Genomic DNA, 121896 nt, shown 5'->3' on the forward strand with positions numbered 1-121896 from the left:
TTTCTTTTTTGTTGAACTTGGCTTTTTGGCTTATTGCCCTAGATAAGTTTTAGTATCTGAAACAATCACTTTCTAAGTACAATTAGATCTCAAATTACCGATTATCTCTATCGCTTTTAAAGCTAATTAATTTCTAGCTCTGTTCTCAAAACAATCATCTATCGACGTCCAATAGGTAGGATGCCCATATCTCTTATCACCACTGCTTTATTGTAATCATCAATTTTCGGGATAGATATCTGTACTTTGATGATCTTCAAATAATAATGTCATTTTCAGTTAAACTTATAGGTATTAAAAAAAACCCAGTGTAATAAAAGTCATTTTTATCTATAGTTTTTGAAATAGAATCGATGTCTTAGTAAGAAATAACAATTATGTTAATAGCATATACAATTCATACAAACATGAAATTAACAAACAGACACAAAACTGTACCCAAGACAAGTTTCTGTATCTAAGGCGAAACTAACTACGTAGATATTTCGATACCAATGCTATAGTTGGAACAGATACGCCGCAGCCGGCGGAAAATCGGTATTTCCTTATCGAAATAGCCTGTAGTGTAAGAAGTAAGCGATTATTCGTTTTAGTAATTATGCAAATTCAATTACTTGTCTCAAATTCAAATTCTAAATCATTTATTTCAACTTAGATGTCAGTATAACACACTAGTTGAATGTCAAAATATAAATAACAAGGTTAACTCTACCAACGGTTCCGAAAAAAGCCACAGTCCTGAGAAAAACCGGCTAAATAAACTCAGCGGGCTTTTTTTTTAAATAAGTAAAAATATTTACAATAAAGGAAAAAACAAGTAAAAAAATACAATAAAAAATAATAATAATAATAATGAAAAATGAAAAGGCCTGGAGCGAACGCCTCATTCCCACGTAATGCCAGTCTGTTGTCAGTAGTCCAGTAGTCTGTTGTTTAAAGATTTTACATAATGAATCATTTGTTTCTATAAATTTACTGATAAAGTATTTTATAAGATTTTCATTAGTCATACTTACTGGTTTAGTAAGTACGGAGTCTAGATGCGTATATTGGTAGGCTAATCCTGTTACGTAACAGACACGTCAAGATTTTAGATGTCTGGATAGCCAATACTATATTATATGATTGAAACCGTTTACTATTCAATATTACATCAGCCGCCCCGACTCCAAGGTGAATACTTCGTAAAATCTACACAATAAACCTTCTCCGATCTATCAAGTTGGGAATACATTACGGATTAACTCGTGACCTTCTAAATTAAGCCACACACGTAACTGTGCCTTGAATTGTGTGTAATTTGAAACTTGATCAATGTTTAGTTGGAATGTCGAAGATAACTCCACAGGCCTGTGTTGTAATGCGTAAGGCCTTTATTACTTATATCGTTATCTGTTCTGCTATTGAATATCCTATCAGTTTCAAATTTGTTAACGATTTAATGTTGTCTGGATATAAGAATTATCAGGGTGTTTATCCTTGACAGACTATTTGTTTAGCGATGGACAGACGAGGCCATGGTCCGCTTAGATTTAAGTGCGTATGTATGTGAAAAGCATAACAGTATTGCCGTTATCTACCTTGTTACAACGGAGGTCGAGATTTTGATTATAGAGTGTTTATTTTTATTTTACGTCACTTTAAAGTTTACGCAAATTCATGAAATTATTTTTGGTTTTGGAACAAAGTTCCTTATGGGACGATGCGGAGGGGTACACTAACTGGGTAAAACGTTCGTAACGTAAGATTTTTATTAAGTAGTAATGCACAGAGTGTACGACTTAACTTTGTGATAACGTACAAAAAATAACATATTTTTTATCATTTATTGACCACGATCTCAGAGCGTTCGTTTGCGCAATACACTAACTCTTATGCAAACAACCGTGAATGAAGTGTAGTACCACAATAAGTTCGCACGTTACCGAATGACCGTGGGTTTTTGCGAAACCACCAGTTTTATTTTCTTTATACCTCGAATAGAACTTAAAATTAATATTTTTATAACAAGGTACTTCGTTCCTATCCGGTGTCCCACGACACCACACATCTTTTTTATTTTTTTATTGTTTAGATGGATGGACGAGCACACGGCTCCCGTTCTGTTTTTACAGTACAGTGGCTACCCCGCTCTTTAAACTGAAACACATTACTGGTTCACGGCAGAAGTAGGCAGGGTGGTGGTACCTATCCGTGCGGGTTCACAAGACGCTCCACCATCAGTAATTACGCAAATTATAATTTTTGCGGCTTTGTTTCGTATCGTGAACATTTGCCAAGTACGTATTTCTCTCAGTCATAGACTCAGTCACAACGCTCAAAAGGAATAGACCGAATGTCGTGTCTTTTAAGCCACGACGACCTCAAAATTCATAAAGATCACTACTACTCAGGATCTTAGTCTATATTGTCTTTAATAGATACAAAACCACAATATATTCTGAACGGTTATAATATGTTTCTAGAAAAGTATGCCTTTTTGTCATTGTTAACAAACTATTGAATAATAAACCTTTTCGCTAACCGTGGAAACAAAAGTACAATTATCCGAATTGTAACACGCAACAGTAGAGAGAGCTGCATTATTCCTACACAGTCTGCGTCTGAATTAGCTTATAAATAAATTGAGTTACAACTCAAAACAATAATTTGATTAGGCTGCCATGCCCCGCCGCTTACGAATTTCAAGCTCGAGAGGAAAGTTTTACACAGAATATGCACATTGTTAATGAATTCTCACACGCTTTGCTTCAGAATTATTTTGGCTGTTCTTTATTATTTTTTGAAAGGGAACGCGGTTGATTGAATAGAAACAGTAATTTAATTTAACTTAAGCGTCATCATAACATACGTGTTATTGTATTTAAAAACTATTAACTCTACAACCGGCTTAAAAAAGAAAGGAACAGAAAAAGAAAAAGGTCGGATGTTTTAATTTTTTTTTTATTACTATTGAATCTTTATTACATTATCATTGGGACTTAAACAGTTGAGATTTGAATATTTTTTGATAGAATGTCAGTGGTCTACAAAGATAAATGAAGAGCAAAACATTTACTTAGTTACAGACTTTTTGTATTGATTTCGAATGCACTCCTGGTTTAGGATGAAGAATCAAAATTTTACAATACTCATCTTATTCTCAACCCTTTCTATACATTTTCTTAATAATCAAAATCATTACTAAATTGTAATAGAACTCTGGCATTACGTAAATTAACATCGCGTCATATTCGAGAACGGTAAATAATTAAAGCGAATTCTAATCGAGTTTACGAAGGAATTCGTGTGACACTCATCACCCACACCTTGGGAAATTATGTTGGAATTTTAATGCTATCGGCCGAAGGGTCTTAATTGAAAAACTTTCGCTCCATCCCGTCGCAGAATGTGCTAAGGCTATGTGTTGAATTAATAAGGAGCGCTGTCAAATATTCCAATTGAGTTATTGACGTGTAAAGTGATACGTGTGAATTTGGAGTGAGTTATGTTAGCAGAGATTTTTGTAAGGAACTCTGAAGTGTTTACATAATAACTAGAACCATTAGTAAAGTTATTCGCAAATTAGAGGCTAAAGACAGAAACAATTCAGTAAGAAGAAGATAATCTAGAAAACAATACTTATGATGAAGAAGACTTATAATAAATCGAAGAAGTAGTTAGTGATGACCGGGATCTCATACATGTATATCCTAGAGTAAACAGCGTATAGAGGTAGCTATTGTAGATTGATCATATTTATTATAAAACCTGAAAGGTGCAAATGAAATTTTTAAGCAATGTATGCATCTGTAGATATTCTGAACAATAATATTCGAACATCCAATCTACGGAGCCAAAACACGAGCTCGGCGAAAGATCTTAGCTTTCTCGTTTAACCCCAAACTCCGATGTAATATATACATGCAACTTTCTTTTTGATCGTCCCCAAAAGTCTCTGACCCAAAATAGCAGGCTCTTTTTAAAAGCCAATCGATGATTGGAGCACAATTCTCAAAAGGGTATTTCACACCTTAATACCAGTTCATCTGTCTATTCCAACGTTATTTTTCACACGATTTCCCATTAAAAGAGACATATAATTCAGATTCGGTTTTGGAGAATGCGAAAGTTTGATAGTAACATTTTAGAGCTTGGTGTAAAAATGTACATTGGGAGTGATTCGACGGCGTTTGGCCGCGTTAAGTGGATCTGGAGAATCGTTAATACGAAAGCAGCTCAAACTTTTGTCGTTTATAATTTTTTTCTGTGATGTGAAAATGTCTCAATTTTTATTGGGTCGTAACCAAGAAAAATCGTTAGGAATGATATTGTATTTTTTACTGGCCACCTTATCTATTTTCAGTTAAGTGTATCCATTGATTAATGGTATTTTTTTGTCCGACAATTTTTAATTGCACTTTAATTTTGTTTGAATGTAAAATATAATATCTTGATTATCACAACGACTACCGTGTATGTTACTTTCAAAATTCAAGTTACGTATTCAATGCACTACGAAACTAATTAAATATTTCACTGCATACCTGAATTACCTAACCATAGTAGAATAAAGTCCTGCTAAGTTGATAAATGAATGACTGTACCTAAAGAGTTTACGGCTAAATGGGTAACGCGGCGGGTATAACGGAGAATCCGCTGTACTTGCAACGAGTTATATAATTCAAATAATGAGATAGGTAGTAATCTTTCTAAAGCTTGACTTGATTTCAGATAAGGAAGAAAGTCAAGAAAGATTTACCTAAAAAATATAAGTGTACTTAGCTAAGGTAAGTCTTCACTAGTAGACGATGGCTTCGCTGTATAATCGGCACTGCTGATGTCCATGAGCGAATAATTATTTACCATCAAGTGGGTCATATGATGATCTGTCTACAACGTTAATAAAAATGTATTTAATAGAACGTATTGGAAGTCTGTAGGTGTAAGTAATAGCATTTTGCCTTGCGTTATTATGTTGTTTCATTTTTAAGCTTAATACCCTAAATAATTTAGTAGAATTACGATTTTATTGACTAAATTAAATATTACATGCTTTGAGTACATAATATTATCGAGCTAGTTCTTAGGAATAATTATCATTGTAACTTTCAAGAACTTTAAAATACAACTATCCCTGCCAACATAATAACTTTAACATACAAAGCGGATTAACGTTATCATGTCTTCGTCAGCTGTGGTTAAAATCCGAAAATATCACATCAATCTTCAGAGATTAATCGTTAAACAGGACTTGCGAGCCTTAAATAAACGAACCTTATTCATAAGAGGTCATTATTTTAATGGTATCTCTAATGTTTTATGACACACATCTGAAAAGGGATGACATTTCAGCTAAGGGTTGAAGATACAGTTGGTGGGAACTGAAGGCTTTAATCTTTTGTTTTAATTAAATATATAGGAATGTGGTTTTTGATAGTGATCACATGGGAAATGTAAACTTTGACAAAGGATTGTTTTGTACTGACATCAGCTGTTACAGAGTAGAAGCTGAATCGTGCCAACGAGATTTACATTGGAATCTACAATATATAACACTTTACATACAAATAAAATTAGTTTAATTAAATCATGCCTTAGAGCGATTTTTGCTAAACTCTTTGTATCCAAAATGTACTCATTCATCATTCAACAACTTACGTCAGCACCATCAACAAAGATCGGATAATCGACGCATAAAAGCGTTGGATTTGAACAAACAAACTTGTAACCATAATCCAATTCGAGATTTCCGATAAGATATGAATTCTAGGAAATCTTTCGTATATACAACTAAGTTGCGAAATTCCATATTTGGAAGATCGTTTTTTGGACGTCCTGTTTCTAATGAACCTAGAAATGAAAATACTTATATTCATCTATCAAGATTTCACAGTGACGTTTTACGAAGTGCGAAACTGGTGGTAGGACCACTTGTGAGTCCGTACGGGTAGGTACCACCGCCCCGCCTATATCTGCCGTGAAGCAGTAATGCGTTTCGGCTTGAAGGGTGGGGCAGCCGTTGTAACTATACTGAGATCTTAGAACTTATATCTCAAGGTGCGTGGCGCATTTACATTGTAGATGTCTATGGGTTCCAGTAACCACTTAACACCAGGTGGGCTGTGAGCTCGTCCACACATGTAGGCAATAAAAAAATAAAAACTAATTAAGTCACCGATAGTATCATATCGCTTTTTATACCATTATTTTCGAATATTAAAATTACCTTTACAATCTCATATTTAATCACCACTTTATAGAAAAGTACTCAATAAAGACGTAGAAAATTGCTAGAGAGAATTAATTTACAAACAAGACCCCGTATTAATAATGCCGCAAAATAAAAATAAAATACAGTGGTTTTTCCTGTTGACCCACAGCAGGTTCACTAAACTTATTACTTGTGTTAACACTGAATGAATTCGTAAGTGTCATGGGCCACTTTTAGTAAATTTTTAATTTATAATAAAATTTCTTTAAGTGAATTAAAATATTGACAAGACCCATACGCCTCTGGAAACTTTGAAGCGAATGTCAATGCTCATAGAGGTTCTATGTTAATGTCAAGTGCTGGACCAAACTAAATTCTATTTAAATATGCGAAGTGCACAGACATATTTCGAAATACCACTGTTTTCATTTAAAAATTCAATTTTATCACAGAAAGACTGACCAAGATTTCGCTAATAAATCTATGAATTGATAACCTATGTACGTACAACCCTATCTAAGTTAACAGTGTTTGAATAGTAGTCTTTAAGGCATGACCCTTAAGATATATGCCGACGAATTAATTTTCAATCCCCGAATACTTCCCGCCAGAAGTACAATGGAAAATCTGTTGTAAAACATAAAGTACATTCAAAGGAATCATGTCATTATCTTATCCTTGGAACAAGAAGGATCGTACGTCTCAAACTCGGGCCTGATTAATTAGACGAAGTTTAATTAGCTGCCTTTAATTATTCATGACGTCACGGCGACGCCATGCGATTAGAACGAAGCCGGAAGGATCCCTTAATCGTCGTTTGCTTTGCGATTTCTTTATTGCCACAGAATGGTCGTTGGACTAGTCCAATACAATTGTGACTTTATTCGTAGGGCGAAAAGTGGGCATTGACATTCATGTTATGGTATAGGACCCATTGGCTATATCAATAGGATGGACGATCTGGTCATCTTAAATTTGGCTTTGATTAACGACCGTTCTTTGAACATGTCACAACCTTATTGTTACAGTTAAGCTATATGTAAGAATAACAGTTTAAAAAAAACTGTAAGAATAAAAAAAAATTATAAATCGAGAAATCATTTTTCATTCCAAAATCAATTTTTACATTCCGAATTTCGAACACAAATACGCATTTAAGAGCGCGTGTTATGTAAATCGTGCCGTTGTCAGAGTCGCGAATGAGATTTAAAAAAATTAAATTAAAAAAAGAGCATTCGACGAATTTAATTTGGAAAATTCGCTGACGTCAATTTCATAACTGAATTCCAAAATGATTTCGAAGTTGAAGAATTTTCGCGCACGCCCTTTCAGCTTACGAGCATATTTTGACATTTGCGAATTAATTGGAAAACTTTTCGCTTTCGTAGTTTTTGATTTAGCGTTTTGAAATGATAATCTATTTATCTATTTTTCATTATTTAATAAGAAGTAATCGATTCACGGAATTCGCCCCTTTTTTTTTAAATAAGACAGTCAGTCGTCTTTACCTAATCTCTACGACGATTCAGTCCATGACTATTTCGTGTTTTTTTCAGTTTTTGCTAGTAATAGACTCTATTAAACCTACATTAATTGTATTTTTTGACTTGTTCTTTCCTTTATTGTAAATATTTTTATTTATTAAAAAAAAAGGAAATATTTGAGAAAAAACAAAAAAAAAGCCCGCTGAGTTTGTTTCGCCGGTTCGTCTCAGGACTGTGGCTTTTTTTTTTGGAACCGGTGGTAGAGTTATCATTGTTATTTATATTTCGACATTCAACAAGTGTGTCATACCGACATCTAAGTTGAAATAAATGATTTCGAATTTGAATTTGAATTTGAACTAATACGGTTTAATATCACATTTATTATTATTATTTATTTCCAATACTTCAAATACCTTACAGTTTTCATGGTTATGGACAACTATAGTGTTCTTCTTCGACAATTGTATAATGTGCTAACTGGGGTAGCACAATATTGGATAGTAAAGTAAAAGTAATTGTAATCGTAAGGACTTTTATTCTATAGGGCTATCAATATAAAATGTGAAGTCGTCGTGGCCTAAAGGATAAGACGTCTGGTGCATTCGTATGTAGTAATGCACGGGTGTTCGAATCTCGCTGGCAAATACCAATTTTTCTAATGAAATACGTACGTAACAAATGTTCGCGATTGACTTCCACGGTGAAGGAATAAGATCATGTAAAAAAAATCAAACCCGCTAAATTATAATTTGCGTAATTACTAGTGGTAGGACCTCTTGTGAGTCCGCACGGATAGGTACCGCCACAATTGAAGCAGTCATGCGTTTCGGTTTGAAGGGTGGGGCAGCCATTTTAATTTTACTGAGACCTCAGAACTCATATCTCAAGGTGGGTGGCGGCATTTGCATTGTAGATGTCCATGGGCTCCGGTGACCACTTAATATGTGGGCTGTGAGCTCGTCCACCCATATATGCAATAAATAAAAAAAAACTGCATTACCGATCTAAAAAAATTCATGACGCCAAACCATTAACACTTAATCCTTATCTTCGCGGCGCAACTAAAACAAGGAGCCCAGAACAAGGGTTAATTTACATAACCACGTACCGAAATGACGTTTAATTAAAATCGCGGCCCTCTGAGCTTGACAAATTGCTCTCAACGTCCCCACCATACCTTGGTAAGTAGCACCATGTATTTTTAGGCATAATGAACTATGGCGCTAGAGGAACGCCATTAATTATGGGCAGCAGTGCCAGCCTTCGTACCTAATAAATGAAAGTTGAAAATTCCGGGGACATTATAGTTTTTTTTTTTATATTAGTGGATCCGGGCAGATGTGACGTCCCGCCTGATTTAAAGTTATTAAACGAACCACGTATGCTAGGTCTTCCGTTTTTTCCGTTCCGTTAGGCTTTTCCGTTGTTTATTTATTCTTCCATATTGTGTTTGATGGTTACTTGCTGCCGAGTACTTATCGCTCCGAAACTACATCAAAGTTCTATTCCTCATGGCTCTCTTGTCAAAATTAGATTAAGCTGATTCTAAAGGTATCAAAACTTCGATGACTTGTTTAAGTTCCGTTCGGATAAACCAGCTATGATTTGATGAAATATTTCTATAGGCTAAAGAGCAATCCCTTTTCCTTGTCAAATCTTGTCACTGAGCAATCCACTTCCCAAATCTTGAGACATGAGTCTTGATTGGATTATCTCGTGAAACACGTTGTTTTAGCATGAAAAAATAGAGTTATCTGGGTTTTTAAACAAAAATTATAAATAATTAGTAACGCACGATCATCACCATTATGATTCCCTGTGTTATGGATACCAGAGACTAACATACATACGTTTGAATGTAAACGTATATTATTATAGATAATATACACTCAGACAAAGAGCAGACAAACCTCATCATCACACGAATATTTGCCCCAATGTGGGAATCGAACCCACGACCCTTGGCGTAACAGTCAGAGGCGCTAACTACTGGACCACCGAGTCAGACATTTTTGAAAGCTACTAATTGTTAGATCATCGTTTTATTCCATTGTTCGTCGATGTCACTAAGAACAATAAGCCCTTTGTTTGGGTCCTACATACACTAGTCAGATAGTCAGATCTAGTAGGGGAAGCACTTGGTGGTAGTCTGTACCATTGCGGTCCATGCCACCCATGATCGAACACTGTGGAGGAATGTCACATGTGTTCGCGATCATCAGCAATGAGGGAACGATATAGGAGAAGATACACCAGAACTAACAGTAAAGGATTTTTTTGGACTATTCTGAATCACCTATAAAATTCTCTTCATAGTTCATACATTATTTATGAAAACGAACTGGATGGAACAGCGAACCATCACAAAAGATATCGCATTTGGAAGTTACAATTCAGTAATAAATTTTATACGTTTTCAATGTTTGGATTTAAAGTTTTAAAAATAAAAACGGTATTGTTATTGAATTATTTATGAACACATAAGTAATTCTGTAACAATTTACATATTAGTTTACACAGTATTATTACAACAACAGTTTACATATTAGTGTTATTCAAATATATTTTATATATTTATAATTAATTTATTTATTATAAAAAAAGAGCACAATATTCCTAACCTAAAAGTACATGTTATTATCCGCAACATGCTTCGTCAAAAAGTACAATACTTACTTTCAGCTGCAAGCGTCGTCATAAGTAACATAAAGATTATAACTAATATATTATAACTAGTCAGGTCATAAGTATTGTCACACAGTAAAAACTTTTCTTGCAGAATGCTGGCCACAAAAAAGTTTATTGAATTAGAATTTCAAATTGTTCATGAAAATAAAAACGTATACTTTTATAATTTTACTCATTTTTAAATATGGAGTGGACGCTTAAAGAAGACCGTGTTGCAGTTATTGCGTTGCATCGTTGCGGTTACGCGCCAATTCAAATTTTTAACATACTGAAAAATTTGAATATATCCAAAAGATTCGTTTATCGTATCACCAAACGATACAATGAAGACTCTAGTGTAGATGACAGGTCAAGAAGTGGTCGCCCTCGGTCTGTTAGGGCTCCAGCAGTGATAAAAGCTGTGAAGGCACGAATTCAAAGAAATCCCAAACGTAAGCAGAAACTGTTGGCCCTTCAGATGGGGTTAAGCAGAACCACGGTGAAAAGGGTGTTAAATGAAGACTTAGGGCTTCGGGCATATCGAAGAAAAACAGGACATCGTTTGAATGCTCGTCTAATGGACCTAAGACTGAAGAGATGCCGCGCTTTGTTGAACCGGTACGCGGGAAAAAAAAATCGGGAAATTCTTTTTTCGGATGAAAAAAATTTTACCGTAGAAGAGAGCTACAACAAACAAAATGATAAGGTGTACGCACACAGTAGTGAAGAAGCGAGCAACCGTATTCCGCGTGTCCAACGAGGTCATTTTCCATCCTCGCTCATGGTATGGTTGGGAGTTTCTTATTGGGGCTTAACAGAGGTACATTTTTGTGAGAAAGGTGTAAAAACGAATACAGTTGTGTATCAAAATACAGTTCTGACGAACCTTGTGGAACCTGTTTCTCATACCATGTTCAATAACAGGCACTGGGTATTCCAACAAGATTCGGCGCCAGCTCATAGAGCGAAGAGCACACAAGACTGGCTGGCGACGCGTGAAATTACTTCATCCGGCACGAAGACTGGCCCTCCTCCAGTCCAGATTTGAATCCGTTAGATTACAAGATATGGCAACACTTGGAGGAAAAGGCGTGCTCAAAGACTCATCCCAATTTGGAGTCACTCGAGACATCCTTGATATGAGCAGCCGCCTATATTGACATGGACCTCGTTCGTGCTGCGATAGACGACTGGCCGCGCAGATTGAAGGCCTGTATTCAAAATCACGGAGGTAATTTTGAATAAACTTTAGTGTCATAAGAATCTATGTTTTGTTAAGTTCATTTTGGTATATGAATGGTTACATAATGAATAAACTTGTTTCAATTATTTTACATTAAACATGTGACAGAATTTATGACCTGACTAGGTATATTATTCTATATTATTCTACGAGTCTAGTTAACAGTAATGAGCTTCCACGAGTTGTTACATTATGCTCAATATCTCTTCAGCAAAGCAGTTACGCTCTGATTATGCAAGTTGTGGATCTATTAAATAAAACAATTGAGAATAGAAATCTTTATGTCTAAATGTGAGTGACGGGATTCACGTTTTTTATTGGGTTCTTCTACCGTTCCTGACTAGAGCAATAACAAAGTGATTCCTGCATAACATAGTACTTGTAAGGCTTTTGTAGCCTCGCATGGATAGGTTCTGGCATTTTGCCTCTCTCTAGCCCGAAGCAGCCACGCCTTCTGGTCTGAAGAGCCAACGGCGGTCACACTATACCTTTCACTAATTTCCGCTGTTTATTCACTGAAATCCCATTTCGAGATTCGTCTGCGTGAAAGCTCGGTACAGTTGTCAATACCATCTTCAGATGCAAACAAAGCTGTGTCAGCGGCGTCTCTAAATTCAGTGTTACAGTATCCGCCCACAGCTTTTCCTGCAAAAGCTATAAATTTTACAAAAAGCTCCTGCATACCGGCGCTACGCGAGGAGCTTCTTTTTGAATTTTTAATGCGACCAGCTCTTCGGTTCGCGTATTTCGCTTTCGAAAGTAAAATATAGTGTCTACAAAACTAACAGGCAGTAAGTTTTTTTTAAGCTTTCGGGCTTTACACAATTAAAATTAACGTTAACTGGTGGTAGGACCTCTTGTGAGTCCACACGGGTAGGCACCACGACCCCGCCTATTTCTGCCGCGAAGCAGTAATGCGTTTCGGCTTATAGGGTGGGGCAGCCGTTGTAACTATACTGAGACCTTAGAACTTATATCTTCAAGGTGGGTAGCGCATTTGCGTTGTAAATGTCTATGGGCTCCAGTAACCACTTAACACCAAGTGGGCTGTGAGCTCGTCCACCCATCTAGACAATGAAAAAAAAAACATGTATTTATAGATTTCAGGCAACGTTGAAATAACAAATAACGCATCTGCCAGGAAATTTTTGAAACAAAAAAAAAGGAATGTAGAAAGGCGAATAGATAACCAGCCTCGGGAACTGTGTTGTGCTGTCACAACAATGAATGGCCGAGTGTATCGCACATTCAACTCTATGTGTTTTCATTTAAAGTACACATTACTGAATACTCGTTCTTCGTTACTTAATCGCCATTGCATCAAATGGGCAATCTAATAATGTTGAAAATTGAATTGCCCAAACATACATTAATGGGCTGGAACCCCCTGAGTTTCTCACCGGATCTTCTCAGTGGGTCGCGTTTCCGATTCGGTGGTAGATTCTCATCATCATCATTATCAGCCTGCGGCAGTCCACTGCTGGACATAGGCCTCCTCCAAAGCGGTTCGGTTCTACGCATCCAGTTACTGCCAGCTGCCTTGCGCAGGTCGTCGCTCCATCTAGCAGGACGGCGTCCTACACTACGTTTGCCGGTTCGCGGTCTCCACTCCATAACACGTGGAAGATTCTGCGAAGCGCTTTTTGGAAGATCGTTGGGGTGGGTGAAAAACTGCTCACCCCTCCAATTCTGCCGCAAAGAATTCATGGTTACTATAGAAAAGCAGTATAGTTAAGAAGATTTTATTATCTTAAAGGCTTAATTCGTACATACATAAATAGTGGTTAAACTGTATATGTATTTTTACGAAGAAACAGATTGATCGATATATAACTTTCCACAAAGATATAGTTTATGGTTCGGAGCGAGTTGCTTCCAGAAAAAATAATAATAGGCGTTGTATTATTAACGTTTTCTGTAATACAGGTTAGAAAACATAGCACGCCAAGCATGAAATAAATACAGAGCGAATCGAAAAATCCTATTATTGAAATCGAAAGGTTCATTCTTGATACAAAGAACACTAGACATAAAGTCGCAAAGGGTTAAAGGGTCAAATGCTCCCCCCAACCGAGGTGTTTGGCGTATCGTACACTATCGGATTTCCCATGAAAATTGGTTCACGGAAAAGCTTTCAGTTCTCAAATTGTATTATTTTATTTATGCTATCATTTTATTCGTACTTTCCCTTAAATACATAAAACTTGAAGCTACATTTTCAATTGGTTAATGATGAATTTTAATGACGAAATAGTTGATTAGTATCTCTTATAAATTTTTCAAAAATATGTAATTTTTTTCACCATGAATCTTGGTTTTATGTAAAGTTGTAATTCATTTTGACTTTCGTTAAATTATATTTTGTTAATGTCAATTTCCCGTGTTCCCTGCCTTTGGAGAATTTAATTAATTATTACTATTTTCTTCTGTATTCACGAGTCCTTATAAAGCTACTGCTGACGTCCGTGACCACGAAAACTGTATGATATTCGAATCTGAACGGAATTAAGATAATGACAATAATAAACGCGATATCAAACATTAAAAATAGTTGTAATTAACTTAACTAGTGTTGGCCCAATCGAAACTACACTTCAATCATTGATATGTTAAGGTTTAGTTTCCTTGTACGGATTTAATATAGAGATTTTCTCTTTTGGTTTATTATTAACTTTTTGAAAATAGATATATTGAATACGCTGAAGCTGACAACAAAAAAGAACGATGAGAAACAGTGAAAAATTGCACTTAACGGTCGGCAAAACCGGACTATTTCCACTATTTTTATAACAACAAAGCCCATTATTGGCTACAAAATAAATACGAAAATCGGCTGACAAACAGTGGAGAAAACTACATTTTCCTGCTTTTTTTTCCTGTAAATTTCAATTCAATTGTTTTTTCCTCAAAAACGTGTCAAAAATCATTAAACTTGTTATCATAGACTGCTCGTTATTATAGAAGCTATGTCAAAGGAAATCAAGTGACACAAACCTCGTCCACTCCGGATGTCTGGAGATGACGTCATAGCCGCTCTCCCGGAGAAACTCGACTTTAGAAGCTAGACTGAATAGTGTTATGCATCTTCCATTCCTATTTACGATTTATAAGTTTTTTCAAAGATTGTTTACTAAAAATATGTTAAGTTCGACATTGTTACCGTGTTTTTTTTTCTTTCTTGACTAAAACACTACAATTGGGCTGAAATTGCAAAGATTAAAGTTTAATTTGAATTTATAAAGATAGAAGACTAACTTTATTAGTAAGCCCAGGGTTGTGACAGTTAAAAAAAAAGAGTAGGATATGACGTAATTAAAGAAAAGGTCACTTTACCGCTAATCCGCTATTGACTCAGCTGGTCTCACGTAAATCGTCAGTCGAATTTCGACTACCAAGGGACCACTACTATACATTTGTATTTTTATTTTTATGTATACATAGAAAGATATATGTAAAGTGTTGAACACGGCGCACGGACCGATGGAATAACGAGTGAAGCTGCATTTACTGATTGTATTACTTATTATCTACAAATCTATTGTCTATGAGTCACGGGATGTGTAGATAAACAGTTTTATGAGCTCTTTATCTTGGTGTTTAATGCCTACGTATATTGAAATGTTAAAGTATGTAAACAGTCTCTGCTTTAGTACCGCGAATCTTAGTTTGGAGCCAGATATTTACAAGTCGTTCCGCGGTTGCTATTATTATTATTATTTGTATAACTATTACACCACACATTAGAATCTACAACTGTGCATTTGACTTTGAATTTATCCGCAATAATCTCCGCTGTATGTCTGAATTAGGGTTCCTCTAACAAAAGAAGGATAACCTCTTGTTTTTATTCCATAGACGTAAATATGCGACTTCAACCACCCAGCGCGACAGGTCATTTTGAAATTTTATTGATAAGTGCATTTTAATTATAATAAAAAATTGTTAAGTTATATATTTTAAATTTTAGGTAACAAGAGAAACCAAGGTACAAAACTAATTTACAAAACGCATCACGATTGGTCGCTTTGGTCTTATGTCCAATGTCTTGAGCCAATCAGCCAAATACAGGTCCACGGCACATGTCAATAAGATATTTGAAATATTTGAAATGTATCACGAGACTGAGTCCAATTTTGACGCGAAATGTATTTTGTTCTCCCTATACAATTTTTTGTTCAATATTCTGTTTATTATATATTTCTCTCTACTTATACCGTTTTACCTTCTGTGTACATAATTTGTTTGTTTTCGTATTTCGTATTTAAGTGATTTTACATTAGTATGAACTCGTCGTGACCTAACGGGTAATACGTCCGGTGCATTCGTGTTGAGTGATGCACCGGTGTTCGAATCTCAGGCGGGTACCAATTTTTCTAATGAAATACGTACTCAACAAATGTTCACGATTGATTTCCACGGTGAAGGAATAACATCGTGTAATAAAAATGAAACCCGCAAAATTATAATTTGCGTAATTACTGGTGGTAGGACCTCTTGTGAGTCCGTGCGGGTGGTTACCACCACCCTGCCTATTTCTGCCGTGAAGCAGTAATGCGTTTCGGTTTGAAGGGTGGGGCAGCCGTTGTAACTATACTTGAGACCTTAGAACTTATATCTCAAGGTGGGTGGCGCATTTGCGTTGTGGATGTCTATGGGCTCCAGTAACCACTTAACACCAGGTGGGCTGTGAGCTCGTCCACTAATCTAAGCAATAAAAAAATAACACAAACAGGCTTTAACTTATAAGATGTTCCCAGCAATTACCATAGTTTGAAGATACATATAACACCGTAATAATCGCTTCGTAGCTTAACAAATCTTTTGACAAACCCGAAATTGCCACCAAATTGTTTCCATTAGTCGGTCTGGCGCTAATAACAAAGCAAAACGAAACATGTATGGCAAAGCGTAGAAATAAGAAACAGCACTAAGCCTTTGAACCGTCTGCAATTTTCCAATCTTTATCGTGGAGCACTCGCCAGTAAAAGGGGCTCCGTGCAATGTGTTCCGAATTCATGAATCTTTTGTGCGGTCTGTGAGCCGTAAGAATCCAATATAAATCGACTGTGTCTCCTATTTCGTGCGCTTGGTCAAAAAAAAAACCGGCACAACGATATTATTCGTTTTTGTCGTTCGCATTAAATAATCAGAGTTGTGAATTGTTCTGTAAATATGTAAACGGACTTATTAAGTTCAATGACCTGGAGCTAGAATTTTCTGTTCACGAAACATACAAGAGGAGAACAAAAACCTGACTTGTAAAAGCCCCTGACAATTCACACGTTCCGATAATCGAACCTTTTATGAATGTAACTACATATAAGGTCACTAACCTCTTGGTCCCCAAACGGAGATCTGGTGTCGGGTAAGAGATTGTAAAGGGAGTCGTTTAGTGGGTAGGGCCTTAAAGCATTATTTGGCCCACGGGCCGCTTTCAACGTCTGCGGACCGTCATGACTCACAAACCCCGCACGCCCTCTAGGCGTAAACCTCATGTACCTCGGCCCCCAGTCCGAAAAAAAAAGGTTACTTACCTCTGGGCCGAGGTAGGTGGTACCCTACCTATTTCTGCCCTCTATGCTGTACTTTACGATTCAAAGGATGGGATTGCCGACACACTATAACATCAGTACTTAGACCTTTTCTGCCGAGTTGGGGGGCGGCATGATTATGGACTTCGGTAACTACATGACGCCTCTCCTTTGTCGTATCACTCTTGTCAAAGCGGTCGTGGTCCTCATTCGGTATCATTGCTGTGGGCAATGATATGTTATATTATATTTTACTGGTGGTATGACCTCTTGTGAGTCCGCTCGGGTAGGTACCCAGAAGGGTAAGGGCCTGGCTATCTTAATTACTGAACGGCAAGCAGGGCCGAGTCCGTCAATTCAACCCTAAAGGATCTTTTGTATTCCTGACCTCTATTCATCCCCAAACACCGCTTACATAAATCCCGTAACAGAGTTTGGAGGTAAAATCCTAGAAGTATCTTGGCCAACCAATAATCCGTTAATATCAAATAATCAATTATCCAATTCAGATAACACAAACAATGTCATTCATCCTTAAATCTAATTCAACTAAAGTCATGCATCAATTTGAAGAGTGGTACTCTAGTGCTCAAAAACCTATGAAGGTCTCAGCCAGATGTATTAATATTTACATGGCCTATGTTAGTTTTACTTAGATGGTGGTAGTGATTTACTGGCGGAAGGACCTATTGTGAGTCTGCCCGGGTAGGTACCACCACCCTGCCTATTTCTGCCGTGAAACAGTAATGCGTTTGAAAGGCAGGGCAGGCGTTGTAGCTATACTGGGACCTTAGAATTGATATCTCAAGGTGGGTGGCGCATTTACGTCGTAGATGTCTATGGGCTCCAGTAACCACTTAAGCAATACAAAAAACAAAAAAAAAATATTTTTTGGACATGTCTCCTGGCGAGGAAATGACACAGAGCGCCTTGTCGTTCAGGGCAAAGTAGAAGGCACCAGACCGCGTGGAAGGTTGCCCATGCGATGGACCAACCGAGTCAAGTCGGCAATTGGCGGTTGTTTGCACGAGTGTACCAGACTCACCACAAAACGGGAGAAGTGGTGATTGATCGTGAGGCATACATCTACATGACACCATATAGGTCGTAATTCAATTTCTTGTCTTAGTTTACTTAGAAAATATATTGTTTGCAACGTTGCGTCCAAACGTATTAGAGTCTTGTTTGATCTGTGTGAATGTACAATATGAGACCAAGCTAATACTCTAGAAATATCCGGGCGTGCAATGCACACGATGCAACGTATGCAATGCACAATCCGATTTATACACACAGCATTGTAAACGCATTCACGTGTGTCCGAACACGTCGAAATGCGATAAAGGGATTACTGATCGTTAATACTATAATATTGTCACGCCGTTTCGTAACTTATTAGTGTACATTTTTAGGTCAATAAAATGAATCTCTAAAACGTTTGATTTCATCTCGGGAACTGGTTTCATTGGGAATTTGCTTAATCCGGTGCGAGTGCAAAAGTGTCCGTGAGAACAAAAGTATTTGGCATAGAATAGTCGAGATCTAAATAGGACATGTAGGGATTGTATTAATTAACGGTAGGCAGCGGCTTGGCTCTGCCCCTGGCATTGCTGAAGTCCATGGGCGACGGTAATCACTCACCATCAGGTGGACCGCATTCTCGTCCGCCTACAAGGGCAATAAAAAAATAATAATAGATATACGCATTTCAGTACGCAATGTATAACAAATAATAGGTCGTTTGAATTCGGGAACGTTGACAAAAAGGCACTAACGATTATCAAGTGCTTTTGCGTAAAATTCAATATGTGATCGATGAAATATGAATTCTATGTCTTTAAGATTTGCGTTTGTTTTTTCTCGCAACGCCAAGTTTGAACATAGAATAATGTACAACGTAAATAGAAATATAATATTATTTTCCAACATCCTATGATTACTATTTTACGTTACAATTTAAAATCGCGGCGCAAAAACCTTTTCTGCAAAACTCCGTCATTTACATGAAACAATTTTACATTCACCGAAAACTGAAATGTCCTTAAAGCAAAATAAACATTTTATTTTCATCCCTTTAAATTTGTTTCGGTTCAAACATTGTATATTTTACTTTAAAATATCTCACCATAAAGCACTAAATCCCCTGAACTCATTAAAATACGGACGTTATTCCGAAAACGTCAAACTCTATTTCCGGTTTATGTTTGAAGTGGCTTTGTCGGGCACAACTTGGCCATTTTAAAACTGATATCCGTCTGAGCTTGTTAGTTGTTTTTAGAGGTCATCGCAAATTTGTCGCTTCGTCCAGCTATTTAGTGATGGTCGGACGATTTGGTAATGTCTCGTTAATTAAATAAAAGGTCATACATTTTAATCGGTTTGTTTTACTTCACGGATTAATGCCCCGCAGTATTCGGATTAATTAATCTTCAATTGTAACGTTAATAGATTAGGTTATATTTTTTTTTTGACTTAAATATCAAGCAAAATTCAAAATCTATATAAAATATTAATACGTTAAGCCAAACTTTGTATCCCTTTTTACGAAAATTGCGCGGACAAAGAAGTATGAAATTTTCCACACTTATAGATAATATAGAGAAGCAGTGCACATACTAATATTTTTTTTAAATAATGTATAAAAATACATTAAACCAATAAAGAAAACATTACACATACTAACATGTATTTGACACACACACGGATACCTATTATTTTGGTCATTGTTAAAGTCTGTGATGAAGTTCAGAATAGATCATTAAGTTTTTCTTTAATATTATTTTCTATAGTGTAGCCTTAGCGAAATCTGTGATTATAGAAGTAAAGTCTTTGACAATAGAACAATAATAATGTTCAAACTTATAATTTAAATTAACAATTATAGTCGAGTTTCGACTACCGCGCGACCGCTTGTATGATTAAGAGTAAGAAACCATAAAAAACAATCAGGAATGTGCATATACACATAAGTATACTCACTCAAATAAACACATATAGAACACAAATCTGTTTTTTGTTTTTTTTTGTTGCTTAGATGGGTGGACGAGCTCACAGCCCACCTGGTGTTAAGTGGTTACTGGAGCCCATAGACATCCACAGCGTAAATGCGCCACGCACCTTGAGATATAAGTTCTAAGGTCTCAAGTATAGTTACAACGGCTGCCCCACCCTTCAAACCGAAACGCATTACTGTTTATAGTTAAGTCAAAGCTGTTGGATATTCCTGTTTAGAAAGACGCCCTGTGAGTTCGCGCGGGTAGGTACTAACAGCCTGCCCATTACTGCCGTGATGCAGTAATGCTTTTCGGCTTGAAGAGCGTGGTAGACGTTGTACAACAACATCGCTTACAATCTACATCATAGCGTCGGGCAGCTTAAGTTGAGATGAGCTGATTCTTAAGTTGCCATACTACCAAACTAACAGTAAACAGGTGGACCAGTTCGTTTTGCCAATTCCGGCTCAATCGTGACCCCAAATGTAACCTCTTTTGAGTAGTCTTCCAAAACTACAACTAGGTTACTAGGGTAGGTACTCTAATTATCCTGCCATACTTTCAATATGAAACGAGTATACAAATCTACAAATCCCTAGCTTGATGAGTAGCATGTCGAAATGTAAGACCCCGTGTTCAGGATATTCTAATTCTGAGGGATTCGGCGGTCTCGGGTGGTTTGGGGTCCAATTATCTACGACGTGTCAAAATTGCGTGTTTCAAACTGGAAGTTGAAGCGGATTTTGGGAATAGTATGGAATAACCTTAATGTTGTCTTGGTGATTTTTAATTTTCATTTTTTTTATTGCTTAGGTGGGTGGACGAGCTCACAGCCCACCTGGTGTTAAGTGGTTACTGGAGCCAATGGACATCTACAACGTAAATGCGCAACCCACATTGAGATAAGTTCTAAAATCTCAGTATAGTTACAACGGCTGCTCCACCCTTCAAACCGAAACGCATTACTGCTTCACGGCAGAAATAGGCAGGGCGGTGGTACCTACCCGCGCGGACTCACAAGAGGTCCTACCACCAGTAAATTCTGCATAATAGATCTTATACGATAACAGATTTGTCCGGTTGCTGTTCCCATAACACAAGTATACTGCCGTTGCTACCAATATCCATGTTAAACGTCATATATATTAACTTGATTACCTTTACACAATTCTTATATTATTTTATCTAGATATACGAAAAATAGAGGACGTCGGCCAAAAATGGCCACGGTAGTGAGGCTGTAAGTCAAATCAAACCAGACTATTCTCATAATGCTAATTTCGGCCACATCTAGCTGGACAAACAAAATAAAGTAGGAAATAAAAGTTGTTAAAAGTAGAAGTCATCAAAGGAAAGTTTTATAACAACAAGAATACAGCATTGTGTCTACATTCATATTATTATCATTTGTTGGACGCAACGTATCCTATTGGCCACGTTCATAAATTTGATTACCAGAAAATTCATTCAATCAATTAATTCTATATATTTCTCGCTATTTCTCATAAATTGTACCAAGACACAAAACCACGCGGCTCCAGCATTCATATTAATATAATCTTTACTAAGCCAATTTCCATTTTAGTAATCCTTTTGAATTTCACCAATTGTTCGCCTTAATCTAGCAAGGGATATGATGTTTTTAAATTTTATGTCGAAGAGATTTTTTTTATAATTATAATGTTGAAGATTCGTAAGTTTGCTCATATTTACATTTTGATGAGATGTTGCTATAACTTACCTTATTTTTTAGGTGTGGTTTAGTATTTTTAAGTACAAAAATAAAAGCAAAACTTTACTTTCAATTTATACTGATACTAGCGACCCACCCTCGCTTCGCTTCGGAAACATTAAAACACACATGAAACCAAAAAAAAAATTAAAAAGTGTAGCCTATGTTCATCAGGGACAATGTCGGCTTCTAATGGAAAAATAATTTTTCAAATCGGTCCAGTAGTTTCGGAGCCTATTCGAAACAAACAAACAAACAAATCTTTCCTCTTTATAATATTAGTATAGATCATACTCAAATCGAGAACAAAAGGATTGCAAGATTTTTGAGTTCAAGTAGATTCCATGGACTGCCTTCCACACCAATGTGTCAATCCTACAAGAACTTAAAATTAAAACTAGATTTTCCACCATATGCCTACGCAGAGTACTCGAGTTCTTTGGACGCATAGGTCGAAAGGAGGGTCACAATCTTGAACAGTGGATGGTGATAGACAAGATAGAGGGCAAACATCCCAGAGGACGCAGTTCCATGAGATGGTCCGACCAAATTCAGTCTTATCTGGACATGAAGCTCCACAATGCCCACGACGAATCCTAATATCGCAGCAGATGAAGGACAATTGTACATGAAAGAATGATGCAGCGGGGGAGTCACGATCTTCAGTAATGAGGAAAACGACGCAAAAGGAAGGAGAAGCTTAAGAGAGATCACGGCCTAAATCCGTAATGATCACTAGAAACCTTAGACCTAAACTGAAGCATTCTACATCACACGTGTCGATACCGTCATCCATCTTGAGACGTTAGTCGAAGCATCAATGTCATCATGCTCTATTGTTTTGGGACATAACCAGGGGCTCCTACTCATACTGACTCATGAAACACCCTGTATCAGTTACGCCGAGTTATAAAGTTTTCCGTTTTGATTTTTATTTACACAATATTTTGCTTCCATTGAGTATCTAGGTTGCATCATTGTATACCTAGATATTCATGATATGCAAAAGCTAGTTAGAGTCCCCGGTTCTGTTTAATCAAATCAATATCATCAATCAAAATATTATTCGGATAGTTATTCTATCCAATTCTGATATGGAATGGACTGTTTGTGGTAAACTCTCGTGTAAGATAAAAGGTAACTTCTATTCTTAGGCGGCTAATGTTGTGGATGTCAGTGGATTGTAATTTAGTAAAACAGCTTTGTATTAAGACAGGGATAGTGATTATTCATGATATGCAAAACTAGTTAGAGTCCCCGGTTCTGTTTAATCAAATCAATATCATCAATCAAAATATTATTCGGATAGTTATTCTATCCAATTCTGATATGGAATGGACTCTTTGTGGTAAGCTCTTGTGTAAGATAAAAGGTAACTTCTATTCTTAGGCGGCTAATGTTGTGGATGTCAGTAGATTGTAATTTAGTAAAACAGCTTTGTATTAAGCCAGGGATAGTGATGATATTCGAAAAAGAAGCTTCATTTAACTGGACTTTTTTTATATATACAAACTCTTATTATGTTATGTACATGAAACTAATTATAATAAAGTAATAATTAGAGTTTTTTTTACTGCTTAGACGGCTGGACGAGCTCAAAGCCCACCTGGTGTTAAGTGGTTACTGGAGCCCATAGACATCTACAACGTAAATGCGCCACCCATCTTGCGATATAAGTTCTAAGGTATCGGTATAGTTATAACGGCTGCCCCGCCCTTCAAACCGAAACGCATTACTGCTCGGCAGAAATAGGCAGGGTGGTGATACCCACCCATGCGGATTCACAAGACGTCCTACCACCAGTAGTAGTAGTAGTAGCAGAAGTAGTAGTATTAGTATAATAAAGTAATAGTAAGAATAAGTATGGAATAGATATAAAATATATAAAAAATACGCCTGAAGCCTCCCTCTTAAAACTAAATTTAATTTAGTTCGTTCACTGCAAAATAATCAAATGAATCGGGGACGAGGCTTAATCCTCAATTCCATTACATTTACAGTGAAATGAACTTTATGTCGACTGAATTGAATTTAAAACGCCTCCACTATAATGCCGTTCAATTTGTAAGGTCGGAATGAAACTTCGGATTAAGGTTTTTATTTCTATGCAATTAAGGAACAGATTGCGTTTACGAGTTACTTGTAGTACTCGCCATTGAAAGATTTTTGTATTTCTCAATTGAATGAAAACAGCTAGAGCTTGACTCTAAAAATGTTAATATAAACAATTTTACTGGCGCTTTAAATTTTTGAATTTGAGTGTGACATTGATGACGTATGTACAAATATTGGTTGTCGTAATACGTATATTATAAATTTGGTAAAACTTGAACATACACATATGACACAACCTCCACCTTGAGACATGAGGTTCGAATATTAGTTATTATTACGTAGTTAGAGGAACTACCTTACGACCCAGTAAGTATTAATACCCAATACTACTTAAGTAGTTACCGGTGCCTATAAATATTAAATTATTATTAATATCATTATTATATTGAAAATTCATGAGTGGCGACCACGTATCGGAAGACGTAGCGTGGGTAGGCCTTCCACAAGATAGACCCACGATCTATTGAGGTTCGCAAGGATCCGCTGGACGCAAGCAGCCCAGGACCGATCATTGTGGCGGGGTTGGGAAGAGACTTATGTCCAGCAGTGGACGTCTGTGGGCTGATAGGATAGAAAAAATAATATTATTACAACCTGAATCCCGCCAACCTATCTTGAGACATGAAGTCGAAGTCTCAGTTGTATTGTATAGCAGCTGTCTCAACCTCAAAGCCCGAACGCACGACTGCTTCATGGTAGGAAGAGGCAGGATAAGGGCACCTAGATACTCGTGTTTAAAATACTTTTTACTGCAGCCACTACCTGTTCTTCGAATCCTTTCATTTACGACACACACAGGAAGAATGGATGATACGGTCCTATTCTAAGCACATAGTACCAAATGTTTACGATTGACTTCCACGGTGAAGGAATAACACCGTGTAATAAAAGTCAAACCCGCAATATTATGATTTGCGTAATTACTGGTGGTAGGACCTCTTGGGAGTCCGCACGGGTAGGTACTACCACCACCGCCTATTTCTGCCGTGAAGCATTAATGCGTTTCGGTTTGAAGGATGGAGCAGCCGTTGTAACTATACTGAGACCTTATAACTTATATCTCAAGGTGGGTGGCGCATTTACGTTGTATATTCTATGGGCTCCAATAACCACTTAAAACCAGGTGGGCTGTGAACTCATCCGCCCATCTAAGCAATAAATAAAATGAAAAAAACATAGCAGCCAATAATTGTACTGTAGAATATCCCACCCTACGAACTGGAAGGCATGATTACTTTATCACAGTAATAGGTAAAGTCGCTGCATCTATCCGTATAGGCTTATATTACGCCAATTACTTCTGCTTTTGATTGCTTTATCGTGAGTTCGGCGTAGCTCTTTTTCCGTCCAAGGCTATCATACGTCATCTCTAATATCACACCCTTTTCTCTCTTGAGCACGCCCCCTCCTCAACTTATTACCGCATTGTCAATAACTGCGAGTCTGTTATGTATATTTTTTATTGCTTAGGTGGGTGGACGAGCTCACAGCCCACCTGGTGTTAAGTGGTTACTGGAGCCCATAGACATCTACAACGTAAATGCGCCACCCGCCTTGAGATATAAGTTCTAAGGTCTCAAGTATAGTTACAACGGCTGCCCCACCCTTCAAACCCGTTAACACGTTTGCTGTGATGGCGTATGTAAATGCCACTACCAACCTTCAGACATGAGTTTGAAGTCTCAGTTCTATAGTTCAAGCATCCATCCGTATTTTTCTGATGTCGGTATACCTGCGGAAAAAACTCATCCTCACGCTTATTCATTAATTAAGGAAGCTTCGAATAAATTTTTTGTATTACCTTGATTCCTTATTCTAAAGATTCTACTTCATTATCACCTTATGCATAAATTAAAACCTAGATTTTAATGGAAACAATAATAACGAACTCAAGTTGAAAAAAATACTAGCACCGAAATTGTTGCAAACGTTTTTACCAAAGATTCGGTGGACTAAAAGCCTGTAATCATTCATGATAAATAGTCCAAAACCCAGTTGTTTAAAACTCGGCTGCTTTGGGGCATAACTAATTAAAACTTGCTAATTTAGTTCAGGTTTTATTTCAGCGTACCCTCGTGAGCCCAGTATCTCAGAGATTACATTAACTAAACCCTAGTTTCAGGGGCAAAAAATATTTTGCTTGTCCTGTTTCTAGGATTATTTTAATTTCGTTCACTTTATTCCTCGTAACTAGTTAAAAGTAATCAACTGATATTAAAATAATAAATTTAAGTATTCAAAATGATGTATTGGTCGATTTATATACCGTAATATAAATCTGAAAAATAAATGAATAAATATTATATATAATTTAAATGACCACTTTGAAAAAAGCTGCACGTATTTTTAATCATCGTTATCAATTACAATGTTTAAATAATACATATATTATGTATACATTTTAAACAAATAATAAATTACAAATTATAAAATAGTTATGTAAAGAACAATGGCAGCTTTCTATACAACATTTTACCTGATATATATTTGAGGCGTCTTGAAACAAAAAAATACTAAAACGATAAGAATAACATAGCTTAAGCTTAATCAGAAATATTTTTGGTATTAGAAAGTCACAAAAAAAAGATATCAACGTGTTTACTTTATAATTTGAGGTTATCTATCAATAAATAGATGTCTCTGATTTTTGTAGGCACGGACTATAACAAATTGAAAAAATAAGTAAACATCATAGATGAACCAAGGATACACTTCTAATAGTACTCGAGTAGGTACCCTTAGCAAATGCAGAGCTACCTAGGTACATATACATATTATATAGTTTGTTCTTCTTTGTAAATGTGTAAAAATGTGTCAGAGATAGGTACTTTTAACCTTTTGAACGAATTAGTCACATATTTGCGACAAACGAAGGCTTGCAAAGCTAATTTACTATAGTAGAATTATTTTGTCCGTGCAGTTTGGGTCATAAAAAATCGGAGCGGTGAAGCGAGTGTTTCGCTCTCTCTTCCACTCACGAGCCTTATGGATGGGCATGGTCATGCGCATTATGTCAGTTGTCATACTGTTAAAATCATTGTCATCTGCAGTGCTGCCATTACTATTACATATTTAGTTATTTAATTAAGTACTAATTGTAACAAAGGATAATAATTATTATTATTTTCATTTTAAATACTTTATGAAAAATATTGCTTTTTTGTGCCAATAGTATAAATGCCATCCTTTACAAATGTATTAAACCGGAAGTACACAAAAATCGAATTAAAAGCTTATTAAATTAACATTTTTTCGTGGCTTTGTCTCGTAAATCTAACATCGTATAAAAAACGAGCAAATAAAATGATGAAGTTTCGTTTATGTCTTCATCTAAGACGCCTTTTAAAACATTCAGGTAAAAAATTGCCATTGTTCTTTACATACTGGATGTTAAATATATTGTACATAAATGCATATTTTTCTTTGTGCTTTTTTATTAAGTTCACACAAAAAATCTTAGCCTTTATTTCTTTGCATGGTTACATGAAAGAGATCTCTCTTGGCGATGTTGTTTCAATAAAGCGGTATTCTATTTTAACGTAGGACGACGAAAACTCCGCAAGTTTTTTGTTCCAACATCAAGAAAATAAAATACATAGTATTTCCCTCAAAGATATTTCCGACGACATTATTGTAGCGCCTCCCGATGTAAATATGAGGTAAAAAGTAAGCTTCTTACATGAAATATGAGCCAAGAAAACCTACAAGTTTAAGAATAAGCACAGGTAAGCGTAGAGATGGGACCTTACCGGGAATTTCGGATATCGGAATATTTTTCAAATTTTCTTTTCGATTTCTTCGTAAACTTAACTTCATGATACTTTTGGTGGATTATGTATTTTCCGTTACGTTCATGTCTATTTATCTATATCTATATATAAAAATGAATTGCTGTTCGTTAGTCTAGCTAAAACTCGAGAACGGCTGGACCGATTTGGCTAATTTTGGTCTTGAATTATTTGTTTAAGTCCAGGGAAGGTTTAAAAGGTAGATAAATCTGAAAATGCTCAGAATTAAATAAAAATAACAATTTTGTTTTTCCTTCGATTTGTCCCCCGTCGAACGGATTCCTTTTGTTTGCTTTAAGTTTATTTTATACAAAAGTTTAAGTCTTATTTATTGATTGAGGCACTACGAAGTCTGCCGGGTCAGCTATCATAAAAATACGCATCAATTTTCCATGACTAGCACTGGATTTCCACAAATGCCAATTTTTATCTAAATTGTTCTTAACAACAAATCTAGTGTTTTCGTCAGATTTTTTCTCAACCCGCTCTATGTGAGTCTACGTTTACAAATTAAATAATTCCACTTCCAATTTTAATTTCCGGAATGCCGAGAGAGTTTTCGCCCCCGCCCTAGCTGCTTAACGTTTGAATTTCGCCAAGGAAATGTGCGTAAAAATGTTTTTTTTTTTACGAGATATCGTGTGGTACACGTTATAATGGCGATACGCAGTCGTTACCCAGATATTTCCACGCGATGTATCCAACGTAAATAGGCAAGAGAGGCAAATTACTTACGTAAACGTTTGAATGTTACATTTAATTTGTTTTTGTATATCTTTCAATCCTTTAACAAGGAAAAAGGAATTTTGTAACATGATGCAATAAAAATATTTGTTTAAATTTTAACCCTACTGTAACTATACTGAGACCTTAGAACTTATATCTCAAGGTGGGTGGCGCTTCTACGTTGTAGATGTCTATGGGCTCCAATAACCATTTAACACCAGGTTGGCTGCGAGCTCGTCCACTCATCTAATCTAATAAAATAAAAGTGAAATTTTGTAATAATCGCGATTGTTGCTGATTCTAGTCATAATATACTATGGTGTTTCATGCCTCAGTTGCTTAGCAGAGCTTGGCAGACGAGTAAATAGTCGATTTTATGTTAAGTATTGACCGGATGTCATAGATACCATAGAGCCATAGATGCCATAGAGCATACTTTGATGGACCTGATTGGACCTGAGAGATTTTAGGTAGTATTTTGCGATCAGGATTAGTCATAAAACAAAATCCAATTATTTTTTTCTTCTTCTAAATGTACATATAAACTTGAACGGGGCTGTGAAAGAATCAACCTATCGTTTTCTAACATCATTCTTCTAAACTATCCGCTAGTAACTGGCCTTTATCCCGCTCCTTAGATTGATATATAAGGGTGCGTTTTATTGTGGCTTATCCGACCTTATCTAGTAATTAAGTTCGACTTTAACGGTAATCCGGATACGAGCCGGACAGTGCGGTGTACTGATGACTATAAAACCGAAACAAATGCGAATGGATTTCTTTGTTGTACTATGAAAAATATTATTTACTAGCTGACCCGGCAGACTTCGTAGTGCCTCAATCGATAAATAAAAGACCGACGGGTGACACATCAAAGGAAAAACAAAATTGTTATTTTTATTTAATTCCGAGCATTTTCATATTTGTCTACCTTTTAAACCTTCTCTGGACTTCCACAAATAATTCAAGACCAAAACTAGCCAAATCGGTTCAGCCGTTCTCGAGTTTTAGCGAGACTAACGAACAGCAATTCATTTTTGAAGTGAAACTTCTTTAGGCGCATGAGGGCGAAACGTTTACAGATGTAACGTCACGCAGGTATGCAACGGAAGTGTCGAAAATTTTTAATACAGCGTCATCTATGAGATTTTTAATACTAACGTGCGTATGAAACCTCTTGTAGTGAATTTCAATTTAGGATTATACGTGACGTTAAAATATAGATTCACAGAGGGCGCTACCTCATACTGATTTACAATTATTTACTAATGACAAAATTTTACATATACTTAGACATTTAGGACAGTTGTATTTTAATTTTTGAAGGTTTCACTTCTAACACGTGTGAATTGCACATATGTTTCTTTTTTATATATAGAGATTATTTTTTAAAGCGACGTCTCGAACAACTTTCAATATTTTCAGTAATTACTGACTTAAAATCAAATGTTATTGTTATTTTACCTATACCTAATCGCAATCCTACCATTTTAGTGATTACGTCGAATTGAAATTGTATCTAACTGGCAGAATGTACTTCAATTGAAGCTTAAAAGCTCCGATGCTTCTTAAATCCATGTCTGAATCTAAGCGACCATCAGCAGATTACAATTGGTCGATTGAGTGGGTCTAGCCTAATACTCTTACCCCTAATAGGATTTTGATCTAAACTGTCAGTACAGAAACATATTCTAAATGAAAATTCGATTTTCAAATCATTCAAGATTGTTTGGAAAAAAGTTACAATGGTAATTTAATTTTCACAAATGCCAGTATTTTAATTAAAATTATTCTGCTGTTAAGAATTGGATGGGATATGGATTTTTCGTTTGATTCTTGTCCAACTCTGTGTGAGTTTATGTTTAAATAATTCTAATTCCAATTTTAATTTCCGGAATTTGGATATATGCTTATAATTGTAGCTATTCGTTGAATTCGTTGGAGTTAGGTTATCTGATAATCGGAATTTGTATGTAAAGGGAGACGGAAGTATTAGATTAGATCTAGTTGAAGCACCAAGAAGCTTCTGTATGAATCTTCTGTATGTTTACTGGTGGTAGGACCTCTTGTGAATCCGCACGGATAGGTACCACCACCCTGTTTATTTCTGCCGTGAAGCAGTAATGCGTTTCGGTTTGAAGGGTAGGGCAGCCCTTGTAACTATACTTGAGACCTTAGAACTTATATCTCATGGTGGGTGGCGCATTTACGTTTTAAATGTCTATGGGCTCCAGAAACCACTTAACACCAGGTGGGCTGTGAGCTCATCCACCCATCTAAGCAATTAAAAACACGACTTCTAAGTCTCGGGTTTTAGAGTAAAACGGCTCCCCCACGCGTAAAACCGAAACGCATTACTGCTTTACGGCAGAAATAGGCAGCCTGGTGGTAACTTCCCCTGCGGACTCCCAAGACGCCCTACCGCCCATAAACTATAGGATTGGTAGTACAGTAGGATATATTATTATTTTTTCCAGCTATACTGTATTGTTAGCGATGGTCGACTTCTTAGTAACCTTATCAATAGCAAGTTCTTGTATTTGTCCAATGGCCGCATAAACGGCTTACACACACATAGATTCCGCCTTCGATATGTACCTTTCGAATGAGATTGTTTTAAGTATGTGTTAAGTATGTATGTATGCATATAATGATATGGAGTATTTGAGAATGGATAAACAATAAAATATTTAATTGTGTTTTCTGTGACATAATAAGAAAACAATATTTAAAGCCCTCTTTTTTAAAATAAATGTTAAAAATTAAACAGTAAACATTATTAATAAACTTAAAACTGAGCTCTCTTTTTACTCAATGATATACTTCACTCCATGACACTGAATGCACTGAAGAAAAATCTTTCTAAAAACTATTTTAAATGATAAAGGTATAAAGGTTTTTCTTTGCACACATATATACATATACAGGGTGTTCCAGAAAGAATGGATAATCCTGAAACACGTCATAGTAGACATATTGGGGACTCAAAATACTAGTTGGGAACTACCTCAGAATTTTTTTTTTATATTTTTTATTTTGTGTCCTCAGTAGCTCTACTATGAGGTGTTTCGGGATTATCCATTCTTTCTGGGACACCCTGTATATATACATAGATATTACAATTAAATATTAAAATCTGCATCGTCCCACGTATCATGATCATGAATGAATTAAAAACTATATACTCTTTAAATAACTATAATAATTCTTCGGCATACTATAATAAGTCGACCTATAAAAACATTGTAAATCACTTCATACTTCTGGACATCTGAACAGACCCCGGCCTTAAAATATATTTACATAGTTAGTTTAGATTAATTGAAGTTCGCTAATGGAGCTCGGATCTCGTTAATTCGTAAAAGTAAACTTTGCGCCTCCGGTGCCCTGTGTTAACAGTCAAGTAATAATTTTAGGATACGATAAAATCGGTTTGATGCTTCGAAAATCCATTCAAAATTTATGTATCTAATTACCCTTTTAATGCAGTTGAAAAAAGGGTTTTCGCAATTTCAACAAGAGATACAACTTTCATGGAATCAAGCCTACTTTTTAAACTCTCATATTTTATTTATGACTATTACCGACACCTAAAATTTTTTTTCTTATTGTCCTTATAGGCAGTAGAGCATACGGCCCATCTATTGGTGAGTGGTTACCATCGCCCATGGACATCAGCAATGTCAGGGGCAGAGCCAAGCTGTTGTCTACCAGCCAAGGCCTGCATATATAAATATACTAGTCGTACTCGCTCGCTTCGCTGGGTATTTAAAATTAACATTATTATTTATTGTCATCATTATTAGGAAGTCCAAAACTCATATAAATATTAGCCTATCCATTAAGTACATGTATTTTCTACATGGATACCAAGTTTCAAGTCAATCAGATGCATGGTTAGGTAGTTATAACGGAACATCCGTAAATACCACTATAGATTTATACATTAGTATAGATTACCCTTTTAATGCAGTTGAAAAAAGGGTTTCCGTAATTTCAACAAGAGATACATACAACTTTCATGGAATTAAACCTACTTTTTAAACTCTCATATTTTATTTATGACTAATACCGACACCAAATTTTTTTTTCTTATTGTCCTTATAGGCAGTAGAGCATAAGGCCCACCTAATGGTCAGTGGTTAAAGTCGCCCATGGACATCAGCAATGTCAGGGGCAGAGCCAAGTCGTTGCCTATCAACCAAGCCGCTGCCTACCAGCCTAGCCGGTGCCTGCATATATAAATATATTTATTGTTTTTAAATCCTAAAGGAACCGATATTGTTACAGGGGTGGTGTTAGCCTAAGATGGTGTTGGCGCTGGTGGTCGGAGTGCTGTGCGTGTGGGGCCGCCTAAGCGACGCGAACCCTGAAGCGAAGCGGCTTTACGACGACCTCCTGTCCAACTACAATCGACTCATCCGGCCAGTCGGCAACAACTCAGATCGGCTCACTGTCAAGATGGGGCTAAGGCTCAGTCAGCTCATCGATGTTGTGAGTATTGGCAATTGTCTATTTACTAACAGAACGCATATAAACGCTTTATAATCTATATATAAATATAAATGAATTGCTGTTCGTTCGAGAACACGAGAACGGCTGGATCGATTTGGCTAATTTTGGTCTTAAGTTATTTGTGGAAGTCCAGAGAAGGTTTAAAAAAATATGAAAATGCTCGGAATTAAATAAAAATAACAATTTTGTTTTTCCTTTGATGTGTCCTCCGTCGGATGGACTCCTTTTGCTTGTTTTAAGTTTGTTTTATACAAAAGTTTAGGTCTTTTATTTATCGATTGAGGCACTACGAAGCCTGCCGGATCAGCTAGTACTTCTTAAAGAATTATTATTTACACAGTCAAATCAAAATTTCGTTCTTTGTGATCACAATCAAGTTAGTCTTTTAATTCAGGCGTTCCAGAGTTAAGTTTTTTTTTTTTATTGCTTAGTTGTGTGGACGAGCTCACAGCCCACCTGGTGTTAAGTGGTTACTGGAGCCCATAGACATCTACGGCGTAAATGCGCCACACACCTTGAGATATAAGTTCTGAGGTCTCAGTATAGTTACAACGGCTGCCCCACCCTTCAAACCGAAACGCATTACTGCTTCACGGCAGAAATAGGCGGGGCGGTGGTACCTACCCGTGCGGACTCACAAGAGGTCCTACCACCAGTAATAAGTAAGTAAGCTAAGAGTTAAGGACAGGTTATATTTAAAATATTTATACACTGATCTCATAGCTTAAGGTGAGCGCCGGAACTCACGTTGTGAATTGACCAACTAAGCCATTGGCAAGGCTGCTGGTGGCTTAATGGTCAATTCCTAAAGGTTGCCAAACATAATAAAGGTTAGCTTAAGTTTTATTATTACTTAATTAGTAAATTGTCTCAAGATATTACGCGTTATAAGATATATCATATCTTATTGTTAAGGCTTACTGGTGATAAATTACTGTTTGATTACCAATTTCACAAAAAAAAGAATCCGCTAAATGGCGTTCTAAAATGCATTATAGAGACATGATAAACTGTACAAAAATTTAATTGCACAAAACCAACACAAACACAATCAAATGACTCCATTAAGCTGTCGTAGAATAATATCTATTTAATTGTAAGTAAATATGCTATTCATCGTATTTCCCTGTCCTTGCCTATTTCAACGGAGGACTGTAAAGCATCTATTTGCCAACCCAGTCCCTCATTACTGCGGTTCTATTTGTTCTGTCCAGTTACTATCTAATTCGATTATCAAATGTTGTTGAAACGTAATTTTAGTTGAGTTTTAGATCAAAAATTAGGGTTGATGTATCCTTGTTTATGTTAATTAGTGACTTTGTTTAGACATTTGTGTAATGTACAAAAGACAAAGACTCAGCGAGATAATTAGCCTTCCCGAGCCAATCAATGCTAATCGAAACTAGATCTCAATCGCATTGAGTTAATAAGAAAAATGACTTGAAAAAAAAACTCCTACAATGGTAGGAAATATGTTTTATAAAAATCACCAATCTCTAATACAGTTACCATCCTGATACGCAACAACAAACTTAGAATAAAACAAATATACAATTATCAAAACGAATTTTAACTAAAAGAGTCTTTGTAAATTTTATAACCGTATTTCAGATTTTTTTTCGCCTTATAATTTAAAAGTTAGAGAGGGTTCCGATTTTTGTCATTTTAACTAATTTTTCTCTGGTTACTACTGAACTTCTTCGTTGACCCATTCAACCCATTCAATAGGGTTCTTCTACAACTTGTATCTACAATTCATTTTGTTATAGCTCATTGTTTTACTTGTCTTTTGCTGAAGCAACTTTTGAGTGAGCAGATTGGATGTCGAGTCATCAGCAGTGGTAATTGCGAGTTGAACACACCACAGCACAGTCCTAAGTCGGTCCAACACTAATCTTTTTCGGGAACAATAAGCCCGGGGTTGCCTAATTAGGATAGGAATGTGGGAAGAGCTCGTTAAATCATAGTATTTATTAAAAAAAAATCGATACTCTAACTTAGTGTATTTGTACAGATAATAATAATAATATTATAATATTATAACCACACAATAGGCCGATTGAACAAAATATTTTTGTCTTGCTTTGTAATATGCAAAAATATAAATTTCTTATTTAATTACTAAGCACAATTGAAGTCGTCGTGGCCTTAAGGATAAGACGTCCGGTGCATTCGTTGTTGCGATGCACCGGTGTTCGAATCCCGCGGGCGCGTACCAATTTTTCGAATGAAATACGTACTTAACAAATGTTCACGATTGACTTCCACGGTGAAGGAATAACATCGTGTAATAAAAATCAAACCCGCAAAATTATAATTTGCGTAACCACTGGTGGTAGGATCTATTGTGAGTCCGCACGGGTAGGTACCACCGCCCTGCCTATTTCTGCCGTGAAGCAGTAATGCGTTTCGGTTTGAAGGGTGGGGTAGCCGTTGTAACTATACTGAGACCTTAGAACTTATATCTCAAGGTGGGTGGCGCATTTACGTTGTAGATGTCTATGGGCTCCAGTAACCACTTAACACCAGGTGGGCTGTGAGCTCGTCCACCCATCTAAGCAATAAAAAAAAAAAAAAAAAACACAGTTAAAATCTTTTCTAAAAACGAGAACTCGATTCAGCTGAGAAAGCACGTTACAACTCGATCAAATTGATTCTTTTTTTTTATTTTTTAATAAAATCGTTCCAAAGGTAACAACTCTGATTGAACCTTACTTGATTTCAGGGCACTGATTGGGCGGTTGAATTTTTATCATATTTTTTTATTATGTTTGTATTCAAAATGTTCTAGTTCTTTTTGTTTGGATGTTCTAAAAGTTAGTTGTAAAGGGGTAAAGTAATGTGTTCGTAACTTCTATCTGTATCAATCAATGTTGTTAGAGTATTAAAATAATTATCGCAAAAACAACTAGATATTATGTTCTCTCGTTATTAAAAAAGAATGACGACAATTATTTTAATTTGATTTTTTTTTTTTTAATGAGAATAGATATTTTTCTTACTATTTTAAAATTAGCTTGATTGTTGAATCCATCATGTCGATTTGTGTGAATTTACGTGCAGCGACATCTGTTGATAACAAACTAAATAGAAAAAAATTTACGTTACGGACGTTTTTTCCCGGTTAGGTTACCCCTCCGCATCATCCCATATGGAACTTCGTTTATTGCTTAGGTGGGTGGACGAGCTCAGGGCCCACCCGGTGTTAAGCGGTTACCGGAGCCCATAGACATATACAACGTAAATGCCGCTACTCACCTTGAGATATGAGTTCTAAGGTCTCCGTTTTTACAGTGAAACGGCTGCCCCACCCTTCAAACTGAAACGCATTACTGCTTCACGGCAGAAATAGGCAGGGTGGTGGTACCTACCCGTGCGGACTCACAAGACGTCCTGCCTCCAGTAATTACGCAAATTAGAATTTTGCTGGTTTGATTTTTATTATACGATCGAACGATTTTATTATTGCTTCAGCGTGTAAGTCAATCAAATACATTGTATTTAAAAAAAATCACTAGGAATAACTGTGAAAAAAAGAGGATTTAATTCGTAATTTATTCAAATTTGCCATTTTCTATATTAGAAATTCATCCTCGCTCATTATGGGTTCTCGTTCGCTGATTCGTCGATTTGAATATCGAACAACGAAAACGTTTCAACGTTCTAAATTCAAATTCGTAACGCTTATTTTTTGTACCCAAGCAACCTCATTGTTTAACAATTTTACTAATATTTTGGAAATCATGATATTTGACAACTTTACTACCTAGAAAATAAGGACCAAAGTAATTATATTTTATTAAAAATACAACGTCATAGTAAATTCTATATTCAAGTACCTACTGACAACAAACCCGCCACTAAAACTAAATCCCAGACCACAGAAACCAGTAACTTCGGACAATTTATACACGACTGCCGAATTCGATGCACGTAAAATAGCAGGTATTTCAGCTGAATAAGAAATCAGTCTATTCCGAAAGTGCATCTTAGTATCTAGTTTGTTTATTGGGAGGGAGTTACATTGTACGAAACGTGATGCCCACGAGTCCATTCATGTTCGGTTTAAAGTTTGATCTGGCGTACGGCTAATTATTTTCTTATGCTTTCATGGGACTGTCCCATCCTAGGATAGCTTCATCCCATCTCATCCCGAAGATGTCGTAAAAGACGACTCGGGCACTCTCCGGAAAACAGGCAGCAATGTCCTTTGAGGAAAACAGCTAGCACAGTACTATAAATTTTATATTTGTAAATTTTTGATCTAAACGATTTTGAGTGCTTCGCAGTTGTTGTGGTGAGAAAAAGTGTTTCAATCATAATTGTGAATGTTCTAGAAAATACTTGGAGACCTTAAAACTCATATCTCAAGTTAGGCGGCGGCATCTACGTTATAGATATCTATGGGCTTCGGTAACCACTTAACACCAGGTGGGCTGTGAGCTCGTTCATCCTTATATGCATTAAAAAAGGCACTGCTCTTACTAAGGCTAGTGTTTGTAAATTCTCTCAGGTTGGGTCCGTGAGCTCACCTGTCCATCCGGGCGTAGTTGGAATAGTCCCTTAGAGTACCAGGGAATTGGTAGGGAAAAAAAAGAATACACGTCTAAGAATTGATAGAATGAGAGTAACTTGGAAGTTCGATGTTGCTTTTATTAAACAAATACCAGAATTCTATTTTATCAAAATTTCGTCACTGCAGGATAGGAATTCCACATCATCATTATGATCAGCAGTGTTCGTCGTTATTTTGTCTATGAGCCCTTATAGACACTTAATGCCAAGTGGCTCGTGAGTTCGTCAGATCTTTTTACACAAAGGAAATCACACAAAAAAAAACATATATAAATCAAAAAGAAATCTCAAAATCATTTCTTTACATAATTTCAAAAGAGATCTTAACGCTCACGCGATCCAATAAAAATAAATAAAATATCAATGTTTAATATGTTACGAATAATTAACAATATTTGTGCTTTTGGCAGCGAGTCGTTTTAAAAAGAACGGGCCAGGAATTGGTGAAGAAATCCTCTTATGAATTATGATGGGCTCTAAGAGTGACTTTGATCTTTGACGGCACGCCGTTTGTAATAAGAATATTTATTCATTTTCAGTCTTTTTCATGCCAAAAACACTTCAAAGATTTTTCTGTACTTAAAAAATATATATTGCTTTTAATAACATTCGAGCCATATCCGACGAATCCGTACTTTATAATGGGGGTCGATAACCTTTTTTTTTCCTACTTAAGCTGATAGCCTCACAAGGCTCTCTCAGCATAACCTTAACTAGTAGGTGAGCTCATGGGGCTCAAGCCTGACGACGTTGCTAACACGAACCCTAGCAAGAGCCGTGCTTCGCAGAATCTACCACCGGATCGGAAACGCGACCCACTGAGAAGATCCGGTGAGAAACTCAGTGGGCTGTGTCTGTGGGTTAATTTACTCGTTGAGCTCTTCGTTGCAAGCGACGGGTTCGACGAGAACGATGACCGGGGTGATTACCATCGCTCATCGACATCTACTGCTTAAAATCTTGTTTAAAGACAATGCCGTGACAGTTAGGAAGTATGAATTAAGAGTTTAGTCCATTAGAAAACCAGATGGTGCGTGGCAAAGGTGATTTGTGAATCCACTTCGAATGAGCTCCAGTTGTTTTGGGTTGTCGGATTTTACTGCGGCCCATCCAATGGTAAAAAGGAAAGGGCGACATTATCTCAAGACTATTCCCTGCAATATTCAATATTGAAATGTCATTTATTCGCAGCTGTTTAGTAGTAGCAGGTGGCATATCATCAGACCATTACAGAACATAATCAGACCATTACAGGCTGTTTCCTATCATGCTTTTTGACTCATTTCATATACCTCCTGCAAAATTTCGCAGAACGTCGCTTTACCGTAAGGATATTTTTTTATTGCATAAGCGGTTGAACAACTTCACGGCGGGCCGTTAAGTGGTGACTGAAGCCGATAGAGATCATACGTGAACGCCTACTTTTAAGAAATCGATGGTTTACTTTTGAGATGGAACTATTCTACCTGCGACGCTAAAAATATCATAGGCAAAAACATAGATGAAGGAACAAACGAGACTGTACCTCTAAACATAGTTGTCTGGCGTTTTAATATCGGAAAAGGACAGCATTACCGAAAAATCGTTATAAAAGCAATCTCTGAACAACCAACTGAAATGAAACTTCTCTGCGGCTTTGATCTTGGAAGACACAAAGTTAGTAATACCGGGAACAAGATATTTATTTACTTCGTATAGAAATTTTTTGTTCGATATTGTTTTATTTCTTTGATCATTTGCTAATTCATTTACATGGAGTTCGGAAGAGAATTTCTTACTCTAAGTGTTGCGATTAATTCCTGCGTCTTTTGCAAGGCGGGTGATCTCTATTGGTATGATCAAGAGTACACGCTTTAGGTTTTTTTTGCTGTCAATTAGCTGGATACGTAGCCCCTAATATATTTAATTAAAAAGCTTTATTGACAGCAGAAAATTATCAATAATCATCATCAATTCATTATTCTAAAAGTCTGTTTGCACTAATCGGTAATGCTGAATATTTGGTTGTGTTTTGTCTGTATAGTATAGTACCAGCTATCTATTTCCGTAGTATAGTGAAAATAACTAAAGGATCCAGAGAAGAATAGGCAGCAGCAATGTCATTAGCAGTCTATAAATTTCCATTGCTACACACAGGGTCCTTCTTAAATTTGCTGGAAGTGAGCGGTTCTGTTCTGCACTTATCCCCGAACCTTCAGCATGTCGTAAGTCCGCCTTATGGGAGGTCTTGCCCACGCTATGCCTTCCGCTGTGCATTCGGCACTCGATAATAGTTTGGCCCCAGGCGGCCATCTGTTGTCAACCTCAAAAATCTTCGAGCAACGGCGTTTTATACGTTAAATACTGAAATCCAGAAATAAAAACCAGAAATTCCTTTGTTTTGTATATTTTTAAATGTAAACCAAACGAATAAAGCAGTGAGAAGTGCTTCAACTTTAGAGGAACAGAGAGAGAGGATATGCTTTATTGTACACAAAATAAATAAAAATGCAAAACATTCTATACAAAAAAAAACCGAAAATGTTTAAACTGCTTTCCTCCACCTCCATCAGTCGATCGCTCATTGCTGAGCATCGTGATGCGCCCGTCTGTGACCTTTTTTTGTAATTTGTAGCCACTTATGTCGGTCAGTGACACAGTGAAGTGCGTGGCTCAGTCTCATGTCCAGATACTAAGACACTTGGTCACTTCATCTTTTTCGGCTCCGACCTCTGGATCGTCTTCCATCCACTATACCCGTTACTATGAGTCTCTCCAGGTTGTCAGAGAGTTTTCTTGCTATATGACCAAAGTATTGGAGCACTCTATAGGCATTTTGTGGATAGCCTTTGGTCAACTTTTTGCTCGTTGAGGATGGAAGCGTTCATCCGGAAAGCCGTCCAAGGGATGCGCAACATGCGCCGCCATCACCACATCTCAAACGCGTCTATTTTTCGCCTGTCAGACTCTTTCAAGATCCAGGTCTCAGCCCCATACAAAAAGATTAAGAAAACGTACTCAACAATTTGCACTTTCGTCTTCTTGAGTATGTTCCAATCTCTCCATATTTTTTTCTTATAAACTGCTTTATAAGAATGAAAAAGGAACATTACCTATTTGCTTAGTATTGTTTGTTAGTACTATTCCCAAACTGTTCATTTATAAAGTGTAGGTTGTATTTTGCTAAGTATTTCATATAAAATATGTAATGATTTCATATTATAAATAAATTGTAGATATACATATATTTATTTATACATATTATGTATTTTATTCACTAATGATTTAGCCTATGTTGATAGACCACTACTCTATATATATAAATATTGTAGGTACTATAAATATTGTTAATAATAATACACCGCAATATACCTGCTGCATCTTTTTCAGAATTTCTCTAGATAAAATAGTTTTCCGGAAGAGATCGTTTTTAGTGTTAAAGCCGCCTATTGTACAATTATACTCGTCTGTTCATTGTTTTTGAATGTTAATTGTGTTTTGATGTGCAATAAAGTACATTCTCTCTTTCTCTGTCTCTAAACGGGTTTCATATGACCTATTATCTCTCTTTGACAATTTAACTACATTTCTGTAACATCACATCACATTTTACTACCAAAGCGCCTTAAGCATAACTCAGTTCATAGAAGCCCGCGTCTTTAGAGACCACGGTTCACGTGCGGAGCATTACATAATTCAAGTGTGCTTCACTTGAATAAGCACCGACTGTAAACGTACTAATGATCTAAACTGGTGCCACTTTTCTTGAAATATGCCCTAGAGTGAGATGCTCTCTGCCATTTCACTTGCATAACAGCCTGTATTTGCCAATTACGAATGTTTGTTGGCAGAAGTTCTTATTCAATTTACTTTGATGTGTTTTTCGAAATCTTAAAATTTAGATAACGCAGTTTATTTTAAAAGTGAGTCTGTTTTTGGTAACGCAATTTATATTACTAATTTTCCACAGGTTGGTTTCTCCATCCGTGCAAACAGTTCTTCTGTAATTCTGAAATTCAGTTATAAAACAATTAGGCTCTAATTTCAGAGGTTTACAGATTAGTACTGGAATATTTTATACCAAAATGACCTTTAGTCAGCAACTTTATCAAACCTGTTATGTAGATGTCATAATGAAGAAGGTTGTCTTACTAATAAACAATTGGGAATCAAATGTTCTCTGCATATATCGACACTGAAATAAAACAATACACAAACTATCTCATAAGACTTGTACATCTATATTTTAGACACGTTTCATGTTGACTATGGTATCATGCACAGCTGGTTGTTAGAAGGGGCCGCAACGTTGATCATAAGGAAAGCGTACCAGAATTTTAATAGCAAAATAATTTAATGTCGCAAACCATGGGACTTGCCATATAATTTGTTTTAGTTATCTATTTTATTCTTTCTTTGTTTCATACAATTTTGATAAGCAATCGTTTCCAAGTACATTTGGATTGCTAGTTAAAACCGAATGTTGACCGTTTGAATTTTAGTATTCTTGTAGCCAAAGTGTTTTAACGTCAGTGTCTTCTAAGAAGCTACTATTTACATAATTAACATTTTTCACATTTTATTTTTATCTCGTGAGAATGCATCGGTGTTCGGTTACAATTCGTGGTGGGAGTAAGTGTCTTTGTTAAAAGCTGATTCTTTTATGGTGGTTTAGCGTATTATAATCCATTTGGGTAGATCATTCAAGACTTCGATCTCTCGTCTTAACTGGGTGACTTGTTCATATTATCTTTGACTCCGAAAGCCAATTAACATCAGGAGGCGGTGAGCTCTTTCATCCAACTAATATAGCGTCAGTAATAGTTAATGTAGCCATTAAACCATGTAGCCTTAACCATTTACTCTAATGTTTGTTCACTCGGTTATCATCTATAATATATTAATATAGTAAAATATTTTGTATCTCAGGAATGTGGACAAGATAGGATCATAATAACGAATTACATTATTATTTTTGCAACGTTTCGGTCTTTTATTAGACCTTCATCAGGCATCTGAAAATTACACATATTGATAACCAACAATATAAAAATAACAATTGTCAACACTACAATATTTACCATAATATGAATTCCAACAATCACTGTCTTACACTGCACAGTTGCCTTAGTCACCATAAATTAATACAAATCAAAAATAATAATGTAATTTGTTATTATGATCCTATCTTGGCCACATTCCTGATATACAAAATATTTTATTAATAATTATGGACGATAATATTGATAATTATTATAGTTTTAGAAAATATTAATATAGTTTGTGGCGTAGTAGTCCACTGGCCCCGGTAGCTGTTTCACACAAAGCAAACAGCGAACTCACCGTGAAACGTTTAACTTGATGATCTCTCACGCCCTAGAAGATAGCTTATCCCGTTCCCACAATAGATATTTTGTATTCCAGACAAATTTTCAACACTGCAAACTTTAAAACACTTTATTTTTAACAAGTGCGGCATCGCGGACAGAATAGCCGTCCTGCATAATGCAAAACTTGTAGACTCGCCAGTATCTTTAGTGTTTTTGAGAGTAGCTTCAGTATTTTATAGAAAACGTTTAACGTTTTAAAAGGATATTGGAATTTCCAGTTCTTTGAACAAAATATTGTTACATGTTGATAGCATTAACATCAAAATTCAATTTACACTTAAAACTTACAATTATAAACGAAATATGTTGAATTCTTACCACAATCTTTATACATTTGAAAAAACAGTCTAATGTCTAATATCTATGCCTCTATTTCACTCAATGACTATGAGTTTGGAGATGTGATTAAAACAAGTACACTATAACTTCGTATATATTCTGTTGTCATCAAGGCTATAAGCACAAAAATGCAAATGCTCCGCTCACCTTGAAACATAAGATAGGCCCAATTGATTGAAATATGGTAAAAAGGAATATCTCACTTGCTTTCCAAACTGGAACACAAATAGTTCATAGTTGAAATATTACGTCATTACATATAACGCATTCATACTAACGAAACAAAAAGATTTATTAAGAATTTGAGTGGGCAGCAGAAATAATCTGGAAAGAGTAGGTAATGAGATGATCATCATAATTATCTTGAACATGAAAATCCAAATCAAACAAGCTGCTCGATCTATATATAATATTTGTTCGTTCTGTGTGAAATGAAACGTAAAAATCTAGAAATCTTTTTATAGAAAAATAGGCGGTATTGAGAGCACAATATTCAAACGCCGACGAATAGCAGCTTAGTCCTTCGTGACCACGAAAACTGTAAAGTGTCCGAAGCTTCAGAAATAATATAAGGACAGTAAAAACGCGAGATTAAACCGTAAAAGTAGTTTTAGTTATATCTACGACTCATAAAAACCGCAGGAAATACTAGAATGAGATAATGTTGCTACTAGTGATGATTTAAAGAAATACAGTAGCAGTAGCGTTTGCGTAATCACTGGTGGTAGGACCTCTTGTGAGTCCGCACAGGTAGGTACCACCACCCCGCCTATTTCTGCCGTGAAGCAGTAATAGGTTTCGGTTTGAAGGGTGGGGTAGCCGTTGTAACTATACTGAGACCTTAGAACTTATATCTCAATTGTGGGTGGCGCATTTACATTGTAGATGTCTATGGGCTCCAGTAACCACTTAACACCAGGTGGGCTGTGAGATAGTCCACCCATCCAAGCAATAAAAAAAAATAAAAAAATAAAGTAGCTATAGATCATCGGGATCATTAACACGTAGTCCTTGATGTTAAGAAAATTACCTGTTAAAATCCACTGGAAAAATCTGGCTGGTAATTAACATGAATTCTTTACAACATTACACTGGGTAATTTTACTGTCAAAAATTTATCAATATTAAATCTCTTGATTGAAATGTTCTCAATTTTGATTTACGATAAAAATTCGCACATGAAACCGATAATGTAGACAAACAAATAAATGTAACATAAGAAAAGTGACGATACAAATTCCGAAGCGCCAACATTTTTCCTCGCGAGACGCAGTCGTGTATTAGGAACATTACTTGACTAAACTGCAGCTGCTGCCTCAGTACCGGCTGTATACGAGTACAAGCATACGATTCTAAGCTTGTCGGATAATAGGAGACATAGTGCTGCGGTAATTCTTCGAATACGGGAATAAAATGAAAAAAAGACAAGTCTGCTAAATGTAGAGTATTGGTTTTAAAATTATTATATAGGTACTATTTGAGTACTTGGGATATATATTTTAGTGGAACTAACTGTTGCAATAAAAAAATATTTGATAAAGAGAATTTTCAAAGAAAATCGATTTAGCAGCAGTTATTGAAAATAGTTTCATGATGTATCTGTTTTTATTTTATGAAATATTAGATTTCCCATAACATCACACCACTAAAGTTTTGCCTATAGTGAACGGTGCATCGATTTTTGAACCCACGAGACGAGATCTCTTAGCATCCGCTGTGACTGAACTTTCATCATCCGGTGCTAATAAAATCTGTGGTTATAGATAATTTTTAGAGATAATTTCTATATAGATAATTTTTATTACTGTTTTTGTTATGATTCTTCACTTTGTTCTTTTTCGTCATATCTTTCTCGCTTTTTTTATCACACTATAATCAATGCAGACGATTATTATAATATTTTTTTAACATAAATAGCAATGTAACCCATCCATTTGGGATCTAAGAATTCTCATTGGGGCCTAGCGGTTTTGAAATGTGGTCGTCCCTAAATTTCCATAATAACTTTGCTTTCAACTCCTCTCACCGAAATTGTTTATCATTAAGTTATTTTATGTTCTGCCTATAATGCCTATATGGAGGGGCCCTTATGTTAGTTATTTTGTTCGAGTTTAATAGTAACGTTTTTATTTCGAAGTGCTTAATAGCTCGATAGCTTGAAAATACTTTATTAGATTGCTCTATTAGCAGAATGTTACCGCGCAGAAATTTAATGAACACGTGCTGTGTACAGAATTTCAAATGTTTGATTCGTATGTCTGAGCACGGATCTCTAATTTGGAAACCTAATCAGGAAACCTGATAGATCCGGTCGAACTTAAACCAATTTACAAGTCTGATAACACTTCTGAGCTCAAAAGAGAACTTACATGACGAAATAGTTATTGGACTCTTGTATTATTTATACATACAATAAAAAAATCTCAGCTTGTACCCAAATTTATTAAATTACGTATTTAAAAAAAAAAGTTATTTTCCATACCGCTGTGCGTTTCTGAATATACAACAGCTACAAATAAATGAAATCCGTAGGTTTTTTGGTGTTATATTATATTCTACATAGACTATATTAAGGAATATGCAGGAAATCGTATCATTCCGATAGAGGCACCCGTCACGTGCGGACGTGCTCATCGTCCACTCGATCGCCCGGTCTTTGTTCGCCCGGCTTTTGTTAGCCCGGCCATTGTTCGCGCGGCCTGTGTTCGTGGTACATCTGCCGACTAAGTGCTCTTTCTGGAAGTTTTTATTTGTTTTGTTTCCTTTTGTTGTTTCTGTGTTCGTGGTACATCTGCCGACAAAGTGGTTTCCTGCAAGTATTTATTTGTTTTGTTTCTTTTCGTAATTTCTGTTTTGTTGTGCTTTTTCTTTGTCCTGTAGTAATCGCGCCGCATTGCCACCTGTGTTCAATAGAACCGCTCAGGTCCGAGAAGTTGGGGCCTCGCCGCAAGGCGAGTGTTTTCAAGACCCGGGGCCGCCCCACCTGGGTACTCAGCGATCATGGACGCTGTATTCGCGGAATTCCTCCGACTTCGCCACCCACAGCTCGCCTCGGAGTTTCTGGCCTTCAAGGCCAATCACACTGCGAGCCCTCTCGAGGACTCCGCCGCGCTCGCTGCTCCTGCGTCACCTGTACCTGCGTGCAGAGCTTCTGCATTGAGCACCGCAGCCTCTGTCGTGCCTGCCGCTCCCGTGTCGCCTATACTGGCGAGAAAAGCTGCTGCGTCGTCCGCCGTGACCATCGTTTCAGCTGAGCGATCATCCGCGGCCTCCGTCGCGCCCTCTAAAACACCTACACTTGCTCGTAGGTCGCCTGCACCCGCCTCCTCGTGCTCCGACTCTGACTCGGACATGGAGGTCGACCTCGCCCCCGCCTCATTGACGGATGGATTCACCCTGGTACAGAAGGGTAAGAAGCGTGCCGCGGAGTCTCGAGCTCCCGCGGCCGCTAAAATTAGCAAAGCCGTGAACGCGTCGCGCCCCCGCCCTCAGACTCCCGTTGCGCCCCCAGCCCGTGCCACTCCGTCGCCGCGTCCGGTGGCACAAAATAAAACCCAGACCCCTCCCCCGGTTATCCTTCAGGAGAAGGCAGCTTGGGATCGAGTTTGCCTGGCCCTTAAGGCCAAAAATATAAATTTCACGAATGCCCGTAACCTCGCGAACGGCATTCAAATTAAGGTTCAAACACCCGACGACCATAGGGCCCTCTCTTCTTACCTCCGTAAGGAGCGTATAAGTTTCCATACGTATACGCTCCAGGAGGAGCGCGAACTCCGCGTTGTAATACGCGGAATCCCTAAAGAGTTAGATGTAGAGCTCGTAAAAGCCGACCTGTTAGAACAAGGCCTACCAGTGAATTCTGTGCACCGTATGCACACCGGTCGCGGTAGGGAGCCATATAATATGGTTCTAGTCGCTCTCCAGCCTACCCCCGAGGGTAAGAAAATCTTTAACACACAGACCGTCTGTAGGCTCTCTGGTATCGCTGTCGAAGCCCCCCATAAAAAAGGCACTCCTAGCCAGTGCCATAACTGTCAATTGTACGGGCACTCTTCCCGTAACTGTCACGCGCGCCCCCGATGTGTTAAGTGTTTGGGCGATCACGCCACGGCCCTCTGCGCTCGCGACCAAAAAACCGCGACGGAACCGCCTAGCTGCGTCCTGTGTCGAACACAGGGTCACCCCGCGAATTACCGTGGTTGCCCCCGAGCCCCTAAAATAAATCGCCGCGTCGCCCGCCAAAACCGCCTCTGAGCTTCCGGCCCAGACATCAAAGCCTCGGCACCCTCTGCGTCGCAGGCTAAGCCAGCGTTCGTTCCGGCGGCGGTGCCCAGTGTCTCGGCCTGGGCAAAACCGCTGCCGTACACGAACACGGCTACAACTCCCTCCTCCGCGATTCGTCCCGCCCCCGCGACTCGTCCCTCTCCCGCGACTTGCCCTCCGACCGCGTCCGACAATCTCGCTTTAGCGATCGACTTCTTTCAGTCGATCAACTTTGAGCGCGTTAACGCTTTGGGCGATGCCATTCGCGCTGCCTCCACTGCACAACACTTTATCGCCGTTGTGCAGGAATACGCCGACGTATACGCGTTATTAAATACGTACGTCCTCCCCTCACTCCGCCGGTAATCAATGGCGTATATAAGTAGAATAAAGCCCCTATCCGTAACGATAGGATTTTTTAACGCTTACGGTCTCGCAAATCAACGTGATCAGGTTTCTGACTTTTTGCGTGACCACCAAATTGATATCTTTTTAGTGCAGGAGATCCTACTTAAGCCCGCGCGCCGTGACCCTAAAATCGCGAACTATAACATGGTCAGGAACGACAGGCTCTCTGCCCGTGGTGGTGGTACCGTCATTTACTATAGAAGAGCCCTGCATTGCGTCCCGCTCGATCCTCCCGCGCTCGCTAATATCGAAGCATCAGTGTGCCGAATCTCACTGACGGGACACGCGCCGATCGTTATCGCGTCCGTTTATCTTCCACCGGATAAGATCGTTCTAAGCAGTGATATCGAGGCGCTGCTCGGTATGGGGAGCTCTGTCATTCTGGCGGGCGACCTAAATTGTAAACACATCAGGTGGAACTCACACACCACAACCCCGAATGGCAGGCGGCTTGACGCGTTAGTCGATGATCTCGCCTTCGATATCGTCGCTCCGCTAACCCCGACTCACTACCCGCTAAATATCGCGCATCGCCCGGATATACTCGACATAGCGTTATTAAAAAACGTAACTCTGCGCTTACACTCGATCGAAGTAGTTTCAGAGTTAGATTCAGACCACCGTCCCGTCGTTATGAAGCTCGGTCGCGCTCCCGATTCCGTTCCCGTCACGAGGACTGTGGTGGATTGGCACACGCTGGGCATCAGCCTGGCTGAATCTGATCCACCATCGCTCCCGTTTAACCCGGACTCTATCCCGTCTCCTCAGGATACCGCTGAAGCCATAGACATCTTAACGTCACACATCACCTCGACATTAGATAGGTCATCGAAACAAGTTGTAGCGGAGGACTTCCTTCAGCGCTTCAAATTGTCCGACGATATTAGGGAACTCCTTAGAGCTAAGAACGCCTCGATACGCGCCTACGACAGGTATCCTACCGCGGAAAATCGTATTCGAATGCGTGCCCTACAACGCGACGTAAAGTCTCGCATCGCCGAAGTCCGAGATGCCAGATGGTCTGATTTCTTAGAAGGACTCGCGCCCTCCCAAAGGTCTTACTACCGCTTAGCTCGTACTCTCAAATCGGATACGGTAGTAACTATGCCCCCCCTCGTAGGCCCCTCAGGCCGACTCGCGGCGTTCGATGATGACGAAAAAGCAGAGCTGCTGGCCGATACATTGCAAACCCAGTGCACGCCCAGCACTCAATCCGTGGACCCTGTTCATGTAGAATTAGTAGACAGTGAGGTAGAACGCAGAGCCTCCTTGCCACCATCGGATGCGTTACCACCCGTCACCCCGATAGAAGTTAAAGACTTGATCAAAGACCTACGTCCTCGCAAGGCTCCCGGTTCCGACGGTATATCTAACCGCGTTATTAAACTTCTACCCGTCCAACTCATCGTGATGTTGGCATCTATTTTCAATGCCGCTATGGCGAACTGTATCTTTCCCGCGGTGTGGAAAGAAGCGGACGTTATCGGCATACATAAACCCGGTAAACCAAAAAATCATCCGACGAGCTACCGCCCGATTAGCCTCCTCATGTCTCTAGGCAAACTGTATGAGCGTCTGCTGTACAAACGCCTTAGAGACTTCGTCTCATCCAAGGGCATTCTCATCGATGAACAATTCGGATTCCGTACAAATCACTCATGCGTTCAACAGGTGCACCGCCTCACGGAGCACATTCTTGTGGGGCTTAATCGACCAAAACCGTTATACACGGGAGCTCTCTTCTTCGACGTCGCAAAAGCGTTCGACAAAGTCTGGCACAATGGTTTGATTTTCAAACTATTCAACATGGGCGTGCCGGATAGTCTCGTGCTCATCATACGGGACTTCTTGTCGAACCGCTCTTTTCGATATCGAGTCGAGGGAACCCGCTCCTCCCCACGACCTCTCACAGCTGGAGTCCCGCAAGGCTCTGTCCTCTCACCCCTCCTATTTAGCTTATTCGTCAACGATATTCCCCGGTCGCCGCCGACCCATTTAGCTTTATTCGCCGACGACACGACTGTTTACTATTCTAGTAGAAATAAGTCCCTAATCGCGAAGAAGCTTCAGAGCGCAGCCCTAGCCCTAGGACAGTGGTTCCGAAAATGGCGCATAGACATCAACCCAGCGAAAAGTACTGCGGTGCTATTTCAGAGGGGAAGCTCCACATGGATTTCCTCCCGGATTAGGAGGAGGAATCTCACACCCCCGATTACTCTCTTTAGACAACCCATACCCTGGGCCAGGAAGGTCAAGTACCTGGGCGTTACCCTGGATGCATCGATGACATTCCGCCCGCATATAAAATCAGTCCGTGACCGTGCCGCGTTTATTCTCGGTAGACTCTACCCCATGATCTGTAAGCGGAGTAAAATGTCCCTTCGGAACAAGGTGACACTTTACAAAACTTGCATAAGGCCCGTCATGACTTACGCGAGTGTGGTGTTCGCTCACGCGGCCCGCACACACATAGACACCCTCCAATCCCTACAATCCCGCTTTTGCAGGTTAGCTGTCGGGGCTCCGTGGTTCGTGAGGAACGTTGACCTACACGACGACCTGGGCCTCGAATCAATTCGGAAATACATGAAGTCAGCGTCGGAACGATACTTCGATAAGGCTATGCGTCATGATAATCGCCTTATCGTTGCCGCCGCTGACTACTCCCCGAATCCTGATCATGCAGGAGCCAGTCACCGTCGACGCCCTAGACACGTCCTTACGGATCCATCAGATCCAATAACCTTTGCATTAGATGCCTTCAGCTCTAATACTAGGGGCAGGCTTAGGGACCCCGGTAACCGTACTCGTCGAACTCGACAAAGAGGTCGACGTGCAACCTAACCCATGCATCAGCCCGCTGAGTTTCTCGCCGGATCTTCTCAGCGGGTCGCGATTCCGATCCGGTAGTAGATTCATTCGCGAAACAATTGCTCTTGAGTTGTTAGGTCTCCTTCGGAGGCGCTCGGGCAGTTGTTAGCAAATCCCACCCCTCTTGGCTGAGCCTTTGCTCGCCCACCTGTCCTGGTGAAACTGGAAAGGCCTTCGGGCCACCAGTAAACTTTCAATCATAAAATAAAGGAAATCGTATGAGTAGCTGGTATAATCTTTAGATATAAAAATCAATTGCTGTTCGTTAGTCTCGCTAAAACTCGAGAAAGGCTGGACCGATTTGGCTAATTTTGGTCTTGAATTATTCGTGGAAGTCCAAGGAAGGCTTAAAAGGTGAGAAAATATAAAAAAGCTCGGAATTATATAAAAACAAACAATTTTGTTTTTCCTTTGATGTGTCTTTTATTTATCGATTGAGGCACTACGAAGTCTGCCAGGTCAGCTAATTTTTTTAAAAGTTTACCTGAACTTAAATTCATGAAATTTGGTATTTTTTCTTTATTTTTAATTTGGGTAAGAAATATATTTTTAATTTTTTTATTTTGAGTCCCCAATAGCTCCACTATAAGGTGTTTCAGGATTATCCATTCTTTCTAGGACACCCTGTATAATACTCAAATACCGTTGGCGGCGGTTCTCGTGCTTTTTCCTTAGCAGCCTTTTAAGACATCTACGGAAAGAGATGGGGAGGTGCTTGATAGTTATTTCAAGATACCACACAGCCAAATCCTTATTTACAGTTCGTGTATTTTTGAACCAATGGCTTAAAATTTGTGTTACTGACATTCGCTGCTTATATTTCTAGCCCGTAAGCTGAGATTAAAGTTATGTTATGAACGCCAAGGATTTCCCCAAACATTGATTGGTCACATTCTGAATTAGCAAACAAAGCGCACTATATTTGTGTCTGTCATGGGTTTGCGTGAATGAACAAGTGAAATACATGGTACTGGTGGTAGGACCTCATATACTGGTGGTAGGACCTTATGTGAGTACGCACGGGTAGGTACCATCACCCCGCTTATTTCTGTCGTGAAGCAGTGATGCGTTTCGGTTTGAAGGGTGCGGCAGCCGTTGTAACTATACTGAGATCTTAGAACTTATATCTCAAGGTAGGTGGCGCATTTACGTTGTAAATGTCTATGGGCTCCAGTAACCACTTAGCACCAGGTGACCACCGATTTAAGTAACTACATTCTTATTATCTTAACGCGTCACTTATCCGTATAGCGTCAGTCATTTTGAACATCTTTGGTCAAAAATGCACATTTAAAAAGTTGGGCACAATTTGAACTGATTTACAGATACATGGATTAATAATTTACATAGAATAGAATAAATAATTTACATTACATAGAATACGAATCTAGATAACTCGTTATTGTTTAATATCCCAAACATTGCTTGGGACATGAATGGCATATGTCGAACATTGGCTCGGTGGCTGACATGTCTCTTGGGAGATAAACTCGTTGAACATTGGTATAGTGGGAATTTGGAGAACATCATCGACTCTGGGTATCATTCAAAATTAAACATATAGTTGAGATATTTTATAAAGTGACACCAATTAAAATAATTAGCTTCTACCCTGCTATTGATGTATAGTGTCGACGTCATTATAGTCAGATAACTTGCACGCAATGTCAAAATCTAACTTTGTCTTGCACAAACTGGTGGTAGGACCTCTTGTGAGTCCGCACGGGTAGGTACCACCGCCCTGCCTATTTCTGCCGTGAAGCAGTAATGCGTTTGGGTTTGAAGTGTGGGGCAGCCGTTGTAACTATACTGAGACCTTAGAATTTTTATCTCAAGGTTGGTGGCGTATTTACGTTGTAGATTTCTATGGGCTCCAGTGACCACTTAACACCAGGTGGGCTGTGAGCTCGTCCACCCATTAAATCAATAAAAAAAACAATAATAAACGTCCATGAAGAGCTCTTAACGATGAGATCGCCTATTTTACTTTTCATGTTAAGTCACGACCTTGCTTGATCTTAGGCGGTTACTGGACCGCTAAGTCCCGAAAAACCGCAACGCTAATATTCACATTTAGAGCTAAATGAGTCCAAAATTCAGCGGTATTAAAATAACAGCTGTCCTAACTTTCAAATATAGAGCGTGTGCCTCAGAATATGATTTATCGTCAGCATCCAATTATAATTTTTCTATATTATAATATATTATTGTGTGGTTTTGTATTCGTATTTCATTAATCAATTCCATTATAAAAATGTTTTAAGTACCTTAGATATTTAAAAAATATTGCCTGCCACGCTATTCAGACATTTTCCTTCTATTACGGATTTATCAAGAATGCTTAAAATGGATAATGTATATTATATGTCTGATCTAGGCTAAAATATAATCTTCTCTAGCATCATTTCACTGCCCGTCTATATCCATCTGTATCCGAAAAGATCCGCTGTAACCCGATCAAAATTAACTACAGTCATTAAATACGATCGAGACATTTGTCACGCTCAATTTGGCTACGTAAGGGTTATAGGAGGGTGGGGATCAGGTGACTTAACCCCACTGGAGCTGTCGTGTGAATGCAAATTTAGCGTTCTGGCACGTCATTTCATTTGGGAAGTCATTTTTTAGAGTTCTCGTTCTAATGGTTTCTGCAGTTCCACGGCTTATGACGTTGTGTCTTAAAAACAGCGCTATTCTGTGAATAATGGCTGTGGACTGGTGGCACGATATGAGCTCTGCACCAGTAAAATTAAAACTATAATGTATGATGATGACAAACATTTATTACAATACTAGGTGACCCTATTATAAAACTAGGCAGACTTCGTAGTGCCTCAATCGATAACTAAAATACCTAAACTTTTGTATAAAATAAACTTAAAACAAACAAAAGGAATCCGTCCGACGACGGGCCACACATCAAACGAGAAACAAAATTGTTATTATTAAATGTAATTGTTATTGTTAAAATTGTTATTTAATTCCGAGCATTTTCATATTTATCTACTTTTTAAACCTTCTCTGGACTTCCACAAATAATTCAATATTAGCCAAATCGGTCCAGCCGTTCTCGAGTTTTAGCGAGACTAAAGAATAGCAGTTCATTTATATATAAATATATATATATATAGATAATCTATATATATATATATAACTAGTCAGGTCATAAGTATTGTCACACAGTAAAAACTTTTCTTTTAGAATGCTGGCCACAAAAAAGTTTATTGAATTCGAATTTCGAATTGTTCATGAAAATAAAAATGTATACTTTTAGAATTTTACTCATTTTTAAATATGGAGTGGACGGTTAAAGAAGACCGTGTTGCAGTTATTGCGTTGCATCGTTGCGGTTACGCGCCAGTTCAAATTTTTAACATACTGAAAAATTTGAATATAACCAAAAGATTCGTTTATCGTACCATCAAACGATACAATGAAGACTCTAGTGTAGATGACAGGTCAAGAAGTGGTCGCCCTCGGTCTGTTAGGACTCCAGCAGTGATAAAAGCTGTGAAGGCGCGAATTCAAAGAAATCCCAAACGTAAGCAGAAACTGTTGGCCCTTCAGATGGGGTTAAGCAGAACCACGGTGAAAAGGGTCTTAAATGAAGACTTAGGGCTTCGGGCATATCGAAGAAAAACAGACATCGTTTGAATGCTCGTCTAATGGACCTGAGACTGAAGAGATGCCGCGCTTTGTTGAAGCGGTACGCGGGAAAAATATATCGGGAAATTCTTTTTTCGGATGAAAAAATTTTTACCGTAGAAGAGAGCTACAACAAACAAAAGGATAAGGTGTATGCACTCAGTAGTGAAGAAGCGAGCAACTGTATTCCGCGTGTCCAACGAGGTCATTTTCCATCCTCGCTCATGGTATGGTTGGGAGTTTCTTATTGGGGCTTAACAGAGGTACATTTTTGTGAGAAAGGTGTAAAAACGAATGCAGTTGTGTATCAAAATACAGTCCTGACGAACCTTGTGGAACCTGTTTCTCATACCATGTTCAATAACAGGCACTGGGTATTCCAACAAGATTCGGCGCCAGCTCATAGAGCGAAGACCACACAAGACTGGCTGGCGGCGCGTGAAATCGACTTCATCCGGCACGAAGACTGGCCCTCCTCCAGTCCAGATTTGAATCCGTTAGATTACAAGATATGGCAGCGCTTGGAGGAAAAAGCGTGCTCAAAGCCTCATCCCAATTTGGAGTCACTCAAGACATCCTTGATTAAGGCAGCCGCCGATATTGACATGGACCTCGTTCGTGCTGCGATAGACGACTGGCCGCGCAGATTGAAGGCCTGTTTTCAAAATCACGGAGGTCATTTTGAATAAACTTTAGTGTCATAAGAATCTATGTTTTGTTAAGTTCATTTTGGTATATGAATGATTACATAATGAATAAACTTGTTTCAATTATTTTACATTAAACATGTGACAGAATTTATGACCTGATTAAGTATATAGATTACTGAAAATAATGAAAGGAGATCAAACGACAAGTACCAGGAGCGCATAAAAACAATGAATTCTTGAAAGCAAATATCAACTGTTAAAAGGAGTGTCGCGACACTCGTGACTCGCGAAATGTTTGCGCATCGCCCGATATTGCCCCCGACTGCAATTTACTATGTATGAGTTGCAGTCCAAATGTGTGCACGTTTTAAACTAGAAACTTGGAGCTTTCTGCGTTTCGTGTTTACGAATTTTTAACAGTTTTTCGTTTACTTTTATATAGTCGACTTCAGTTGGGATATTCAAATTAGGGAACGCAGAATTTGGATTATAAAAACTTGCTTAATAAAAAATGTCATCAGACTCTATACCTCCAATATAAATTACAAGGATTTAAAAATAAAAATGCTATACTACTATTTACAAGTATATACGGAATGCCTTTGTAATTCACAAAGTGATCATAAAGCAACAATAGACGAGAAAGTAAAAGGTTGCAAGGAACATTAGTAAGAAAGAGCGTGTGTTAAAGGTAGATGTAGAATGTTTAGTACCTACTACTGTACAGAGAAAAGAACGTTGTTTAATGAGTATCTCACACAGTCTAGGAAGGGTTCAGATATGACACAACATTGTCTTCATTTCAATTTTCTAGTCTCGTTTTTTTTTTGTTGAAAAATGAACGAACTGACTATTTATTGTCAATCAAGATTCACAAATTACGGTATCTTATCTTATACCTTTAAACGAGCAATTCTTGTATATTAATATATATGTATATAATTTGAATCTCGGAAACGGCTCAAACGAATTTCATAAAATTTAGTATACAGGAGATTTCGGGGGCGATAAATCGATCTAGCTACGATTTCTTTTCAGAAAATGTTGTTTTATTCGTGTTTTCGATAATCAACTCTTCCCGACATCTATTGGCGAATAATAATACTATTTTTCTTAATTGAGGGCAACTAACCGCTTTAAAGACTCAACAAGATGGCGTGTACGATTTGCACATACCTAACTAATACGTGGACACGCCGTGCGTCGTCATTGTGGTGTCAGGTTATTTTATTATATTCTTAAAGCAGTGCACTTAGCAACACGCACTCGTTAAGACGTTACCATCTGTGCTTAACCGACATAATAAAGGTGCTCAAACAACATACTTAGTTTACTCTTCGGAACTCAACAAAACTTCCCCTTGGACCCCAACATGGCGTTATAAAAAAAAATCATCTAGTTATTATAAGGTCATCATCTAGTTATTATAAAACCGTGTATTCCCGATTTGAACTCTTCAAATTAAATGTTTTCAATTGTATTTATTTATAATGAATTATGTCTAACTATGCCAGTATTTTTCGGGTAAGATTATTTAAGTAATCGGTCTGAAATCTAGTGATCAAATCTGTTTAAAAGCAACATATACTCAGAAAACACACGATGTATACAAGTCAATAAGTTAATTTGAATATCGAATACGAATCGTATTATGAATACAAAATATTCAACTCTTATTGAGAAAACGAAGTCGATTTTGTTTCTAATAAATAACAACTATATAATATATAGAGTTAAATATAGCTTTATTTATACCAAACCATTTATCGCTACAATCATATAAATTTAAATAAATGTATTATGAAGCTATCTTGTTGCTCAAAGGGATTTTTAGACACTATTTAATGGATAAAAACATTATATTTATAGAATAGGAATGACGTTTACAAATACATTGAATATTTTGTACAAAAGTGAATAATATTCCCGGTATGTATGTCACATACATAACTTCCTTGGTCGTAACTATAAATATGTTGATTTTAAAAGTCAAACAACATAAAGCTTTTATATAAAATTTCGATACTACATTTATCTGAAACGACGTCACGACATTCATCAAAATCTCTTCATGGATTACACACTCTTTTGTTTGTATACATGTTGTTACGTAACCTAACCAAATCTTAAAAAAAAACCACTTTTCCATCACTAAACTGTTATTATTTAAATCACATCATCATCATTATCCTGCCGTTTTCCCAGTTTCCTGGGGTCGGCGCAACATGTTTTCTCCTTCCATACTCTTCTACCATATACCATTTCTTCGCTCACTCCCTTCTTAACCATATAGTCTTTCACGTAATCCATCCATTTCTGCACAGGTCTACCTCTTCCTCTATATCCTTCTGCATTCATGGTGAACATTCTCTTACTAACCTCATTTTCATTTCGTCTCATCACATGTCCATATCATCCCAAACGCGCACTTCTCAGCTTCTCTGTCACAGGTGCCACTTTCAGCCTTCCTCTATCATATTCATTCCACACATTCATCACAACATTCGCATCTCTGCTGCATGCAATCGCCTTTCATCACACCTCATTGAAATCACATGATAACATTAATTTGCCGCTTCCCAAGCTACATAAATTAGGAGAATCCACGAAGCCATCCAGAATCTAACTAATTTTTGAATTAATTTAATGTAATATGAAAACAAAAAAATACTAATTCTTATGGAAAATTAAAAGAATTTTGTAATATGCATTAATAAGATATCAAAGTAAATGCTGATATGGGCTGAGTTGCTTTGTGGAATGAGTTATAACAGTGCGCTCACAAAATCCCTCCAATACGACTAATCAAAAGATACATTTTCCTTATTGTTATATGTTCCTGTTGAATATTGAACATATACTTAGATCACGCCATAAACTATGTTTCTCAAAGTGAGCTGATGTGATGTAAGTTCTAGATGATTTTTTTTCTTCAAAAAACAGTACTCAGCATGTGTTCATACCGTTACGTGCCATTACCGTTATTTACATGTCAAGCCAATACAATATTAAACTGAAATATACTTTGTTTGCATAAACAAATGAATGTGCAAGAACTAAAGATAAAAAAATCTCCTAAGTACATAATGCCTTAGTTCTAAATTTATCACAAGTGACGGTATGTAATAAAAAGAAAGCACAACATTAGTTCCCCTTAGTCTAGGAGGTTAATGGAGAAATGCTACTCGGACCGTCGTTATGTACAATCTAAAGTTTGATAACGTTATTGTCGAGAAAGCGCCTTGAAATATTTTGAACTAGGAGCTTTGTATGTTTATGATGAAATAAGCTTTCGTTCCGAGTGGCGAATGAATATTGGAATACCGTGGTCAACATTCATGTTGGGAGACTATTTGCAAAGGCGAAACTATACAGCACTTTTAAGTGAATAGAAAATAGTTTACTGACTAAGCTAAGCATTAATACTTGGTCTTCATGGATTAGATGGGTGGAGAAGATAATGACCCTCCTGATTTTAAGTGATTACCAGAACCCTTATTTCTCTTTGTGAATGCCGATATCTATTTTGGGACATGATTAAAGCCTTTTAATTTATTGGTAAATAGCTCTCTCACCTTTTTGAGGCAAAACGAGCGTTTTGCAGCAAAAATAGGCCGGATGGTGATACTTACCCTTGCGGGGTCACAAAATCCCACCAGTAATTACGCATATTAGATATTTAGAAGGTTTCCTTTTAATATAGGATGATCATCACCAATTATTACATTCGCGAGCACGTGTTAGATGCGTGATTGCACAGAAAATTTGATACCAACTTACGTGGTCTGTACTTTAATATACTTGCATAGCCTCATACAAGTATACCAGGCGTCTAATCCCTTAACCTACACCGAGTGGGATTCCTCATTCATACATCTGATCCTTTAAGCCTAAGCGAATAATTCCTGCGCTCCGCTGAAATTGGCCTGAACATGATCTATATTAATCCTCCAATTCTGAAGACTCTTCATCTTCAATCCTTATTATTTCCTTAATAACACATTATGATTAATTTAATTAAAATACAAATATCTCGGATTCGTCTTGTGAGCTCAAATCAAAATGTCCAACGAGCATTCAATCTTGCTTATTAAAATTCTCATTCCTCGAGCAAACACCATTCGAGCCCGTAATGAAAACCGAAATTAAACCTAAACAATATTGACATTAGGAAATCTAAGCTAAGACACACAGAGCGCGGTTATCCAGCGCACATCTTAGTGTTGTAATACTGCGTCAAATTACACAAGTAAGGCATGTGCGCATTGGAATTTTGAGAGAATTTCTCGAGTCCTAAACTTCATTATTTTTATTTATTTAATATATTTTGTAGACACCGCTGTTTGAAGAAACACGACAACAAGGATACAGAGTACAAGGGCACTACTTATTTCATGTTGAAATCTCTTTCAGTAGGCCCGCAAAAGGAAAGAAGAATTAGGAACACAAACCTAGTGCAATGCAATGTAATGTTTACTGTAAACATTACATATAATAATATATATACATATTACAAGATACAAAACAATACATATACATACAAATACACACTCACACATATATACTTACTTTATATTATAATACATTATACAAATATATATTATACTTTTATTTAATATGGTAAGGATAAATAGTGTTCTTTAACAGATTTCTTGAACGCTGCTATGGTTTTTACTTAATATCAGTTCGAGATGTGACCCTGTTTGGTGAGATATCCTCCTGTTTTCTACAGTGATTGTCTCAGTTTGATGTAGGGTTGGATGTATGAAGAGAGTCGAAGACCAGGCTCAGTGGTGTGGATTGTGAGAAGCCTATATCCAGCAGTGGACAACTGGGCTGATGATGATGATGATGATGTAGTATTTATTAAAACTGCTTCCGTAACCACTCGACATCAAGTAGACTTTGAGCTTATCCACTCATGGAATAGCTAATAAAAAGAGAATCTATTATAGAAAATGAAATGCAAGATTTAAGTATTATTTGTGACCGCTTCTAACTTGGATTAGAAAATGGCATATGACTTACCGATAACATACAGAATCTTACTGATAAAAAATGCGCAAATGCACTCATCATGAATAAGGATATAAAAATCAACGATAGCTAACCTTAGGACTTAGCAAAGGAGTTGAAAAAGACTGACTTTCAACAACACAGAAATATTTCCTAAATACATCTCTGACTGAAGACTTCGGTAGACACGAACCATTCATTACCTTAACTAAATAATTTACATTGTAGATTCCACATATACATATGTATGATATGTTCCGTTTCATTTCCACATTCTGTTACTGACATCTGAACATTGAGGCAGGGTTTGAAGTTTTTATTTTTTACTTAGACTTTTGGATGAGCTGTCCACCTGGCGTTAAATGGTTATCAGTGCCCATAGACATCAACAAAGTAAACGCCGCCACCGACCTTGAAACCACCACAAATCGTTTTGGAGATCACTTTTCCACGTACCGTCCTATCCTGCAACAAACCCCCTAATTCAAATTAGATATGAGAAGAGTCCTCAGCGGTAGCTTGCGCTTTGGATTTTCCTCAGACACTATTGACCCTTATGAGCGAATGGTCTGTCTTAGAAGACAAAAAGGTACTGCATTATTCTTATTTAATAATTTCCTTTTTGTTCCCTAATTTTCTTATCATATTATTCTCATTTAATTTTTATATTTTATAATACATTTATAAATTATATACGAAAAATATTAGATATAGAGAAGGTATTTTTGAACGTTTCCCATGAACATAAGTGATTAATATTTATTTTATTTTCACAAAGACCTTTCCAAAAAAAACCGAGTCGGATATCACAAAGGATGTTAAAGCATGAATTTCGCAAATTACTTCGACATGCAAGTCAACTTGTCCCATAACATATAATTGTGACGTAAAAAATCTCTACGCACACAATGGTCTTTGGCTTGGTGCCAGAATCAAGAAGCTAAGGAATTGGCAAAGGATACCGGTATCGTAAAATGTTTTCCATTTTTTTGGGTTTAGTTGCTGAGTAATTAGAAGTGAATTAAATTCTAGGTAGTCGTTGGCTATCTACAGAAAAATTTCACGGTAAAAAAACTGCATTGAAACACCTCAAATTACAAGTTTGGAACTTAAAATACGCGATGATAAATAAAAATACTGCAAAAGGGCTTTCTCGGAGAACTGGAAGAAGAGAAAAAAAAAAAGCGTATCGGCGACTATTTTCAATATAATTGAAACGTAATCCTTTTGTTTGTGTTCCGTCCCGTAACAGTTTGTTCTAAAATACATATTTATATTATTATTATTTTTTTTTTATTGTGAATAATTTTTTTTTATTCTTTGAGTACGTAACGCGACACAATTTGGTTTATATGTATTATTCATTTCTTATTTTTTCTTGTACTGGGTCTGCGACATGTTGTGTGTATCGGAATGCACCATTTCCGTGGGAAATGGTTCTTCGGCGCGACACTAGCGCCACCACTTGCCTGCCTGTTAGTGCGGCAAAAAACAAAAACTGAGTTTTTCGCGCGAAGCCGCTGTAGCCGCATCGGCACGCGCATTATATTTAATTAGTATCTAAAGTTCCCCCTTTCATATAAAAAACTGGAAAATAGTGACAGTGACCTATGACTACATGTGAAGGATAGATGAACTGATTCTGTCGGCAATACTCATCCTCGACCAGGACCTTCGGACGTGGTTGCGGGACGATTCACGGTAAGTCGTCAGACCTAGGCCATATCCTAATCATAAATTTGGTCCATTCGAACCGGATACATATTTTCCAGTTTGTGTCGTGTTATTTAGCAGTATTTACGTACTCATTTTCAAATTGTAAAATTACGCGTTCGATTCTTAGCGTCCCCCGCCATCTTTTGTTTCGCAAAATGTCGGAAGGTGAAGAATTATCGCCGTGTGAACAAGATATTTTCGAAAGGGATTTAATTCTTGATGAACTCAAACGTATCATTCTACTCGCGAAGACGAACGAACAACAATTTCGCTCGCGTACTATAGACCTAGCGGCTCACCAAAGAAAGTTTACAAAGGTTCAGACTAAAATTGAAAAGTTTCTCATCAGATCCAAATCATTTAGCAAAGATGATAACATAAAGATTCGTAATGATTTTAATGACTTATACTACGAAATTGTCGGTCACTTAAACTCGTTAAAGTCGATGGATGAGCGTCAGCGCCGTTTCAATCGGTCAAGTAATTGTTCATTTGATGCAATTGGTAACGATAAAAGAAATTTACCTACTTTACCTTTACCTGAATTCAAAGGCGATCCTACGGATTGGCCATCATTTTATGATTTATTCAAATCGTTAGTGCATAGTAACAATGCCTACTCCAAAGCAGAGAAACTTAGATATCTTCTACTTGCAGTGAAAAACGAACCGTATAACCTGATCAAATCCATACCTATCACGGAAGATAACTACCCGATCGCGTTAGAAATATTGTTAACCCGCTACGAAAATAAAAGAGTAATTGCGTCGAAACATCTAGATCGAATTTTAGACATAGAATCGTGTTCAGATAGATCTCCGTATAGTGTACGAAAATTGTTAAATGTCTATCAGGAAAACATGAAGGCGTTAGAGGTCATGGACTTTCCGACGCATGAGTGGAGTTTCGTTCTCCTACAAATTTTACTACGTAAAATTCCGAGTAGTATGAGAAAGGGATTCGAACGTTCATTGGCCAAGCCATCCGATATTCCAGAAGTAGACACATTGGTTTCATATTTACAACATGAAATCGCCGCGGAAGAAATGGTATCTCCTAGCTCCGCAAGTACCTCCGCACAGCACGCTAACAAACAGATATCGCGGGTAGGTAATCCGCTGCCATTACAGCCGCGTAGCTACAATGTAAGTCCGAACAGTTTTGCGCCGGTAAAGCGATCGTTTGCCGCCAACGTGTCATCAGACCAAACTCGACCTACGGCCGATGCTAATAAGGTTCGAACTTGCTTGAAGTGTAACGGTTCACACATGTTGACAAAATGTGCAGAGTTTTTAAATCTTTCCCCGCAGGATAGGTATTCCCTTGTACAAAACAAAAGTGTTTGTTATAATTGTTTGAATGTCGGTCACGACGTAAAAAATTGCATTTCTAATTTTGTGTGTAGAACGTGTCATAAACGACATCATAGTTTATTACATTTTACGAATCAACCGGCTCAAGCGCTAGCGGTTGCAAGCGAAACCAAGCAACCTATTGTTGTTCCGCTCACTCCTATGCAGGAGAAGCCGACTCCGATCGCTGTTCACGGAAATTGCGCATCTAACTTACCTCTCGCTCGCACTGGAACAGTGTTGTTATCGACAGCACTAGTGGATATTGTCATAGGTAATAATAATACGAAGATTTCCACTGTTAGATGCATGGTAGACACGGGGAGCCAGGCATCGTTTATTACCGAAGCTTGTGTGCAGCGCTTAGGTCTAGCGCGCCGGCATAGCAACGTGCCGGTGTTCGGTATTGGTGACACCGGACCCGTGCATCCAAAAGGTTTAGTTTCGTGTTTCATTGCGCCTAAAGGTCAACAACAACCTGTCATTCCGGTAAATGCGTTAATTTTGCCCGAATTAATTCCAAAAATGCCAAGTGTACCTTTACCGTATACCGGGTGGTCACATTTGAAAAATCTGAAGTTAGCTGATCCGGACTTTCATACGCCCCAGCCTGTTGAAATGTTACTAGGAGCGGATATACTATCCCACGTGTTACTAGGCAACACTATCGTAGGCCCACCGGGCACGCCGATCGCTATGAATAGTGTGTTCGGTTATTTACTTTTAGGCAAATTAGATTTAGATTCTTCTGTTCCAACTTCATTTCAAGTGTGTTTTAGCTCGTTTGACAACGACAACCTTCAGAGATTTTGGGAGCTGGAATCAATACCAGAGAAACGGAGTTACACTCCAGATGAGGAGTTGTGTGAATCCTTTTTTCAAAAGACGCACACTCGTAATGCGGACGGGCGATACGTGGTCGCCCTCCCGTTTATGCCCGACGCACCGCCTCTCGGCGAGTCGCGGTCCATTGCGCTAGCTCGGTTTCATAAACTAGAATATCGGTTAGAACGCAACCTCAAGTTGAAGGCTGATTACCACGCTTGTCTCCAGGAATACGTAGACCTCAACCACATGGAGCTCGTCGATGATCAACCTTCAGTTAGTGAAAGTTATTACATTCCGCACCACTGCGTGGTCAAAGAATCGAGTGAGTCGACGCCTACACGTGTGGTGTACGACGCCGGTTGTCGCTCAACTAGTGGGTATTCGCTCAATGACGTTTTACTAACGGGTCCTAAGCTTCACATGGACATAGTGGACGTCCTTCTTAAATTTCGTGTCCATTCAATCGCGCTTACTGCCGACATAAAACAAATGTATCGTAATATACTTGTTCGTGAAAGTGACAAAGATTTTCAGCGTATTGTGTGGCGCACATCACCAGAGCAAACTATTCGTGACTACCGTTTGCGTACAGTCACATTCGGTGTGAAATCGTCACCTTACCTCGCTCTGCGTACAATAAAACAACTCGCTCAAGATGAGGCCGAGCGGTTCAAACTCGCGTCGCCCGTTTTGCTTAACGATGTTTTCGTCGACGACGTCGTATCTGGCGAGGACTCTGAAGTCAGCGCACTCGCGCTACAACAAGAGCTGATAGGTATTTGTGGGGCGGCTGGGTTTGAATTGCGCAAATGGCACAGCAACTCGCCAGCGTTACTCGCTGCGGTGCTGCCATCAGAGTCTCATGGTGAGCGGCCGGAGAACGTTCTCTTCGCTGAAATGGAGATCGACAAAAAGGTTAAGGTTCTGGGCTTACAGTGGAACCCTAAATCTGATTCATTCAATTTTAAAGTCCAAGTTTCATCGATTAAGTGTACAAAGCGTGTCATTCTTTCAGAAATAGCAAAAATATACGACCCCCTCGGGCTATTATCACCGGTCACATTGTTTGCCAAACATTTGATTCAACTCTTATGGATAGCCAAAGTCGATTGGGATGAGACGCCGCCTGTTGACATAGTAAATTCGTGGTCTTCTTTCGTTGACGAGCTCCCACTCATCTCACAAATCTCATTTCCGCGTTATATATTTAACAATACCAATCCCGAACCGATACAAATTCACGGTTTTGCTGACGCTTCCGAGAAGGGTTTCGGAGCATGTGTATATATTCGTTACAAAGATCAAGAAGATTTCATTCAAACTCACCTGATTATAGCCAAAACTCGCGTCGCACCGTTGAGTGTGCGTCTCACTATTCCTCGCCTCGAACTAATGGCGGCAGTCCTCTTATCTAAATTAATTGAAAAGGTAATGCTCACTTACAGTGGTCGTGTTCGCTTCGACCAGGTCTACGCTTGGTCCGACGCATCCATCGTGCTAGCATGGCTACACTCATCTCCGCACGAATGGAAAACCTTCGTTTCGAACCGTGTCAGTGAGATTTTGCGCCGCATACCCGCGGACCGCTGGCGCCACGTCCCGTCGGCCGACAATCCCGCCGACGCTGCGTCTCGTGGCCTTTTGCCCGCCGCGCTCGTACAGCATGACTTATGGTACCACGGACCCTCGTGGCTACATCTGGGTCAGAACTCCTGGCCGATTCAAAATCCCGTAAGAGACACGTGCGAAGAAAAACGCAACGTATCGGTGTGTTCCAGCGCGTCAACGGCGCCGCCTATACAGGATGTTGATTTTATTACGCGATTTTCGTCGCTTGGAAAACTTGTTCGTGTCACCGCACTCATCTTTCGGTTTTTCAACAAATGTAAAAAAACACAACAATCGTTTTCAAGGTACATTACCGTGACAGAATATAATTTCGCATTAAATCGGCTCATTCGAATTACGCAGCAATCCGTGTTTAGCGAAGACATAATCAATATCCGAGTGGGTAAATTACCATCAACGAATTTGCGTCGTTTAACGCCATACTTGGATGATACGGACGAGTTACTTAAAGTTGGTGGTCGAATCCATAAATCGCTTTTACAATTTGAAGCCAAACATCAATTAATTCTACCTAAAAAACACCCTTTAACTAATCTTATTATTGACGATGCACACTTATGTAATTTACATGCCGGACCGCAGTCCGTTCGCTACGCGCTTTTACAACGCTATTGGATTTTGTCAAGCCGTAACATCGTGCGGCAGCGCATACATCGCTGCGTGCAGTGCTTCCGCGCGCGCCCGCCGCACAATCAACCGCGCATGGGACCACTCCCAGCAGTTCGTGTTCGCCCCGCGCGACCGTTTCTAAAGACCGCGGTAGATTTTGCTGGTCCATTTTACGTGCGCGCCAATAAGGTGCGTAATGCAAAAATTATAAAATGTTACGTGTCGGTTTTCGTGTGTATGAGCGTTAAAGCGATACACCTCGAATTAGTTTCAGAGCTTTCCACAGAAGCCTTTATAGCAGCCCTGCGACGTTTCACGTCCCGTCGTGGTTTATGCACCGATATTTATTCAGACTGTGGAAAGAACTTTGTCGGGTGTGACCACTATCTTCAAGACCTTTACGAGTTTTTACGAAGGGAATCTGTGCAAAGCGCACTTAACCAACAAACCCTTCAACAGGGAATTACGTGGCACTTTCAACCTCCATACGCGAGCCATTTCGGAGGACTACATGAGTCTGGTGTTCGTAGTTTTAAACACCATCTTCATCGCGTTGTAGGTAATCGCATCCAAACGTACGACGAGATGCATACGTTCTTGTGTCAGGTCGAAGCGATCTTAAATTCGCGTCCACTTTGCGTTTTAAGTTCAGATGCTTCGGATCCCCTTTCATTAACACCTTCCCATTTTTTAATCGGAGAGCCCATGACAGCTCTGCCTGACGTATCATTGATAGATGAGTCACCGAATCGTCTCACTCGCTGGCGCTGGATTCAACAATCCATCCAGCACTTTTGGAAGAGATGGAGCAAAGAATATCTCCACGAACTTCAGCAAAGTAACAAGTGGCTTCAGGACAAGGGCGTCGCCCTTCGTGAAGGCACTGTTGTGGTGGTATGCGACGACCGCTTGCCGCCGTTGCAATGGAGGTTGGCGCGCATCCACGAACTTCATCCCGGCTCGGACAATATCACACGAGTTGTAACCATTAAAATGGGAAATTCCCTTTATAAACGACCCGTGGTTAAAATATGTCCTCTTCCCTTGGAGTAGTTCAAGTCATTAATTATTAGTTTTTTGAATTTATTAGTTTCGAGTAAGTTTTTTAAGCTTTACGTTCTTTCGATATTAGTTTTAACTTTTGAATATTAAAAGCAACTACGTGCTTTTAAGGTGAGCGGCATGTTCCGTCCCGTAACAGTTTGTTCTAAAATACATATTTATATTATTATTTTTTTTTTATTGTGAATAATTTTTTTTTATTCTTTGAGTACGTAACGCGACACAATTTGGTTTATATGTATTATTCATTTCTTATTTTTTCTTGTACTGGGTCTGCGACATGTTGTGTGTATCGGAATGCACCATTTCCGTGGGAAATGGTTCTTCGGCGCGACACTAGCGCCACCACTTGCCTGCCTGTTAGTGCGGCAAAAAACAAAAACTGAGTTTTTCGCGCGAAGCCGCTGTAGCCGCATCGGCACGCGCATTATATTTAATTAGTATCTAAAGTTCCCCCTTTCATATAAAAAACTGGAAAATAGTGACAGTGACCTATGACTACATGTGAAGGATAGATGAACTGATTCTGTCGGCAATACTCATCCTCGACCAGGACCTTCGGACGTGGTTGCGGGACGATTCACGGTAAGTCGTCAGACCTAGGCCATATCCTAATCAGTTTGTATTTAAGTGAAGATAAATATTCGTTTTCAAAGATGAACTATATTGCACGAATAAATGAAATTTGGCAAGACAAGTCTTCAATAAGATTTAAAGTTTGAAATATAATCGTATGTTGAACATTGCTCGACTAGTATAATTTATTTCAAAATCGATATCATCATAGGATACCTGTTCAAATTCATGAATTAAATTCTAGAAGTGAATTATAAGCATCCTCTATGCTTACTCCAAAATCGCTTTAACTCTGTTTGATCTTCGGTTTTATTGGAACGAAGTTCCTTATGGGACGATGCGGAGGGGTTACCCTAACCGGGAAAAACGTCCGTAACGTAAGAGTTTTATTAGTAATTCACACAGTGTACGATTTAACTTTGTAATAACGTACAAATTAGTAGTGCACACAGTGTATGACTTAACTTTGTAATAACGTACAAAAAACAAACATATTTTTTTATCATTCATTGATCACGATCTCAGACCGTTCGTTTGCGCAATGCACTAACTCTTATGCAAATATCCGTGAATGAAGTGAACCACAATAAGTTCGCACGTTACCGAATGACCGTGGGTTGTTACGAAACCTCCAGTTTTATTTTCTTTTTACCTCGAATAGTACTTAAAATTAATATTTTTATAATATGGAGAACGAAAACATAGTTGATAAACGTAGGTGTTTTTAAGTGTATTAAAATATACCTTACACTTTACCTTACCTTACCACCTTACACTTACAAACGTGTCGAGCGATTGCATTGTACGTTGGCATCTTACAAAATTTATTTAGTTAAAATAATCTTATTACGTTGAGTGTCTTAAATTCTTCAATTTGTGCTTTATCATTGTGTAAATATGCTGCAGTAGTGTTTTCAAAGTGAAATTCAAACAAAGTGCAACATTTTGTTTAAAGTGAATTCGATACGGGAATCTCACTGCGGATTTATACTGAGTTACAATGAACTTCCTAGATAACATCACATTTCGACGAAACCCCACTCACTCAGACACTAACAGAAATGATTCGTCTACTATGAATCGAACATTAGATTTAACAAGCTCAAGTATGCCGGAACTTTCTGATGACGAAAATCAATCGTTAACAACCAATGACCAGATTCAAAGGCTTACTACAGAATTAAGCAGTGCAAATTGTGAAATAGAGGCGTTATTACAAGAAAATTCCACACTTAAACGTATTAATGACGAACTTATGAAGAAAAATGAGCTGTTAAAAACAATATCATTGAGCCCGGTAGCTAAGAAGTCTCCTATAAAATCCACATCGCAACTAAACGTAACACTCAGAAGTAAACATAAACGTAAAACAACTCAAACCAATATTTTAACAGCTACAAATAACAAAGAAACACAGACAGATTTTAACTTGTTTTCTGAAAAAACATTTAAAAACAGCTCAGTGCAGACCGAGAGCAACTGCCCTCAAATTAAAGTGAATAACAGCAGTGGTCAACTACGCAAGGAAAAAAATTTCACACCCACCCTCACCTCTCAACAAATGCAACTCTCTAATCACAGTGCACATACTCGTGTATTCACGGTACAAAATAATGATAGCATTGTTTCGTCAAAGCACAATATTTGCATAATAAGTAGCAACAAAACCAACAAAGTATCTTCTATCTCAGAAAATGTATTTGATAAAAAATACTACAACGTAATTCACTACTTAATGCCATCTCGCGGTGTTATTCAACTGCTTCATGGAATTGAGGCAAAACTAAGTTCCTACACGTTAAATGACTACTGTGTAATTCAAGTTGGGGATGATGATTTTAAATATACGCAAGATTATTCTATTTTGATTTCTTTTTTAAGAGTAAAATTAATGGCAATACAACACACTAATATTATTGTATGTTTACCAACTTTTAAAATTGGATATCTCTATAATGTATTTAATAGAAGAATTGAATTATTTAATCATTTATTGTACATTGACATCCTAGCTAACGAATATGCATATTTGGTGGATTCCAATTTAAACTTAAGTTATGACTATCGTATGTTTTATAGGAAAATGGGTTCCGTTAATAATTTTGGCTTCAAAGTTATTTTGAGAGATATTTGCTCTTTGGTAATGTATATTAACTCTTCTAATACATCAGACAGCACTTTAGAAGATAGTTGCGAAATCCAAAATAAAGAGTTTTTTATAACAGACACATATACGTCATGCACCAAAACATAGCGAGCCTTCTTAGCAAGACCGATATTCTTTCAGTGTGTCTAAATGAACTGAATGAAAAACACGTATCCGTAGACGTACTATGCATCACGGAACACTTTATGATGAGGGGATATGAAAAACATCTTGTTCTACCTAATTACAATTTAGCTTCTTGTTTTAGTAGAAATAATATTAAACGAGGGGGAGTTTGCATACTTATAAAAAATTGTCACCAATGGAAAGATATGCCAGGCATAGCTGAGATGTCAATACCAGGCCTTTTTGAGTGTTGCGGGGTATACTTGACACATTGTAATACAATAATTATATGTGTATATCGAGTACCTAATCCACAAAATATACATGTATTTTTTAATAAATTTGAAGGTTTGATTTGTATGATTACAAAGAAATCAAAAAAGCGTATTCTGATAGCCGGTGACTTCAATATTAACATTTTGGAATTGAATAACGATACTATAAATTTTGAATGTATGCTATTAAATTTTAACATGACCTTAGCAGTAAGACAACCAACTAGACTTCGTAGTTTAACTTGTATTGACAATTTCATTCATAATTCAACTTCCTCATGTACTACAGATATAATTGAATTCGCAATGTCTGATCACACGGCACAGTTGATTAAGTTTCCAACTAAACAATTTTCTATTATTAACGGCTGGAAAATAAAACGAAGAGACTACTGTAAAGAAAATTTAGGAAAATTCCGTGATTGCTTAATCAACTACTCTTTTACTGAAATGTATAGTACTGATGATCCAAATAAGGCCTATGATAATTTTCTTGAGATTTTCAAACTCTTTTATGACCTTTGTTTTCCGGAAAAACAAATATTTATTCGATTACACAAAAAGGCTAAGTGGATATCACGTGGTATAAAACAATGTGTAAAAAAGAAAAGAAAACTTGTTTGGTTGTATAGGCATAACCCTTCTTTAATAAATAAAAATTATCTAAAGCAATACTCTAAAAGATTAAAGAAAATCATAAAACTTACACAAAAAGCACAAAATTCATTTAATATAAATAACTCTTTTAATAAATCAAAAACCACTTGGCAAATAATAAACCAGTCTAAAAATTATAAGCCAAAAAACTTTATCAGCACGATTAAAGTAAATAACAAACTTGTGACGAATCCACAAGCCATAGCAAACTATTTTAACAATTATTTTGTTGATAAAGTAGTACCATCTACGAATTTAGGAAATAATGTGTTACAGTTTGTTCCAAAGTTAAATAACTCAATATTTATATCACCTAGTACGCCATTAGATATTAAAATAATAATCAAAAATTTAAAAAATTCTAGTAGTGTTGGTTATGATGAAATAAGCACAAAAGTTATAAAATCAGTGGCTGAACTGATAAGTCCCCACATCTGTTATATAACTAACCTATGTATCAGTACAGGCATATTTCCCACAAAACTTAAAACGGCTGTCGTGAAACCACTTTTTAAAAAAGAGAATAGAGAGCTAATGGAGTTTTATAGACCAGTGGCTTTGCTACCTGTTTTCTCTAAGATAGTTGAAAAGTTTTTGTACAGAGAAATATATGATTTTCTTGAAAAATATAACGTTCTGCTTGAAAACCAAAAAGGATTTCGTCAAAATAAAAATATAAATATGGCAATTTTCGACTTTTTGAACGTTATTACATGTGATATGGACAAGGGTAACTACATCACTGCTCTTTTCTGCGATATGACTCAAGCTTTCGATCATGTCGATTTTAACATACTGTTAAGTAAATTGGAATACTGCGGGATGCGAGGAAATATATTAAACTTACTGGAGTCTTATTTAAAAGATCGTAGAAATGACATTTTATATGAACACGATATTAATAGTACTCTTCATTCAATAATATCTTGGCTTGATAAAAATAATTTAATAATTAATTTAGAAAAAACAAAATTTATGCAATTTTATCAAAGAAATAAATATATAAATTTGACCATTTATAATAATAACAATCATATATATGAAACAGAAAATGTAGATTTCCTCGGTGTAAAAATTGACAACAAATTAGATTGGAAATCTCATACAGACGGACTGTGTAAACGTGTCAGCTCCTCGGCCTATGCACTCTTTAAATTATCCTCTATTTTAAACACAGACGCCTTACTAACTGCATATCGTGGTGTAGTTGAATCCTGTCTTAGATATGGAATAATTTTCTGGGGAAACTCAACGCAGAAAGATCAAGTTTTTAAGGCACAAAAAAGGTGTTTAAGGTCTATGTTTGGATTGGCAATAGCCGACAGCTGCAAGCCATATTTTGCAAAGCATAAACTTTTTACCCTTCCTTGTCTATATATATACGAAGTTGCATCTTTTGTTAAAACTTGTCCCAATAGATTCACTAAGATGTCTAATGTGGCAAACAGAAATCGACGCGACGATAAGCTATGTTTTCCAAAAACCAAAACTACATTAAAGAATAATAGTATACTATGTATGAGCGTTAGGATATTTAATAAACTACCGAAGAAATTAAGAGACTTAGATGATTTTAATTTTAAAAAAAACCTAAAAGGTAATCTTATTAGTGAAAATTATTATCACGTGAATGATTTTCTTGGGGATGACATTGAAAATAAATGGATTTTTAATTATTAGTTGAATTATGGATGAATGAATGGTAAATTATATAATATTGTAACTATGCACTGCACTAAAATTCGCATGTCAAATAATGACAAAGCATACACGCTGCTTTTAATTTATGTAATAACTCATTTTCACTATGCTTGGCGAATAAATGATTTCTTTCTTTCTTTCTTTCTTTCTTTCTTTCTTTCGTTCCTATCCGGTGTCCCACGACACCACACATCTTTTTTTAATTTTCATTTTGTAGAAGTTGCCATTTAGACTGTAGATGTAGACGCCGGAAACAGCCGCAATTATTAAAATATAAAAAAAAGAGATACCATTATGTGCCCCGACAGGATAATTGCTGAAAGAATTAAAATAACCGCCGCGTCAGATGGGCTGCGAGCCGAACTCTCCAGCAGTAAAAAAACACAAACCGCTATTATCGTTCGCTAAACAATTTTCAATTGTGTTAAAATATCGAAACTTAACAATAACAAACAAACAATACAGCAAATCTATGTACCGTCAGTAAATAGAAGGATGCGTAAACAACCAACTTACTGGAATATTAAAACAGAAGAATTTACATAAACCAACACCTCATTGAAAATATATTCAGTATTGTGTTTTGTCATTTGCGGGTTGGAATACAAAAAAAGGACAACTCTTTTCTGGCAGCCCTAACACGTCCAGGGTTCTTTGATCCTTAGCATGTCACATTCGTTAAACAAAAGCGAGTACCAGATCGGTCTGGTTATAATGGTTTTTCGAAACTACCCTCGGTCACGTATGCAACAAAGGAACTATGATAAAGGTCCGGTTTTTATTAAAACGTCCAGGGTTCTTGGGCGTTTTTATTTATGCCTTACGAGCCTGCTGTGGCATGGGATGGATCGAGAAAAAAGACAATATTATGTTATGAGTTACTCTGGAGGACTCAAACTCTACAGTATATTACAGGCTTCTTCGCCAAGTATTATACCCAAAAAAATCGAAAGTTTCGCCTACAAAAATTTCCTTTGAACAATCTTGATTTCTTATTTACTTGTTCTGAGTAGAAAACATGAATAATAGTAACAATAACTGGGACAAGTCATGCACGGTCTTCGAGCCGTAAATTAGGATTCCCTAGTCTCTGGCAACCAAAAACTGATATACATATGTACTTAATATATATACATTTAAGTATATGTTATATATATAGATTATAAGCACGAATGTTTTTACGATGTAGCAATCGAAACCACGGCCCTCGGCACAACAGTCAGATGCGCTAACTACTACACCAAGTCAGTCAGTGAATGTAGTGTATTTTTATCCTAAAGCTAATTTAAATTTTACTGTTGAATGTCGACCTGTCTATAAATAGACTAGCAATCAATACCTTATGATGGTAACTGGCCGTCAGTTTTGAGCATCTAACTGCATCAAATTCACCTCAGCAAGCTGAATTTAGTTATATTTAGAAATTACCTCTTACAGGTATTATTTGTGATGTGTATTGAAGTGTTATGTGACTCGTAAACAAAAGCCTGTGTATTCAAAAGCTTGTATATTCAGTGATAGTATCTTCATCTGCCTAATATTGCACACGAGGTTTAATCCCTCATCTACGTGTAGCCAAATAGCTTCTATCAACCTCCTATTGTAAGGTCCACAATGGGAGTACGTGGTGTATTTAGCAACATGAATGAACAGGTATAATACGTTTTCTACAACATTCTCTCAAAAGCCATGGCCTAAGGTGATGATTTTAAAATATGAATAATACATTTCTGGTAGTAGTTTTTTCATTTATGCTTCAGAATTTTTTTTTATTAACAGAAAGCTTTGTTCTAAATTAACTATCGTTAGGCGTCAAAGACAAATAAAGGTTAAAAAATTCACAATTTTAGTTTTCATTGTTTGTAAGCAGCAGGTTGGCAACTTTGACGTTTTTATTATCCATGAGCCACGGTAATCGTTGATCGGTGTATAATTTTTTAATTCCCCCAAACAATCATTAAATAAATCATTACCGCCGGAAACGAATCATTTCAATATTTGATTTCTTAAAAAACAAAGTACTCATACCCTTTATTGTCACATTGTATGTGACAATTACAATTGAGACGTTGTACGCAGGTTAGAACATCTATGGGTTTCGGTAAACCATTCGGTACATGTCCTTCTTCAAACGAGGCTTATGGAGAGCACTAAGCGGTAGGCAGCGGCTTGGCTCTGCCCCTGGCATTGCTGAAGTCCATGAGCGACAGTAACCACTCACCATCAAGTGGGCCGTATGCTCGTCTGCCTACAAGGGCGATAAAATAAACACCATATGGGTCGTGAAGTTGTTTGCCCAAAATAAGGCAAAAAAAAACGAATAACACGGAATGTAATTAATAACCAATTAATTCACGTTATGTTGTAGATAAAAAATGTATATTACTTGTCGTGTTTTCATTTTAAAAGGCATTAATAATGAAAACTCCACCTTTCCCGTTCTCACGAGTATCGACCGAATATAACATGACTTCTGTGCCTTCGAAAAAAACCATCACAAAAGCGCCCCAAAAGAAAAAAAAAATCTGAAACGAATTATTTATGGAAATAAACGTAAATTTCTTAATTTCCTTTAAGCGAATATCTAACGAGAATCTCAGTTGAGCAGAATACTGACTTTTCTAACAAGAACGAGAAAAGCCGGTATTTACCCGAGATAACCCCGACAATGGACCGGCCGAAACCAACCTATTGTTATTAAAAAAGATGTCAACATTGCGCCTGCTGATTTATGATTCGCTTTTGTTGTTAATAATAATGAAAGTTGTTATGTAATGTTCTGTGAGGGCTCATTAAACCGAAACAATTAATAAAGCCGAAATTGGTCGAGAATTTTCGGGTCCACGCTAGAGTCGTGTTGGCTTTAATGCTTAATTACGAAGCAGGCCTTTGAATATTATATTTATTAACAATTTAATAGGCAGTTAAAGAAGTATTTTAAGGATTGCGTTTCAGTACTTGAGTTAGTGTTTTGTTCAGACATAATTAGACGTAATTTGTGAGTCAGGGCTGCCTACCTCCTTGAAATATTCTTCGTCGTTTTCTCTATTTTTTATTGTTTTACTTTATTTTGCCATGCCGTTTTAAATTTGCAATCGGGTTAGTATTAGCCCTTAACTTAAAAATAAGAACAGATGCCTGTTTTAGGAAACACTTATGAGGTGGTAATATTGCAGCCATAAACCCTCAGATACAGCCCACTGAGTTTCTCGTCGGATCTTCTCAGAGGGTCGCGTTTCCGATTCGGTGGTAGATACTACGAAGCACGGCTCTTGCTAGGGTTCGTGTTAGGTTTGAGCCCCGTGAGCTCACCTACTAGTTAAGTTTACGCTGAAATAGCCTCTCAAGGCTCTCAGCTTAGGTAGAAAAAAAGAAACCATAAAAATATTTTCATAGGAACATCATGTTGCATCTTTAGGGAGTTACAATAAAACAAATCTCTGGTAAGCTCAAAATCACCGGTTCAGATTTGGTCTCTGAGCTGGTGACTCGATTCCAACTAAGACTTTGATTAGGCGAATGGCAGAATCCACAGAAAACCAGCATCTACGGGTTTCTATAACCAGATCTAAACGAAAATAAAAACCATGGCCACTGGAAATTTTTCTGGTAGATTCTATAAAAATCGAAAATTAAATTGATATCAATCTTTTCGACGTTTTCAAGTTAAAACGGGAAAATGCTTTGAACGTATCATACGAAGTAGCTATTCATGTAATGAGTTCGTGCTTCGAAGGCAACGTTCACATGAACATTATAAATATGTTAAACGGAAAGTCGCTCAGCCCCGGAATTTTGCGTTTGAAACGTTTGATGATTAAAGTATGCAGCCAAGAAGTTTCTGTACTTAGAGAGAGAAAGAGAAGAGAATACACTTTATTGCACACCAAAACACAACTTACATTAAAAAAACAGTCAAAAAGCAGATACACTTGTACAATAGGCGGTCTTATCGCTAAAAGTGATCTCTTTCAGACAACCGTTTAATTTACAGAAATTCTGGAAAATATAAAAATATAGCAGGTATGTACTTACATACTGTACATGTACTTACATATTTGTATCTACCCAACTGGAGCTATTCTGGCTTCACCATGCTGATGGACGCTGCTAATATCTGCCCTAGCAAGAGCAATACTTCGCTGAATATACCACAAGATCGGAAACGCGACCCACTGTAAAGATACGGCGTGAAACTCAGTGAGCTGTGTCTGTGGGTTGAGTTGGACGTCGAACTCTTCGTGTTTATCTTTGCAGTAGACTTTTAATCCGAGCAGTCCTTTTTTTTAATTTATTGCTTAGATGGATGGACGAGGTCACAGCCTACTTGGTGTTAAGTAGTTACCGGAGCCCATAGACATTTACAACGTAAATACGTCACCCACCTTGAGATATAAGTTCTAAGGTCTCAAGTATAGTTACAACGGCTGCCCCACCCTTCAAACCGAAACGCATCACTGCTTTACGGCAGAAATAGGCAGGGTGGCGGTACCCACCCTCGCGGACTCACAAGAGGTTCTACCACCAGTTTAAGCCTGGATATAGCTAATGTAAAGAAGAAATTTTTTAAGCAAACCAAATTTCTGATAGATTTTCTTCCATCGCCAATTCTTGTCGCTTGTTGCGATACTTTACAGTACAAAGAATTAAGGTACCCAAAGATCTTAGTAGAAGAATAAGTAGCTGAAATTCTAAATTGGAATTTCAGGGCTAATAATTTTTTTTTTTTTCACTTTCTTCATATTTTGCGTCCATATTACACTCATTAACATTTCATTTATACTAGAATTATATAAAAATAATAACTACAATATCGGAATAAAACAAAATCAATAATAATAATAATAAAAACAAAAAATCAAATAATAATAATAATAAAACAAAAACTCAAAATTAACATAAAAACTACCTTAACCTAAAGGCTGATTTGGATCCAGAGTGCTCAACATGTTATAATTATAATTATTTCAAACTACTTCTATTAATATTCTATTCGTTTGACATTGTCTATTACGATAATTTATTCCACAGTTAACTAATTTCGCGTCCATATATCAAATTGTTGATGCTAACATCGATAAATTCAAACAGGCCTCGTTCATAGTCGTTAATAAAAATGCTAGGGTTACCAGCAATTTATATGTTTATGTTATTAGTGTTTAATAATGTAGTAGTATATTATAGTGTTATTTATTATGTTATATGTATGTTTATTTTATAAACATTGAAGGTACTAAGTACTAAATTATTAGTTGATACATAACTTGATTACTGAATATAATAATAACTAAATTCTTAATGATCCCTGTGATGTCATTGACCTGCAGTAATGCTTGCTAGGCAAACTATGGACTGGTCTACCTATACAGTAATAAAAACTCTATTAAAATACTATTTGTGTTAATATGTACATAGTAATACAATTTAATTGACTAAAATTACACTGTGTACCTTTGCAACTCCATTTAAAATTCAATTTTGCTTTCATGAGTTTAGAAGTGCTTCATTCTGGCTAGTCTGCACTCTAAACTACAGACTAGATTATAAAACTGACTCACTAAAATATGTTCAAAGGTGAAACAGTCTCTGTGATCTAACGCTGAATCACGCAGCGCCCTGTTCAGTTGACCTCACCAGAACCAATTATAAAGTTTAATTACACGCCAAAGAGACAAGTAGTTCGCCAACTTACATCTGATGTCGCCAGTCATTCAACTGGATAGTTTCCCCTCAACAATGACTCGTGAAAAATTAAATTCTGGCTCCGTGTTTAATTCGGAACGGTCCAGATTGGGGCTTAATTGTTTGTTAAAACAAAACGGGTCGATGATAAGACAAAACACGAGAACGGAGGGCTAATGTAGATAAAACTTGATGCAAAATCTAACGAGGCTGTCCTCAATGAATAAGTTCGAAGGATTCACGAAAAGTGCGATAATAGCTATTCCTGGAAGTTTCCAACTGGAAATTGAGTTTCGGGATTTATGCCGAAAGCAATAAAGAACATTTTTAAATATCAAATGAGGGTTGTATTTTGTTAGATTTTGACGGTACTTTCCTAGTTTAAATTTTAAGGTAGTAAAATGCTGTTTTACAAGCACATAAAATTGCTACTAGCAAAGGAGTATCGCATGAACAACTATCTCAAGTACTGTGTTGGAAAATAACTTTTTTACGAGCTGTTAAAGTATTTTTCTAAACATATTCGAAATTTTATTTAAAACTACACCTTAACACTAGTTCGTAAGGTGCTTTATCTATCGACACTCCAGCACAATAGGAAGTCTCGTGATCGGAGCTGTCAGAGCACCCTTCTCAGGGCTCAAATCAAATGGGATTTCAAAGTCCGCAATATACGAGCCCCGATGGAATGATCTCGAATCGGAGACCAACTAAATTTATTATGGTGTTCGCTACTTGACAGCTAAACCGTAAATTAGAAAGACTGGATCATAAATGGTGTTGTTTTATAACCATCGCTTTGCTGCATTGTTTGGCATAGAAGTTATAAATAAATAAATATTTACTAACAGTCACGCCACGTTAACTGGTCCCGTGATAAGTTCGTAAAGAACTTGTGTTACAGGTACCAGATAACGGAAATAAATATAAGATTTTTATTATACACATACATATGTTTAATATACATCCATAACCCTGGAAAAGACAATATATTTATCATACAAATATCTTCCCTTGGCGGGATTCGAACCCGCGACCCCCTTGTGTAGTGACCATGTCACTTACCAATACACCAGACGGCCGTTATGTATTGTAAATACGTTTTCGAAAAATAGGCGACACATAATCAATTGGATTAAATGCGTTTTTGATACCCAAACAGATTGTTGTGATCTTTTCTTTGATAATTGATATCTGGTGTCCAAATTCGCGTTTGTTATTATTACAAATTACTGAGGGTAAATTGTATAATTGTGTAGTAATGCTTGCAATATGCTTTCCCGTACCTGTACTTCGACATTGTTTTTTTTTTGGAAGTGAAAACTTCTTTAGCATCTTTGTGATTTCAAACCGGATGCAACGGAAAAAACGACAGGTAAGAGAGACAAATACAAAAATGTGTAGGATGAAGCCAGCAAAGAATGAGACAGAAATATTTATACTATTTAATACAGCGCCATCTGTGAGATTTTTTAATACTAACGTGTGTATGAAAGCTCTTGTAGTGAATTTTAATTTAGGATTATACGTGAAATTAAAATATCAATTCACAGAGGGCGCTACCTTACAATTATTTACTAATGACAAAATTTTACATATACTTAAGACGTTTAGGATAATTGTATTTTAATTTTGGAAGGTTTCACTTCTACCACGTGTGAATTGCACACATATTGTTTTTTTTTATATCGGACATCACGATTTAAAATTCTTCAATGCTGAACATTTCAAATTACAATTGATTCTCATGTGCTATGTAGATATTTATGCGAACATTTATTAAAACTGATTTCATTAAACAATTTATACAAAATATTCAACCAATATGTCGAAACCTTATAAAAAGATGAAAATATGACGCTGGAACCCTTGTAAGCGCGATTTTTCTAAATAATAAAACCTAGCTGCCTCTTCTGATATATGAAAACGGGAAATGGCTGATCGTATCGAAAGCTTATTGTATAAAAGCAATTGCATTTTATAAATCACAAATACTGACATCCTTTAACTTTAGTAAATGGGCTACCGAATCCCTGATCTGCTGTGAAGACCTTACCAAAACCTAACTGTTCCAGTTCCAGTGTACCAGTTCCTAACTGTTATGTAAATGTCATCCCCTAAACGGTGCAATACGAATACAGTGCATTTCCATAGATCTTCTTTTGCCACGTACCATCCGGCTTTGGAATGAGCTCCCCTCCACGGAGTTTCCCGAGCGCTATGATATGTCCTTCTTCAAACGAAGCTTGTGGAGAGTATTAAGCGGTAGGCAGCGGCTTGGCTCTACTCCTGGCAATGCTGACGTCCATGAGCGCCGGTAACGATTCACCATCAGTTACGCCGTATTATCATCTGCCTAAAAAAGTTGTATTAATAAGGATTATAGGTTTAAAAAACGCCCTACTAAAATTATAGTCTTGATGTCATTATGCACCCCTTATAGTTACAGTCTTTCCTCAAAACTAAAAGGAGCGGTTTTTACATCGCCAAAACAAGCAGTAAGAACGCATTTTATGAGTCGTTCACCATTTACGACGTTGTGGTAGCCCTGTTGTAACGGTTCGCAAATCTACGTTGAAGGGCTTTTATTACCTAGTATAGGTTATAAAATTATATGGTATTATTAATTGGTGATATCCTTGTATGTTCGGGTAGTATAGGCCAAATGACGTAATTGGTTTGGCATGTCGATGTGCCTAACGGGCTGAACACGACGCCGTGGTCATTGTCACTTGAAGCTTTATGAGCTTAATGGACAGATGAGTTTTCGGTGTTTCTCAATCAAGCGGTCCCGAAACACGCAAGATTGAAGCCTCAATTATAGTGGTACATGTTATCAATAGAAATGGATGATGGTGAGTTCATGTTGAATGTAACTATATATAAATACGTGAAGCAAAAACTTTGTACCCTTTTTTACGAAAATTGCGCGGACGGAGGAGTATGAGATTTCCCACACTTATAGAGAATATAGAGAAGGAGTTAAGATTTTTTTTATGCATAAAAATCATTAAATCAGTAAAGAAAACATTACAGACACTACCACGTATTTGACACAACACATATACATACACATACCTATATACTCCGCGTTTATTATCAAACTTTTGTTATTGTTGAAAGTCTGTGGTCAAACTGAGAATAAATTAATATTGTTTGTCTTTAATACTATTAATCTATAGTGTAGTTTTGGCGAAATCTATGATTATATTTAAAAAAACTAATAGTGTTTGACAAAAGAACCATAATCATATTCAAACTTATAATTTCAATTAATTATAGTCGAAGTTCGACTACTGCGGGACCACTAGTATTTATAATTGGGTGTTATACTTTAAAACAGCTTACAATTTTGTGCATAGAAAATTTACGGGAAAGTTTTAAAATTATTTTAAGAAACGAAGAGAGAATATCGTTTCAAAGATTGCTTCTAACTATCACAAAGTTACAATGAAATGCAATTTTGTCTGAACGCTGGCATTTAACGGGTAATTAAAGTTATAGGAATGTACAAGTTAACTCGGGTGCACATAGCACAAGAGCAAGTTCGAGAAGGCGCTGTTACGTTCATTCTTAAGATAGCGTTTTCATTTCTTACATCGCGATTTTTTAATTTACTCCTATTTTAATTGATCACCGAGATCGTTGAAATTTGGCCTCAATACTGCTCCCAGTCTTACTTAAAGTCTTATTGGTCGATTTTGTGTTCTTAATTCAAAACTATATTAATACCTCTTGCACCACTTCATCATTACCCACGCGAAAAATGAAGGACATACTATCATACATACTATCTACTATATACACATACTATCTCGTAGTATAATATTATTATGCATTTAATAGTGGTAAGACCTCTTGTGAGTCCGTATGGGTAAGTACCACCATCCTGCCTAGTTTGGCCGTGAAGCAGTAATGCGTTTCGGTTTGAAGGGTAGGGCAGCCGTTGTAACTATACTGAGATCTTAGAACTTATATCTCAAGGTGGGTGGCGCATTTACGTTGTAGATGTCTATGGGCTCCAGTAACCACTTAGCACCAGGTGGGCTGTGAGCTCGTACAACCATCTATGCAATAAATAAATAAAACATAATAGTAACTTTTCAATAATAGTATCTTTGTCAAAGACGCTTGGCAGTAAAGCCTTGGGGCATATCTTGTTCTTGTTCTATAATAAATACACTTGGTATCCAAGAGAAAACGTAAAGCTTGTTGTCTTGAATTGTAGAACGTTCATCATATTACAATTACAAGATTATTACAATCCATTTTTGAATGTGGTAACACAACTCTCTGGGATATTATTTAAATATCATTTCAATATTAAACAGTATAAGCCAAATAAAATCGTTGTATTGTGTTTCGAAACTGTAACTTAAACTTTAAAGAAACGACCATTGTCTAAAGTTCCTTTGAACTTTGTATGTACTGTTTATGTTCATACCTAAATTCGCTGTTTACATTTTGCTTATTAACTTTAAGTTTTTAGCATGAAAAATAAGGACTAGTTTTGCAGTCCGTACCGGCTACTACAAATACTTCTATTATATAGTACATATTGACATGATCATTGATCATTGGTCTAACGTTATCGACTTTACTGAACCATGAACTCTGGTTTGAGTTCTGGTCGGAGTTAGTATATGTGTCAAAAATAAAGCCTTCAGGCCAAATATCTTAGTACATATATTTGGATTTGTATCACCATTACACAGAAAAAAATCCTAGCTTAAAGTTACCCCTGGTTGCACGCATTGTAAGGCAGTCCGGCTGAGAACCACCATACTGTCTCTTTATGCTGCGGAATACTGATGCGTCCATTTGAAGGGTGGGGCATCCGTTACACCAATCTAGACTTCGACCTCATGTCTCAAAGTTGGTCTCAACATTCACGATGTGTTTCAGGCCATGGCTTTGTTATAGGCAATTAGCTTTTTCGCTAAGCACAATAGTTATATAGAATGAAAGATGATTAAGAAATTTTGTGCCGAAAATCTATAAAACTCTGCACTGAGATTCCCTTCCAGGTATTCACAGTAACTTATGACTGTCTTTAAACGACAACAATTTTGCTGGGTACCAAACTTGAAATGTCACCAATTGACTTTTAAAAAAAACAAGCATGTTCATTGATCAGCAGCTCAATTCGAATTTTAATTCAATTTCGACTAAAAGTTCTCACGCGAACGGTGACGTGAGGTCTTGGAATGTCCATGAAAATGAACGCAGTACCGATGAATACATATTAGAAACAAACGCAATCAAAAACATATCTATACTAATATTATAAAGAGGAAAGATTTGTTTGTTTGTTTGTATTGAATAGGCTCCGAAACTACTGAACTGATTTGAAAAATCCTTTCACTGTTTGAAAGCAACTCTATTCCCGAGTGACATAGATTGAATTTCCCGATTGAAAAAAATTAGGGATCATTACTAAAACTCCAATAATGTAACCCAAGATGTAAAAAAATTACCTAAAATATTCTTTACATCGCGTGCCCTGCGAAAACTATTGTTGATAGAATAAAATAATGAACTACGACTTTGTAGAACACATTATTATTTACAAAAAGTGTCGCAACAGCATATGTCTAATCATTATAGCTATGCCACAATAAGTGTGTTTTTATTTAAAAAAATAAAACAACGTCAAATATCGTTGAAATTTTGGAACGAAGTTCCTTATCGCGCGTTGAAAGGGGGCTAGACGGAAAAAATTCTTACGAAAAGTTGTCACGACACTTTTTAGATCCGTCATTCTGACCAATCAACGTGTAGGCGCTTATCGCGTGACATTGCTCGTATCCGATTGGTCCGCGTAATGAGTACAGTTTCTCGAGATAGCGTTTCAACAATAGTAATTTAGTTCATAGTATTGTTTTTTTCTTATTCATAATGCCGTAATTTATTATTATAATTTAAAAAAAAAATTACAATTCCTTCATTAATTAATCGAAAGGAACTTCGTTCCATCCGGGTGTCCCTTGACACCTCTGAAGTTTTTTTTTGTTAAAGACCCGAGCGGAGCCGGAGCGGGCCGCTTGTCTCTAATAAGCACCTTTGTACTAAATGTAAGCGAAACCTCATCGCGCAAGACATTTCCCATCGGAAATGGCGTTCGATAGGACACACTCTACGGCGCAGCGGAGTTAACGCAGCATCAATCGCGTTTAAGTGGCAACCGCTGTTCAGAAGAAGACCTGATCGCTCTGCACATACTTGGCGACGCATCTTGGAGAGTGAGATAAGGACTGCCAACGTGACCTGGAGTGATGACAAGGAGCAAGTGCGAGACAGAGTCAAGTGGAGACAACTTGTGAGGGCCCTATGTGCATGGATACCCTAGGACTACAACAACAACATAATCGAAAATATATATTATTATATATATTTTTTATATATTATTGCTTAGATGGGTGGACGAGCTCTCAGCCCACCGGGCGTTAAGTGGTTACTGGAGCCCATAGACATCTACGACTTAAATGCGCCACCCACCTTGAGATATAAGTTCTAAGGTCTCATTATAGTTACAATGGCTGTCCCACCTTTCAAACCGAATTACTGCTTCACGGTAGAAATAGGTAGGGTGGTGGTACCTACCCGTGCGGACTCACAACAGGTCCTACCACCAGTAGGATTTCACTGTTGTTTCCAAATTACAGGCGACGTACTGCAATTGAACTAAACTCCGAAGCGCCAAATGAGTTGCGACCAAACTAAAATCCCGTTTATACAGACCAATGACCAATATTTGATTTACTAAAACAATCTCATGTTCCTTTTATCCTGATGTACGTGTTGAATTCGATCGTTTACACAAAACTACATTAACCTCGGGCATAATTCGCGGCAGCCGCGTTACGTTATAATATCAAAGGATCCTCGTATGCAAAATAAACTATCGGCCCGTGAGGGATACGTGTAGCGTTTTCATGGGTTTTGAGTATTAACACTTGATTGATCATCGACCCTTCGCGCGAGTAGATACAACACATACCTCTGTCGATACTGTTTAGTTTACATAACAAAGTGTACGAAGGCTATAAAGGTAAAGGAAAGCAAATAGTATTTACACCTATATAGAGCTTTATTGGCTTTTGTTAAAAATAGGCTGTTCATGAGATAGGATGTGATTATAAAATATATAAATAAATGGATGTGTAGATTTTTACTACACAGAAAGTGGATATCGGAACTTATAGACAACGCTAATGCTGCCGCTCGTCTTTTGAAGTCGTCGTGGCCTAAAGGATAAGACGTCCGATGCGTTCGTGCACCGGTGTTCCAATACCGCCGGCGGGTACCAATTTTTCTAATGAAATACGTACTTAACAAATGTTCACGATTCACTTCCACCGTGAAGAAATAACAACGTGTAACAAAAAAACCAAACTCGCAAAATTATAATTTGCGTAATTACCGGTGGTAGGACCTCTTGTGAGTCCGCACGGGTAGGTTCCACCCTGCCTATTTCTGACGTGAAGCAGTAATGCGTTTCAATTTTGAAGGGTAGGGCAGCCGTTGTAACTATTCTGAGACCTTAGAACTCATAGGTGGATGGCCGCATTTACGTTGTAGATGTCTATGGGCTCCGGTAACCACTTATCACCAGGGGGGGCGGGAAAAGGAAAAATAAATAATAAAAAGCTTTAGGTCGAAATCTCAATTGTAAAGCATAACAGCTCCTACAATCCTTCGAAGGGGAACGCATGACTGATTTGTAGTAATTCGTCGGAAGTATCTTGACTAGCAGTATTAGTGATTTAGTCTTTACGATAACAGGATACGCGCGCTTATCTTAAACCAGGGATCACAAAACATTGTTAGTTCTATCTGTGTGTAAAGAAATGTAATTGTCAATTATTTATTTTTATTGCCCTGCCATGGTGAGTGGTTACCGTCGCCCATGGACTCCAGCAATGCCAGGGGTGTAGCCAAGCCACTGCCTACCGCTTAATACTCTCCACAAGCCTCTTTTAAAGAAGGACATGTCATAGCGCTCGGGAAACACCATCGAGGGAGCTCATTCTATAGCCGGATGGTACGTTTTTTTTTTACCCTTGCCCTTGTAAGCAGACGAGCATACGGCCCACCTGATGGTGAGTGGTTACCGTCGCTCATGGACTTCAGCAATGCCAGGGGCAGAGCCAAGCCGCTGCCTATCGTACGTGGCAAAAAAGACCTCTGGAAACGCACTGTCGATGAACGCAGCGGTTCCAGATAATATGGATGAACTCTGCTCCGTTTGCGGGAGGTGCGATGATAAGAAGGAGATGAGTGGGATCATCTCAAACAATTCCTCAGAGCACTGTGTGTGTGTGTGTGTGTGTGTGCAACAAAAATATGTGTATTATTCAATTATGCATAAATTATGCAAAATTAGTCGCTAGTTTCAATCTCGACGAACAAATTATGCGAACGACGTAAATAATTAAATCAAATTAACAAAAGCGAAACTGAATTTAAACTGTATTTTTCTCGTTGCAGTTACAGTTTTTTTTTACTCGATTGAACTTGTGTATGCTAACATTTATATATGTAATGTTGGATCTCGCGTTTAATCTATGTACATTGTTGGTATGTTGTTGTTGAATTAAAAAAGAAAGATGTGTTTTAATTTAAGCTTCAATTTAATTTTAATTCTATTTGGACTTTTTGGCGGGAACGCGAGCAGTGAAGTTGTGTGATTTGTTTTATTTTGTCTATTTAGTGCTTTTTCAGGCTTAAATATGTAATAACGGTGGTTTATTAACTGTTTAATATCTGTGACAGTGCAAAATTTTGGGAAAAGGAAACAAAGCTGCTGGACGTAACTTCTTGAGATCCTCCAAAAAGTCCACTAAAAAAATCTCGGTAAATGATCACCATTTTACTGAGATTATTCTTCATCCCATATCATTTCACTTAATTTCATCCCAGTTGATTAATGTTTCAAATTAATCATCTTTATTTTCATTACCCTCCATATTATCATTTTTCTTAAAATTAGGAATATAAATTAAAATAATTAAAATAACACATGACTTAAAGGTCTTAGTTACTAGGTGAGAAAAACCCAAAAAAAAATTTCTATTTTCATATCATTTGTCTTATTGCAAATGATTTCATTGTGACAATCGTCCATGCCATTTAAAAACAATATCTGTTTAAATAACATCAAGAGCTAAATCAATTTGATTAACAAATTTCTCATTCATGTTTTCTTTCTTTTCAGAATCTTAAGAATCAAATCATGACAACGAACGTGTGGGTAGAACAGGTAAGCAAAACCTATCCAATATTAATACTATAATCTTTTTTAGTTTTGTACGCCAATCACAGTTATCTAGTAAATTTTGAAGTATAGAGATCTTCAGAGTCTGACCGAAATTAACGCTTGACTACTTTTTGAATTTAATTTATTGCAACTTCAACTATCTTTTCGGTAGCGTCAAATCAACATGCCTATAACAGTTCTGTTGTGTCTTATGTTCTGATTTGAGCAGTGGGACAGCTTTCCTGCAATACTATTCACGCTCGTCGACCATTGAATTATTTATTTATTTATTAGGCACACAACATTACAAGCTAAAAAGATACACAAAAAATAACAAGTAAAAAAAAAACTGGCTGGAAACATAAGCCATGTGCGCACGACTAAACAAGACAAACGTGCTGAGTTTGTACACAATGGTCTTTACAACTATACGACAAAACAACACCATAACGAAAACTAATCTAATTTCAAACCAAATCATATCAAATAAAAAAAAAAAAAATAACATTAATGAAAGTACACACTTGTTGAACGTCAAAAAGAACTACCGCCTACCGCCAATTCACAAAAACGAGCCTCCGTCCTGAGAAGAACTGGCAAGAAACTCAGTGGACATGTTTTTTTTTTTAAATATTCATTTTTACAAGATCTATTATAACGTAACAATTATTGCAATGTTGAAATGCCCGGAGCGAGCAACTCATTCCTACTTTGTGTAATCTTCTACATAATCATTGACTTTATAGTAACCTTTATTGCACAGATGTTGTTTAATAGTTTTCATAAACCTATGTATGTGTAGGTACTGAACATCTTGTGGGATTTTGTTGTACAGACGCACACCCGAATGAATTTCGTATCTTATATAACATACTCATCGGCATATCAAGCTTGTGTTTGTTCCTAGTATTTCTATTATGTAAGTCAGAATTTTTAGGAAACTCCTCAATATGCTTACGAACATACATCAAATTTTCGAAAATTTTATAATGTAAAGAAATAATTTTACTTAAAATATACATTAAACAATTACACTACTTTACCTACTATTAACATGGAGGATGCCCTTGAACATTTTTATAAACGTCACTAACCTACATGTAAAAATATCCAACTCAGTTGACGACTTTGCCAATTCGTTATAGGCGCGACACATTCGGGTAATTGAATTATACCACAACGTGAAAACCGTCACCCGATCTACGGGTAAGATCGATCTATGAGCGGATAATTACTTAAATCGTATGTTCCGTGATGAACTGTCCCCCTTAATGGTATAAAGGACGTAAAAACAAAAATACTGACTGCGGTCAACCAAATTAAATGCCGAGCTATGATATTGTAGTTGTCCGAACGATGGCGTTAAGCCACAAGTCTTAGCCCACTGAGTTTCTCACCGGATCTTCTCAGTGGGTCGCGTTTCCGATGGTAGATTCTGCGAAGCACTGCTCTTGCTAGGATCAGTGCTAGCAGCACTCCGGCTTGAACCCCGTAAGCTCACCTACATGTTAGGGCGAAGCTGAATAGCCTCCCAAGGCTAGGGATGGTAAGAGAAAAAAACACAAGGGAAAAACGCAAGTAAATAAAAATACAACACGAAATTAAATATTCATTGTGGACAAACAGAGTATAAAGGCAAAGATCCGAAGTATCCTTCATAAATAACGTAACTATAGTTTTATAAATAGTACCTTTAAGAGCAGAGGACACAATTTCCGTCCAAGCGAACCCTGACAAATGGCCGACGTCCCGGAAGGGACGGTTCGCTACAAGAGCCCTCGCTCACTCAACGGACACGTCAACTCACACGTGACTAATAGATTTAAGGCATTTTGTTTGGCGTGCCGGAATCTTTACGATCTGATCGCGTGGAACCTTGTACTTCCTCTGCTTTTGTCTCTAACTAAGAATTGTTAGCATTCTTGTTCCCAATTTCCTTCAGAATTCTTCATAATCGAACGAAGTTAAAAGAGTTTTTATTCAAAAATTACAATTTACGGCTGTGGTCAATACGTATGAGATTATTCTAAATTGTTTAATTCATCAAAGCATTTAATCCCATACAGAATAGAGTTCTCCGAAGTTCATTAATGCTGACTTCTTATAACATATGGTATAAGAATTCTGTGTCTCGTAATCGCCACGAGTAGTAATCTCGGAAATTGATTCTGTCTGCTTTTGTTCCAGCTCAATACGTAGCACCAGAGTTTCAACTTAATACACGAAATTCCTTTGCTCATTTATCCACACTAGCATTCCAGAGTTTTTAAAAAAAATTGGATCTGGTACGAACCCTCTATAAAATTTCAGCAATGCAGTTGATGTGGCATTGATAAAATCCTTGAGCCTGAAAAACCACTAGCGATATGTGGCAATGATCAAATCTTTGAGCCTCGATAATCACCATAGGTGAAATAACAGCTGTTCAGATTATTCAATGCAAGATTCATAAATAATTTCTTGTCGTTTATCCAATGTTATATAACATCATCCACACTTTACGTGCAAATAACGTATTTGGCTTTTAATGGCTTCTCGTTTAACACAGTATGTGTTCCCTTCACAGAGCTATAAGATAACATAATTACGGCTATTTGAAATCGGGGAATGATTCCTCAACTTAAGAAAGACTTTACTGAGACATAAAAAAAACCATAATTTAAAAATCAATACCAACCGAACTATCTATCCTATATTTGCTAAAGACATTCATCATATATTCACCGGAATCTACGACGGAATACATTGAATAAAAAAAAAAACTTCTGTCCTTTTTAGGGACACGCTAGATCGTATATCTCTGTCCTTCTCGAAAAGTCTCTGATGATAATAAAAATGTTATGATCGTAACAACTTTGCGATTTATTTGTTGGAGTCGATAGTTCCTCATGCCAAGTATTGAAGAGTAAACATAACTTGCGAACACTTGTTATGTAACTCGCTTGCTTTATATATTGTGTATGTAGTATGTTTACTAGTGGTAGGACCTCTTGTGAGTCCGCGCGGGTGGGTACCACCACCCCGCCTATTTCTGCCGTGAAGCAGTAATGCGTTTCGGTTTGAAGGGTGGGGCAGCCGTTGTAACTATACTTCAGACCTTAGAACTTATATCTCAAGGTGGGTGGCGCATTTACGTTGTGGATGTCTATGGGCTCCAGTAACCACTTAGCACCAGGTGGGCTGTGAGCAAATCCATCCATCTAAGCAATAAAAAAATGTAGAGCGATGGAACAACAATAATAGTTATTAGATTGACCATTAAGTTTTCAAATACTTATAAAATCGGTACGGAAAGACGTAGCGTAGTTTTTTTTTTATTATTACTTACATGGATGGACGAGCTCACAGCCCACCTGGTGTTAAGTGGTTACTAGACCCATAGACATCTACACCATAAATGCGCCACCCACTTTGAGATATAAGTTCTAAGGTCTCAGTATAGTTACAACGGCTACCCCCCATCCTTCAAACCGAAACGCATTAGGCGCACTAGGTAGATAGGCCTCCCACAAGACCGACGATCCATTGAGATTCGCGGGGATCCGCTGAATGCAAGTACCGCAAGGCCGATCGTTGTGGCGAATCTTAGGTGAGTCCTATATCCAGTAGTCGACGTCTGTGGGCTGAAAGATAGATATATAGAAAATCGATAACTGAATGGCTATTACCATTCATCGTCATCAATCATCGAGTTCCGTTCTGATTCAATGTTCAATGCTATGAAAGCACATTCTAATATTATAAGTAGCTAATAGTACATATCCTATAGGATGATCATTCCACGCAAACTGAGCGTCATCAAGCACTTTTTGTTCAAGTTCTGCCTCGCGTTATGTCGACGGTGCACTTTAACCAATCCATCGACCCAAATCCAAACAATTTCCAAATGATCTGTAAGAGATCGCTCTTAGAGATAAGACCGCCAATTGTACGTTTTTTGGAACGAAGTTCCTTATGGGACGATGGGGAGGCGTACCCTAACCGGGAAAAAACGTACGTAACGTAAGATTTTTATTAGTAATGCACACAGTGTACGACTTCACTTTGTAATAACATACAAAAAATAACATATTTTTTATCATTCATTGACTACGATCTCAGGGCGTTCGTTTGCGCAATACACTAACACTTATGCAAACAACCGTGAATGAAGTGTACCACAATAAGTTCGCACGTTACCGAACGATCGTGGGTTGTTGCGAAACCTCCAGTTTTATTTTCTTTATAGCTCGAATAGAACTTAAAATTAATATTTTTATAATAAGGAACTTCGTTCTTATCCGGTGTCCCTCGACACCACACATATTTTTTTGTGTACAATGAAGAATACTCTCTCTCTCTCTCTCTCTCTCTCTATCAATTGAATGATATGATCCAAGCTCATACTACACCACTGACATACGTGATCTTAAATTGGTTTAGTCATTGCGGTAATTCCTATTTACGAGTGCTTAAAGCAGACCGACTATATTATCTATGTTATTGGATAGTTTTCTATCTAATTTCGCAAAAACCTAAAACGGCAACACCCAAACGACTTAAGCGATTACTGGACCTATAAAAACGTGATAAATATACGAAGATAATATCTCTCGTTCCATATTACAACTGGTGGAATAGATGTGTATCGACGTGAACCATAACTCGTGGGGGTTTTTGCTCGAACTGTCCCTCCCAGAGCATCATAAATCATCCCGAGGTCGGCTTACCTCTCAGTTAACACGTTTTTGAGCATAACGCGGCTTATGTTGTGTGCAATATATGGTGGAACACGAAAATCAATGTATGATATTCGCGCAATTACATCGAAAACAGCTTGTTGACCTGTTTTCAATAAAACCGGGGCATTTTGAATTACCTTAAATATCTAAAAATATGGTAAACTTGTTTCTATGCAGGCTTAAGAAATTTTGAGCATATTTAAAATTATTTTTGCGGCTCAATCTCGGGTTTTAGCTGTCGTAGAGCATTTCTTTATATCAAGGTCCTTAGATCATGACAACTGTAAAGTAATGGAAACATCAAAACCCATTTTTGATGTTTCCAATACTTAACGTAAAACAAGCGAAAAGTAAAGAAAATAGTAATTTAATGATATTTTATCGTAAATAATTAAAAATGATTATGTTTGATCTATTTCTTATACATACTTTTAGAAAGTTTCACGCGCAAGTATACACTAACGGAATTTTAAAGTCAATAATAATTCTGAATTCAGATCAATAATTCAGAAGCATATTCCTTATTCTTCGCCAGTGTTGCTTGTATACCCAGTTTCATCTATAAGAGAGACCATGCGTTATCCTTATTTCGTATGCGTTGATTTTATATCTCAAGGTCTCGTTGGGTTCTCGTGACCCCTTACGGGGCATTGTTTGGCCCTCCGGGAAACTTCCAGCTCCGACTGTGGGTCCCCTGTTATGCTGGACAGGAGCGATGTCTTTGCTAGTTGTTGTATATATGCATATGGTATGCTGATGTCTGAGTGTGGGCAGGAGATAGGTTTCGGGTGCTCGTGTGTCCAAATACAGAGCACGTGTTGACGGATCTTCCGTCCTCTTTGCTGGTCTTCTCTTCAATCTCGAGGTGGAGGAATTATTTTAATGTCGCCAATAGATAACGTTAGTGGTAAAATTAAATTGCGCTATCGATGTGTGTTTCAAAAAAAATTATGAGTGAAATTATTTTGATTATATTTAGCCCACTGAGTTTCTCGCCGGATCTTCTCAGTGGGTCGTATTTCTGATCCGGTTGTAAACTCTGCGAAGCACTGCTCTTGCCAGGGCCGGTGTTCGCAACACCTCTGGTTCGAGCCCCGAGAGCCCACCTACACGCTATTAATATATCTTCTCAAGGCTATCAGCATAGGTAGGAAAAAAAAAGATTAAAACGCACATCGATAAACAACCAGTGGTGTTACACAATATAATAGACAAGTAAACGTCCAAGGATCTTCGAATACGCTTCATCACGCCGTGAGTTCTTCATGGTCCAAGGAGCCAGACCGTGTCCACCTGTGATTCGCTGACAGACCTTCGTAGCTTGTTTATATTTAAGAAAAAGATTTCGACTAGACAGTTTATTATGCTTTTAAATATCATTTTTTAATAAATGTCTGTTCGTTTCGTAATCACATTCACATTACCTCCCTTTATTCAATATATACTAATCCAAAAACAATTTCAGAAGCCACAAGATATCTCTTATTAAATTAATTCCAGCAAGAATTTTCTTATTAGACGACAAAACAATCTCGAACAAAATACTGTTTGAAACATACTTGAACGTTGAATGTTATCCTAACAAACATTTCAGAAGATCACAGCTCAAAAGAAAATATTCCATTCGAAACAACAATTACAAAAGCATTAAACGCATAGACGAAACGAATTCTTTCCGAGTTAGAGCCGAGAGGGCGAACTTCCTGGCATTTTTGTTTTCAACAATCCAGCGTTACGAAAGGTTTGTTTTGCGCTTTTTTGATGATATTTTCGTGTATACAAAGTTAATACGGTGCTTCGTTCGCAACAGTCTGAATTGTTTTCGTAAACATTCGTAACAACACACTTTTGGTCGAACTCTCTTCAGCTACAGGCCGTTTCGATGTGAATTGGAGCTTTTAAAAAAAATCCTGAACAAGGCACACCGCACTATGGATTTTGGAACTTCAAGCTCGAACTACGAAAATATGTAGTTTTTCTGTTATTTTTATGTGCCGTTTCATTCCTGTACATAAACTTGGATGCTATCAATAAAGCTTACAATTTCATGATTACAAAATGTTTCTGCTCGCGCAGCTATTTAGCCCCGTCATGACGTATGCAAGCGTAGTGTTCGCTCACGTGGCCCGCACTAACTTGAAACCCCTTTAAGTCGCCAAAACGGGATTGAATATCCTGTTTTGGCAGGACAGCCGTCGGAACACCATGGTCCCTAGGGAATGTGGATCTCCATGATGACCTGGAGTTTGACTCAGTCACTAAGTATCTACAGTTGGCATCATTGCGCCACTTTAAGAAGGCGGCACGATATGAAAACCCTCTTGTCGTGGCCGCCGGAAATGTGGCCTGTGGACCGAATGGTAAACAGTCGACGTCGCCTTAAACACGTCATTACGGATCCTCCCGATCTATTAACGATGTTTTTAGGTATCTCAAGCACCGGTCACCGTCCTCGCCGAACCCGTCGCTTGCGACCAAGGGCTCGACGAGTAAATTAGCCCATAAATACAGCTCATCGATTTTCTTGCCGGATCTTCTCAGTGAGTCGGATTTCCGATCCGGTGGTAGATTCTGCGAAGCCTTGCCTTTGCTAGGGCCAATGTAAGCAATACACCCGGTTTGAGCCCCGTGAGCTCACCTACATGTCAAAGAGAAGCTGAAATAGCCTCTCAAGGCTATATATATATATATATTAGTTTTCAAGTATACTGTATATTCTACATAATGAGTCCGTAAAATAAACAACCCGACTATTTACTTGGAACCCGACCTAGAGCATATAGAATACCGAACTTTATATCGTAACAAACGGTCGTATGCGCGCCATAAAAGGTCCTAAAAGTTTGAACGTGCGTGGGCACTTTAAATTACTTCATCAAGTCACGACCTGTCCCATTTACATTCAACCAATTTAGGAGCGACGACAGAAAAACCCTCGCTTCCTATAACAAAAAAAGTTCCAAAACCTAAAGTTCCGCTGAAAAGGGAGGCCACAGGAAATGGCGGAGAGTGAGCTCGGTCAATTGAAAAAAACTCTTGGCGATTCCCCCGGCCCTGGGGGCGTGCTAAAAACTTTGAATTTTTAATATTAGAACCGGGTTTTGTGTCGGAATATTATGAACCGTTTCATTCGGTGCTTTTCAATTGTCGATAATGTGGGTGTCGAGAGCTTGATATTAAAACGTATTCTTGTTTTGTGTTTTTTTTTTAATAAAACCGTATTGCTCTCTGAGTTCGTGAAGTATATTTTTAAATTTGGAAACTGGGAGAATCGGGATGGTCTTCATAAAGAGTTAATATTGATTCCTTCTGAAAAAGGTTTAAGTAAAAATTCTTACAGCGTAATCACCCACTTTTTGTCGGAAAACATGGTTTAAGTAATGTCCTTAAAAATAGATATCAATATTTCACTTAAAATAATTATGTACCAATGTATGTATGTATGTGCATTTAATTTTGAACTGTAAAAACATGCAAGGTACTTGTAGGATTTAGATTAGTTCTTAAAATTCATAGTCGTGAAACTATGCGGTAGTTCGATTCTAAGGCTGGTATAATAAAGCAATTCATTATATATTTTAATTTTCCGTGTGTTATAGTGAATGCCGTCAAATTTATGTGCATGTTTGATTAATTATAATTAATTATCTTACCCAACCATTGGTGTTTGGTTAGTTCTGCCGTGAACTAATCATGCATTTACTGTTGATCTTACTTAATTGACCTCACGTAACTTCGACCTCATGTCTCAAGGTAGTAATTAAAGTTGTGTATAGTGATTCTGATAATGGCTGTAGTACTGAAATCTTGATATGTATACATCTTTATTTTGTAAATATCTATAAAGACATTCATCTTTCAGCTTAGAAATATTTGTATTAGCACACACGACCTCTATAATGGTTCATAAACTAAACCTATTATGGTAAAATCAAGCAAAGGAAACAATGGAAGGGCAAACGTTGAAAGGCCCAAGCTATTTGTGAAGTCCTATAATAATAAAGTTATTTTCGAGAACACAATAGTAAGAAGGTATACCGGTTTAGTGATTATATTAAATGTGAACTAGCACTGTAACTTTAAACTGGATCCTTAGCAGCCTTTTGGATTATGGAATAAATTGTTAGGAACGAAATACGTTGATTACATTGATTACAATGATTACATTGATTACATTGATTACATTGAATACATTGATAACGAAATAAATACAAATTTGAAGTCGTCGTGGCCCAAAGGATAAAACGTCCGGTGCATTCGTATCTAGCGATGCACCGGTGTTCGAATCTCGCAGGCGGGTACCAATTTTTCTAATGAAATACGTACTTAACAAATCTTCACGATTGACTTCAACGGTGAAGGAATAACATCGTGTAATAAAAATTAAACCCGCAAAATTATAATTTGCGTAATTACTGGTGGTAGGACCTCTTGTGAGTCCGCACGGGTAGGTACCACCGCTCTGCCTTTCTCTGCTGTGAAGCAGTAATGCGTTTGGGTTTGAAGGGCGGGGCAGCCGTTGTAACTATACTGAGACCTTAGAACTTATATCTCAAGGTGGGTGGCGCATTTACGTCGTAGATGTCTATGGGCTCCGGTAACCACTTAACAACAGGTGGGCTGTGAGCTCGTCCCTAAGCAATAAAAAAAATATACAAAATGATTCCATTAAAGATTTCACAATAGTATGACTTATGTTAATTACGACATTAATTCTAATAATATCAGTCGTTATTTGAAATCCAGAGATATTTGTGTTAACGAATACGTACATATCTCTAAAATGATTGAAAATGGCTGAATATTTTGATATTCAGAACTGGGTTTACAAAATGGAAAAAAGATTCGGCTATTGCGTTAAAGTAATAAATGCACTTCAGAAATAAACCGTTGAAATTAAGAGTTTAGATTATTTCGTGTATTACGAGAAACACTCTCGCGTCCGACGCATGCTCCATTGCCTAATTCAATTAAACAAAACAGGAGCCCAAGAGCCTTCGGGGTCCTTAATAAGATTCTTTAATACAAACAGTTGTGGAAAATGAAACAATTTCTCTCTTAACTTGTTTTATATTTGTTGATGACAGAATTGTATGAACGAAGTCGCGGTCTATCTGATGTTATGTGGTAGATAGATAACTTTCACCTTAACCTCGTCCTCCTCCTCCATCATCTTCAGATATGAGGTCAAAATCTCGACTGCCCTGTATAATTGTTCCTTCAAACCAAACCGCATAACTGCTCGATATACCCGTGAAACAGATTGACCATTGTAGTACGCTGATATCATATCCAGGAGAATGTTGCTGCCCGTTCTTCGATGAATTTCTTATTCGCCTTTTGCGATAACCAAGAACGGGAGGGTGTAGTACAAGGTCGCCAAAATACAGCCAAAATGAAATTGTTAGCGCCAAGCCACCAAGCCTTGTCGCTTAAGACAATATTATAATTGTCATTTACAAAATCTACTTAAATTCTGAAGGCATACCAAAATATCTATTAACTTTTTTATAATACTAATTGAATTATTTAACATATGAGTTTGCTTTCATATCTAGCGCATATGCGAATATATAGGAACAATATTCGTTCTGAGGAAATGCGTAATATTGTGTAGGGTATAAGTTTTATTGGTTACCACTTACTTATCCGGTTATTATAATTAAAACATTTTGGTTATTAAAAAAAAACTATAGTATTGATTTTAAAATAATTTTATGACACAAAGTTTAACACAAATGACAAATATGTAATAATAGTAATTAAAAAAATGTCAAAAGAACGTGAACAAAAATGTCAACAGAGCCCAAACACAAACAAAAAACTGTCACCTTGAGACTGGTTGGCGCAGTCCCAATTGAATTAAATAAATAAAGATTTACTAACAATCACGCCACGTTAACCGGCCCCGTGATAAGTTCGTAAAGAACTTGTGTTACAGGTACCAGATAACGGATATAAATGTAAGATTTTTATTATACACATACATATATTTAATATACATCCATAACCCTGGAAAAGACATTTATATTTATCATACAAATATCTTCCCTTGGCGGGATTCGAACCAGCGACCCCCTTGTGTAGTGACCATGTCACTTACCACTACACCAGACGGCCGTTAAATTTGGATAAATATTAATAATAAAATTGGAATAATGGTCAAGCGTAAACGCAGCGTTGGGCGTCCCCCTGCCCGTTAGACCGATAACTAGCGGCGATATGCTGGGAGAGATTGGATGCGGAAGGCGGAGGATCGTTCATTGTGGAGGACTATGGGAGAGGCCTACATCCAGCAGTGGAGAGATACAGACTGATGATGTAATGGTCATTCTTAAAGCCCAAATGCGCTATTGTAATGCAACAGAAATAAATAGCGACTATGAATTCTAGCGGACTTTATTACTTTGTGGATAAAAATCACTTGAACTACACACCTGAAATCGCTTACGAGGCCTACAACCAGCAAGGAAGTTTGCGAATCAAGTTTACCCAGACAAATTTAAATTGAGTTTTAGCAACTGTAATTCCATCCGGCTTGGTACAAAGCCAGTCAAATAATAATTGAGTTTAGTAGGAGTGATGTGAACGATTTAGATTAAAATGGCGACCTCCTTTTTGGGAAATGAAACAAATTACAAAATAGAAACTTCGGTCTTTACAATTTATTTCGAAAACTATGTTTTGATGTCTACCGTTTTATGTATTTGTATGTTTCTTAGTAAAAGTAAAAATACATTAAGTACATATCATAAGCATTTAATTAATTCAGTTCCGTTGCTGTACGTTGATTCCTTAAAAGAATGATTTTACATTCAACTCATCTATACAATAATGTCGTTACAAAGTAGATTCCTTCAAGAGTCGAGAAAGGCGTGTCATAATATTATGTCACATTTGTCAAACAAAAACGAGGCTGTATCAATTGGATACAGCTGTTCTAATAATCCCCTGAACATCTGGAATGTTTACTTCTAATATGACTTAAGTTCAGTAAAAAAATGGCCGAAACCATCAATACTCTTAAACTTGAACTTAAGTCCTTTGAGGTTTTAAGAATCAAAAAGTCAAGCTCTTTCGGGAAATCAAATCTATATCCAGTTACTTGGGTACATTAAAATTATAATACATATTGCGGACACGTTGAAAATTCCATTAAGTCTCAGAGGCTCAGGGCAATTATTATCATTGACAAAAGCTTTTAAGACGTCATTCTTGCCTCAATTCTGCTTATTTTACTTGTTAATGTCAATTTTGTTGTGAACCGTAGTGGAACGGGTGAAAACGCCTCAGATCGTTCCGGGAACTTAATTAATTTATCAAGTGGATTTTCTTTAATCTTAACTTAAACATGTTTATAGTTTCCTCCTATTCACGAGGTAGTATCGATTTTTAATTGGACATCGGGAAATAATTTCAAGTTAGTCAAGACCAGATTTTCAATAAACTGATCCAATGTCTGATGTTTCAGAGGAAACGTATTTGCCAATTGAAAAACTTTTCGGTCTGTAGCGTTCGATTATATTCGGCGCCAGATTTTCAATCGATGTCCCTGCACCGGAACCTTAGTAGGTACCGCAATTTCCGACCTCAAACCGCGAGTTCAAGTCAACATCTCCTTTTATATTATGTCCTTCAAGGAAAATACTTTACTGGAATATCTCGAATTCTAGTCGAAATTTGAAGTAACTGCCCAACTTGAATTTCTTGGAGACAATTTATTTGTACTTTTCCTGGAAAAAAACTTCAATTTCGTTGTTGAGTTGGTTTTAGTTTCTCAATGTATGGATCCTTATCTAATAAAAATAAATACAAAAAATTACTCAATTACAAAATAGTTTGTATGTTCTTTTCTGTTGTTAATAATTTTGATTTGGGTAATGCTTAATTAATATATTTTTCTGTGGTTTCTTTTGAAAGTCAATGTTGTTGTACAAATAAATTAAAATTCCTGAATGTACGTTTTAAAAAATTATTGAGATTTATCTTAAAATTCAATATGCTTAGGCATTGGACGGCAAATAGACATCATTAGTCTTATTAATTTAGCCGTTTTGTTTGATAGCGTTACTTCGGGGGTCTTGTACTTAAAACACGACGACTTCAAAACTTTACATAATATAGACAACGATAGTAAATAAAATGTTCGTTAATCTTCTTCTTGCGTCAATAATCCTCAATGATGAGCAGAATGAGGTCGTGGCCTTCTTTAATAACCTTTTCCTGGATGTTCCTGCGCGAAAGAGTTTTGAGTTCTTTGGACACATTGCCAACAATAGAGGTGACAATTTAGAAAAGCTGCTGGTAACAGGCAAGGTATGTGAAGAAGGCCCAGAGGCAGAAGTCCAATGTACTGATCGGAACAGATATGCTCTACTCTCAACAGTCCACGATGCTATCCGCACAGCCGAGAATAGGTAGGGCTGGTACATGATAATCCATTCGTTGATAAATAGACATTATTCTGGAATACTAACTAGATATCTGTTATAAATAAAAATACCGAACACTACTCACCAGTCTGTCAAAAAAGTTGAGCATTGACAACCATTTTGAAATTAATGAGATATTACTGCCACAATTTTAACAATACTCTACGGAACATTTGGCATCGCAAAAATTTAAGTATACAATCAATTGATTGTAAAGTTGCGAAAAAGTATGAGCACCAGAGAATCCTACAGTGATTTTAGTATTAAAAGGAGTGTGACTTCCACTACCGCTACTTTTTTACTCTCGATAGATGAGCTCACGGAACACTAGTGGGGGTAGGGATGATTCAATACATTTGAATTTTTTATCAGATCCAATGAAGTTGGTGACGGTAATCACATTGTTATGTCTATTGGCTCCACTAACGACTTTGGCCAAACTTGTCACTGAGCGCACACAATTGCATTACTGCAATATTTTTTTTGCGGAAAACAAATAGTCTTATTTTTAAATTAATCCTCTAAACTTAATAGATTAGATTAAAACATCGATTAGAAACTGTACAAAACAGACACAGGATACTAAGGATAACATTTAATATTAATTACACGTAGCTTTAAGCCGTTTGCGGTTTCATGATCAGGCTAATTTCATTAAGGCTTAATACGCAGATAATTTACAAGGCTGATAGGCTGTGAAATTTGTAGTTACGAAGGATTAAGGTGTTCAATGTAGAACACAATTACATTTTCCGCTATTTTGTGCTAGGATAGGAACATGGTAATAATCTATGTGCTAAATATTGCCACAAATCTTGCGATAGGAGGTCTAGATCTGAATTCTATAGCATAATGACTGTCCCACCCTTCAACTACTGGCTTACAAATGCACCTTGCCCCTTTGTGGTAGAGGTCATTCGTGAATGTTCAAACACATAAAATAGGTGCCTAACTATTTGATGAGATTTTGGGGTGTGCCTTTACAACAATAGTCCACAGGACTTACAATTAATAACTATACATATGTTTAAGAAAACTGTGAAGAAATGTTTGTGCAAAATACTTAACGCAGCACGATGTAGGAGAGAAAGTAAGGGTTACTTCCTTTAAGTACTATTGAAAGAAAACACCAAAAATTACTAGTAGTTAAAAAAAAACGTTGTCCGTGGAGTTTGTTGTTTCATTGGACTTTAGTATTATTTTCTTTGACATTCCACAAAATATTGACTAAATTTAGTTGAAAAATTGAAATAGATTTGAGTTTGAATTTTAACACGTGTCAAGTACATGTTTCCTTATAAAAAATGGTACTGAAATGGTTTTGAAAGCTGATGTAGTCGTAACGCTCTTTATCTATTATGTGACAACTACTTTATACAATCATCCTCAATCCTCTTGTTCACAGGAATGGAATGATTACAAGCTGAAATGGAACCCTGACGACTACGGTGGTGTGGACACGTTGCATGTGCCTTCAGAACACATATGGCTGCCAGATATCGTGCTTTACAACAAGTGAGTACCAATACAAGACATTCAGACATTTTTAGTCAATACTCCTTTTTTATTTCTTTAAACTTAAAATACTTGCCTGGTGTATTTTAAATACATACATACATAAGTAAAATACATACACGTCAGACCTCACCGTCATATCACCGTCCTGCCTATTTCTGACGTGAAGCAGTAATGCGTTTCGGTTTGAAGGGTGGGGCAGCCGTTGTAACTATACCTTAGAACTCGTCTCAAGGTGGGTGGCGGCATTTACGTTGTAGATGTCTATGGGCTCCGGTAACCATTTAACACCAGTGGCTACAAACTACAAAAAAAGGTCACAGGCGGGCGTTTCACGATGCTCAGTAGGAGGCTGTGAGCTCGTCCACTCATCTATCAAATAAATAATAAATTATAAAATGCAAATGTCCAAAGTTTTCTCGCATCCATCATAAGATTGTAGGGCTAATTATAAAAGGGTAAGTATCATTTACAGTGATATTTTCCCTGCACACTACCTATAAAGGAACACTACAACGAATAACCAGTTGTTGGGCTAAGCCTCAGGGATACTTATGTCATTCCGATAGAGGCACCCGTCACGTGCGGACGTGCTCATCGTCCACTCGATCGCCCGGTCTTTGTTCGCCCGGCTTTTGTTAGCCCGGCCATTGTTCGCGCGGCCTGTGTTTGTGGTACATCTGCCGACTAAGTGCTCTTTCTGGAAGTTTTTATTTGTTTTGTTTCCTTTTGTTGTTTCTGTGTTCGTGGTACATCTGCCGACAAAGTGGTTTCCTGCAAGTATTTATTTGTTTTATTTCTTTTCGTAATTTCTGTTTTGTTGTGCTTTTTCTTTGTCCTGTAGTAATCGCGCCGCATTGCCACCTGTGTTCAATAGAACCGCTCAGGTCCGAGAAGTTGGGGCCTCGCCGCAAGGCGAGTGTTTTCAAGACCCGGGGCCGCCCCACCTGGGTACTCAGCGATCATGGACGCTGTATTCGCGGAATTCCTCCGACTTCGCCACCCACAGCTCGCCTCGGAGTTTTTGGCCTTCAAGGCCAATCACACTGCGAGCCCTCTCGAGGACTCCGCCGCGCTCGCTGCTCCTGCGTCGCCTGTACCTGCGTGCAGAGCTTCTGCATTGAGCACCGCAGCCTCTGTCGTGCCTGCCGCTCCCGTGTCGCCTATACTGGCGAGAAAAGCTGCTGCGTCGTCCGCCGTGACCATCGTTTCAGCTGAGCGATCATCCGCGGCCTCCGTCGCGCCCTCTAAAACACCTACACTTGCTCGTAGGTCGCCTGCACCCGCCTCCTCGTGCTCCGACTCTGACTCGGACATGGAGGTCGACCTCGCCCCCGCCTCATCGACGGATGGATTCACCCTGGTACAGAAGGGTAAGAAGCGTGCCGCGGAGTCTCGAGCTCCCGCGGCCGCTAAAATTAGCAAAGCCGTGAACGCGTCGCGCCCCCGCCCTCAGACTCCCGTTGCGCCCCCAGCCCGTGCCACTCCGTCGCCGCGACCGGTGGCACAAAATAAAACCCAGACCCCTCCCCCGGTTATCCTTCAGGAGAAGGCAGCTTGGGATCGAGTTTGCCTGGCCCTTAAGGCCAAAAATATAAATTTCACGAATGCCCGTAACCTCGCGAACGGCATTCAAATTAAGGTTCAAACACCCGACGACCATAGGGCCCTCTCTTCTTACCTCCGTAAGGAGCGTATAAGTTTCCATACGTATACGCTCCAGGAGGAGCGCGAACTCCGCGTTGTAATACGCGGAATCCCTAAAGAGTTAGATGTAGAGCTCGTAAAAGCCGACCTGTTAGAACAAGGCCTACCAGTGAATTCTGTGCACCGTATGCACACCGGTCGCGGTAGGGAGCCATATAATATGGTTCTAGTCGCTCTCCAGCCTACCCCCGAGGGTAAGAAAATCTTTAACACACAGACCGTCTGTAGGCTCTCTGGTATCGCTGTCGAAGCCCCCCATAAAAAAGGCACTCCTAGCCAGTGCCATAACTGTCAATTGTACGGGCACTCTTCCCGTAACTGTCACGCGCGGCCCCGATGTGTTAAGTGTTTGGGCGATCACGCCACGGCCCTCTGCGCTCGCGACCAAAAAACCGCGACGGAACCGCCTAGCTGCGTCCTGTGTCGAACACAGGGTCACCCCGCGAATTACCGTGGTTGCCCCCGAGCCCCTAAAATAAATCGCCGCGTCGCCCGCCAAAACCGCCTCCGAGCTTCCGGCCCAGACATCAAAGCCTCGGCACCCTCTGCGTCGCAGGCTAAGCCAGCGTTCGTTCCGGCGGCGGTGCCCAGTGTCTCGGCCTGGGCAAAACCGCTGCCGTACACGAACACGGCTACAACTCCCTCCTCCGCGATTCGTCCCGCCCCCGCGACTCGTCCCTCTCCCGCGACTTGCCCTCCGACCGCGTCCGACAATCTCGCTTTAGCGATCGACTTCTTTCAGTCGATCAACTTTGAGCGCGTTAACGCTTTGGGCGACGCCATTCGCGCTGCCTCCACTGCACAACACTTTATCGCCGTTGTGCAGGAATACGCCGACGTATACGCGTCATTAAATACGTACGTCCTCCCCTCACTCCGCCGGTAATCAATGGCGTATATAAGTAGAATAAAGCCCCTATCCGTAACGATAGGATTTTTTAACGCTTACGGTCTCGCAAATCAACGTGATCAGGTTTCTGACTTTTTGCGTGACCACCAAATTGATATCTTTTTAGTGCAGGAGACCCTACTTAAGCCCGCGCGCCGTGACCCTAAAATCGCGAACTATAACATGGTCAGGAACGACAGGCTCTCTGCCCGTGGTGGTGGTACCGTCATTTACTATAGAAGAGCCCTGCATTGCGTCCCGCTCGATCCTCCCGCGCTCGCTAATATCGAAGCATCAGTGTGCCGAATCTCACTGACGGGACACGCGCCGATCGTTATCGCGTCCGTTTATCTTCCACCGGATAAGATCGTTCTAAGCAGTGATATCGAGGCGCTGCTCGGTATGGGGAGCTCTGTCATTCTGGCGGGCGACCTAAATTGTAAACACATCAGGTGGAACTCACACACCACAACCCCGAATGGCAGGCGGCTTGACGCGTTAGTCGATGATCTCGCCTTCGATATCGTCGCTCCGCTAACCCCGACTCACTACCCGCTAAATATCGTGCATCGCCCGGATATACTCGACATAGCGTTATTAAAAAACGTAACTCTGCGCTTACACTCGATCGAAGTAGTTTCAGAGTTAGATTCAGACCACCGTCCCGTCGTTATGAAGCTTGGCCGCGCTCCCGATTCCGTTCCCGTCACGAGGACTGTGGTGGATTGGCACACGCTGGGCATCAGCCTGGCTGAATCTGATCCACCATCGCTCCCGTTTAACCCGGACTCTATCCCGTCTCCTCAGGATACCGCTGAAGCCATAGACATCTTAACGTCACACATCACCTCGACATTAGATAGGTCATCGAAACAAGTTGTAGCGGAGGACTTCCTTCACCGCTTCAAATTGTCCGACGATATTAGGGAACTCCTTAGAGCTAAGAACGCCTCGATACGCGCCTACGACAGGTATCCTACCGCGGAAAATCGTATTCGAATGCGTGCCCTACAACGCGACGTAAAGTCTCGCATCGCCGAAGTCCGAGATGCCAGATGGTCTGATTTCTTAGAAGGACTCGCGCCCTCCCAAAGGTCTTACTACCGCTTAGCTCGTACTCTCAAATCGGATACGGTAGTAACTATGCCCCCCCTCGTAGGCCCCTCAGGCCGACTCGCGGCGTTCGATGATGACGAAAAAGCAGAGCTGCTGGCCGATACATTGCAAACCCAGTGCACGCCCAGCACTCAATCCGTGGACCCTGTTCATGTAGAATTAGTAGACAGTGAGGTAGAACGCAGAGCCTCCTTGCCACCCTCTGATGCGTTACCACCCGTCACCCCGATGGAAGTTAAAGACTTGATCAAAGACCTACGTCCTCGCAAGGCTCCCGGTTCCGACGGTATATCCAACCGCGTTATTAAACTTCTACCCGTCCAACTCATCGTGATGTTGGCATCTATTTTCAATGCCGCTATGGCGAACTGTATCTTTCCCGCGGTGTGGAAAGAAGCGGACGTTATCGGCATACATAAACCCGGTAAACCAAAAAATCATCCGACGAGCTACCGCCCGATTAGCCTCCTCATGTCTCTAGGCAAACTGTATGAGCGTCTGCTCTACAAACGCCTCAGAGACTTCGTCTCATCCAAGGGCATTCTTATCGATGAACAATTCGGATTCCGTACAAATCACTCATGCGTTCAACAGGTGCACCGCCTCACGGAGCACATTCTTGTGGGGCTTAATCGACCAAAACCGTTATACACGGGAGCTCTCTTCTTCGACGTCGCAAAAGCGTTCGACAAAGTCTGGCACAATGGTTTGATTTTCAAACTATTCAACATGGGCGTGCCGGATAGTCTCGTGCTCATCATACGGGACTTCTTGTCGAACCGCTCTTTTCGATATCGAGTCGAGGGAACCCGCTCCTCCCCACGACCTCTCACAGCTGGAGTCCCGCAAGGCTCTGTCCTCTCACCCCTCCTATTTAGCTTATTCGTCAACGATATTCCCCGGTCGCCGCCGACCCATTTAGCTTTATTCGCCGACGACACGACTGTTTACTATTCTAGTAGAAATAAGTCCCTAATCGCGAAGAAGCTTCAGAGCGCAGCCCTAGCCCTAGGACAGTGGTTCCGAAAATGGCGCATAGACATCAACCCAGCGAAAAGTACTGCGGTGCTATTTCAGAGGGGAAGCTCCACACGGATTTCCTCCCGGATTAGGAGGAGGAATCTCACACCCCCGATTACTCTCTTTAGACAACCCATACCCTGGGCCAGGAAGGTCAAGTACCTGGGCGTTACCCTGGATGCATCGATGACATTCCGCCCGCATATAAAATCAGTCCGTGACCGTGCCGCGTTTATTCTCGGTAGACTCTACCCCATGATCTGTAAGCGGAGTAAAATGTCCCTTCGGAACAAAGTGACACTTTACAAAACTTGCATAAGGCCCGTCATGACTTACGCGAGTGTGGTGTTCGCTCACGCGGCCCGCACACACATAGACACCCTCCAATCCCTACAATCCCGCTTTTGCAGGTTAGCTGTCGGGGCTCCGTGGTTCGTGAGGAACGTTGACCTACACGACGACCTGGGCCTCGAATCAATTCGGAAATACATGAAGTCAGCGTCGGAACGATACTTCGATAAGGCTATGCGTCATGATAATCGCCTTATCGTTGCCGCCGCTGACTACTCCCCGAATCCTGATCATGCAGGAGCCAGTCACCGTCGACGCCCTAGACACGTCCTTACGGATCCATCAGATCCAATAACCTTTGCATTAGATGCCTTCAGCTCTAATACTAGGGGCAGGCTTAGGGACCCCGGTAACCGTACTCGTCGAACTCGACAAAGAGGTCGACGTACAACCTAACCCATGCATCAGCCCGCTGAGTTTCTCGCCGGATCTTCTCAGCGGGTCGCGATTCCGATCCGGTAGTAGATTCATTCGCGAAACAATTGCTCTTGAGTTGTTAGGTCTCCTTCGGAGGCGCTCGGGCAGTTGTTAGCAAATCCCACCCCTCTTGGCTTAGCCTTTGCTCGCCCACCTGTCCTGGTGAAACTGGAAAGGCCTTCGGGCCACCAGTAAACTTTCAATCATAAAAAAAAAAAAAAAAAAAAGGATACTTATGTCTAGCAATGAAGGTTGGCTTGAAGGTTGGTTGGAAAGTAACCATCGAATTATCAACCAAACTAATTTATATAACTTAGTTAGCCAAATATGAGTCTGCAAGATATTATTATGATTTACTGAAAGACGAAATATGATTTAAATTAATTTACAACGGATAGCTTTAAGGAAGCGAAAAAATTTATCAAACTGATCAATTACCAATCCCAGTACAACTTCTAATGGACTTCTAAGAAGGCTAAAATAAAGCGGTAAAAAATTCCACAATTCTTTCTCCGTCGCAGCCTTGAGATCTTTATAAATTGGTGTCTGCAAAACATTAATCTCACTCAAGCGGGTAACCGTTTCTTTTCGAATCAATTTAACGAAGTTACGCGCGAATACCGGTGTTCCAGAAGTTTCCATACTATTTCCTATTTCTTTCAATGAGAGCTAACTTTCTTTTGCCAATAAACTCTCTTATAAGAGCTCTTATCTCTTCATTTCCGGTTCGCAGACAAAAATCCCATTATTCCACATTATCGGGCTCGGCGTGGAGACTTTATCTCTTCGGCAACGCGACCGCTAATACAAAAAGTCTGTAACTAATTCTAACCTACGTTTAAGCTTTCGCATCGGTTATATGTAAGAACGCTCTAACTTCATTACTAAATTATTACTTTTATCGGTGACATTCAGATGATTCCGTCTAGGTATATATTACGTGTGATTAAAAACGTGGTATGAGTATACCGCGTTTGGTCTCTTCCGATCATTAGCTGATTGTTAATGATAAAAATATAATCTATGATCCGAGTCTCTAGTTTTCGATTCTGTGTTTGTTTAAATTACTGTCTTAATGATATTTCTTATTTATTGCTTAGATGTATGGAAGAGCTCACGGTCCACCTGGCGTTAAGTGATTACCGGAGCTTAAAAATACCAACAACGTAAATATCGCCAGCCATTTTGAGACATGAGTTCTAAGTCTCAGTTTTACAGTCTAACGGCTGGCTCACCCTTCAAAACGAAACGCATTACTGCCTCATGGCAGAAATAGGCAGAGTGCTGGTAATTACCCGTGAGGACACAAAACAAAAGTTTTTTTTTTGCAGTTTTCATTTATTACACGACATTGTTCCTTCAACGCTGAAGTCAGTCGTGATACTTTTATTAAGTATGTAGTTCAATAGAAAAATTGGTGCCTCTAGATTTGAACACCTGTTCCGTCGCTATGTAGCGCTATTTCGCTAGTATCGCTCGATACGAATGCACCAGACGTCTTATCCTTTAATATGACGCATGACGACTACAAAAAGACAATTAGCTTCAGATTCAAGCTTTAATAATTCGTCGTACTTGTATCGTTTTTACTTTCCTTACACAATTCTATGTGTTGATATTAAATTGTCACAGATGTATGGCACGCAGACAAATAGCAGAGATAAAAAAAATTTGATAATACCTTTTGCGTTAACGAAAAATTTATGAAAGTTTCAGTTTATAAACATGGTATATCTATTTAAAGTTCGACTAGACGATGATAAATCGTGTTTTTTTAGAAATTATATTTAAATACGAATTACATATTGATAAAATGATGAAATATCCCAAGATATTTAGGGGAGTGCTCTGAGGAATTGTTCGAGATGATACCGACATCTCGCTTTTACCATCGCACCGCCCGCCACCGGAGTAGAGTACATCCATACTACCTGGAGCCACTACGTTCATCCACACTGTGGGTTTCCAGAGATCTTTTTTGCCACGTACCATCCGGCTATGGAATGAGCTCCCCTCCACAGTGTTTCCCGAGCGCTATGACATGTCCTTCTTCAAATGAGGCTTGTGGAGAGTATTAAGCGGTAGGCAGCGGCTTGGCTCTGCCCCTGGCATTGCTGACGTCCATGAGCGACGGTAACTACTCACCATCAGGTGGGCCGTATGCTCGTCTGCCTATACGGCAATAAAAAAAAAAAGATAGTTTAGGCATTTTTAAGTGAACACGTGAGTTAAAAAGACACAAATAATATAAATAAACAATTCATTTTCTTAGTCTTAAACCTTAAACCAAACACTTATTGGCTTCGGGTGGCTTAACAGCGCCATCTGCTGAAATAGCTTTAGTGCTATTGTGTCTTTAAAGTAGTTAGTTAATCTCAATTATGAAAAATAGTATTATTATTCGCCAATAGATGTCGGGAAGATTCGTAAAGTTGATTATCGATAAAGTTGATTATTGAAAACACGAATAAAACAACATTTTCTGAAAATAAATCGTAGTTAGATCGATTTATCGCCCCCGAAATTCCCTGTATATTAAATGTTTATAAAAATCGTTGGAGCCGTTTCCGAGATTCAGATTATATATATACAAGAATTGCTCGTTTAAAGGTATCATGCATGCTAAGTAATTTTGCCCCAAATTTCTATTTGCTGTATCTAAAATCGAATCGAATGCACGTTTTTACATCACCTAATACCGCCATATCGTAACAAAACCGGATTATATGCATTAACTCGAACATCCAACATTGATGTATTCTAAACTTTGCCACTTTGTATTAAGGTCGGGCTCTGAAAGTAGCGTTCATATGTAGGTGAGTCAGAATGCGCCCGAAGTTAGCCAAGCGGAAGCTGAGATAAGTGCAGGCTTTAATCTAAATAGCATCAACCTGGCTTGAACACGGTACAGTTAACTTTCATTAATATTTCCAACGTTACGTCTGACGTGTCTTTGATTAGATATCAGAGAGTTGAAACATGATCTTTGTTCATTATTGCGAACGATCCAACTGGTCTAATCTAAAACATATAATGTATTCGTAGAATCTTTAAAATTTACAAATTGTAATTTTACAATCTTCTTTTGTTTGTGATGCCATCAATGTAGCCATGTCTATATTGTTGGTCTATTAGATTCCCAAATTTTACTAAACATATTTGGTGCTGTGGATCATGTCTTTGTTCTTATCGCTTATATATATTCTTCAGATGGCTATTACACAGAAAAAAACTTTAGCTTGGGGCGATGAAATATGAAATGTTGAATTGACTTTGGCGACCACGTTGTTCAGCAATGACAGACCACAGCCACGTAATTTACTGCGTGCATTAGACATACACAGTAAATGGAAATGTAACCATCGTCTAGTGGTTCTAACAATTTTAAATTACTATTGTTTTCATTCATCGCCAGACCCTACTTATTTTAAGAAGATATACACCTAACTCTCCCTCCAATTTTTTGTCTTTATTAAATCAGTACTTTTGATTCAGTGTGTTATTTTCGCGGAAACAGACCAGTACATCGCATTTCAGGTACGATACAGTCAATTGCCTATTTAATTCATTACTAGATGATGACCGGTTTTTTTTTTTTTTGATAATTTTGTTGTGTCTTTAAAGCGGTTCGTTGCCCTCAATTAAGAAAAATAGTATTATTATTCGCCAATAGATGTCGGGAAGAGTTGATTATTGGAAAAACGAATAAAACAAAATTTTCTGAAAATAAATCGTAGCTAGATCGATTTATTGCCCCCGAAATGCCCCTGTATACTAAATTTTATGAAAATCGATAGAGCCGTTTCCGAGATTCAGATTATATATGTATTAATATAAAAGAATTGCTCGTTTAAAGGTATAAGATTTGTCGGTATTAGTATCAAAATCATATTTGTAGACGAAGCTTTCAACGTAAGATACGGTAAGCTAAAAATCCTAAAGGAATGCTCTATGTTGCGGAACCACTGAAAGTCCCTCCATATAAATTGTGTGATAGTTACACTGCTACACTTTGGACCATAAAAGATACTCACTGACATTCTCGGCCGCGTAAAGATTAAGAATTTCTGTCCAAGGAAAGTAGTTCATGCTGGATTTAGGCCAAGACAAAGATATTTAATACTTCGGGTTATACGGAGCAAATCTATGTGGGTCGCAGTGACTACTGGGTTTATAGTCCGACCGCCTCCCGATTTCGATAATAATAAACAGTTTCACACGAAAGTAAGTATTGTTACTTTACTAAACTTACCTATAAAATAATATGTATGCAACATAATGTAGCAGCTGCGAAATTCAGAAGGAGCTTAGTGAAAACTTATGTACAATATGGCGGCCGAGCTTATCCGTGTAGGATTACGGAAGGGGCGAAAAAGGTCTAAAAAATTTAATGTTTCAAGTCACTCTTAAGCTGACAGTTCAATTATATATTTATTATAATAAAACTACGATATTGTATTGTTTCATTATAGAGAAAAAATAATTAAAATTATGAAATTTAAAAAAAATGTGTAAACGATTGAGTGATCTATTTATTTATGTTATGTATTTTACTGGTGGTAGGACCTCTTGTGAGTCCGCGCGGGTAGGTACCACCGCCCTGCCTATTTCTGCCGTGAAGCAGTAATGCGTTTCGCTTTGAAAGATGGGGCAGCCGTTGTAACTATACTGAGACCTTAGAACTTATATCTCAAGGTGGGTGGCGCATTTTCGTTATAGATGTCTATGGGCTCCAGTAACCATTTAACCAGGTGGGCTGTGACCTCGTCCACCCATCTAAGCAAAAAAAAACCAGTAATTTATGAAAATACAAAGACAAGACAGCCTATCATAATATTCCGGTTTCCTTGTAATATTTTTTTATTATTATTTTGTAGTTAACTTTAGTAATCACTAAATAAAATTATCGATACATTAAATTTTAAAATACCACTCTAGATAGGTCTGATTTTCTTCAAGTAAATATACTCACTAGAGATTCTTTTTTATAAACTTCTTACACGATAGAAATGAATGACGTCTTGTATTTAAAACAACATCCACAACATTATGCGTATTTGCTATTAGTAGGGCAAATTGTAAGACCAGACGAGTAGGGACCATCATCCTGTCAATTACTGCGGCCAAACAGTTGTACGTTCTGACTTGAAAAGTGGAAATAGCCTCTATACAATTCCAAAGAGACATTGACTCCATGATCCAAGGTGGCGCATTGATGTTTTTATCGAAGGTAGCTACGTTTTCCCCCTTTTTAATACACATTCAATGAGTTCAATTAAAATCTAATGTTAAAATTTCAAGTCATTACACTGGTGCTAGGTCGTCTTGTGAGTCCGCGCGGGTAGTTACCACCACTCTGCCTATTTCTGCCGTGAAGTAGTAATGCGTTTCGGTTTGAAGGGTGGGGCAGCTGTTGTAGCTATAGTGAGACCTTAGAACTTATATCTCAAGGTGGGTGGCACATTTACGTTGTAGATGTCTATGGGCTCCAGTAACCACTTAACACCAGGCGGGCTGTGAGCTCGTCCACCTATCTAAGCAATAAAAAAAGGCATAATTGAAATATTTTCGTTTCAAATTTACTAACGCAACTCGTCGCCTTTACAGTTCTTTTTAAATTTAAACAGATAGAGGTAACTCTTTAATGCACCTGTGTCTTCCCTAAAAGCCCTCATAGCGTATATCCAGCGTCAACTTTATTTTTAATGGAGCCGCGTTAGCGTAATGGAAGACAGTATGTCAGTATTTCATGCGAAAATTTTCATGAATAAACTAAAAGTTTGTTATGAAGCTTTTAGGGCTTCCAACTTTAATTTTGAAAGCTTAGACAATTGATTCGCCTGAAAAATATTGACTGTTTTATTTAATTTAAAAGATTTGTAATTTTGTAATATTAAATTTCAAGCCAGATAGATTAAAAATATTTATTTCAAACTAGATATTAAGTCAAGGCAAGATATTATGAGATTAAATTTTAATTGTCCACGTACAGCGTATATTTAAATCTCCAGGTGGGTAGTGGCATTTACATTTTCATGTCTATGGGCTCCAATAACCACTTAACACCCAGTAGGCCTTCAGCTCGTTCAATTGCATACGCAATTTAAAATTATTACAAGGTTTTTGAGCTTTGGATTTCTTCACAGCGTTTCATCGTATTTACGAATGCTAAGGCAATTTTATGACACCTGTGTTTTCTGTTTTTTTTTTATTGCTTAGATGAGTGGACGAGCTCACAGCCCACCTGCTGTTAAGTGGTTATTGGAGCCCATAGACATTCACAACGTAAATGCGCCACCCACCTTGAGATACAAGTTCTAAGGTCTCAAGTATAGTTACAACGGCTGCCCCACCCTTCAAACCGAAACGCATTACTGCTTCACGACAGATATAGACAGGGTGGTGGTACCTACCCGTGCGCACTCACAAGAGGTCCTACCACCAGTAGCTGTATTAGGGTTTAGCTTCCCAAAGAATAGATAACTGCTTCATAGTTGAGTCGTGAGCTCAATCGCCCATGTACGCCAATTAACAAGAAATTGCACGCCATTATCAAGTCATAAGCCCAAATGAATACTACCTGTATTCGCTAATTAACTTCGACTACCACTTCAACGGAACTAATGTACCAATCGCAGCTAATTAAACAGAACGTGCGCTTAAATTAAAGTTTATCGTTAGCTTGTCACTTAGTACAGTTTGAATCGAAGATCAAAGTGACTAGACTGAATAACAAGATGCTCGAGTTAACGACTTGTTCTCATAAATAAATACAGCCATTAAACGCTGTCACGGTACGTCCTAGTTATGAATTCAGGACATTTCAATGACCTCCTCCAATTTTAACGCTGGAGCGAACGACATTTTTTTTTAGAAAACTGGAGTATTACAGTTCCTGAGGAAATATTAGGGTTTTGTTTTTATGTGTAATTTTTTTGAGCGCTGCATCGGATCTCCCGGAATATTTGAATTTGCCAAGTTTAAAAGACGGTCCAGATCTGTGTTTAACGGTTAAAATTTCAGGCTTTGCATGTACATTGGGTCCACGAGCTCACTGTCCATCTGGTCTGGCAAATAAATATCAATCTTTTTCTTTTTATTGCTTAGATGAGTGGATAGCCTTACAGCCCAACTATGGTGATCGCATGTAAGTGGTTACCGAAGCCCATAGACGTCTACAACGCAAATGCAGCAACCTATCTTCAGATGTGGGTCTCAGTTTCTACAATACAACGGCTTCCCCACCCTTCAAACTGAAACGCCTTACTACTTCACGACAGAAATAGGCAGGGCGGTGGTACCTAACCGCGCGGACTCACAAGAGGTCCTACCACCAGTAAATTATTATTATAACAGAAGATTTTGGAACAGTGGAAGCTTACACAATATTTTGGCTGGCGATTTTCTCAACAACTTTTTTGTTTTTTTTTTATCAGCGCTGATGGCAACTACGAAGTGACGATAATGACGAAGGCGATCCTCCACCACGACGGCAAAGTGGTCTGGAAGCCGCCCGCCATTTACAAGTCCTTCTGCGAGATCGACGTTGAGTATTTTCCGTTCGACGAGCAAACCTGCTTCATGAAGTTCGGATCTTGGAGCTACGACGGGTACATGGTGCGTTATAATTAATTACATAATATTAACACAATTTTTAATTAAATTTCTCGTGTTTTTTTTTATTGCGTAATTTAATGGACCAACTCTTTTTTTTTTTTTTTAATACGCTCTTATTAGCTTCAAACGTATGTTTGTAACGGAATTTTTGAACATGATTTTGGCCCCCTTCGAAACCCTGGACTAACTTTTTGAAGGGTGGGGCAGCCGTTGTTACTATAGTGAGACCTTAGAACTATATCTCAAGGTGGGTGGCGCATTTTACGTTGTAGATGTCTATGGGCTCCAGTAACCACTTAACACAAGGTGGGCTGTGAGCTCGTCCACACATCTAAGCAATAAAAATAAAATAAAATAAACTCGAAATTTGGTATACTTATTAAGGATCGATGACAATTCAATATTTAAAAAAAATTGCAAAAAATTAAAATTCAACTAAAAAATGAAATATAAAATAATAGCTTAAAAAAACTAACAAAATACCTTTTATAGAAAATTCAACTAAAAAATAGTTTTTTTTTTTTTTTAATAAATTTGAATAAAAAATAATGGATCATCAGGATATTATTAAAATAACCCTTCTACTCATATCTGTTCATAAAATGCTTATAACTACCATGCACCCAGGTAGCAGTTACCATGCACCCCACGCTTGTTAGTTTTTTTAAACTATTATGTATTTCTTACCTATGCTAATAAATAGCCTTGAGAGCGTTCAGCGTTACCCTAGCGTGTAGGTGAGCTCTTGGGGCTCAAACCGGAGGTTTTGCTAAAACTGACCCTAGTAAGAGCAGTGCTTCCCAGAATCTATCACCGGATCGGAAACGCGACCCACTGAGAAGAAACTCGTGGGTTGTGACTATGGATTAAGAACAGTACACTAACAGTACGATACACGCATAGATCTAACTGCACATCTTCTCTTTCTGCACTCTTCTATTGATTTTCAGAGGCTCAAAGCGTAAACCAAAGACGCTTGTTAATCCATCGATAAACATATTAAAACCAAGTAGGAGCTCCCAAATACCAGCTTCTTCCATTTGGCTCCATACAGAAGAGGGCCGTTCGGATTGTCGATAATCCCATTCTCACAGATCGTTTGGTTCCCTCTGTATTTTGTACCGTATGTTCCATGGGGAGTGCTCTGAGGAATTGTTCGAGATGATACCGGCATCTCGTTTTTACTATCGCACCGCCCGCCACCGGAGTAGAGTTCATCTATACTACCTGGAGCCACTGCGGTCATCCACAGTGCGTTTCCAGAGATCTTTTTTGCCACGTACCATCCGGCTATGGAATGAGCTCCCCTCCACGGTGTTTCCCGAGCGCTATGACATGTCCTTCTTCAAACGAGGCTTGTGGAGAGTATTAAGCGGTAGGCAGCGGCTTGGCTCTGCCCCTGGCATTGCTGAAGTCCATGGGCGACGGTAACCACTTACCATCAGGTGGGCCGTATGCTCGTGTGCCTACAAAAGCAATAAAAAAATAAGACGGAATACCTTCAGAAATAACACGTTCGCTCATACTAACGAAAGATAATACTTTGATTCGTTGTTCTAGCTAGTGGTAGGTTAGGGAAGTTCGATGTTTGGTTGAGATTATATTATTATTATTTTTTACTTATAAAACTAAAAAAATAATAATCTATGTATTATTCTAAAAATAAATGTTAACCTACACAATAATTTCCCATTGGGAATGTAGAAAGTTAGCTGGCATCATCTGCTTCCAAACTTCTATAAATTGAAGACATTCTAAGTTAATGAGCCCTAAGCCCTAAGCCCACCTCTAAAGATGCCTTAGATATTTTACCCTTGTCGCTTATTTTGTATTGTATAAAAAATTACTTTATCCTGTAATATTGGAACGCCTATAGCATTATTGCAAGATAATGTAGCAAATTTTTTCGATAATAACCCAAAGTCGAGTCAGATGCCTTCTAGCCATACAACGTTACCGATCTAAAGAGAAGTTATTGAGACAAACACGCAAAGAAAATAATGAACTTCAAAAGAATCTGCGTACCTATTTAAAACTCACGAAAAACCGCAAATTTACCACGCTTTTATTAGCTTGACCTGTATATATTTATCCTTGTTATGAAATCTTTCAACGCAATTCTCTCCAACAACGTAACCTCTGAGTAACCTGAAAATTTTCCACACGTATCAAGGACCAATCTTAATAACGTTATTACTTTGACCTACTCTTACCAAAATTACTAGGACATAGAATTAAACCTTAAATTAATTCTGCTTTTAAATAGTGTTTATTTTAGATTTATGCTACCGTTCATTAAATAAATACAAAATACATATAATCTTTTGACAGAAAATCAGATCTATGCATACTCTTATCCGGCGTGTGGTTAATAAATTTGTCAAGCAACTACGCTTTTAAACCCAAACTTTCCCATTTAGAAACCTAGAGTCTGATGAATCTTTATAGCCGGACATATTGTATAAATGTTTCTGTAATATTTTATAAAAAACAGATAATTTTTACTTTAAAAAAACTCAACAAGGGACCAAAGTTATAATAAATTTCATCGAAAAAATTTGCACATTCCACGGAATTAAAATTTTCAACAAAAATATGCCCGTCTCTAGCATTTTCCTTGTCGGAAATATGTCATAAACATTTTACCCAGTAAGGCACGTTCCACAAAAAATATATTTATAAAATATACATTTATTTATCCAAGACATACCATACACAGAACCTGTGGTAATTTCAAATAAATCGTAATATGCCTATGTATATTATGCAATATGCCTTATTTTCATTAACTATTAATCCTTAAAATGTAAGCAGTTTTGTTATGTTATTTTTATATACCTACCTATCGACTATTTTGACATAAAGAACACAGACTACATATCATTATGTAGTGCTGAACTACACATAAACCATGATTTTGAAATTATTTAAAACTATTTGTGTTTGTTTCTAGAATTATTGTTTTCTGTATTCTAAGTTCAACACTCTCCTGCCCTTCTGCCAATCACCTGGGGTCGGTGCAACATATTTTCTCCTTCCATACTCCTCTGTCATATACCATTTCTTCGCTCACTCCCCTCTTACACATATCGTCTTTCACGCAATCCATCCATTTCCTCTTAGATCTACCTCTTCCACTGTATTCTAAACTAAACTATAAAATATTCCGAATCAGTTTTCAACATAACACGGGGATTAAAACTAAACAATCCATTTAAATAAAGAAGCCGATAAATCTGCGGTTTCTACATTCACATAAATAAAGACGCAGTCTACGTTTGAGCCTTATATCAATGTGTTAAGGTTCACGAGGGAGCCCTGTTCCCTATCTCGGTCCCACCTTAGATGCCCGTTTGAGATAGCAACAACATTTATTTGTAAGGGTACGTGTGTATGCTTTGATTCCTTAACAAAGAATAGCAAAATCTATTGTTACACGAATCTTTTTCAAAACGATACCTTCTAGCTGCGAACGTTTGAATATCACTATTGAGATTTTTTAAAACCAATAAAATATTTAAATCAAGATTTCAAATTAAATTTATACTTTTGGTTCATTTATTAAAACTCTATTAAGTATTATTCATGAAGATAAATTGTCTTCTGCGTTTATTGGTTTACTCACATACTCATTTTTAATAAACTCTTTAAACATAATGACAATTACAATATTATATATAGATATTATTAAATATTATTCGATAAGAATTTTGTTATTATCGTTTCCAAATTACCACGTCGCGTCGGGGTCATCACTGTTGAGTCTGTGCTTATATAGAGAGCGTGCGTATTTTGTAGGGTAATAATTATTAAAAAGACACGACCGTTTGCAACCTGTTTTTTGTGCGACGACTCGTAAGACTAAACTAAACTAAGCCCGCTACAGTTTTTATATTTTTTCTAATCGAGTTTTCTCTTTCAGGTCGATCTGAGGCATTTAAAACAGTCGCCCGACTCGGACCACATTGGAATGGGAATAGATTTGTCAGAATATTACATCTCAGTTGAATGGGACATCATGCGGGTCCCAGCAACGAGAAACGAAAAGTTTTACTCTTGCTGTGAAGAACCATACCCGGATATTATCTTTAATATCACGCTCAGACGAAAAACTCTGTTCTACACAGTCAATCTTATTATTCCCTGCGTTGGAATTTCCTTCTTATCGGTTCTAGTATTCTATTTGCCTTCTGATTCAGGAGAGAAGATTTCACTTTGTATTTCAATCCTCCTATCTCTCACTGTGTTCTTCTTGCTGTTAGCAGAAATTATACCACCCACGTCACTTACGGTTCCGTTGCTTGGAAAATATTTGTTGTTCACAATGATGCTAGTTACGCTATCGGTAGTTGTCACTATCGTCGTACTCAACATAAATTTTAGGTCGCCCGTAACCCACAATATGGCCCCATGGGTGAGGAAAGTCTTTATAGATTTTTTACCCAAAATATTATTCATACAAAGGCCTGAAAAACCACCTGATGACGACGATGATAACGATAAACCCAGCGAGGTAAGAAATATTGGATCTGTTATAAATCACGAACAGTATAAAGCCTAACCATCATCAATCACTTTGTTAAACGATGTTCATCAGACACTACAGAATGAACCTCTCCAAGTTTTAATTAAATTTGTGATATAAAACCTCTTACAAATGAAGTGCCTCCGTCTGAAGATCTCTTTCAACGAAAAAACAACACGACGCCTTTTCTCGTCGAGTTTCCTCCATTCAAAACATTTTCCATCGGAACGGATTCAATACAAACAGTACTCTATTACAGTCGGCTCGATGCCGCCTTCAACAATAACCATTTTAATTGTCCTCAGCCGCGGGACTCTTCTGGGAAACGCTCCTTTCAACGATATTCTAAATCCATTGTGCTCTCTCTGTGTATCGCGAAAATATCGCTTCCAGCCCAATTTCATTCCATTTCGATTTTCCTTTATTACTCAACGCCGGCGGGCTTAACGAGCGAGCGCGGCCTCCGTTATTTATGTTACCCTAGTGGCTGCGGACGAATCGTTCCATATACGGCGCCGGCAGACATGGCCCCAAAACCGAATCCTCCCACTCCAGCCTAATCGTGTACTGGCTTAAGCCACCTAGATACACTGCCCGAGAAACGTGCCCTGACATTTTAATCTGTGACCAGTTTTCGCTTCCCGTTTTCTACGGCCTCCGATTAATATCTCACATTCATAACGACACTTTTACTGACATCTGCAAATGTCACGTCTTAACGATCTTGATATTTCTTAGATTAGTTTATTAACTAATGTGAACAAGAAATGGTTATACAAAATTATACATATTTTCAGATACTCACGGATGTTTTTGGCCCAGACGATATGGATGGGAAATTCAAGGAGTGGGGTTGCGAGGAATACGATTTACCGGGGATGCCCCCTTCACCACCACCTCCTCCAGGAGGGGACGATGAGCTGTTCTCTCCACCTCCAGGATCCCCATGCCGTCTGGACCTTGACGATGGTAGCCCTTCTTTAGAAAAGCCGTACGTCAGAGAAATGGAAAAAACTATCGAAGGTTCTAGGTTTATAGCGCAACATGTCAAAAATAAGGATAAATTTGAAAGCGTAAGTGATTTTCAAAAGCAGTAAACAATACATTTACAAAAATCTTGATCTGTGGCTCACATATAACTATTTATTTGCAGGTTGAAGATGACTGGAAATACGTAGCGATGGTTTTAGACAGGATCTTTCTATTCCTGTTCACGATAGCATGCGTTCTCGGTACGGCGCTCATCATATTTAGAGCACCAACATTCTACGATAATACGAAACCTATCGACATTCTATACTCCAAAATAGCGAAGAAGAAGTTAGAGCTGCTCAAAATGGGCTCAGAAGGAGACCCCGGTCTCTGAAATTCGTCTTACGTCTTCGGCCACCCGCCGCCGAAGACGTTCTGGGAGCTCATCGTTATGTGGTGGCATGGATGATCCATGTAAAGCTTCCAGCCAGGAACTGCTAGGCGAGAACTTGTCGTGCTAAGTGCGGTGCGTAGCCCCCGATTCGCTTGTGAACGTTTTCGCGTCGCGAGCGTTGCAAAAGCCGTCTTTTGTACAAATCGTACTCTCACCCGGAGACTGTATCCGTCGATAATTTCAAATCGAAGATACTAAAGGACTCGGCCGTTGTGTGTTGACGCCGGATCTGCCATAAATATTTTTTTATAATAGTATCGGTGTATTCAAGATTTATACTTACGATTACGACTATATTGTTTTTACAGATGTATAATATTTCGTTTTTCGATTTTAATAAGTTCATATTATGAGCGCACAAAAATGTACAGTTAACATATTTTAAGGTTTGTGTTTTTGTTTTCGTGATGGAACGC

At 38.1% G+C, this 121896-nt stretch overlaps 1 protein-coding gene across 1 annotated transcript; it reads left to right on the forward strand.

The window, feature by feature from the left end:
• Nucleotides 1-32767: 32767 nt before the first annotated feature.
• nAChRa1 (nicotinic acetylcholine receptor subunit alpha 1) lies at nucleotides 32768-121442 on the forward strand. Its single transcript, NM_001109918.1, is given in 7 exon segments — nucleotides 32768-32969; nucleotides 87703-87747; nucleotides 102303-102412; nucleotides 115349-115529; nucleotides 119452-120042; nucleotides 120852-121127; nucleotides 121208-121442. Coding segments are annotated over 7 exon segments (1602 nt in total). The 5' UTR covers nucleotides 32768-32783; the 3' UTR covers nucleotides 121421-121442.
• The last annotated feature ends 454 nt before the right edge of the window (nucleotides 121443-121896 follow it).

Source organism: Bombyx mori, chromosome 21, assembly GCF_030269925.1.
Source record: "Bombyx mori chromosome 21, ASM3026992v2".
Classification (NCBI taxonomy): domain Eukaryota; kingdom Metazoa; phylum Arthropoda; class Insecta; order Lepidoptera; family Bombycidae; genus Bombyx; species Bombyx mori.